This window comes from Pseudophryne corroboree, chromosome 11 (genome assembly GCF_028390025.1).
Source record: "Pseudophryne corroboree isolate aPseCor3 chromosome 11, aPseCor3.hap2, whole genome shotgun sequence".
NCBI lineage: Eukaryota > Metazoa > Chordata > Amphibia > Anura > Myobatrachidae > Pseudophryne > Pseudophryne corroboree.
In genome coordinates this window covers 42,489,582-42,633,760 of record NC_086454.1, presented here as the reverse complement: position 1 = coordinate 42,633,760, position 144,179 = coordinate 42,489,582, and the positions used below count along the sequence as shown (strand labels likewise).

The window sequence follows — 144,179 nt, the reverse complement described above, 5'->3', positions numbered from 1 at the left end:
CTCCCAGAATGAAAATTGCAGACAGAGCTTTTGCATGTCTTTCTGCCCAGAAGAGTATCTTTGTCACCTCTGCCATTGCCGCTCTGCTTTTTGTTCCGCCCTGGCGGTTTATGTAAGCTACTGCCGTTACATTGTCTGACTGGATCTGTATGGGACGACCTTGAAGAAGGTGTGCCGCTTGATGAAGGCTGTTGTACACAGCTCTCAATTCCAGAATGTTTATGTGAAGGAGTACTTCTTGACTTGACCATCATCCTTGGAAGCTTTCCCCTTGCGTGACTGCTCCTCAACCTCGGAGGCTTGCATCTGTGGTCACCAGGATCCAAGTCTGAATCCCGAACCTGCGTCCCTCCAGGAGGTGAGAACTTTGAAGCCACCACAACAGTGAAAATCTGGCTTTTGTTGACAGGATTATCCTCCGGTGCATGTGCAGGTGCGATCCAGACCACTTGTCCAGTAGGTCCCATTGGAACACCCTGGCGTGGAATCGGCCAAATTGTAGAACCTCGTAGGCTGCTACCATCTTCCCCAGAAGACGGATGAACTGATGAATCTATACGCGTGCTGGTTTTAAAACTTGTTTGACCATCCTCTGGATCTCCAGAGCCTTTTCCACCAGTAGGAATACTTTCTGTGCTTCCATGCTTCCATGTCCAATATCATTCCCAGAAATGATAACCTCAATTTGGGTTCCAATTGTGATTTTGGAAGGTTTATGATCCAACCGTGCTGCTGAAGCACCGTCAGGGAAAGTGCAATGTTCTGCACTAGTTTCTCCCTGGATCTCGCTTTTATGGAGGAGATCGTCCAAGTATGGGATGACTTTGACTCCTTTCTTGCGAAGAAGAACCATCATCTCCGCCATCACCTTGGTGAATATTCTCGGAGCTGTGGAGAGCCCGAAAGGCAAGGTTTGGAACTGGTAGTGGCAGTCCTGCACCGCAAACCTCAGGTATGCCTGATGCAGCGGGTAGATGGGAACATGTAAATAAGCATCTTTGATGTCCATTGATACCAGAAATTCCTTTTCCTCCAAGCTGGAGATCACCACTCTCAGGGATTCCATCTTAAATTTGAACCTTTTCAAATAAAGGTTCAGAGTCTTTAGGTTTAAAATCGGTCTGACCGAGCCATTCGGTTTCGGCACTACAAACAGGCTTCAATAAAACCCTTTTTCCTGTTGTGACACAGGAACTAAGGAAATTACGTTGTCTTGACATCATTTCTGTATTGCGTTCAGCACTTTTGCTCTGTCCTGAACAGAAGCTGGTAAGGCTGATTTGAAAAAAAATAAGATTTTACTCACCGGTAAATCTAATTCTCGTAGTCCGTAGTGGATGCTGGGACTCCGTAAGGACCATGGGGATTAGCGGCTCCGCAGGAGACTGGGCACAACTAAAGAAAGCTTTAGGACTACCTGGTGTGCACTGGCTCCACCCACTAAGACCCTCCTCCAGACCTCAGTTAGGATACTGTGCCCGGAAGAGCTGACACAATAAGGAAGGATTTTGAATCCCGGGTAAGACTCATACCAGCCACACCAATCACACCGTATAACTCGTGATACTATACCCAGTTAACAGTCTGAAATATAACTGAGCCTCTCAACAGATGGCTCAACAATAACCCTTTAGTTAGGCAATAACTATATACAAGTATTGCAGACAATCCGCACTTGGGATGGGCGCCCAGCATCCACTACGGACTACGAGAAATAGATTTACCTGTGAGTAAAATCTTATTTTCTCTGACGTCCTAAGTGGATGCTGGGACTCCGTAAGGACCATGGGGATTATACCAAAGCTCCCAAACGGGCGGGAGAGTGCGGATGACTCTGCAGCACCGAATGAGCAAACTCTAGGTCCTCCTCAGCCAGGGTATCAAACTTGTAGACTCTTGCAAAAGTGTTTGAACCCGACCAAGTCACAGCTCGGCAAAATTGTAAAGCCGAGAGCCCTCGGGCAGCCGCCCAAGAAGAGCCCCTTTCCTCGTGGAATGGGCTTTTACAGATTTAGGGTGCGGCAGTCCAGCCGCAGAATGTGCAAGTTGAATCGTGCTACAGATCCAGCGAGCAATCGTCTGCTTAGAAGCAGGAGCACCCAGCTTGTTGGGTGCATACAGGAGAAATAGCGAGTCAGTTTTCCTGACTCCAGCTGTCCTGGAAACATATACTTTTCAGGGCCCGACTACATCCAGTAACTTGGAATCCTCCAAGTCCCAAGTAGCCGCAGGCACCACAATAGGTTGGTTCACATGAAAAACTGATACCACCTTAGGAAGGAATTGGGAACGAGTCCTCAATTCCGCCTTATCCATATAAAATACAGATAAGGGCTTTTGTATGACAAAAGTCTGAACTTCAGGCAGTGAAGCCAGATCAATTTTGGAAGAAAATCGATAGAGCCGAAATCTGGACCTTAATGGAACCCAATTTTAGGCCCATAGTCACCTCTGACTGTAGGAAGTGCAGAAATCGACCTAGCTGAAATTTCTCCTTTGGGGCCTTCCTGGCCTCACAGTACGCAACATATTTCCGCCATATATGGTGATAATGGTTTGCGTTCACTTCTTTCCTAGCTTTAAATAGCGTAGGGATAACTTCCTCCGGAATTCCCTTTTCCTTCAGGATCCGGCGTTCAACCGCCATGCCGTCAACGCAGCCGTGGTACGTCTTGGAACAGACAGGCCCCCTGCTGCAGCAGGTCCTGTCTGAGCGGCAGAGGCCATGGGTCCTCTGAGATCATTTCTTGGAGTTCTGGGTACCAAGCTCTTCTTGGCCAACCCGGAACAATGAGTATAGTTCTTACTCCTCTCCTTCTTATTATTCTCATTATGAGTAAGAGAGGCAGAGAAGGGAACACATACACCGACTGGTACACCCACGGTGTTACCAGAGCGTCCACAGCTATCGCCTGAGGGTCCTTGACCTGGCGCAATATCTTTGTAACTTTTAGTTGAGGCGGGACGCCATCATGTCCACCTGTGGCCTTTCCCAACGGTGTACAATCATTTAGAAGACTTCTGGATGAAGTCCCCACTCTCCCGGGTGGAGGTCGTGTCTTCTGAGAAAGTCTGCTTCTCAGTTGTCCACTCCGGGAATGAACACTGCTGACAGTGCTAACACATGATTTTCCGCCCATCGGAGAATCCTTGTGGCTTCTGCCATCGCCATCCTGCTTCTTGTGCCGCCCTGTCGGTTTACATGAGCGACCGCCGTGATGTTGTCTGACTGGATCAGCACCGGCCGGTGTTGAAGCAGGGGACTAGCCTGACTTAGGGCATTGTAAATGGCCCTCAGTTCCAGAATATTTATGTGTAGGGAAGTCTCCTGACTTTTCCATAGCCTTGGAAGTTCCTTCCCTGTGTGACTGCCCCCCAGCCTCGAAGGCTGGCATCCGTGGTCACCAGGACCCAGTCCTGTATGCCGAATCTGCGGCCCCCTAGAAGATGAGCACTCTGCAGCCACCACAACAGCGACACCCTGACCCTTGGAGACAGGGTTATCCGCCGATGCATCTGAAGATGCGACCCGGACCACTTGTCCAACAGATCCCACTGAAAAATCCTTGCATGGGACCTGGCGAATGGAATTTCTTCGTAAGAAGCTACCATCTTTCCCAGGGCTCGCGTGCATTGATGCACCGACACCTGTATACGTATTAGGAGGTCTCTGTCTAGAAACAACAACTCCTTGGACTTCTCCTCCGGGAGAAACCCTTTTTATCCTGTTCTGTGTCCAGAACCATACCCAGGAACAGTAGACGCGTCGTAGGAACCAGCTGCGACTTTGGAATATTCAGAAACCAGCCGTGCTGTTGTAGCACTTCCCGAGATAGTGCTACTCCGACGACAACTGCTCCCTGGACCTCGCCTTTATAAGGAGATCGTCCAAGTACGGGATAATTATTTCGGCCATTACCTTGGTAAATACCTCGGTGCCGGGGACAGACCAACGGCAACGTCTGGAATTGGTAATGACAATCCTGTACCACAATATTGAGGTACTCCTGGTGAAGAGGGTAAATAGGGACATGCAGGTAATCATCCTTGATGTCCAGTGATACCATGAAATTCTCCAGGCTTGCAATAATCGCCCTGAGCGATTCCATTTTGAACTTGAACCTTCGTATATAAGTGTTCAAGGCTTTCAATTTTAGAATGGGTCTCACCGAACCGTCTGGTTTCGGTACCACAACATTTTGGAATAGTAACCCCGGCCTTGTTGAAGGAGGGGTACCTTGATTTCACCTGCTGGAAGTACAGCTTGTGAATTGCCGCCAGTACTACCTTTCTCCGAGGGCAGCAGGCAAGGCTGATGTGAGGTAACGGCGAGGGGGAGTCGCCTCGAACTCCAGCCTGTATCCCTGTGATACTATTTGCAGAACCTAGAGATCCACCTGTGGGCAAGCCCACTGGTCCCTGAAGTTCCCGAGACGCGCCCCTACCGCACCTGTCTCCACCTGTGGAGCCCCAGCGTCATGCGGTGGACTCAGAGGAAGCGGGGGAAGATTTTTGATCCTGGGAACTGGCTGCTGGTGCAGCTTTTTTCCTTCTTCCCTTGTCTCTGTGCAGAAAGGAAGCGCCTTTGACCCGCTTGCTTTTCTGAAGCCGAAAGGACTGTACCTGAAAATACGGTGCTTTCTTAGGCTGTGAGGAAACCTGAGGTAAAAAAATTTCTTCCCAGCTGTTGCTGTGGATACGAGGTCCCAGAGACCATCCCCAAACAATTCCTCACCCTTATAAGGCAGAATCTCCATGTGCCTTTTACAGGCAGCATCACCTGTCCACTGTCGGGTTTCTAATACCCTCCTGGCAGAATGGACATTGCATTAACTCTGGATGCCAGCCGGCAAATATCCCTCTGTGCATCCTTTATATATAAGACAACGTCTTAAATATGCTCAATGTTAGCAAAATATTATCCCTGTCTTAGCGTATTAATATTATCTGACAGGGTATCAGACCACGCTGCAGCAGCACTATTTATGCTGAGGCAATTGCAGGTTTCAGTATATAACCTGAGTGTGTAAATACAGACTTCAGGATCGCCTCCTGCTTTTTATCAGCAGGTTCCTTCAAGGTGGCCGTATCCTAAGACGGCAGTGCCACCTTTTGACAAACGTGTGAGCGCCTTATCCACCCTAAGGGATATCTCCCAACGTGACCTATCCTCTGGCGGGAAAGGGTACGCCATCAGTAACTTTTTAGAAATTACCAGTTTCTTATCGGGGGAAACCACGCTTCTTTACACACTTCATTCATTCATCTGATGGGGGAACAAAACACTGGCTGCTTTTTCTCCCCAAAAATAAAACCCCTTTTATGTGGTACTTGGGTTCATGTCAGAAAATGCGTAACACATTTTTCATTGCCGAGATCATGTAACGGATGTTCCTAGTGGATTGTGTATACGTCTCAACCTCGTTGACACTGGAGTCAGACTCCGTGTCGACATCTGTGTCTGCCATCTGAGGTAACGGGCGTTTTTTGAGCCCCTGATGGCCTTTGAGACGCCTGGGCAGGCGCGGGCAGAGAAGCCGGCTGTCCCACAGCTGTTACGTCATCCAGCCTTTTATGTAAGGAGTTGACACTGTCGGTTAATACCTTCCACCTATCCATCCACTCTGGTGTCGGCCCCACAGGGGGCGACATCCCATTTATCGGCCTCTGCTCCGCCTCCACGTAACTTTCCTCATCCAACATGTCGACACAGCCGTACCGACACACCGCACACACACAGGGAATGCTCTGACTGAGGACAGGACCCCACAAAGTCCTTTGGGGAGACCGAGAGAGAGTATGCCAGCACACACCAGAGCGCTATATAATGCAGGGATTAACACTATAACTGAGTGATTTTTCCCCAAATAGCTGCTTGTATACATATATTGCGCCTAAATTTAGTGCCCCCCCTCTCTTTTTAACCATTTGAGCCTGAAAACTACAGGGGAGAGCCTGGGGAGCTGTCTTCCAGCTGCACTGTGAAGAGAAAATGGCGCCAGTGTGCTGAGGGAGATGCCCCGCCCCTTTTTCGGCGGACTTTCTCCCGCTTTTTCTGGAATACTGGCAGGGGTAATTTTACATCTATATAGCCTCTAGGACTATATATGATGTAGATTTGCCAGCCAAGGTGTCATATATTGCCCTCAGAGCGCCCCCCCCAGCGCCCTGCACCCATCAGTGACCGGAGTGTGAGGTGTACATGAGGAGCAATGGCGCACAGCTGCAGTGCTGTGCGCTACCTTGGTGAAGACCGAAGTCTTCTGCCGCCGATTTTCCGGACTCTTCATGCTTCTGGCTCTGTAAGGGGGACGGCGGCGCGGCTCCGGGAACGAACACCAAGGTCGGGTCCTGCGGTCGATCCCTCTGGAGCTAATGGTGTCCAGTAGCCTAAGAAGCCCAAACTACCACCTGTTAGGTAGGTTCGCTTCTTCTCCCCTTAGTCCCTCGCTGCAGCGAGTCTGTTGCCAGCAGATCTCACTGTAAAATAAAAAACCTAAATATACTTTCTTTCTAGGAGCTCAGGAGAGCCCCTAGTGTGCATCCAGCTCAGCCGGGCACAAGAATCTAACTGAGGTCTGGAGGAGGGTCTTAGTGGGAGCAGCCAGTGCACACCAGGTAGTCCTAAAGCTTTCTTTAGTTGTGCCCAGTCTCCTGCGGAGCCGCTAATCCCCATGGTCCTTACGGAGTCCCAGCATCCACTTAGGACGTCAGAGAAATTGGCATGGGGGAAGGTCCTGAAATTCCAATTTGTACCCTTGGGATACTATCTGCAATACCCAAGGATCCAGATCTGAGTGAACCCAGATCTGGTTGAAAGACAGTAGACGTGCCCCCACCCGATTGTACTCCCGCAGGGGAGCCCCAGTGTCATGCTGAGGTTTTAGCAGAAGTGGCTGTTGACTTCTACTCTTGCGAGCCTGATGGTGTTGTAGATTTTTTACCTCTTCCTCGCCCTCTTCCTGCGAAGAAGGGGGTACCCCTATGCCTTTTTGGACTTGTTGGGCCGAAAAGATTGCATCGTATGAGAATGAAATTCTTTCCTAGGTGGAGCAGCTGCTGAAGGCAGAAATGCTGACTTGCCTGATGTAGTTGTTGAAATCATGGCATCCAGCTTGTCTCCAGAGAGGGCTTCTCCATTGTAAGGAAGCGCCTCAATATTCTTTTTTGATTCTGCCTCAGCATTCCATTGGTGGATCCACAGCGCCCTGCGGGCTGAAATCGCCATAGCGGAGGATCTTGAACTCAGCAACCCAATATCCTTCATAGCTTCAACTAAGTAACCTGCAGCATCTTTGATATGGCCGAGAGTTAGGACTATTTCATCCCTGTCAACTGTGTCTATGTTAACAAGCAAGTTGTCAGACCATTTTTCCACAGCGTTACCTCCCCACGCACAAGCAATGGTGGACCTGAGCACCGTTCCGTTAGCCGTATATATGGATTTTAGGGCGGTTTCTAATTTACGGTCAACTGGATCTTTTAAAGAGGCTAAACCAGGGGCAGGCAAAACTATTTTCTTAGACAGCCGAGAAACTGAGGTGTCTATCATTGGGGGTGTCTTCCATTTGTGCCTGTCTTCCTCAGGGAAAGGGTACGCTACACGTATCCTTCTGGGAAGGGTAAATTTCTTCTCAGGGTTAGCCCAGGATTCTTCAAAGAACGCATTCAAATCCTTTGACGGAGGAAAAGTCACAGCCTACTTTTTATTTAATTTAAAATAATCCTTTTCCTCTGGGACCAGTGTTGTTTCTGTTGAAATATGGACAACAGACTATGGTTTTGTTTACATGCATGTAGTTACCGTACAGGGGCAGCAGATGGCGCTGTATAGTTACAGAGATGTAGTGTTTGTCTGTTGCATATGTTATGTACTTGTTTGTTTTACCTCACATGTGTTCTTTCTAGAAGAGTCTCTGAGGGAGAAGAGATAAGCTGATGATACTGAAACCTGTTGTATTGATCCTGCTATTACAGTACTATATAAAGGAGATATACATCTCAAGTCTCGTTCTGTCTGTATACAAGGTAACTCCTGAGGTAATACTTTATCTAAGGCTCCCCACTGCACACCTATGGTATCGATCCATCGCACTATACCAACAGGTTATGGGCCCAGACTGGAGTCTGTACAAGATAAAGTTTTCAGGAGTGCATCCCAAGCAGCATCCAGATCACGAGTCGCACTGCAAGTCCCAGCAGGCGCAGACAGCAGACTGTGTAACGCACAAGAAACAACCCAGGAGAACCTTGGAAAGAAAACTGTGAGTAAAACAAGTTTAATACCACAGAAGAATAGAGAGATCTATACAAGGAAGGGTTATGGCAAATTACACAGATCTCAGACTAGCTGCTAGCAAGCTTTCTAATGAGAACTATCAAACATGGAAGTTTAAAGTAGAAATGCTATTAACCAGAGATGATTTATGGGATGTTATAAATGCAGACAGACCTGAAGGAGAGGATCAGCAGTGGATTAAGAAGGACAGACAGGCAAGAGCCACTATAAGTTTACTAGTGGAAGATGAACAGCTTATACACATAAGACAAGAGAGTACAGCTAAAGGCATGTGGTGTGCTTTGCAGAGAGTGCATGAAGGAGCAAGTTTGAACAGCAAACTATTCCTATTAAGAAAATTATATCAAATGAGATTTAATAAAGGCAAGACAATGCAAGAACACATCAGTGCACTACTAGAGATAACCATACAGCTCAGGTCAATGGGAGAAGAAATCAAAAGCAACCACATAGCAGCCATCCTCCTTTGCAGTTTACCAGATACATACAGTGCACTAATAAACGCACTAGAAATGAGACCTGAAGCAGAAATCACACCAGACTTTGTGAAGAACAGGCTCATAGAGGAGTATCAACGCAGAAAGGAGCTTACAGAGTGCAATACTGAAAGTGACACAGAGAAAGCACTTAAAATGGCGGACACTAAGCCACACACCAGGGAAACAAGAGCATGTTTCAGATGCAAGAAAGTGGGTCACCTGAAAAGAGATTGCACCATATGGAAGACAGAGCAGCACAAACCACCAGAAAGATTACACAAACAAAGAGCCAAAGCCACACTTACAGATACAGGAGCACACAAGTGGAATGGAACATTTAAAGCGACAGTAAACCAATTATCAGAAAAGTGGTATGTAGACTCAGGAGCGACTAGTCACATGACAAATAACAAGGACTTTTTTACTGAACTTGATTTGAACCATAAAGAAACAATCTACCTAGCAGATGGAACAAATATCATTGCAGAAGGGAAAGGGAATGGTAAATTCCTATGCTCCAAGGGTAATGGCAGCTATACAGAAATACCCGTAACAGATGTGCTATATGTTCCCAAGCTTGAGGGAGCACTGCTATCAGTAAAGAACCTAGTAGAAAAAGGACTTACTGTAAAGTTTCAGAATAATAAGTGTTTTATCCAAAACGGAAGAGAAACACTAGCTACAGCCAGAATAAAAGAACATTTATACTGTCTGGACATCGCAGCACAGCAGGCAAAGCTGAGTACACAGAAACACGCTGACTGTATTCATAAGTGGCATAGAAGATTAGGACACAGACACCCAGATTGCATAAAGGAAATGCAGAAGAGAGACCTAGCCAGGGATCTCAAAGTGTCAGACTGTTCAGAAATGATGAAGTGTCAATGTTGCATAAAAGCGAAAGCGACAAGGACAACAATTCCTAAGAAAAGTGAAAACAGAGCTTCCAGACCACTAGACCTGGTACATAGTGATGTATGCGGACCTATGAAAACGCGAACCGTAGGAGACAAAAGGTATATGCTGACATTCATTGATGACTACTCCAGGTTCACAGTCACTTATCTAATAAAAAGTAAAGATGAAGTCTTTGAAAAGCTGCAAGACTATGTGAACATGACCAGAAACAGGTTCAAGAGGAATATGCTAACTCTTCGCAGCGACAATGGAGGAGAGTTCACAGGACAGAAAATAGAACGGTACTTAAGAGGACTCGGTATTGAGCATCAGAAGACAGTACCATATACACCAGAGCAAAATGGCGTATCTGAGAGGAAAAACAGATCACTAACAGAAATGATAAGGTGCATGCTTACAGATTCAGGACTACCTGATAAATATTGGGGTGAAGCAGCAGCAACAGCCACCTATCTCCAAAACAGACTACTTTCCAAAGCAGTAAGGAAGACACCATATGAGCTGTGGCACGGTAAGAAACCCAGCTTAAAGCACATTAGAGTTTTTGGATGCAGAGCCTTCGTTTACATTCCTGCTGAAAAGCGAAGCAAGTTGCAGAACCGAGCAGAAGAGGGAGTTCTAGTCGGCTATAGTGAACATTCAAAAGGCTACAGAATCTTAAATCCAAGAACTGGAAAAGTAATTATAAGCAACAGTGTGACATTCATAGAAGAAACACGAGATGATGTCATAATTCCAGTAGACTCTACTGAAGAAGAAGAAAGCACCGAATTCAAAGAAACAGATGAAGCAGAGATCATTCAAGAAGTTGAAGTACAACACAAGACAAATACCAGCGACACTCATGAGAGTGCATCCGAGGGTGTGAGACGCTCTTCAAGAGAAAATAAGGGAAAAGCACCTACACGTTTATCTTACAAAGCAAAAGCCGTTAACATGCAAGAACCTGCATCACGAGAAGAAGTTGCTAAAGGATATTCACAGAAATTTGGAGAAGATTATGATGAAACGTTTGCTCCAGTTGTGAAGCACACTACCATTAGAACCTTACTCCTAACAGCAGCCATAAAGGGTATGAAAGTGAAACATTTCGATGTAAAGACGGCTTTCCTACATGGTGAACTAAAGGAAGATATATACATGGAACAACCACCAGGCTTCGTGAATTCTCAGAACCCAGATCACGTATGTAAACTGAACAAGAGTATATATGGTCTTAAACAAGCAGCAAGAGCATGGAATACAAAGATAAATGGAGTTCTGACAGAAAAGGGATTCATCAGAAGCAAAGCAGACCCATGTCTCTATACGAAGTTGATAGAGGAAAGATGGTTCTATGTATTAATTTACGTGGACGATTTGCTAGTTTGTTTCGAACAAGAAGGGGACGAAGTTGAATTGTTACAAGAACTAAACCGTCAGTTTGAAACAAAAGACCTCGGCCACATAACGCATTACTTGGGAATGCAAATCTCAAGAGAAGGTGATGGAACATTCACACTAAGTCAGAAATACAAAATTCAGGAAACCATTGAGGAATTTGGTATGCAAGATGCAAAGACAGCAAGCACTCCTATGGAGACAAGTTATGAAAAGGAACCAAATGATCAGAGCAACCTGTTAGAGGATAACCATCTATACAGAAAAGCCATAGGAAAATTGCTATACATTGCAACCGTCACCAGACCAGATATCTCCACAGCAGTCGGGATTTTAAGCAGAAAAGTCTCTAAACCAACAAAGATGGATTGGAATGCAGTTAAGAGGGTAATTCGTTACTTAAAGGGAACGATTAACAAGAAACTTAAGCTCTCAGCAAACACAAGTCACAAGTTAACAGGATACGTTGACGCAGATTGGGCTGGAGACACAAGTGACAGAAAATCCACAAGTGGATATCTATTCTCTATTGGAGAAGGATTAATCAGCTGGACAAGCAAGAAGCAGTCTACCATAGCACTATCTTCTACAGAAGCTGAATATATCGCAGCAGCTCACGCCAGTCAAGAAGTGGTATGGTTAATGCAACTACTATCAGACCTAGGAATGCCTCAAGAAGAACCTATCAAGATATATGAGGATAATCAAGGATGCCTTGCATTAGCGCAAACAGAAAGAGTGAACCCAAGAACCAAGCACATTGATGTCAAGCATCACTTCCTGAGGGATCTACAGGAACAAGGTCTTATAGAGTTGAACTATTGCCCAACAGAAGATATGACAGCTGATATCATGACTAAGCCTCTTACCAGAGAGAGACATTGGAGACTTACGTCAAAGATGGGTCTAACTGAAGAAACCCAGTCTGTTGAGAAGGGGTGTTGAAATATGGACAACAGACTATGGTTTTGTTTACATGCATGTAGTTACCGTACAGGGGCAGCAGATGGCGCTGTATAGTTACAGAGATGTAGTGTTTGTCTGTTGCATATGTTATGTACTTGTTTGTTTTACCTCACATGTGTTCTTTCTAGAAGAGTCTCTGAGGGAGAAGAGATAAGCTGATGATACTGAAACCTGTTGTATTGATCCTGCTATTACAGTACTATATAAAGGAGATATACATCTCAAGTCTCGTTCTGTCTGTATACAAGGTAACTCCTGAGGTAATACTTTATCTAAGGCTCCCCACTGCACACCTATGGTATCGATCCATCGCACTATACCAACAGTTTCAGGAAACTCCAACACTTCCTTTATAGCAACTATCATACATTGTATGCTTTTGGTTAATTTGGGGTCTACCCCTCTCAAATCCCCAGTGTCGACGTCAGTGTCGGAATCTGTGTCTGTGTCCCCTTGCATTATCTGGGCCAGAGACCTTTTCTGGGACCTGGATGGGACTCGAGTGGATGATATGGAGGGGTCAGTAAACAGTGCATCCTCCACAGACTGCCTCCAATATTTAGTCTGTTGCTCAGACTCAGAGAATGTCTTTGCAAGCATTGACATATTCTTTTGCAACATTCTCACCCACTCCGGCTCCTTCTGAGAGGGAAGGGCCACCACATTACCCTCTTGTGCATCTAAAATGGGTTCTTCCTGGGAAGAACCCTCCCCAATGTCTGACATGTTACACACTTGTACACACACACACACATACACACACCCCTATCACACAGGGGAGCTATTGGGGACAGACCCACACTAAAGTCTGTCAGAGAGACACTGAGGGATCTGCCAGTCCACACACTGCGCCTTGTTGTGAATTGTGGAAATATTACCCACTTACAGTGCATATACCAATAATAGGCCCACAGACCTAATTATAATGAACACTCTCTGCCCCTTCTATAACACCCTGCACTTGTATCAGCGTTGTCATGAGGAGAAACAGTGTTCATGAGTTTCACACTGGAGTTTCTGCAGGAGAAAATGGCACCCAGTGAGTGTTCTGGCAAGTCTGAGGAGAAGCCCCGCCCTTCAGCCTCAGCAATGTAATATTTATACTGGCTGGGGATGGCACATCAGCGGCTGTACATGTATGTACCCTTTATACCAGTGAGAGTAAGGTTTTAAAACATGGCATCAGAGCGCAACCCCCCCCCCCCCCTCCACGCTCTGCACCCTTGTGCTGAGAAACATGGCGCGCCGCTGCGCGTGTACCTGTATGCCGCCAACGATGACCGGAGAATCCCCTCTCTGCAAGACTCCGGTAATATACTCACCAGCCTTCTGAGTTCTGGCTCTGTTAGTGGGTGGCGGCAGTGCTGTGGGAGTGAACGCTGGCCAGGCTTGGGATGTTCAGTACCCTTCAGGAGCTAATGGTGTCCTGTCAGCGGAAGCAGAACCATTAACGAATTGAGAAGTTGGTTCCAACTTCCCCCTCTAAGTCCCATGAAGCAGGGAAGCTGTTGCCAGCAGCTTCCCTGTAAAATAAAGAACCTAAGAAAGTCTCCTGGGCAGATTTTCTAAACTGAGGTCTGGAGGAGGGGCATAGTGGGAGGAGCCAGTTCACACTGTTGAAAAGTATTAAAGTGCCGAGGCTCCTCCGGAACAGTCTATACCCCATGGTACTAAAATGGACCCCAGCATCCTCTAGGACATAAGAGAAATAACAAACTCTAAAAATAAACTTTACTAGAGAAACTCTGGAGAGCTCCCCTAGCTGTGACCGGATCCTCCGGGCACATTTTCTAAACCGAGTCTGGTAGGAGGGGCATAGAGGGAGGAGCCAGCCCACCCTCTCAAACTCTTAAAGTGCCAATGGCTCCTGGTGGACCCCTCTATACCCCATGGTACTAATGTGGACCCCAGCATCCTCTAGGACGTAAGAGAAAATAAGATTTTAAACCTACCGGTAAATCTTTTTCTCCTAGTCCGTAGAGGATGCTGGGGACTCCGTAAGGACCATGGGGATAGACGGGCTCCGCAGGAGACATGGGCACTTTAAGAAAGACTTTAGGTCTGGGTGTGCACTGGCTCCTCCCTCTATGCCCCTACTCCAGACCTCAGTTAGAGAAACTGCCCAGAGGAGACGGACAGTACGAGGAAAGGATTTTTGTTAATCCAAGGGCAAGATTCATACCAGCCACACCAATCACACCGTAACTACCCAGTTAACAGTATGAAAACAACATAGCATCAGTCCAAGACCGATGAAAACTATAACATAACCCTTATGTAAGCAAAACTATATACAAGTCTTGCAGTAGTAGTCCGCACTTGGGACGGGCGCCCAGCATCCTCTACGGACTACGAGAAAAAGATTTACCGGTAGGTTTAAAATCTTATTTTCTCTTACATCCTAAAGGATGCTGGGGACTCCGTAAGGACCATGGGGATTATACCAAAGCTCCAAAAACGGGCGGGAGAGTGCGGATGACTCTGCAGCACCAATTGAGCAAACAGGAAGTCCTCCTCAGCCAGGGTATCAAACTTATAAAACCTTGCAAGGTGTTTGAACCCGACCAAGTAGCCGCTCGGCACAGCTGTAGTGCCGAGACCCCTCGGGCAGCCGCCCAAGACGAGCCCACCTTCCTAGTGGAATGGGCCTTGACCAATTTAGGTAATGGCAATCCCGCCGTCGCACGCTCGCCGAATCGTGTTACAGATCCAGTGCGCAATAGTCTGCTTTGAAGCAGGAGCGCCAACCTTGTTGGCTGCATACAGGACAAACAGTGCTTCTGTTTTTTCTGACTCTAGCCGTTCTGGCCACGTAAGTTTTCAAAACCTAGACCACATCAAGGGATTCTGAATCCTCCAAGTCACGTGTAGCCACAGGCACCACAATAGGTTGGTTCATATAAAAAGATGACACCACCGTAGGCAAGAATTGAGGACGGGTCCGCAATTCCGCTCCTATCCATATGGAAAAACCAGATAGGGGCTTTTATGAGACAAAGCCGCCAATTCCGACACTCGCCTAGCCGAAGCCAAGGCTAACCACATGACCACCTTTCAAGTGAGATATTTTCACTCCACCATTTTAAGTGGTTCAAAACAGTGCGACTTAAGGAAACTCAATACCACGTTAAGGTCCCAATGCACCACCGGAGGTACAAAAGGAGGCTGAATATGCAGCACTCCCTTCACAAAAGTCTGTACTTCTGGGAGAGAAGCCAATTCTTTTTGAAAGAAAATGGATAAGGCCGAAATCTGAACCTTAATGGAGCCTAATTCTAGGCCCAAATTCACTCCAGTTTGTAGGAAGTGAAGGAAAACGGCCCAGATGGAATTCTTCCGTAGGAGTATTCCTGGCCTCACACCAAGAAACATATTTTCGCCATATACGGTGATAATGTTTAGTTGTCACGTCTTTCCTAGCCTTTATCAGCGTAGGAATGACCTCATCCGGAATGCCCTTTTCCGCTAGTATCCGGCGTTCAACCGCCATGCCGTCAAACGCAGCCGCGGTAAGTCTTGGAACAGACAGGGCCCCTGTTGCAACAGGTCCTGTCTTAGAGGAAGATGCCACTGATCTTCTGTGAGCATCTCCTGCAGATCCGGATATCAGGCCCTTAATGGCCAATCTGGAACAATGAGAATTGTGTACTCCTCTTTTTCTTATTATTCTCAACACCTTTGGGATGAGAGGAAGAGGAGGAAACACCTAGACCGTCTAGAACACCCACGGTGTCACTAGGGCGTCCACAGCTACCGTCTGAGGGTCTATTGACCTGGGGCAATACCTTTTCAGCTTTTTGTTGAGGCGGGACGTCCTCATGTCTATTTGGGGCAGTCCCCACTGACTTGAAATCTGTGTGGAGACCTCCTGATGAAGTCCCCACTCCTGGATGCAGGTCGTGTCTGCTGAGGAAGTCTGCTTCCCAGTTGTCCACTCCTGGAATGAACACTGCTGACAGTGCGCTTACATGAGTTCCTGAGCCTTTTTTATCTGAAGATAAACCCTTTTCTGGACCGTATCCAGAATCATGCCCAAGAAGGTCAGACCAGTTGTAGGAACCAACTGCGACTTCGGGATATTAAGAAAACAGCTGTGTTGCTGTAACACCTTCAGTGAAAGTGATACACTGTTTAGTAACTGCTTTCTTGATCTCGCTTTTATGAGATCGTCCAAGTACGGGATAATTGCGACATCCTGCTTGCGCAGGAGCACCATCATTTCTGCCATTACTTTGGTGAAAATCCTTGGTGGAAAGCACTGGTAATGATAACCTGTACCGCAATTCTTAGGTACGCCTGATGAGGTGGATATATGAGAACATGAAGGTATGCATCCTTTATGGCCAGGGATACCATAAAATCTTCCCCTTTCTAGGCTGGCGATGACCGCTCTGAGCGATTGCACCTTGAACTTGAACCTTTTCAAGTATAGGTTCAAGGATTTTAAATGTAAAATGGGTCTGACCGAACCATCCGGTTTCGGGACTACTAACAGGGTTGATTTGCTACCCCTTCTCATGTAGAAGTAGGGGAACTTTGACCACCACCTGTTGATGATACACTTTGTGAATTGCATTTAACAGTAGCTCCCTTTCTGGAGGAGAAGCTGTTAAGGCCGATTTGAAAAACCGGCGAGGAGACACTTGTTCGAATTTCAGCTTGTAACCCTGGGAAATAATTTCTATTGCCCCGGGATCCACCTGTGAGTGAACCCAGATGTGGCTGACAAGTCGAAGACTTGGCCCCCCTGGGGCGGACTCCCTCAGCGGAGTTCCCGCATCACGCTGTGGATTTTTATAGAGGCCGGGGAGGACTTCTGCTCCTGGAAACTAGCTGTGGTTGGCAGCTTGTTTCCCCTGACAAGAAAAGACGAAAAGACCTCTGGCAAGAAAAGACGATCTTCGTACTCTCTTGTTTCTATATAACCGAAAGGACCGCATGTGTTAATGTGGTGCTTTCTTAGGCTGTGAGGAAATACATGGCAAAAATTTTATTCAGTTGCAGTAGTTGTGGAGACCAGGTCCGAGAGACCTTCCCCAACCAATTCCTCACCCTTGTAAGGTAAAACCTCCATATGCCTTCTGTCCATTGCAGTGTCCATAGGACTCGTCCAGCCGAAATCGACATAGCGTTGATTTCTAGAACTCAGTAGGCCAATGTCTCTTTGAGAATTTCTCATATATAAGACAGCATCTTTAATATGACCCAGGGTCTATAAAACGGTATCCTTATCCAGGGTATTAATTTCCGTCGATAAGGTACCTATCCTCGCTGCTACAGCGCTGCAAACCCAAGCAGACACTAACGCCGGGTTGAGTAAGGTACTAGATTGTGTAAATGGACTTCCAGGTAGCCTGCTGTCTGTGATCAGCAGGATCCCTGAGGGTAGCCATAATGGCAGCGCTACCTTTTAAGATAAGCGTGTCCAAGCTTTTTTCCCTCTTGGGGAAGATTCTCACCGTATCCCGTCCTTAATCGGGCAAGGATACGCCCTAAGAATCCATTTTTGTGAATCTGCAGTTTCTTGTCTGGAGATTCCCAAGCCGTTTCAATAACTCGTTCATGAGAGGGGGGGAAAGGTTACCTCAGGTTTCTTTACCCTATACATGTGTACCCTCGTGTCAGGGACAGGGGGTTTGATATGCAAATCATCTTTTATTACAATAATCATATATTGAATACTTTTAGCCAATTTTAGCTGTAACTTTGCATCATCGTAGTCGACACTGGAGTCAGAATCCGTGTCGGTATCTGTGACTATTATATGGGATAGTGGGCGCTTTTGAGACCCTGAAGGTCCCTGCGACATAGGGACAGACATGGGTTGACTCCCTGGCTGTTCCGTCTCATCTTTTGTGCAATAAATTTACATTAACACTTAAAACATTCCACATATCCATCCAAGTCAGGTGTCGGCGTTGTCGACGGAGACACCACGTTCATTTGCTCCCCCTCCTCCCTAGGAGAGCCTTCTACCTCAGACATGTCGACACGCGTACCGACACACCATACACTCAGGGAATCCTGTTATCTGAAGACAGTTCCCCCACAAGGCCCTTTGGAGAGACAGAGAGAGAGAGAGTATGCCAGCACACACCCCAGCGCTATATGACCCAGGAAAAAACACAATAAATATGTTTACCCAGTAGCGCTGTGTATAAATGTATATATGCGCCTAATTATGTGCCCCCCCTCTTCTTTAAAACCCTCTTTAACTGTGGTATAAGCAGGGGAGAGTCCGGGGAGCTTCCTCCCAGCTGGTCTGTGGAGAAAATGGCGCTGGTGAGTGCTGAGGGAGAAGCCCCGCCCGCTAGGCGGCGGACTTCTGTCCCGCTGAAATACACAAAAAATTGGCTGGGGCTCTTATATATACAGTGGCCAGCTGTATACATATATACTTTTGCCAAAAAAAATAAGAATTTACTTACCGATAATTCTATTTCTCATAGTCCGTAGTGGATGCTGGGGACTCCGAAAGGACCATGGGAATAGCGGCTCCGCAGGAGACTGGGCACAAAAGTAAAAAGCTTTAGGACTACCTGGTGTGCACTGGCTCCTCCCCCTATGACCCTCCTCCAAGCCTCAGTTAGGATACTGTGCCCGGACGAGCGTACACAATAAGGAAGGATTTTGAATCCCGGGTAAGACTCATACCAGCCACACCAATCACACCGTACAACTTGTGATCTGAACCCAGTTAACAGCATGATAAAAGAAGGAGCCTCTGAAAAGATGGCTCACAACAACAATAACCCGATTTTTGTAACAATAACTATGTACAAGTAATGCAGACAATCCGCACTTGGGATGGGCGCCCAGCATCCACTACGGACTATGAGAAATAGAATTATCGGTAAGTAAATTCTTATTTTCTCTAACGTCCTAGTGGATGCTGGGGACTCCGAAAGGACCATGGGGATTATACCAAAGCTCCCAAAAGGGCGGGAGAGTGCGGATGACTCTGCAGCACCGAATGAGAGAACTCCAGGTCCTCCTCAGCCAGGGTATCAAATTTGTAGAATTTAGCAAACGTGTTTGCCCCTGACCAAGTAGCTGCTCGGCAAAGTTGTAAAGCCGAGACCCCTCGGGCAGCCGCCCAAGATGAGCCCACTTTCCGTGTGGAATGGGCTTTTACAGATTTTGGCTGTGGCAGGCCTGCCATAGAATGTGCAAGCTGAATTGTACTACAAATCCAACGAGCAATCGTCTGCTTAGAAGCAGGAGCACCCAGCTTGTTGGGTGCATACAGGATAAACAGCGAATCAGATTTTCTGACTCCAGCCGTCCTGGAAACATATATTTTCAGGGCCCTGACTACGTCCAGCAACTTGGAATCCTCCAAGTCCCTAGTAGCCGCAGGCACCACAATAGGCTGGTTTAAGTGAAAAGCTGAAACCACCTTAGGGAGAAATTGAGGACGAGTCCTCAATTCTGCCCTGTCCGTATGAAAAATTAGGTAAGGGCTTTTATAGGATAAAGCCGCCAATTCTGAGACACGCCTGGCTGAAGCCAGGGCTAACAGCATTACCACTTTCCATGTGAGATATTTTAAGTCCACAGTGGTGAGTGGTTCAAACCAATGTGATTTTAGGAATCCCAAAACTACATTGAGATCCCAAGGTGCCACTGGAGGCACAAAAGGAGGCTGTATATGCAGTACTCCCTTGACAAACGTCTGAACTTCAGGAACAGAAGCCAGTTCTTTTTGGAAAAATATAGACAGGGCCGAAATTTGAACCTTAATGGACCCCAATTTGAGGCCCATAGACAGTCCTGTTTGCAGGAAATGCAGGAAACGACCCAGTTGAAATTCCTCTGTAGGGGCCTTCCTGGCCTCGCACCACGCAACATATTTACGCCAAATACGGTGATAATGTTGTACGGTTACATCCTTCCTGGCTTTGATCAGGGTAGGGATGACTTCATCCGGAATGCCTTTTTCCTTCAGGATCCGGCGTTCAACCGCCATGCCGTCAAACGCAGCCGCGGTAAGTCTTGGAACAGACATGGTCCCTGCTGGAGCAGGTCCTTTCTTAGAGGTAGAGGCCACGGGTCTTCCGTGAGCATCTCTTGAATTTCCGGGTACCAAGTCCTTCTTGGCCAATCCGGAGCCACGAGTATAGTCTTTACTCCTCTCCTTCTTATGATTCTCAGTACTTTTGGTATGAGAGGAAGAGGAGGGAACACATACACTGACTGGTACACCCACGGTGTTACCAGAGCGTCCACAGCTATTGCCTGAGGGTCCCTTGACCTGGCGCAATATCTGTCCAGTTTTTTGTTGAGGCGGGACGCCATCATGTCCACCTTTGGTTTTTCCCAACGGTTCACAATCATGTGGAAGACTTCTGGGTGAAGTCCCCACTCCCCCGGGTGAAGATCGTGTCTGCTGAGGAAGTCTGCTTCCCAGTTGTCCACTCCCGGAATGAACACTGCTGACAGTGCTATCACATGATTCTCCGCCCAGCGAAGAATCCTTGCCACTTCCATCATTGCCCTCCTGCTTCTTGTGCCGCCCTGTCTGTTTACGTGGGCGACTGCCGTGATGTTGTCCGACTGGATCAACACCGGCTGACCCTGAAGCAGAGGTCTTGCCTGACTTAGGGCATTGTAAATGGCCCTTAGTTCCAGGATATTTATGTGAAGTGACGTTTCCATGCTTGACCACAAGCCCTGGAAATTTCTTCCCTGTGTGACTGCTCCCCAGCCTCTCAGGCTGGCATCCGTGGTCACCAGGACCCAATCCTGAATGCCGAATCTGCGGCCCTCTAGGAGATGAGCACTCTGTAACCACCACAGGAGAGACACCCTTGTCCTTGGAGACAGGGTTATCCGCTGATGCATTTGAAGATGCGATCCGGACCATTTGTTCAGCAGATCCCACTGAAAAGTTCTTGCGTGGAATCTGCCGAATGGAATCGCTTCGTAAGAAGCCACCATCTTTCCCAGGACCCTTGTGCATTGATGTACTGACACTTGGCCTGGTCTTAGGAGGTTCCTGACTAGGTTGGATAACTCCTTGGCCTTCTCCTCCGGGAGAAACACCTTTTTCTGTACTGTGTCCAGAATCATCCCTAGGTACAGCAGACGTGTCGTCGGAATCAGCTGCGATTTTGGAATATTTAGAATCCATCCGTGCTGTCGTAGTACTACTTGAGATAGTGCTACTCCGACCTCTAACTGTTCTCTGGACCTTGCCCTTATCAGGAGATCGTCCAAGTAAGGGATAATTAAGACGCCTTTTCTTCGAAGAAGAATCATCATTTCGGCCATTACCTTGGTAAAGACCCGGGGTGCCGTGGACAATCCAAACGGCAGCGTCTGAAACTGATAGTGACAGTTCTGTACCACAAACCTGAGGTACCCTTGGTGAGAAGGGCAAATTGGGACATGGAGGTAAGCATCCTTGATGTCCAGAGACACCATATAGTCCCCTTCTTCCAGGTTCGCTATCACTGCTCTGAGTGACTCCATCTTGAACTTGAACCTTTTTATGTAAGTGTTCAAGGATTTCAGATTTAAAATGGGTCTCACCGAGCCGTCCGGCTTCGGTACCACAAACAGCGTGGAATAATACCCCTTTCCCTGTTGTAGGAGGGGTACCTTGATTATCACCTGCTGGGAATACAGCTTGTGAATGGCTTCCAATACGGCCTCCCTGTCGGGGGGAGACGTTGGTAAAGCAGACTTCAGGAACCGGCGAGGGGGAGACGTCTCGAATTCCAATTTGTACCCCTGAGATACTACCTGCAGGATCCAGGGGTCCACTTGCGAGTGAGCCCACTGCGCGCTGAAATTCTTGAGACGGGCCCCCACCGTGCCTGAGTCCGCTTGTAAGGCCCCAGCGTCATGCTGAGGACTTGGCAGAAGCGGGGGAGGGCTTCTGTTCGTGGGAAGAGGCTGTCTGCTGCAGTCTTTTTCCCCTTCCTCTGCCCCGGGGCAGATATGAGTGGCCTTTTGCCCGCTTGCCCTTATGGGGACGAAAGGACTGAGCCTGAAAAGACGGTATCTTTTTCTGCTGCGAGGTGACGGGGTAAAAAGGTGGATTTTCCAGCCGTTGCCGTGGCCACCAGGTCCGATAGACCGACCCCAAATAACTCCTCCCCTTTATACGGCAATACTTCCATATGCCGTTTGGAATCCGCATCCCCTGACCACTGTCGCGTCCATAATCCTCTTCTGGCAGAAATGGACATCGCACTTACTCTTGATGCCAGAGTGCAAATATCCCTCTGTGCATCTCGCATATATAGAAATGCATCCTTTAAATGCTCTATAGTCAATAATATATTGTCCCTGTCCAGGGTATCAATATTTTCAGTCAGGGAATCCGACCAAGCCACCCCAGCACTGCACATCCAGGCTGAGGCGATTGCTGGTCGCAGTATAATACCAGTATGTGTGTATATACTTTTAAGGATATTTTCCAGCTTTCTATCAGCTGGTTCCTTGAGGGCGGCCGTATCAGGGGACGGTAACGCCACTTGTTTTGATAAGCGTGTGAGCGCCTTATCTACGCTAGGGGGTGTTTCCCAACGCGCCCTAACCTCTGGTGGGAAAGGGTATAATGCCAATAACTTTTTAGAAATTAGCAGTTTTTTATCGGGGGAAACCCACGCTTCATCACACACCTCATTTAATTCATCTGATTCGGGAAAAACTACGGGTAGTTTTTTCACACCCCACATAATACCCTTTTTTGTGGTACTTGTAGTATCAGAAATGTTCAAAACCTCCTTCATTGCCGTGATCATGTAACGTGTGGCCCTACTGGAAAATACGTTTGTTTTCTCACCGTCGACACTGGAGTCAGTGTCCGTGTCTGTATCGACCTGAGGTAACGGGCGCTTTAGAGCCCCTGACGGTGTTTGAGACGCCTGTACAGGTATTAACTGATTTGCCGGCTGTCTCATGTCGTCAACAGTCTTTTGTAAAGTGCTGACACTATCACGTAATTCTTTCCATAAGACCATCCAGTCAGGTGTCGACTCCCTAGGGGGTGACATCACTAACACAGGCAATTGCTCCGCCTCCACACCATTTTCCTCCTCATACATGTCGACACAACGTACCGACACACAGCACACACACAGGGAATGCTCTGATAGAGGACAGGACCCCACTAGCCCTTTGGGGAGACAGAGGGAGAGTTTGCCAGCACACACCAGAGCGCTATATATATATACAGGGATAACTTTATATAAGTGTTTTTCCCTAATATAGCTGCTGTATATATTTATATGCCAATTTAGTGCCCCCCCTCTCTTGTTTTACCCTGTTTCTGTAGTGCAGGACTGCAGGGGAGAGTCAGGGAGCCTTCCTCCAACGGAGCTGTGAGGAAAAAATGGCGCCAGTGTGCTGAGGAGATAGGCTCCGCCCCTTTTTCGGCGGCCTTTCTCCCGCTTTTTTATGTAAAAATAGGCAGGGGTTAAATACATCCATATAGCCCAGGAGCTATATGTGATGTATTTTTTGCCAAAAAGGTGTTTTTATTGCGTCTCAGGGCGCCCCCCCCCCCAGCGCCCTGCACCCTCAGTGACCGGAGTGTGAAGTGTGCCGAGAGCAATGGCGCACAGCTGCGGTGCTGTGCGCTACCTTAGTGAAGACAGGACGTCTTCTGCCGCCGATTTTCCGGACCTCTTCATTCTTCTGGCTCTGTAAGGGGGACGGCGGCGCGGCTCCGGGACCCATCCATGGCTGGGCCTGTGATCGTCCCTCTGGAGCTAATGTCCAGTAGCCTAAGAAGCCCAATCCACTCTGCACGCAGGTGAGTTCGCTTCTTCTCCCCTTAGTCCCTCGATGCAGTGAGCCTGTTGCCAGCAGGTCTCACTGAAAATAAAAAAACCTATTTAAACTTTTACTCTAAGCAGCTCAGGAGAGCCACCTAGATTGCACCCTTCTCGTTCGGGCACAAAATCTTAACTGAGGCTTGGAGGAGGGTCATAGGGGGAGGAGCCAGTGCACACCAGGTAGTCCTAAAGCTTTTTACTTTTGTGCCCAGTCTCCTGCGGAGCCGCTATTCCCATGGTCCTTTCGGAGTCCCCAGCATCCACTAGGACGTTAGAGAAATAAGAATTTACTTACCGATAATTCTATTTCTCGTAGTCCGTAGTGGATGCTGGGAACTCCGTAAGGACCATGGGGAATAGCGGCTCCGCAGGAGACTGGGCACATCTAAAGAAAGCTTTAGGACTATCTGGTGTGCACTGGCTCCTCCCCTTATGACCCTCCTCCAAGCCTCAGTTAGGATACTGTGCCCGGACGAGCGTACACAATAAGGAAGGATTTTGAATCCCGGGTAAAACTCATACCAGCCACACCAATCACACCGTACAACTTGTGATATGAAACCCAGTTAACAGCATGATAACAGTGGAGCCTCTGAATAGATGGCTCACAACAAGAACCCGATTAGTTAACAATAACTATGTACAAGTATTGCAGACAATCCGCACTTGGGATGGGCGCCCAGCATCCACTACGGACTACGAGAAATAGAATTATCGGTAAGTAAATTCTTATTTTCTCTGACGTCCTAGTGGATGCTGGGAACTCCGTAAGGACCATGGGGATTATACCAAAGCTCCCAAACGGGCGGGAGAGTGCGGATGACTCTGCAGCACCGAATGAGAGAACTCCAGGTCCTCCTCAGCCAGGGTATCAAATTCGTAGAATTTTGCAAACGTGTTTGCCCCTGACCAAGTAGCTGCTCGGCAAAGTTGTAAAGCCGAGAACCCTCGGGCAGCCGCCCAAGATGAGCCCACCGTCCTTGTGGAATGGGCTTTTATTGATTTAGGCTGCGGTAATCCTACCGCAGAATGCGCCAGCTGAATAGTGCTACAAATCCAATGCGCAATAGACTGCTTAGAAGCAGGAGCACCCAGCTTGTTGGGTGCCATCAGGATAAACAGCGAGTCAGTTTTCCTGACTCCAGCCGTCCTGGAAAAATAAAATTTTCAGGGCCCTGACTACGTCCAGCAACTTGGAATCCTCCAAGTCCCTCGTAGCCGCAGGCACCACAATAGGTTGGTTCAAGTGAAAACCTGAGACCACCTTCGGGAGAAACTGAGGACGAGTCCTCAACTCTGCCCTATCCATATAGAAAATCAGATAAGGCCTTTTACATGACAAAGCCGCCTATTCTGACACACGCCTGGCCAAGGCCAAGGCCAACAGCATGACCACTTTCCACGTGAGATACTTTAGCTCCATGGTTTTAAGTGGCTCAACCAATGCGACTTTAGGAAATCCAACACCACGTTGAGATCCAAAAAGTGCCACAGGAGGCACAAAAGGAGGCTGAATATGTAGTACTCCTTTAACCAAAGTCTGAACTTCAGGCAGTGAAGCCAGTTCTTTCTGGAAGAAAATCGACAGAGCCGAAATCTGGACCTTGATGGACCCCAATTTGAGGCCCAAACGTCACCCCTGCTTGCAGGAAGTGCAGGAATCGACATAGTTGAAATTCCTCCGTCGGGGCCTTCATGGCCTCCCACCAAGCAACAAATTTTCGCCAAACGCGGCGATAATGTCTTGCGGTGACATCCTTCCTGGCTATGATCAGGGTAGGGATGACTTCCTTCGGAATACCCTTTTCCTTTAGGATCCGGTGTTCTACCGCCATGCCGTCAAACGCAGCCGCGGTAAGTCTTGGAACAGACAGGGTCCCTGCTGCAGCAGGTCTTGTCTGAGCGGCAGAGGCCAAGGGTCCTCTGCCAGCATCTCTTGAAGTTCCGGGTACCAAGCTCTTCATGGCTAATCCGGAACCCCGAGTATGGTTTTCACTCCTCACCTTCTTATTATTCTCAGTACCTTGGGTATGAGAGGTAGAGGAGGAGACACATAAACCGACTGGTACACCCACGGTGTCACTAGAGCGTCCCCAGCGATCGCCTGAGGGTCCCTTGACCTGGCGCAATATCGTTTCAACTTCTTGTTGAGGCGGGACGCCATCATGTCCACCCGTGGTCATTCTCAACGGTTTACCCGCATTTGGAAAACTTCTGGATGAAGTCCCCATTCTCCTGGGTGTAGGTCGCCCATCGGAGAATCCTTGTGGCTTCTGCCATCGCCATTCTGCTTCTTGTGCCGCCCTGTCTGTTTACATGGGCGACCGCCGTGATGTCGTCTGATTGGATCAGTACCGGCTGGTTCTGAAGCAGGGGCCTTGCTTGGCTTAGGGCATTGTAAATGGCCCTTAGCTGCAGAATATTTATGTGAAGCGAAATCTCCTTGGAAATTTCTTCCCTGTGTGACTGCACCCCAGCCCCGAAGGCTGGCATCCGTGGTCACCAGGACCCAGTCCTGTATTCCGAATCTGCGGCCCTCTAGTAGATGAGCCCTCTGCAGCCACCACAGCAGCGACACCCTGTTTCTTGCTGACAGGGTTATCCGCTGTTGTATCTGTAGATGGGACCCGGACCATTAGTCCCACAGGTCCCACTGGAACGTCCTTGCGTGGAGTCTTCTGAATGGAATTATGCTTCGTACGAAGCTACCATTTTTCCCAGGACTCGTGTGCATTGATGTACCGACACCTGTCCTGGTTTTAGGATGTCTCTGACTAGAGATGACAACTCCTCGGCTTTTTCCACTGGAAGAAACACTCTTTTCTGGTCTGCGTTCAGAAACATTCCCAGGAACAGAAGACGTGTCGTCGGGACCAGCTGTGACTTTGGAATATTGAGAATCCAGTCGTGCTGTTGTAGCACTTCCCGAGAGAGTGCTACCCCCACTACCAACTGTTCTTTGGACCTCGCCTTTATCAGGAGATCGTCCAAGTACGGGATAATAAAAACTTCCTTCTTGCGAAGGAGTATCATCACTTCGGCCATTACCTAGGTAAAGACCTTCGGTGCCGTGGACAACTCCAACGGCCGCGTCTGGAACTGATAGTGACAGTCCTGTACCACATATCTGAGGTACTCCTGGTGAGGGGGGTAAATGGGGACATGCAGGTACGCATCCTTGATGTCCAGGGAGACCCTGTAATCCCCCTCGTCCAGGCTCGTAATAACCGCCCTGAGCGATTCCATCTTGAACTTGAATCTTCTGATATAAAAGTTCAAGTATTTTAATTTCAAGATGGGTCTCACCGAACCGTTGCGGTACCACAACCACTGTGGAATAGTAACCCCTTCCTTGCTGAAGGAGGGGCACCTTGACAATCACTTGTTGTGATTATAGTGTTGAATATCCACCAACACCGTCTCCCTGGCAGAGGGAGGTGCCGGTAAGGCAGATTTTAGGAAACGGCGGGGGGAAGAACGTCTCGAACTCCAGCCTGTACCCCTGAGATGCTACTTGAAGGACCCAGGGATCCATGTGAGAGAGCCCACTGTCCGCTGAAATATCTGAGACGGGCCCCCATCGTGCCCGGGTCCGCCTGAGCTGCCCCAGCACCATGCTGTGGACCTACCGGACGCAGGGAGGACTTCTGCTCTTGGGAACTAGCTGTGTGTTGCAGCTTTTTCCTCTACCTTTGCCTCTCGGCAGAAAGGATGAGCCTCTAGCCCTCTTGCTTTTCTGGGGCCGAAAGGACTGTACTTGATGATACGGTGCTTTCTTTTGTTGTGGGGTAGCCTGTGGCAAAAAAATCAATTTCCCAGCAGTAGCTGTGGAAACGAGGTCTGAAAAACTATCCCCAAACAGTTTTACCCCCTTATAGGGCAACTTCCATGTGCCGATTTGAGTCGGCATCGCCTGACCATTGCCAAGTCCATAACCCCCGTCTGGCGGCAATGGACCTAGCGCTTATTTTTGATGCCAGCTGGCAAATATCCCTCTGTGCATCACGCATGTATAAGACCACGTCTTTTATATGCTCTATTTTCAGCAAAATATTGTCCCTATCCATAGTTATTTTCCGACAGGGAATCTGACCACGCAGCGGGAGCACTGCACATCCATGCCGAAGCAACGGCTGGTCGCAATATAATGCCCTAGTGTGTATCTTATAGGGTAACCTCCTGCTTTTTATCAGCAGGTTCCTTCAGGGCGGCCGTACCCGGAGACGGTAGTGCCACCTTTTCTGATAAGCGTGTAAGCGCTGTATCTACCCTATGGGGTGTTTCCCCGCGTGACCTATCCTCTGGCGGGAAAGGGTACGCTGCCAATAACCGTTGTAGAAATTATCAATTTCTTACCGGGGGAAGACCACTCTTCCTCACACACCTCATTTAATTTCTCAGATGCAGGAAAAACTACTAATAGTTTTCTCTCACCAAACACAATACCCTTTTATGTGGTACCTGGGGTATAATCATAAATGTGTAATACATTTTTCATTGCCTCAATCCTGTAATGGGTGGACCTATTTGGAGGGTACACCAGTCTCATCGATGTCGATACTGGAGTCAGTATCCGTGTCGACATCTGTGTCTGTTATCTGAGGTAGCGGGCGATTTTAGAGCCCCCCATGACATTTGAGACGCTGGAACAGGCACAAGCTTAGTAGCCGGCTGTTCCGTGTCGTCGACCTTTTATGTAAGGAGTTGACACTTTCACGTAATCCTTCCATAAGTTCAACCACACCGATGTCGACCCCGCAGGGGGTGACAACATATTTACAGGCATTCGCTCCGCCTCCACCTCATTATCCTTCACATACCTGTCGACACAGCCGTACCGACACACAGCACACACACAGGGAATGCTCTGATAGAGGACAGGACCCACAAAGCCCTTTGGGGAGACAGAGGGAGAGTATGCCAGCACACACCAGGGCGCTATATATCACAGGGATAGCACCTATAAAAAAGTGTTTTCCCTTATAGCTGCATATATATTGTATACTGCGCCTAAATTGTGCCCCCCCCCCTCTCTTTTTAACCCTTTCTGTAGTGTATTAACTGCAGGGGAGAGCCAGGGAGCTTCCCTCCAACGGAGCTGTGAGGGAAAAATGGCGCCAGTGTGCTGAAGGAGATAGCTCCGCCCCTTTTTCGCTGACTTTTCTCCTGCATTTTTATGGATTCTGGCAGGGGTTAATGTACATCCATATAGCCCTGGGGGTTATATGTGATGTATTTTTGCCAGCCAAGGTGTTAATATTGCTGCTCAGGGCGCCCCCCCCCCCAGCGCCCTGCACCCATCAGTGACCGCAGTGTGAGGTGTGCATGAGGAGCAATGGCGCACAGCTGCAGTGCTGTGCGCTACCTTGATGAAGACTGATGTCTTCTGCCGCCGATTTTCCGGACCTCTTCTTGCTTCTGGCTCTGTAAGGGGGCCGGCGGCGCGGCTCTGGGACCGGACTCCGAGGCTGGGCCTGTGTTCGATCCCTCTGGAGCTAATGGTGTCCAGTAGCCTAAGAAGCCCAAGCTGGCTGCAAGCAGGCAGGTTCGCTTCTTCTCCCCTTAGTCTCTCGATGCAGTGAGCCTGTTGCCAGCAGGTCTCACTGAAAATAAAAAACCTAAAACTAACTTTTATCTAAGAAGCTCAGGAGAGCCCCCTAGATTGCACCCTGCTCGGTCGGGCACAAAAATCTAACTGAGGCTTGGAGGAGGGTCATAGGGGGAGGAGCCAGTGCACACCAGATAGTCCTAAAGCTTTCTTTAGATGTGCCCAGTCTCCTGCGGAGCCGCTATTCCCCATGGTCCTTACGGAGTTCCCAGCATCCACTAGGACGTCAGAGAAAAGAGGTTTATATGCTGCCCAGGGCGCCCCCCCCCCCCCCCGCACCCTTACAGTGACTGCCGTGTGTGAGGTGTATGGGAGCAATGGCGCACAGCGTTACTCTGTGGCTCTGGACGGACGGCGTGGGCGAGACCTGCGTACCAATCCCTCTGGAGCTAATGGTGTCCAGTAGCCTAAGAAACAGAGCCTTGAAACTCACAGAAGTAGGTCTGTTTCTCTCTCCTCAGTCCCTCGATGCAGGGAGTCTGTTGCCAGCAGGCTCCCTGAAAATAAAAAACCTAACTAAAATACTTTCTGACAGGAAATTCAGGAGAGCTCCCTGTAAAGCACCCAGTCTCCACTGGGCACAGTATCAAACTGAGGTCTGGAGGAGGGGCATAGAGGGAGGAGCCAGTGCACTGGGGAGTGGCTAACTCTGCAGGAGGGTGGCAGCCCAAAGGGAGTAAGCCCTCCTCACTGTCCATAGAAGACAATGTTAAAGGTGGGCATGCAAGGCACATGCAGTGATTGGTTGGAGAGAACAGGGCTAGCTTACCCTGTGATATGGTGTGTAGAACTGAGATAAAAGAGGGGGCCCGCTAGCCTCAGAGGTGTATTCCATCTTACGTTATTCTGCTGTAAACATATTTTTGTATGCTGTTTCCCCTGGCAACAGGGAGGGTCCTTTTCAGGGCTTGATTTGAGCAATAAATATCCTTGCCTCAAGACGACAATTGCCTTCCATCTTGCGACACCCAGGAATGCCCTAAAGCAGTCCCATTCTCCAGCTGTCAAGGGTAAGCCCAGCGTCTCCAAGCTCCGCCTTCTGCCAGCTACCAATACAGAGGCCTGGTCAGTGACCAGTGGGGGTCAGCCAACGCCAACCCTGGAGGTGTGTCAGCAGCGTGTCGACGCATACACAGCAGCAAGCGGTTTTCAGGTGCCGGTGGTAGGAGCCTGAACAGAACTGTGGTTCCAGACGCCACGTGAATAAGGAGACTGGTGGTGGCAGCATCATATCCGTCCACTGCGCAGTGGGTGGAGTCAGTAACAGGTGGTTACTGATGGTAAGCAGGAATCCTCTATTGGCCAGGTCCCATGTGACACAAACCCATTCTGTGATCGCTGGGTGTAGCCAGTGAGGGCTGAAGACATCACCCCAATGTCTGAGTTTCTGTAAGAGCTGTACAGGTATTTCATGACCAAATACTTTTATTCCCACCCTCACTACACAGTGATACAAATGCAACATCTCTTAGAAACTATACACAGAAAAGAGTCTGGTTTTATTCTGCAGGTTGGTCTCGGGTACAGACTGGGACACGGGCTGTGGGTAAATAGTAGCAATATAGCCAGGAACGTGGGAGGGTTCCGGCTGACGAGGAAAAGTTTGTAGACGGATCCTTCAGTAGTGCACAGATTTGGACGTTATGTCAGTTTATGGGCGAATCGTCTACTGTGGGTTCAATGGCGTTTACTGGCTGTGTGGCACTCCGGCATCCGGTAAATGTCCTGGGGGCAGAGAGTGTCCGACTTCTGGAGATGACAAATGGGCTACTTGGTCGCCAGCTGTAAGGAGAACAGAAGAGAATGTATCCGCCCGTCGAGTATAATAGTATCTAACAAATACTGGAGTCATTACATGCAGAGGGGGCAACAGGTATGAACATCAGTGTCACACGGTTTATACTACTTATGGAGTGTTAAAGTCTTGGTTTTACAATAAAGGAGTTTCAGTGTGCCTCTCTGCATTACTGTACAGTGACTAACAGTAGCGGATCTTGCCATGGGCAAGCAGGACTTATGCCTGGGGCACCGCCTTCCGGAGGGCGCCGCACCAGGGCAAGATCCGCTGCTGCTGTGTGCCCCCCGCTGCCCCTGGCCGCTGGGAAGGGAAACTAGACGTGGAGAGGTCCTTTACTGTGCGCGATGACGTCATCGCGCACCACACATCATTTCAGTCTGTACAAGGGGCGTAAATGACCACGCCCCCTTATGAAGACACGCCCCCTAATGCCGCCCGGGGCGCCAGAAGCCCCGGAACCGGCCCTGGTGACTAATAATGATGACTGTCCCTCACATAAGCCCTAAGTCAGACCTGAACGCTCCTCTGTGAATTTGCAGAGGTTTGCGATCGGATAGTCGCCGCCAGAGTGAAAATCTGCCCTGGGCAAGTCTGCGTACGCCGTGCAAAAAGCTTTGCAAATGCCGGTCGGCTGCCAATCCGTTCACCACTCACTCAACTATGTCATGTTTTTTTCTAGTCTGTGCAATCTGATTAGCCCAGGACTTACTCCTACAGTGTGAAAGAATCAGGCTGATCGGGACGGAGCTGACGTCACACACCCGCCCTGAAACCGCTTGGGTACGCCTGTGTTTTTCCTGACACTCCCAGAAAATGGCCAATTACCCCCCTAAACGTCCGCTTCCTGTCAATCAACCTGCGTTCGCCTGATTTCTTTCGCAGTTTGGCATCACGCGTGCGCATTATGATCCGTACGCATGCGCAGTCGTTCCATAATCGTCCGCCTTACGAATTCGCACAACAGCGATCAGGTCTGAATTAGGCCCACAATCAGCACCTAGTGAGGGACTGCAGCTACCAGCTGGGACTGCGCTGACCGAGTGTGAAAGCCACAAACAGACCGAGTAACTGCTATGGGGGGAGGGTATCAACTGGTGAGGAATAACAGTAACTGGTCATCAGGTAGTGATATATTTTATATCATTAATTTAGAAATGAGGTCTCTCTTCTTATAGACATTGAAAGTCTCGTTAATCTCAGGGATCACGTAGAACAACTTCAGCTAAGTCCTGTGCAGACGTTTCTCATGGGACGGCAGCAGAGGCTGGCTTAAGGCCCATGGACATTACCTGGCTGGAAAAGAGAACTGGTGTCAGGGACTGAGTGGGGGTCCAACTGCTGCATTTTCTTCTGTTCCATCTGTTGTACGACCTGCAAGCATGGAAGAATTATTATTATTACATGTTATTTATTACTATTCCCTCCATCATGACCTAGCACTTAATGAGCGAGGAGTAGAACGCTGCAGGAATTAGGGTGGATGTATCTTTATCTTTACTACTTCCACAATCTCTCCCAACAACTGATCACAAGATCTGAAGTGCTCGCTGCTGGGTACACACTAGATGATATATCCTTCTGATTTGTGTCGGAATGTTATATCTATCAGGTACAGTCTCTAGTGTGCACCCATGATGTGCGTGTTCCCACAAGTCGCTTGCAACATCCCCCGTTGGCCCTGCAAGAACAGCGCTAGCAATTATACGCTGCAGAATGACACGCACCCCCCGCCTCCCTCCCTCCCGACTTTACAGTCAGTCATCTGAATTGTCTGGGTGACAAGAGGCAGGTATGAACAAGACTCCCAGCTGCTGCAACTCCCAGCAACCAGTTCCGCCAGCAGACAGTCTCCCTCCCAGCTGCAAGTCACCCTTGCAGCTGCCCCCAGCAACCAGTCTCCCCACAGATAGATGCCAGCAGGCAACTTCCCCCCAGGTGCCAGTCTCATCATAGCTACCGCAGCAGCCAGTCTCCCCCCAGCTACCAGTAATATGAGACTGAGACTACAGCTACGGCTGCACATAATGGTCAGGTGGGATACCTGCTGCAGCTCCTGTTTCTGGGCCTGGATGTACTCGTGCTGCTTCTGGAGCTCCTCTTGCTGTCTGTACAGCTCCTGCTTCTTCCTGTTCAGTTCATCTTCTGTCTGGGAAATGTGTTTCTCAAACTCCTGCAGCTCCCCCTCGGTGTACAGCTGCTGCTCGTCCACGGTCTGCCGTCACATGTATGGAGCAGAAGACATTAATGTATGAGAGCACAGGAGATATCCAGAAGAGAGAGGTGGGGAGGGGGGGGGGGGGCATATAGTGCTGTGGACAAAACCGGGTAACGGAGCATTAGGGCTATAATATACTACACATAAACCATGCTTATTACACAAATATACACCCCTGCTCGCTGCTGCACTTTGTATGTAGGAGGTGTATGGAGCACACAGAGCATTTATCTATGAGCACAGAGATCACAGGGCTCATAAAACATTATAGTAAGAGACCAGAATGCTGTAAAAACTGACCAACCCAGGGACGGATTTAGGGGGGGGGGGGGGGGGGGCAAGGGGGCGACCGCTTCCCCCCTAACACAGTCATAGCCACTCCCACTTTTGAGCAGAAGAGAGCTCTCCGGGGAGAGCCTGAGGCAGAACGATGTGCTGCAGCTTATACCACAGCAGCACAGAGGAGCCAGGAGATCAAGGGTTACAGAGCATTTGCCCCTCACTTGCTGGTGTGTGGGTACTAGGGCTAATAAATACAATTACCCCATAGCACAGTCACATGTACACAGAATAATCACAAAGCTCTATCTCAGTCTCACTCAAAAAGTTCAGTCAGAATTGAGAGAGGAGGAGTTAGGATTGCAGATGGGAGGAGTTGGGACTGTAGAGGGAGGAGTCAAGATTAAACAGTAAACCCCCCCCCCCCCCCCTAAAGAAAAGTCTAGATCCGTCCCTGGACCAACCCTTCATATATTCACCTTATAATTCACAGGTTCTCAAACTCGGACCTCAGGATCCCGCACAGGTCATGTTTTCCAGGTCACCTGTGGTTTTTTAAAATGTGACAGTTGGTGATACACGGCAGCTGCCGGGTGACCTGGATAACGTGACCTGTGTGGCTTACATCAATGCAAGACTTATTACCTCCCAGCCCTCTGGCTCCAGGAATTCTCTTTTCTCTGCAGCTCTTAGGAACTCTTCCAGGTTTATCAAACGATCCTTATTCACATCCACCTGGGAGAGATACAGGACATGAAGTTACATGAGAATATAGCTGAACAAGTAGAATATAAATTGTACCTTAGCCCACTGACGGACAGCGGTCTGTGCCAGATGTAAGCATCAGGCAACCACGCCATTCCTGTGTGTGTGCTTCAGCAGGAAGAGCTTTTTTCCCCCTTTTATTATTCTAGTAATGTTTATTATTAATCCCTCTATAAATGTAACCTTTTGAGAGCAGGGACCTCCGCCCCCTATTTTGGCTAAGCAATGATGTAACTTTCTCCCTGTAATTATGTAAAGTTGTGGAATTGCATCAGTCTGTACAAACATGGCTCTTTGTTGGTTCTGCCCCCTATGGACGGCGCTGCAGAGCCTTGAGTGTCCTCAAGAGACTCAGACGCTGCTCGGCTTAACTTGCTCAGCTCCCCCTGACCCCGGCTGGTCGCACTGCGCAGCGTGACGTGAAGTTAGAGGTCACGCTGTGCAGCCAGCCACCCACCAGCCGGACCTCACCTCCCCCAGCAAGTGGCCCACCCTCCTGCCCGTCCAGGTGACAGTGAGTTTTGTGGGCTGGGCAGGGGAGCGGGGGTGGGCACAATGAAGGGAATCTTATCCCGGGTATCCCGGGATTGATCATTTTTAATCCCGATCACCAGGATTGAAAAAATGGCCTGGGATTGGCCACCTTAATCAGGACTCACCCCACAGATCTGCTCCCTCAAAATATAAACGTTGCAAAAAAATAAGAATTTACTCACCGGTAATTCTATTTCTCGTAGTCCGTAGTGGATGCTGGGAACTCCGTAAGGACCATGGGGAATAGCGGGCTCCGAAGGAGGCTGGGCACTCTAGAAAGATTTATGACTACCTGGTGTGCACTGGCTCCTCCCACTATGACCCTCCTCCAAGCCTCAGTTAGGACACTGTGCCCGGACGAGCTGACATAATAAGGAAGGATTTAGAATCCCGGGTAAGACTCTTACCAGCCACACCAATCACACCGTACAACTCGTGATACTATATCCAGTTTGACAGTATGAAAAACAACTGAGCCTCTCAACAGATGGCTCAACAATAACCCTTTAGTTAACAATAACTATTTACAAGTATTGCAGACAATCCGCACTTGGGATGGGCGCCCAGCATCCACTACGGACTACGAGAAATAGAATTACCGGTGAGTAAATTCTTATTTTCTCTGACGTCCTAGTGGATGCTGGGAACTCCGTAAGGACCATGGGGATTATACCAAAGCTCCCAAACGGGCGGGAGAGTGCGGATGACTCTGTAGCACCGAATGAGAGAACTCCAAGTCCTCCTCAGCCAGGGTATCAAATTTGTAGAATTTTGCAAACGTGTTTGCCCCTGACCAAGTAGCTGCTCGGCAAAGTTGTAAAGCCGAGACCCCTCGGGCAGCCGCCCAAGATGAGCCCACCTTCCTTGTGGAATGGGCATTTACAGATTTTGGCTGTGGTATGCCTGCCACAGAATGTGCAAGCTGAATTGTACTACAAATCCAGCGAGCAATAGACTGCTTAGAAGCAGGAGCACCCAGCTTGTTGGGTGCATACAGGATAAACAGCGAGTCAGATTTTCTGACTCCAGCCGTCCTGGAAACATATATTTTCAGGGCCCTGACAACGTCTAGCAACTTGGAGTCCTCCAATTCACTAGTAGCCGCCGGCACCACAATAGGGAGAAATTGGGGACGAGTCCTCAACTCTGCCCTATCCATATGGAAAATCAGATGAGGGCTTTTACATGATAAAGCCGCCAATTCTGACACTCGCCTGGCTGAAGCCAAGGCTAATAACATGACCACTTTCCACGTGAGATATTTCAGATCCACGGTTTTTAGTGGCTCAAACCAATGTGATTTTAAGAAACTCAACATCAAGTTGAGATCCCAAGGTGCCACAGGAGGCACAAATGGGGGCTGAATATGCAGCACTCCTTTCACAAATGTCTGAACTTCAGGTACTGAAGCTAGTTCTTTTTGAAAGAAAATCGACAGAGCCGAGATCTGTACTTTAATGGAGCCTAGTTTTAGGCCCATATCCACTACTGCTTGCAGGAAATGCAGAAATCGACCTAGTTGAAATTCCTCTGTTGGGGCCTTATTGGCCTCGCACCATGCAACATATTTCCGCCATATGCGGTGATAATGCGTTGCCGTAACATCTTTCCTGGCCTTAATAAGCGTAGGAATGACTTCTTCCGGAATACCCTTTTCCTTTAGGATCCGGTGTTCAACCGCCATGCCGTCAAACGCAGCCGCGGTAAGTCTTGGAACAGACAGGGCCCCTGCTGTAACAGGTCCTGTCTGAGCGGTAGAGGCCACGGGTCCTCTGAGAGCATCTCTTGAAGTTCCGGGTACCACGCTCGTCTTGGCCAATCCGGAACCACGAGAATTGTGTTTACTCCTCGCTTTCTTATTATTCTCAATACCTTTGGAATGAGAGGCAGAGGAGGGAACACATAAACCGACTGGTACACCCACGGTGTCACTAGAGCGTCCACAGCTATCGCCTGAGGGTCCCTTGACCTGGCGCAATATCTTTTTAACTTTTTGTTGAGACGGGACGCCATCATGTCCACCTGTGGTTTTTCCCAACGGTTTACCAGCATCTGGAAGACTTCTGGGTGAAGTCCCCACTCTCCCGGGTGGAGGTCGTGTCTGCTGAGGAAGTCTGCTTCCCAGTTGTCCACTCCCGGAATGAACACTGCTGACAGTGCTAGTACATGATTCTCCGCCCATCGGAGAATTCTTGTGGCTTCTGCCATCGCCATCCTGCTTCTTGTGCCGCCCTGTCGATTTACATGGGCGACTGCCGTGATGTTGTCTGACTGGATCAGCACCGGCTGGTGTAGGAGCAGGGATCTTGCTTGACTTAGGGCATTGTAGATGGCCCTTAGTTCCAGAATATTTATGTGAAGGGAAGTCTCCTGACTCGACCATAGTCCTTGGAAGTTTCTTCCCTGTATGACTGCCCCCCAGCCTCGAAGGCTGGCATCTGTGGTCACCAGGACCCAGTCCTGTATGCCGAACCTGCGGCCCTCTAGAAGATGGGCACTCTGCAGCCACCACAGTAGAGACACCCTGGTTCTTGGAGACAGGGTTATTAAGCGATGCATCTGAAGATGCGATCCGGACCACTGGTCCAACAGGTCCCACTGAAAGATTCTGGCATGGAACCTGCCGAAGGGAATTGCTTCGTAAGAAGCCACCATCTTTCCCAGGACCCGTGTGCAGCGATGCACTGATACCTGTTTTGGTTTCAGGAGGTCTCTGACTAGAGATGACAACTCCCTGGCTTTCTCCTCCAGGAGAAACACTTTCTTCTGGACTGTATCCAGAATCATACCCAGGAACAGTAGCCGTGTCGTCGGAACCAGCTGTGACTTTGGGATATTCAGAATCCAGCCGTGCTGGTGCAGCACCTCCTGAGATAGTGCTACTCCCACCAACAACTGTTCTTTGGACCTCGCTTTTATTAGGAGATCGTCCAAGTACGGGATAATTAAAACTCCCTTTTTTCGAAGGAGTATCATCATTTCCGCCATAACCTTGGTAAATACCCTCGGTGCCGTGGACAGGCCAAACGGCAGCGTCTGGAATTGGTAATGGCAATCCTGTACCACAAATCTGAGGTACTCCTGGTGAGGATGGTAAATGGGGACATGCAAGTAAGCATCCTTGATGTCCAGGGATACCATGTAATCCCCCTCGTCCAGGCTTGCAATAACCGCCCTGAGCGATTCCATCTTGAACTTGAATTTTTTTATGTATATGTTCAAGGATTTTACATTTAAAATGGGTCTCACCGAACCGTCCGGTTTCGGTACCACAAATAGTGTGGAATAATAACCCCGGCCTTGTTGAAGTAGGGGTACCTTGATTATCACCTGCTGGGAATACAGCTTGTGAATTGCCGCTAGCACCGCCTCCCTGTCTGAGGGAGCAATCGGCAAGGCAGATTTTAGGAACCGGTGGGGTGGAGACGCCTCGAATTCCAGTTTGTACCCCTGAGATACTATTTGCAGGATCCAGGGATCCACCTGTGAGCGAGCCCACTGATCGCTGAAATTCTTGAGGCGACCCCCCACCGTACCTGGCTCCGCCTGTGGAGCCCCACCGTCATGCGGCGGACTTGGAAGAAGAAGCGGGGGAGGACTTTTGCTCCTGGGAACCTGCTGTTTGTTGCAGCCTTTTTCCCCTACCTCTGCCTCTGGACAGAAAGGACCCGCCTTTTCCACGCCTGTTTTTCTGGGTCCGAAAGGACTGAACCTGATAAAACGGCGCCTTCTTAGGCTGTGAGGGGACATGGGGTAAAAATGCTGACTTCCCAGACGTTGCTGTGGAAACTAGGTCCGAGAGACCATCCCCAAATAATTCCTCACCCTTATATGGCAACACTTCCATGTGCTTTTTTGAATCTGCATCTCCTGTCCACTGGCGAGTCCATAAGCCTCTCCTAGCAGAAATGGACAATGCACTTACTTTAGATGCCAGTCGGCAGATTTCCCTCTGTGCATCTCTCATATATAAGACTGAGTCTTTGATATGGTCTATGGTTAACAGGATCGTGTCTCTGTCTAATGTGTCAATATTTTCTGACAGTTTATCTGACCACGCAGCGGCAGCACTGCACATCCAAGCTGACGCAATAGCTGGCCTAAGTATAATGCCTGAGTGTGTATATACAGACTTCAGGATCGCCTCCTGCTTTCTATCAGCAGGTTCCTTGAGGGCGGCCGTATCCGGAGACGGTAGTGCCACCTTTTTAGACAAACGTGTGAGCGCTTTATCCACCCTGGGGGGTGTTTCCCAACGTGACCTATCCTCTGGCGGGAAAGGGAACGCCATTAGTACCTTCTTAGGAATTACCAATTTTTTATCAGGGAAAGCCCACGCTTCTTCACACACTTCATTTAATTCATCTGATGGGGGGAAAACTACGGGTAGTTTTTTCTCCCCAAACATAATACCCTTTTTAGTGGTACCTGTAGTTATATCAGAAATGTGTAACACCTCTTTCATTGCCTCAATCATGCAGTGAATGGCCTTAGTGGGCATCAGGTTAGACTCATCGTCGTCGACACTGGTGTCAGTATCAGTGTCGACATCTGGGTCTGCTTGCGGTAGCGGGCGTTTTAGAGCCCCTGATGACCCATGCAACGCCTGGGCAGGCACGAGCTGAGAAGTCGGCTGTCCCACATTTGGCATGTCATCAATTTTCTTATGTAAGGAGTCTATACGTGCACTCATTACTTTCCATAAGCTCATCCACTCAGGTGTCTGCCCCGCAGGGGGTGACATCCCTTCTAACGGCATCTGCTCCGCCTCCACATCATTATCCTCATCAAACATGTCGACACAGCCGTACCGACACACCGCACACACACAAGGAATGCTCCGAATGAGGACAGGACCCACAAAAGCCCTTTGGGGGGACAGAGTGAGAGTATGCCAGCACACACCAGAGCGCTATATAATGCAGGGACTAACTGAGTTATGTCCCCTATAGCTGCTTTTTCTATATATTATATACTGCGCCTAAATTTAGTGCCCCCCCCTCTGTTTTTACCCTGTTCTGTAGTGTAGACTGCAGGGGAGAGCCAGGGAGCTTCCTTCCAGCGGATCTGTGAAGGAGAAATGGCGCCAGTGTGCTGTGAGAGATAGCTCCGCCCCTTTTCCGCTGACTATTCTCCCGCTTTTTTCCATATTCTGGCAGGGGTATTTTCCACATATATAGCCTCTGGGACTATATATTGTGGAATTTTTGCCAGCCAAGGTGTTATTATTGCTTCTCAGGGCGCCCCCCCCCCAGCGCCCTGCACCCTCAGTGACCGGAGTATGAAGTGTGTATGAGGAGCAATGGCGCACAGCTGCAGTGCTGTGCGCTACCTTGGTGAAGACTGATGTCTTCTGCCGCCGTTTTTCCGGACCTCTTCTTGCTTCTGGCTCTGTAAGGGGGACGGCGGCGCGGCTCCGGGACCGAACACCAAGGACTGGGCCTGCGGTCGATCCCTCTGGAGCTAATGGTGTCCAGTAGCCCAAGAAGCCCAATCCGGCTGCAAGCAGGCGAGTTCGCTTCTTCTCCCCTTAGTCCCTCGCTGCAGTGAGCCTGTTGCCAGCAGGTCTCACTGAAAATAAAAAACCTAAATCTATACTTTCTTTCTAAGGGCTCAGGAGAGCCCCTAGTGTGCATCCAACCTCGGCCGGGCACAAAATCTAACTGAGGCTTGGAGGAGGGTCATAGTGGGAGGAGCCAGTGCACACCAGGTAGTCATAAATCTTTCTAGAGTGCCCAGCCTCCTTCGGAGCCCGCTATTCCCCATGGTCCTTACGGAGTTCCCAGCATCCACTAGGACGTCAGAGAAAAAAAAAAAAAAAACACCCCCAAAAAACAACACTGTCAAACTTTAGACTAAAACGTGTCTCAGGCCCAGCCCTGTCTGCCACTAACGTTACCTCGCCCATCTTCAGGACACAGATATTTGTATTGATATGGTTGGGACAACTAATTGATTGCAGTAACTGCCTGAAAGTAGTTTTCAGAAGAGTCATGGAAACACATTTACTTCCTATTTTCCCCCATTTTTCCTCTAGAAAACCCAGAAAATAGGATTTTGGTACTTACCAGGTAAATCCTTTTCTTTGAATCCATAGGGGGCACTGGAGTACTCTTGGGATATGGACGGGCGTAGCCGAACAAGGGCACTGAATATTTAAATTTAGGACCCTCCCCCCCCTCCATATCCCCGAGTACCTCAGTGTACGACCTCAGTGTTTTTTACTGAGCGAACAGGAACGATATAGAGAGGTTGACAATGGAGAATACCTATAACATAACGGACAACACAATGTTGACCCATAACCTTACTGTCAACTAAACAGTTGACACCATAACCGATAGAACTTTATAATTTGAACCAATCGGTGAAAATGTGTTACCATAAGCTCCTCTGAGCTTAATATCAATGAAGTAAAACTTGTTACCCTAAGCTCCCTTGAGCTTAAAACAACCCAGGTAAAACTGCTCTGGGTGGGCGTCCAGTGCCCCCTATGGATTCAAAGAAAAGGATTTACCTGGTAAGTACCAAAATCCTATTTTCTTTATCATCCACTAGGGGTCACTGGAGTACTCTTGGGACGTACCAAAGCTTCCCTCGTGGGCGGGAGAGCTGTTTGATACTTGTAACAGTAGGCAGCCCAAAGCTAGATGCTGATGGCGCCACCATTTATAACGTGTAAACGTGCACCAACATGGTGCACATGAAGGCTATATAGCCGCGTTTTAGACACTCCACGACCCACTGGGTCTGACATTCCCACAGAACCTGTGGGATGAGCTATTACTGACGTAGGCGATTGTAACTTAGCCTTAAAGTAAACCTGACTTGTAGTCATTAGTATTACCCAACTGGATAATGTCTGCTAAGAAACTGGCTAACCCCAGTTGGCAGTATCATAGAGAACAAACAACGTATTCATATCACGTACTGTTGACGTTCGGGACATATATAAACGCGTAATGCGTGTACCACATTCAGAATTCTAGAATGTGCTGTCCACACAGGAACCCCTATTGGTATATTGATGTGAAGAATACGAAAGCGTGATTCGTCCGAAGATCTGCTTTGTCATGAGAAAACTCAAATACGGTGGCTTGGAATACAAGGCACCCAAATATGAAAACAAAACCCTTGCCGAAGCCAAGGCTATAAGAAAATTGTTTTCCAAAGTGAGAAACTTAATTCCCATTTGCTGAAAGGGTTCAAAATATGAAAACTGTAAGAAATCTGAACCCAACTTCAAGTCGCCTGGCGCTGTAGGTGGGATAAATAGAGTGTGAACTTTGATGACACCTTGTAGAAAGATGTGTACAGACGCCAATAGAGGCAAACGTCTTTGAAAATAAGTTTACCACACAGATACCTGCACTCTTCGTGCAGATCAACGCAGTTTTCCATCCCACCCCGTTTAACAGAATACGGGTTACTTGAAGGACGATGTTGGAAACTTCCGAGGTTTACAACCTATGTAAGCACACGAAATTTTGTAAAAATGAGCTGCCTTAAACGGCTTACTATTTCGTAACATGGTTAGTATAACCGATACTGTAATGCTCAATTTCTTAAGAGGGCGGTCTGCACCCTCACCCCGTCAACCGCAGCTGCGGTACATAGATAATAGGTACATAGGTAACTATGGGTAAACTAACGTTCCCTGATGTAACAGGTTGGACGTATTATGAGCGGGCCAAGATCGTGTGCAAGTATTCCTTGAACATTCGAGAAGCAACTTCTCCGAAACCCATGAGCTACCACCAGTATGACTGTGACAAACTGTCTTATGAGCCGTTTTGACAACGGAGAGAGCAGCGGAAACTGGTGGAGCCAGATACACGATGCTGAATGACCACATGAATGTGAGAGACTCCACCGCCACTGCCCTTGTGATCTGTTTTGTACACATACTGAGCTTTTGTAATTGTGGCGAGATGCCATCATGTATACTTGAGGGTAACCCCCTTCTGTGGACTCACATATGAAACACCTCTGGATTTAATGTCCAGTTTTCAGGATCCAAATCCTGACGGGTGAGATCCTCTGTCTAACAGATGTCCACTCACGTAATGATCTCTTGACATTTTCACATAATGGTGTTCTAAGCCATTGAGGATTTGAGTCACATGCCGCATTACCATGCGGCTTCTTGGTTCTCACTGGTTGTTGTGTATGCAACTGCCGTTGCCTTGTTTGACTGCTTAAGGCCAGCGTGAGACAGGCATCAAACATTTACCTGAAACTCATGGTTGTTCCTCTCCACAGAAATCTTTAGTAAAAGGCGAAAGATTTATTCGTTCTGAAGAGAAACCAGAGTATATACCTGGTCAGACTGAAGCGAATCATGTATTGCATTGTAAAATGCACAGAGTTCTAGGACCTTTATCGACAGCAATCTGTCGTGTTTTAGAACCTTTGTTGCTGATTTTAACTACAAATCCTGACCCTCTGCGACTGTCGTCCAGAGTATATGCACCCTTTTCCCTCTGTGGGAAACGCGAGTGAAGGGTGGCGAACTAAATTGAAAACACATCTTTATTCTTAATAGGTGAATACACCAATGTACCGCTAGTGTGCGTGTTTTGCACTAATTACTAGACGTACATTTGTTATTGCTGGTGTAGTAGGTAAAGGTCTTTGATTTACCGTATTTATCATCTTACCTAGGCATTGACATCGTTTAGACGGAATTAGATGTGATTGTTTTCGAACTTGATCTGCTACCGCAGTATACCTTAGTAGCGCAAGTTAAAGGAACTTTGTTGAGACAGAGTTCTTATGTGAGATGAGCTATCATCCCAACCTCACTTTGGTAAATACCCAAAGCGATAAGCAACGGTAGACATGAAATGGTTAATGGTTGTGGCGATTTGCAACCGCTAGAACCTGTGAAGAACAAACCGGACTGGGTAAATACGCATTCAAATGCAATTATGCAATTGTGTGGCTCCAATAAGCAAATACTAACCGCAGAAAATCCATTTTCTAACTGTAGTAAATGACTTGCTGATTGATATTGCAACGGAGCTGTTTGGTTTTGCTCAAACAGAGGGGAATAAGTAACTCTGACTCTGTTGGCGTACTACTGCCTGGTTTATAAACCAGCAAAAACTAAATGACAACCTGCCAACCGTTCGACAGAGGCAGTTTTGTCCTTTAAGCTGTAAATAGCTGAGACCTGTATGAGTTGAAGTCCTGAAACCTCGCAAATGTAACATGTAAAGACGCGCTTCCACAATTGTAAAAGAAGTCATCAAACCACTGGCTTGCTGACTGTGACGTCCTGTCGTTACAAGGCGTGACTGTTCCTTATAAAGGGATAAAACGCCGTTACAAATATACTGTATGCGGTAATGGCTGAATATCATAAAGGGATAAAATACCGTTACAAGTATATCAAATTTATGAGCAACCAAGCTCTGGCCTTGTCGCGCTTAACTAGCGACAATGAAAATAACCGGCGTTAGCAGAAGCTTTACAGATATACTCTGCAGCTTCTTTTACCAGTGATCGTCATTGTTTGATACATAGATTCTAGTGACCCAAATGTATCCTGGGTTTTTGACAGAAAATCATCTAGCAATGGCGGATCGCGTCCTTTTGGAAACGATTATGTATGGTTGTTAACAACCCCCCCCGCACTATCTGAGTGCTGGTCTAATGTACCCTTCTCACTCGTAGTTATAATTTGACATAGAATCGAGTGAAATAAACACTCCGGTACCCAAAGGGAAATTGGCCCTTTGGAAGACTGTCTTTTGTTAGGGCTGGCGGAGTCATTCCGAGACTCCGATGTTACCGCTCTTTTAATTTGAATTGCCAATGTTAACATAGGATTTTTAAAATTATTTTTAGTCTGCACTATAGCCTTACTCGCTATGTAGACAGACACTATAAAATAATAGGCAATAGACAGACACTTGCACGACTTAATGAAGTTATTATGTGTCATATATATATATGTTATTGCTGAACAGCATATTCATATGAAACTCAAGCTTGTTTCTCTCTACGGAAATCTTTAGCAAAAAACGAAAGATTTATTCGATATGAAGAGAAATCAAAATATTTTCTTTTATGTGAAAAGCAGTTCACATGGGCATATGAAACCCGAACCAACTTCCTACTAACTTCCCTGCGCCTCTGGTGGCTGAGAGATGTAGGGCAGGAATGTTCTAGAATTAATTAGAAATACAGATTACATGGCTAACTTATGTGAAACCTGAACCAAAAACTCCTACTAACACCCCTGCGCCTCCTTGTGGAGTATAGGTGTATGGGCGGAATGTTCTGGAATTATAACCTGGAAGAACAGCATGATTAAAATGACCGTCATGCCATGCCACTGAAAATCACAGGACAGGTTACCTGCTGCAGCGTTAATATATAGGCTTAATAGCCTATTATACATTAAATATAGGCTTAATAGCCTATTCTACAGTTACAGGTCTATTATACAGTAAACTCCGTGCAGTTTACAATACATTATGCAGCCTTATGCTTTAGTTAGCCTTCCAGTTATTTTCATTAACTGTTTAAACACTAAGCAGTCTCTTACCCCATGCAGCCTTCTGCTGCTATGGGCTTTTCTCAACACTGCCTGCAGTGAATTGTATTATTTCCAACATATCTTATTCCTAAGCAGCCCTTAACCCATGCAGCCTTTGCTGCTGCTATGGGCTTTACTCACCGTCACCCCCCCGCAGCCGCGCTGCTTGTGATGTAGCTTCTCCCTGTGCAGCGCCGGAAGCGAGTGCAGGGAGCTTGGGGAAACCCGGGGAGCGCTGCTATATTGCGCCGGGGAGCCCTAGGAACGGGCGGCGCCTCATACAGCAGTGGCCGGGTGCAGCGCTGGAAGAGCGGCCGGCGTCTTTAGTGACGTACGGCCGCTCGGAGCTTTAGACCCGGGTACGCAGAGTGGCTGCTTGGGCGGCGCTCGCGTACAGTGGCTGGGAGAGCGGCCGGCGTCTGAGTGACGTGCGGCCGCTCGGTTACCGTGCTGGGAGAGCGGCCGGCGTCTGAGTGACGTGCGGCCGCTCGTGTCGCACTTCTGTAAGCTCCGTCCAGATTGTGACGGGGCTTCCATCCTGGCTGTGACGGGGCTTCTTACTGTAAGCACCGTCCAGTTTTCAGCTCTCCTCCTGGCTGTGACGGGGCTTGTAATCTCCGTCCAGTTGCAGTAGGAGACAGTCTGCCTGTGGCTGTGAGGGTGCTCTTTGTGAGGACCGACACGCCATGCGCTGCCTTGTAGCGCCTGTGGCTGTGAGGGTGCTCTTTGTGAGGACCGACACGCCATTCGCTGCCCGTGCAGCGGCACTATCCCGGACCCATGTTTTTCCAGAAACTGGGAAGGGATGTGCTAAGTGTAAAAATAAAAATTAAAAATAAAAATTTAAAAATAAAAATCCAAGTGTGGATATACCACAAGCCTTGTTCGTGCTGTGAGCACCGAAAAAACACTGAGGTCGTACACTGAGGTACTCGGGGATATGGAGGGGGGGGAGGGTCCTAAATTTAAATATTCAGTGCCCTTGTTCGGCTACGCCCGTCCATATCCCAAGAGTACTCCAGTGACCCCTAGTGGATGATAAAGAAAAGTAAATACATTTTTCTAGAGTGCACCTAACAAAAAGCCTATAAAGACAAAGCAATAGAAAGATGTTCCCGGGGAAACAGACGCAAAGTGTAGACATTGGTCTAGATATGAAGAAGGGAAGCTGGCTAATGAGCTACCATCGGTAGAAGTGGACTTACCTCATTCATAACATGCTCCCTCATCCGTAACCTTTCTTCCTCCATCTCCACCATATCGTCCTCCTCATTTTTGGGGTCATAAGCTTTTTCCAGCTAAAGGAAACAAGAAACATTAGTTCTGCCAAAATCTTAAAGCCACAACATTATTATAGAAATGTTATTACCAAAAGGTGTAAACAGAGAACTAATTGCATCATTCTGTATAATTACAGTATTAATACCAGGGGATATTCACACATGTAACAATTACATGACCATTATCAGCGGCAAGTCATACATGTACTAACTACAGGAGTGCTATTACCCGTTATTCATAGATGTACTAATCCCGGGTGTGCTATTACCCGTCATACATACATGTACTAATCCCGGGTGTGCTATTACCCGTCATACATACATGTACTAATCCTGGGTGTGCTATTACCCGTCATACATACATGTACTAATCCCGGGTGTGCTATTACCCGTCATACATACATGTACTAATCCCGGGTGTGCTATTACCCGTCATTCATACATGTACTAATCCCAGGTGTGATGTTATCCGTCATACATACATGTACTAATTCCAGGGACATTATTACCCGTCACTCATACATGTACTAATTCCAGGGACATTATTACCCGTCACTCATACGTGTACTAATTCCAGGGACATTATTACTCGTCACTCATACGTCTACTAATTCCAGGGGCAATATTACCAGTCACTCATACGTGTACTAATTCCAGGGGCATTACCACTCGTCAATCATACATGTACTAATTCCAGGGGCATTACCACCCGTCAATCATACATGTACTAATTCCATGGGCATTATTACCCATCACTCATACATGTACTAATTCCATGGGCATTATTACCCGTCACTCATACATGTACTAATTCCAGGGGCATTATTACCCGTCACTCATACATGTACTAATTCCAGGGACATTATTACCAGTCACTCATACGTGTACTAATTCCAGGGACATTATTACCCGTCACTCATACGTGTACTAATTCCAGGGGCATTATCACCCGTCACTCATACGTGTACTAATTTCAGGGGCATTATTACCCGTCACTCATACGTGTACTAATTCCAGGGACATTATTACCCGTCACTCATACGTGTACTAATTCCAGGGGCATTATTACCAGTCACTCATACGTGTACTAAATCCAGGGGCATTATTACCCGTCACTCATACATGTACTAATTCCAGGGGCATTATTACCCGTCACTCATACATGTACCAATTCCAGGGGCATTATTACCAGTCACTCATACATGTACTAATTCCAGGGACATTATTACCCGTCACTCATTCATGTACTAATTCCAGGGACATTATTACCCGTCACTCATACATATGACAACGTGGATCACAGCGAGGACATAAAGTACGGTTATATAGAGGTTGAACAGCCATTTTCTTACCTCCTTAGTAAATAGAGCTTCCAATTCCTGCTCATCGATAAAGCCATCTCCATTATAATCTGTAAAGTGTTCAATGAAACATATTACGTGGCACTGGGAAATAAGACAGGACTACTTCTCTGTGATTATGTAGGGCAACCATTCTTCTGCATTATTTAATCATTTAGAGTAATGGTTCTCAAGTGCCCCCAACATGTCATGTTTCCTGGATATCTTTATTCATGCACCTGCTAGTTCCTCCAGTTCACTGGGTCAGCAACTATCCCTTCTGTTTTCACAGACAAATCCTGAAAACATGACCTGTTGGGGCTACGGAATGTAGAGAAAGCACATTACATGGAGCGGATATGCATTGGTCATGAGATCTCAATGCAACCTTTACACTTACACTGAGACCACACCAGTCATTTCTCATGGCGCAATAGTGTTCAGACATTGTAATGGCTAAATATCTGTATGTCTCAGTTCCTGGATAACCAGTCTCCCATTGGAGGTCTCTCCTTGCTCTGAGAGTCACATACTCTCCATAATACTCTGCAGGTTCTGGACATCAGACAGTTTATTCCCGTACTCTTTCCTGGATCATCCCATAGAACACAGCCTTTATGTTGGACGGTGGATTAAAGGGAACACGTTACTTACCGTGCAGCTTAAAGAAAGTCTTTGGGTCAAACTCAGAGGGATCCAGCCCATCGGACTCTTCCCACACTTCCTTCAGCTGGTCCTTGCTGCCCTGGAAGAAGAGTTATTTATATTCCTCAGCATTACCACAAAGAAGCAACAGTGCCAATTGCACTTTTCTTACAGAGCTCTGCAGAGCATTGTTACAGCGAGGAAACTGCAGAACATTGCATAGTTGAACCCTATCCATGTCTGAGACCCGTCAGGCAAACCAAATGTACAGAGAAAACAAAAATGATTTATTGTTAATGCAAAGAACATTTCAAATGTAAGTAACCTCTGTCAGGTCTCTGGGGCTTTGTTGACCCGGGTCAGGAACCCTAGGGCTGGCTTCTGTAATAGGAGAGTAGATGAAGCAGGTTGGCAGTAATACGGATAGGAGGCAGAATGCGGAATAGGCTGGAGAGCTTCCTTGTGTAACTGAGACAGACTGGGTCATTCTCCGGAACTGAGGGGTAGATGTATGACTTGTCAGTATGGGGGGAGAAGCAGCATCAGCGCATGTTTTGTACAGATAGGCTGATGCTCAGTGTGGGACTGGCAGGGATCGCAGGATGGGTGGCGGTATGGGACGGTTTTCACCCCCCCCCCCTCCAGCAAACGAGATAGCATCTTGCTGCTAGTGCTTCCTGCTTCTCCTTGGTAAAGAGAAATACCAGCAAGATCAGTGCCTAGATCAGGGAACTATTTTACCCTTTTACCCCAAAATATATATAGATACGCCGACGTTACCCCCTTGATTTGAAAGGAAGGAAATCATATATATTATTGTGCATATATACTGGTTATCACTGTTTATATGGCATTTCTGAGATACTGTGTATATATAATTATTTTGTATTATTATTTTTTAGCAATGAATGGGTTAATTAACACTTTCTCCCCAAAACACCAGAATGAATGTAAGAAAGATGGAGGAGGGGGGAAGGGGGAGGGGGGGGGGGGCGACGACACGACTTTTAGGAGACAGAGGGTCACATCCTCACGTCAGTAATGTCAGTGGGAATTTCCCACTGTTATGTGGCCACTGTCTGATCCTGCGGAACTCCATCAGCGGTCAGCCACAGAACACTTCAAGTTCTGTGTGTGGGTTGGCGGGCCACGGGCGGGAGGACAGGACAGCGCAGGAGGACGGGTGGGCGTGAGGGAGCGAGGTGTGACGTGCGCCAGGAACATGGCACAGGGCGGCCAGGAGCACAGAGCAGGGCAGGCAGTAGGGAGCGCGGTGTGACGTCAGCACGTCACACCGCCGCCAGGAACACGGCAACCAGGAGCACAGCGCAGGGCGGGCAGGAGGGAGCGCGGTGTGACGTCAGCATGTCACACCGCCGCCAGGAACACGGCACAGGGCGGCCAGGAACACGGCACAGGGCGGCCAGGAGCACAGCGCAGGGCGGGCAGGAGGGAGTGCGGTGTAACGTCAGCACTTCACATCGCGAGCCGGCCGGTGCTGGACGGGGCTGTGTCTCGGCAGCGCGAACGTCCATTACCCCCAGGAATTTCATGTTTAACCCATTTGAGGAAATTTACCCCTGTTCCCTGACCACTGGCCTAGATAATATCATACATCTATCCGAGTCTCTAATTCAATTAGACTAAATTGGTACACAAAGCAGATAGCACAGACTGGAGAGTACAGAAGACACTGGAGCCACAGGAGGCAGGTAGATGAGTCTTATCAAGTACATTACGCTGTAGAGACTGGCTAGTAGAGTCTTGCGCACAGCCAGAGATAGATGATGGGATCTGACTGAGTATTGACAGTGTTAGCCAGATATAGCACACCGCCTGGCATTGCTGGTAAACCATTCCACATTCCTATTCTCAAAAACCTGTTCTGTATCTATGGCGATTGCAAACAAAAATGTTAGCAGGATTCAAATTCAGATTCGGGCTGTGATCTGCGGTGGCTCTGACTACTCAAAGCAATCAGATAGGCGCTCTCCATTTCCGGCACGCTGTGAATGAAGCTGCACATTTATAGACTAGGCAGCAACGGAGTCCAACAGGTTGTAGTCAGAAGTTTTCCCTGCTTACAATGGGCATTGCGACAATGATGTGTTTGATGCATTATTTATGCTAATGAGCTACTGATAACATCTAGGCAATTCAACACGTGATAAAAATGGGATAAAAATAATAGGAAGCATCATCACCATATTAGAGGGAAGCAAATGTTAAAATAAATGGATAGAGAAGTAGATAAGATGTTTGAAAAATCTGAGATACTGTAATTAGCGGAAAATAAAACAAATGCAAAACAAATGTTTCCTTTGGCAACGGATCCGTACAGCTCCTGCTACTCTCTATGTTTAAAGAAAAAATATTTGTCGTTTTTAAAATGAGATCACGGCAGATGCATTCATGTCTGCGGATGTATATGATGTATATATGGTAGATACATGCGATGTATGCTCAGAAACAGTGACTAAAGGCCTGTACACACTGGCCGATATATCGGGGCCAGCCTTCAGGACCGTACCGGTAAAAGTAGAGCTATCAGTTACCACTAGAGGGCAACATATAGGTGGTCATTCCGAGTTGTTCGCTCGCAAGCTGCTTTTAGCAGCTTTGCACACACTAAGCCGCCGCCTACTGGGAGTGAATCTTAGCTTATCAAAATTGCGAACGAAAGATTCGCAATATTGCGATAAGACATCTCTGTGCAGTTTCTGAGTAACTCGAGACTTACTCGGCATCTGCGATCAGTTCAGTGCTTGTCGTTCCTGGTTTGACGTCACAAACACACCCAGCGTTCGCCCAGACACTCCTCCGTTTCTCCAGCCACTCCCGCGTTTTTCCCAGAAACGGTAGCGTTTTTTCTCACACACCCATAAAACGGCCAGTTTCCGCCCAGAAACACCCACTTCCTGTCAATCACATTACGATCACCAGAACGAAGAAAAAACCGTGAGTAAAATTCCTAACTGCATAGCAAATTTACTTGGCGCAGTCGCAGTGCGAACATTGCGCATGCGCACTAAGCGGAAAATCGCTGCGATGCGAAGAAATTTACCGAGCGAACAACTCGGAATGACCCCCATAGTCTAGTTTGAATAAAAACTCACCTTATATTTAATTGTACAATAGTTTTCATGCTTGTATCTTTCTAATGCCAAACACAATAATTCAGGCAATAACGTTGTGGCAGTGTGATGTTTCCTAAACAGGGGTTACCAGAAACACTGAAAACATAATGAAAAAAAAGATCTATCTACCTCATATCTAAGACTTTGGGTGAAATGTAATAGCCTGCGAGCTGCAGGCTGTGCGGGACTTTGTGCGAATCTGCTTGCATTTTTAACGTAGCAATCATTTACATGGCAAAACCGGGCTGGCTTTGCCGTGTAAATAAATGCCGCTTTAAAAACACGAGCAGATTCGCACAAAGCACTGCATAACCTGCAACTCATTATATTTCACTCCTCATATCTATCTACCTTCTGTCTGTATACCTCATTTCTACCTAACTTATATCTATATAATATCTATCTATCCATCCATCTACATACCTTCTGTCAGTTTACCTCATTTCTATCTATCTATCTACCTAATATATAGCTACCTACCTTCTGTCTGTTTACCTCATTTCTACCTAACTTATATCTATCCAATATCCATCTACCTCATATCTATTTATCTATCTATCTATCTATCCATCTCATATCGATCTACCTACCTTCTGTCTGTTTACCTCATTTCTACCTAACTTATATCTATCCAATATCCATCTACCTTCTGTCTACCTCATATCTATCTATCCATCTCATATCGATCTACCTACCTTCTGTCTGTATACCTCATTTCTACCTAACTTATATCTATATAATATCTATCTATCCATCCATCTACATACCTTCTACCAGTTTACCTCATTTCTATCTAACTTCTATCTATCCATCTACCTAATATATAGCTACCTACCTTCTGTCTGTTTACCTCATTTCTACCTAACTTATATCTATCCAATATCCATCTACCTTCTGTCTACCTCATATCTATCTATCCATCCATCTCATATCGATCTACCTACCTTCTGTCTGTTTACCTCATTTCTACCTAACTTATATCTATATAATAAGTATCGATCCATCCATCTACCTCATATCTACAGTATCTACCTACCTTCTGTTTACCTCATTTCTACCTAATTTATATCTATATAATATCTATCCATCTACCTCATATCTATCTACCTACCTTGTCTGTTTACCTCATTTTTACCTAACGTCTGTCTGTCTAGCTATCTATCTATCCATCTATCTCATAGCTACCTACCTTCTGTCTGTTTACCTAATTTCTATCTAACTCATATCTATACTGTATATCTATCTACCTCATATCTGTCATATCTATTTCACATCCATGTCGTATACATATATCTATGTCATATCTATCCACCTACCTTATATCTATATATCTACCTACCTTGTGTTTACCTAATTTCTATCTAACTCATATCTATACTGTATATCTACTGCATGTCATATCTACCTCATATCTATCTCACATCCGTGTCATATACATATATCTATGTCATATCTATCCACCTACCTCATATCTATACATATAAATGTCATAAATATCTACCTCACATCTATCTACCTATCCACCTACCTCATATCTATATATCTACCTACCTTGTCTGTTTATCTCATTTCTAACTCATATCTATATCTGTCATATCTATACAGCTATCTGTCATAAATATCTACCTATTCACCTACCTCATTCTAAGTCCAATCTGTCTACCTCATATGTATGTATCTACCTCATGCCTATATATCTACCTATTTTCTACCTATCTATCTCATATCTGTCTATATCGAAGGTCAGATTAGATGGGCCAAGTGGTTTTTATCTATTCTAGGTCTCTATGAAGTGAAGGGGAACAAACAGGTCATAGAACCACACACATTTACACTTCCTGGCACACACAGGCAGGAATGTAATGCAACATCATTTTGGGCTTCTGAGCAGCCGGTGGCAATGTATAACCTTTGCTTTCACTCAACCCCGTGACCTCTGACCTAGGAGTACCGCAATGCTCCCAGTACACACGTCCAACAATATCACTGGGTGAGACTTTCAGTAAGATAGTGACAGCAGGACTATAGGGGGTCATTCCGCAGTTTATCGCAGCGATCGGGTCGGATCTGCGCATGCTGATCGGCCGAAGGCCGTTGTATTGTAGCGATTGCCTCTGCCTGATTGACAGGCATAGGTGGTCGCTGGGCGGGAGGGGGCTTGACAGCGGCATTAAGCCGCCATTTAGGGGCGCTGGCCGGCCGACGGACCGTAGGGGGGGCAGGCTGCGGCGGATGCGTGACGTCACACGCAGGAACTGCGCTGGCTGGGAGTTACTCCTCAAATACAAAGGCAGCTGTTTGCCCGCCGTTTTGGGGACGCGGTCCGGCCAATGCAGGTGTGGCCGGACCGTGCAGGGGCGGGCTGCAGTGGCTGCGTGACGTCACACGCAGCCGCTGCGACCCAGACAGCGGGGAGGTTCTCCCGGCCAGCCGTAGGAGCTGCGCTGGCCGGGCGTTACTCCTGAAATGCAAAAGCATCGCCTCTGTGCGATGCTTTTGCATTTCTGCAGGGGAAGGGGGGCGGCACTGACATGCGGGGCGGACTAGCCTTGTGCTGGGCGTCCCCCCGCGTGTCTGAGTGCCTGATCGTAGCTGTGCTAAGTTTAGCACAGCTACGATCAACTCGGAATGACCTCCATAATCTCTTGTAAGGAGTCACTCTGCACATACGTGCCTAAGCTTCAATATTTGTCCCAATAGTTTCCAGCAAGTGGTGACTGGCGTGAGTCTGCCCTCACTGGATGACTATAACTTTGTAGTCAGGCCTGAAAGGGGGGAATCAGGGGATTCTCACCTGGCTAGGACTGACGGCAGACGCTTTCTCTTATCTTTATGTGGTGTAATTATTGGACAGTGCGGCCATCATACTATGTGGAGGCCGGAGAGACTGTTCATCAAAGATACAAGAGAAACCGTGCGACAGAGGCGAGGAAGAGGCTGCCATTCCCTGCGGTGTTAGGAACAGCATCTTATTGTTTAAAGATAACTTTGTACAGCTTAAAGAGGCTCATAAGAAGTTGGGACTTAAAAACCCATGAGCTAGGAGAGGTAGACTTGAGGAGCGATGTATCAGTGGTTATGTACAGTAATTGGATGTAGTTGATTTGCTGCCGGTCAGGATACCGATGCCGGAATCCCGACCGCTGACAGCCGGAATGCCGGCTATCAGGGTCTATTCCCGCTTGTGGGTGTCCACGACACCTATAGAGTGGGAATAGAACCTGTGGCGAGCATAGCGAGCCACCGAGCCCGATGCGTGGCGAGCGCAGCAAGACCTCAAGGGGCTCCGTTGCGCTCAACCCCCGCCTGCATTCAGGCGCCCGGGATCAATATGCTGACCACCAGGTTCCCGACCGCCGGCAATACAGCCCCAACCCCTATCGATATGCCCATTAGTAGATATGTAACTTGCAGGGGCCAGAAGACTTGTGCAAATACACACAGACGAGGACTAGGCTGGTCGCTTCTGATTGGCCGACTGAAAATTCTGTCAGGATCCGTCGGACTCTGAATTTGTTTGTGGGCACAGAGACTGGGACCACTGGGCTGTCTTGATGAGAGCGGATCTGGATTATTGCAAAGCACGTGAATGATGCTACTCGCTGGAGAGGGCTCTGGGATAAAGAAGCAGGGCTGAAAGATAATAGGAAGAGGAAGGTTAGAAGACTGGAATGGAACTGGCGATACTAGAGACCGGGCTGGGATCGGTGACACTAGAGACCTGGCTGGGACCGGATATGCTGAAAACAGGAATGCTGGAGTAAGTAGTACTGCAGAGCAGGTCAGAGCAGGAGACTGTGTTAAACATAGTGGGACTGCTTTCGCTGGTATCAGAACTGCTGCAGAACTGGGAGCTGTATTATCCAGACTGGAACTGGTATTGCTGGTATCAGTAGTGCAGCAGACCAGGCCAGAGCTGGAAGATGTATTAACCACAGTAGTGGACCAGGCCAGAGCTGGAAGATGTATTAACCACAGTAGTCTTCAAGACAACTTGAAGACTGCGTCTGTGTATGGAGTGCTTACACTGAGCAGGGAACGTGAACACACTACAATATGTGCAGACTGCAGAGGAATAACTTGCTCGCAAGACTTGAAAACATGGGGCAGGAACACACTGGTGTAGATTAGCTGACACACAATCAGGAGAGAGGTTACAGCAGCACTAAGATGCAGACACATAAACAAGAAGCTAAACTCAATGCTTTGAAGCACAGTATGCATAGTGAATGTGATTGCGGATATCAAAAGACATGTAAAACTTTTCTTGTGCTCATTGTAACTCTTGAAGAATAAATACAAATGAACATTTCACACATTAATGGTTCACCCGGCCGAACGGTAGATTTGCCTAAAAGTGCTCAATGCCTTTGAGGCAGCAAGCACTTTTGAGCATTATCGACGCCGCTGTAAAGTGTGGCTGTATCAAAAAGATTTGCCGGACAAATCCGCCAGCACTTAAATGAATTCTACCCTATAACCAGAACAGAGAGAAACCTGTAGGATCAACTTGGATTGCAGACAGGTCTTGTGTCAGCACATAGATAATACTGCATGAGAGACTACTGACACATTCAGTTACACAAAGGTCAAACGTGTACTGAAACATAAGACTGCCAGCAGCTACAATTGGGACACAATTTGAAATTGCAGTGGCATCGTGGGATCTGGATCAGATCGCAGGTCAGTCACCCCCGATGACAATCCAGCCTGACAAAGTAACCCAGAAATGAAGGGTCACTACGTACAATTGTTGCTGTATTATGCCGTAAGACTGAAGCGCGCATACTCACGGGGTGGTTAATTTTCGGATGCTCTTTGTGCTTTTTCTTCATCTCCTCGTATCTGGCCTCCTCCTCTTTCCTCTTCTCCTCGTCCAGGCTCTTCAGGTATTCTCTTCTCTCGTGTTCCTTCAACATTTCATATCGTTTGAACTCATCGTGACGCTCCTTGTCGTAGTTCTCCAAGTCTTTTGTTGCCTGCGGGTTACACAATGTATTGCACTATATCTGCCGGTCATTGTTCATGGACGCATGTTGCAAACAGCGCACGTGCATGAGTGAATTTATGCATCTTTGCGTGTGTCTGTTTTATTGGCTGTTTTCGTCTTTCTGTGAAAGAGGGCGTTCCAGGGCGTGACCTAGATGGTGACATGGAGATCGCATGGAACCACCCTGATTTGTGGTAGTGTATCTAATACAGGGGTGGGGAACCCTTGCCCTCCAGCTGTTGTTAAACTACATATCCCAGCATGCCCTGCAACAGTTTTAGCATGGCCAAGATATGTGTAGTTCAACAACAGCTGGAAGGCCAAGGGTTCGCCATCCCTGATCTAATGCTTCATGCAACTCTGGGACAGGCATACGGGGAAGGATGGATCTCTTGCACCCGGCATGGAGCAGGAGCGGATACGAACGATGACCGTTGCGGCTATGGACACGATAAGAGTGGGGCGCAGCAGTTTCCTGCTTGAAGCCGCATGGATCTTGGCATTAGCCCTACGGAAACTGGCATTAGCATAGGGAGTAAGTCAGGCTTCTGCGGCATCACGCAAACACAGCCCCTTTGCCTCGCTAAGAATGTTACATTGCACATAACGCGTGACCTGACCTGTTGGGAGCACTCACCGCTTTGATCAGCATGTCCAGGTCCTGGGGTTCAAACGAGTCAGGGTTCATGTGATTGAGATGGTTGAACTGTTGCAGGAGTAACCGACGGTCTATGCCTTCACCTGCGGAGATCACAGGAGAACATCAGTAACGTCATAGCATAAACATAGAAATTCCGGTCGTACTCTCCCCATTAACCCTATACTGACAGAAACAGGAACCCTTGTAAAAACACCCTACACACAGTGCAGCTCCCTCCATGGCTCTGGAGCAGGACACAGGAGGCGGGGTGAGGGTATTATTTATGAGATGCTATTAGCAATGAATCACATTATCCTAATGCATTAACATTAGCCAATAAGATAAAGGGATGTAAAAATAAGAATTTACTCACCGGTAATTCTATTTCTCGTAGTCCGTAGTGGATGCTGGGTACTCCGTAAGGACCATGGGGAATAGACGGGCTCCGCAGGAGACTGGGCACTCTTAAAAGAAAGATTAGGTACTATATCTGGTGTGCACTGGCTCCTCCCTCTATGCCCCTCCTCCAGACCTCAGTTAGGGAAACTGTGCCCGGAAGAGCTGACATTACTAGGAAAGGATTTGGAATCCAGGGCAAGACTCATACCAGCCACACCAATCACACCGTACAACTTGTGATAACTATACCCAGTTAACAGTATGAACAACAACTGAGCCTCATTCAACAGATGGCTCATAACAATGGAGGTCATTCCGAGTTGTTCGCTCGCAAGGCGATTTTAGCAGAGTTGCTCACGCTAAGCCGCCGCCTACTGGGAGTGAATCTTAGCATCTTAAAATTGCGAACTATGTATTCGCAATATTGCGATTACACACCTCGTAGCAGTTTCTGAGTAGTTTCAGACTTACTCGGCATCTGCGATCAGTTCAGTGCTTGTCGTTCCTGGTTTGACGTCACAAACACTCCCAGCGTTCGCCCAGACACTCCTCCGTTTCTCCAGCCACTCCTGCGTTTTTTCCGGAAACGGTAGCGTTTTTTCCCACACGCCCATAAAACGGCCTGTTTCCGCCCAGTAACACCCATTTCCTGTCAATCACATTACGATCGCCAGAACGATGAAAAAGCCGTGAGTAAAATTACTAAGTGCATAGCAAATTTACTTGGCGCAGTCGCAGTGCGGACATTGCGCATGCGCATTAAGCGGAAAATCGCTGCGATGCAAAGATTTTTACCGAGCGAACAACTCGGAATGAGGGCCAATAACCGTATAGTTAAGCAATAACTATATACATGTATTGCAGAAAGTCCGCACTTTGGACGGGCTCCCAGCATCCACTACGGACTACGAGAAATAGAATTACTGGTGAGTAAATTCTTATTTTCTCTGACGTCCTAGTGGATGCTGGGTACTCCGTAAGGACCATGGGGATTATACCAAAGCTCCCAAACGGGCGGGAGAGTGCGGATGACTCTGCAGCACCGAATGAGCAAACTCAAGGTCCTCCTCAGCCAGGGTATCAAACTTGTAGAATTTTGCAAAAGTGTTTGATCCCGACCAAGTAGCAGCTCGGCAAAGTTGTAAAGCCGAGACCCCTCGGGCAGCCGCCCAAGAAGAGCCCACCTTCCTCGTGGAATGGGCTTTTACTGATTTAGGATGCGGCAGTCCAGCCGCAGAATGTGCAAGTTGAATCGTGCTACAGATCCAGCGAGCAATAGTCTGCTTTGAAGCAGGAGCACCCAGCTTGTTGGGTGCATGCAGGATAAACAGGGAGTCAGTTTTTCTGACTCTAGCCGTCCTGGAAACATAGATTTTCAGGGCCCGGACTACGTCCAGCAACTTGGAATCCTCCAAGTCCCGAGTAGCCGCAGGCACCACAATAGGTTGGTTCAAATGAAACGCTGATACCACCTTTGGGAGAAATTGGGGACGAGTCCTCAATTCTGCCCTGTCCATATAGAAAATCAGATATGGGCTTTTACAGGACAAAGCCGCCAATTCTGACACACGCCTAGCTGAGGCCAAGGCCAACAGCATGACTACCTTCCACGTGAGATACTTCAACTCCACGGTCTGAAGTGGCTCAAACCAGTGTGATTTTAGGAAATCCAACACAACGTTGAGATCCCAAGGTGCCACTGGAGGCACAAAAGGGGGCTGAATATGCAGCACTCCCTTAACAAACGTCTGAACTTCAGGCAGTGAAGCCAGTTCTTTTTGAAAGAAAATAGACAGGGCCGAAATCTGGACTTTAATGGATCCCAATTTTAGGCCCATAGTCACTCCTGACTGTAGGAAGTGCAGAAATCGACCCAGCTGAAAATACTCTGTTGGGGCTGTCGAATACTGTGACTGAGGCAACCTGTTGAAGGCCTAACAGTTATGTGTGTGCACTACGGGATAGTACGTATATTATGTATACATCCACTAAGCAAAGGGTTCTCATATTCACTAGTATAATATGAAAGCATAACAGAATCCATTTTGATTGTAGCTAGATGATATAGCAAATTCATCTTGAACTTTATACACACCCTGAGAGAAAAACAACTTTGTTGGCTGAGTATTGTTTCCAACTACGCACTTTCTAGAAGCTCACGAGTATCTTGTTAGTATTCTTGACAATTGTCCAAATATTGCATAATACTATTTTGTATTCCAGAAGTATGAAATCATATGGGAGGGATATACAAAAAGGGGCGTTTCTTTGTATTATATAAAACTCATTGTTGATACTTGTATGTCGTTGTTAAATGATTTGAGACAGGACGAGAGGATGTCCCTCGTCCCTGTATACGGGCGTGGCCCTTTGAATAAATAATAATTGATTTTTATAAATCCGTTTTCAATTCATTAATTTTACCTAACAACCCAAACAGCAACAAGATGGTTAATTTAGTTAACCAAGAGAATTCAACAAGATGGGGGCTCGTCCGGGAACTATAGATCTCAATCTCTTCATCAAATTCTCAAAGGGGTGTGCCAGCCAGCTGTCTGTGTGATTGTATTTTTTATAATATGAGAATAAGTGGAGAGATTGGACACTAGTAAAATAACTCAGGGACCTGTTTGTTGTTGTTGTTTGTTTGTAAAATTAATACCAAAATTATGTCCAAATCGGTTGAAGGACCAAGTAACTCGGAAAGTATGATTGACAGATGCTGTTGCATGTAAATAAGAATACCAAAATTAATTTAAAGATTTGAGCAAAGAACTTGTGTTTTTCACTCTATGAATGATTGCGTGAATAAGTGCTTTGGACCAAGAGCCAAATAAAATAAAGTAAAAAGCACATAGATCACCTCCCCTTGTTAGTCAGCTATACGTGTAAGAAGGATACATGAAATAAATAGAGTGAACAACCCGAGGTTGTAGGGATTATATGTAATTGAGTGTAACTATATATTGCAATACTGAGCTGCTAAGAGTTGCTGGTTGTTTTAGGCATGTTGCTTTGTGATAGTAGTCTGTGATAAGAGGATCTACTGCAGTTTCCCAGTTGACAGACGTGTCGCGTGTGTGAAAAATTGCAGGGATTGCGAATTTTTCCGGCGTATGGGAAGGGCAGGGAGGATTAACTCTAAGTGTGCATATCATGTATGGAAGAAATATTCCATAGAAGCTCAAATTTTGTATAGTACTGTGACAAAAGGTACAGTATATGTTTTGCATTTCAATCATGCTGTATAATATTGGCCTGATCAACCAATACTAAGCGTATTTTGAAATCGGCAAAACTGTTGAAATCTGCAAGAAATTGAAGTTTGCAAACCGTATTTAAATTTTTTTTGTGTTATGGTTTTTTGTGGGTGGAACATAATGTTCAGTTAAGTATATTCTCAGATCTGTGTCTAATAGAAACCTTATGTCTGTGATTGGCATGGTTACAAGTTTTGAAATAAAGTTTATATATTTATATATATATATATTTGTGAACTGAGGAAACAAAAGTTGATGTCCGTGTTCAAATGGCTTTTGGCAAATCTGTAGTTAAAATTATGTGTTTATCTAATGTTACTATCTAACTATGAAGTGAAGTTTCCATATGGTATTGTTTAACACGTAAATATTCTTTAATGCAATATATTGTGAGGAGGTCTGCCAGCAGAAAGAAAAAAAAAAGAAAAAAAAAAACCCCTTCAGTTTCCAATGCTGTGTGAAGCACAGAGAGCTAGGGGGCTGTAACAGCGCAGCATCGTGCCCCCACCTTTCCAGCAGCAGTGTAAGCCATGACGCAGTAAAGAAAAAAAAGTGTTCAGTGAGCTTTAATTTTTTCATCTAACAAGATGGATCATAACAAGCATAAGTCAGTGGTTCCCAATTTTTTTTTAATCATGTAGCCCTAGAATATCAGAATTTTTTTTTCACAACACCCCTAGGAAGAAATGTAAAAAAAAAAAAAAAGGAGTAGATGGCGTTTATATGCCATCCTTAGAGTTAGTTGTGTGGTGAGGGATATTTGCTTCTGTTTGGCCACATATTTTATGACTGGCAGCCACCAGCACTGAATAATTTGAATTGGTACTAGACCATCAACCCAGGGCACCCCTACAAGTGTCCTAGGCACCCCAGGTAGCTACGGCACACAGTTTGGGAACCTCTGCATAAGCAATACTCTAGAAATGTTTGTTATACAAACTATCTACTCTAGTTTTAATATAAAAAGCTAATATCTTTACCAGATAACCTGTAGAAAATGCTGCCAATTTCTTTCTACAGCATAACTGTAATCAGAAAATATAAGAAAAAAAAAATCCCAGCAACAGATTGCTGGAGATACGCTGACAGTGTTAACGCTGACAGATCTGCATCTGGTATACAGTCAAGAAGACAACGCCCTAACTATGGTGGGCTATACGGGGAAAAGGTTTTCAAAGCAGCAGACGCAGCAACTAAAATCATAGGGAAAGATAAAGGAATACGCATTCTTTAATGTATATGCTGTAAATCAAACATTGCGACAAGCAATTAATCACTACGATTCCAGTATTAACATACTTTTAGACAATTCTTCAAAGTTATTTGGAAGAATCCTAATGTAAAAGTTACCCTGGGTATTTCTAAAGATTCCAGGAAGAATAAAGTAGGAACAGATTAAGTTGGATGCATAGCATATCTATATATCACTTACCCTGGGTTCGTGAGATAAAAAAAAATATGCTTGCTAAAATCCATCTCATTGTATAGGCATCGATATAATACGTTGCAAAAGTTCTTAGTGGACTGCACAATATGCAGTGATGAACCAGGTTCCGTAGCCAGGAAGTGTGGGGATATAATCGTATACAAAAATACAGATAGAAATGCGAGCAGGAGCGTTGTTCAGTTTTGTAAGTGATTTTTCAGTGAATATGTATATGTGCCAAAACATCCATGGGATGGACACAGTCCAAGAAAAGTTTGCTTGGAAGCAAATAAGAGTGTGCATGAAAAAAAAAAAAAAAAACCGTACAGTTTGTGTGGACTGGCCAGTCTGAATGATATGTTGAGAAATGTAACCAGTATGTGGATGATATACCTTTGTGCTATAAATTATTTGAAGTATTGGTGTCAGATACTAAACAGTTGTGTTTTTTTTACAGAAAAGACCACAAGGTGGCGCAAGACAAAAGTCAACGGTGTGCTGACATAGTTAACTACCTAGACATTATTTGGCACTAGGCCAAAGATAGTTAAAACCCTTAGAGGGTGGAGTCTTGGTATACATTTATTGATAGATAGATAGATATGTATGACCAGATGATAAATCTCTAGATACAGTAATTTTTTTTTTTTGGAAATGCTATATGCAAACATTCAAGTTCATAACCAAAGAAATTATAGAAGGTAATACAATATTACACTTTATCATAAATAAAACATTATGAATACACAGTCAGAGCCAAACCATCCACTTATGCATAAGCAAGAACATATATGTTTAATACTGAGTATATAGGTTTAATACTGAGGTTAAGCAGTAGATAGTATATGATGTGTACATTTTACCTCTGACAGTATACAACTTATTTATAATATAGCAATAGTGTAGCTCACGGAGAGATTTCAGAGTTAAAGATATATCCCTTCACTCAATAGGGGATATATGAACCAACAGGGAAATTGTAACAAAAGATTTGTTCCGTGAAAAATGTGTTTATTAGGACACATAAACTCACTGACATACTACATACATAAAGTGCATGGGTGAATCTGGACCAGTTAAAGTGACCGTGTGATAGATGTAAATCTCTCACCATATAATGGGATTGCGTTGGGCTAGCTTAAAGAAGCAACATGGGTCCGAGGCTGAAAATAGCCTAGGCACCACCGCAGCGTATTCAGCGTATCAGTCCTTTTACTTGCTTCACTGATCCTCATCACCCGATTCCCCCGTCCAAGAACCTATCCTGGTAGGGTTTCCTCTGGTGGCACAGTGATGCCCAGCTCAGAGTGTTTCCCGAGTCACAGGATCCACCACAACTTAGATACAGCTGCATACTTGTCTTCCTCACCCCCAAAAGTGGGGAGTATAAGGAATATAATGTGGATGAGTAAGACAATTATAATGATTACATCGCATTTTAAATTGCATTTAAAGGAATTGAAAAAAAAACTGATTAACAGGAGAATAATTTCTTGAGCATCCATAGGGGATAATGGGATGGTGAATTAGTGAATTAGTATTATTAATAATAACGTGTTGTTGCCAATTTTCATTAAGGGGAAATGTCATGAAATAGATTCACAAGCTTTCTATAGTGGGATGAAGTTTAATGGAGAAGTGTACATTGTGTTTTGGCATGGGACCAAAATAATTTATGTGATAATAAGAGGGATCGTGATGGTGATAAAGAAAGCTATAGCATGTTTACTGCAGATGGTTGGGTTGATTAAAAACAACATTGTTTTAATACAACATAGTGTAATGCTAAAAAGGAACTATAGTATGTGTAACAGGTGTTAAGAGGTTATTTGAGAGATGAATAATAAGGCCAGAGGTGTGAGCTATTGTTTCAAAAGACAGTAAAGTTTCTTTACTGATAGAAAGAGTTTATAGGAGTTTGAAGAATATTTTGTGTTTAATATGTGTAATGTTGAGAATAAAAAGTCATAATGTGACAAGGAAAGTTTAAAGAATTAAGCATTATTAATCTACAAAAGAGACAGGAAAGGCAGAATTTGAATCATGGCATGGTCCAATCGTTGGTTCAATAGTGGTAGAATTACACCTAAGCCTCTGCTTTGTCTCTCTTCTATATCATTTTTTTGTTATTCTTTTGGAATCCAGCAAAGATATGTTATCCAGCAAAGATATATTATCCAGAGACTGATTCAAAACTACAAAATGATTTGACGATTCAAATGTGTCACACAAATTATTTAAACAGTTACAAGAATATCAAAAGCTGCAAGAACCTTGGAAAGATATTTAACCAACACGAAAACACACAGTCCGGCACAGGACAATCACTAAAGAGAGTGAAGACGGTGTTATGATGAGAAGTTGCTTATGTTTTGGTTCCATTACAGATCGCATAGGATGGTCCTTGGCAAGTACCGCTGACTCTGATACAGCCGTTGCAAAGGCTGCAGAAGAAGGACACCTAGATCCATGAGCTTGCAATGAAATGAAAAGGTCAGAGACCAGAGCTTAAAGGAACCTAACAATAAAAACAATTGTATGGAGATACAATACAGAGACTGTTACTACTGTTACTACCACAGAGTTGTATTTGAATGAACCCTTCAATCAAGATAGAGATGATTATGATCATTGATAATAGACTATGTGCTTATAAGCTAATATCCTACAGAACTTTTAATATTTTTGAAAGTATACGGGAGCAACGTTATTTATAACAGCATTAGGACTTAATTTATTTATTTTTCTTTGAAGAGAGAGCGAGCAAACGTGTGGTGTAGGTATGAGTACTCATCCATTATTGTGGATGGGAATTATTTCAATAAGACCCTTCCTTCCTCTTTTCTTTTCTAAGCAGGAAATCCAGAGGGATTTATGACTGGTGTAACGAACACACACTTTGAAAAACGTGGTTGTGAGTATTATACTCTACTTGAAGACAGATGTATAGATTAATGCATGGATACATTTAAATAATTTAGGATATTATTCTGAGGAGTATCCAGTCCAGCAATACCATTAATTGTTGGAAAGATTTTAAGTACTGCAGCTATATAAAGTGTATTGCTAATCATTATTTAAGACTAATATAATTGTTAGATATATATACATAGACACTAGCAGGCCAAAGTTCTCTATGCAAGTTACATTTGATGTGATTACCAAAACTTTATAGAGTCGTGATAATAGTGAAACACGGTACATGTGTATAGATACAACAGTATCTCAAGAAAGAACCACTGGTGATAATAGTAGCTACACATATCGGGTGTATTTCAGTTAGTGGAAATAAAATAGGTCAATAATACAGAAAAAAAAAATTTATCTTATGTAGATAGAAAAGGTTGATTTAAGGGAATGTGAAAGGATTGTTACAATATACTAACCTAAGGTTTCTAGATGTGCTAGATATAATGAGTTAGGTATATAAATAGTAATGGTTACATAGGATGTTCATTAAAGTTTATGATTTAATAAGTGTATTTTACCAGGAGTAGATTCAAAGGTTAAAAGAAGATATCATACATAACTGGGAATGGTAGTTGTCACCATGTCCTTAGGATATGATATATAATTAGTTACCTATTAATTCTAAAAATGTTTGTTATTTAAGAAGATTGATTTAGCAATTTTATACAAAAACATGTATTAACTTGAGAAAAGTTTTCTTGCAGGATGAACTATTCCTAAAAAGAGTAATTGACTCAGTAATCAGGAAACATGTTCCAGCCACCAGAGTATCAATAAAACCTCGAAGTGGTAAAGGTGGCTAATAAGTTCTCCTATGGCTAATGAAGTCGTATGATTAATCAACTGGAAGTTGACGTTTTATTTCAATTAAATTATTGATAACATGATTGAACTTTATGATAGGATATTCCAGAACTGTGGACATTTGTGATGATTCCAGGACATTGGACATGAACTATTACGATACCATATTGTTCTACATTTTTTTAATACCACAAATTGGAGGATATTGTTGCTGTCCGGAAACAGCACTTTAAGCTCAATGCTGTGCTTATTTGACCAAAGACATTACGGATCCTGATACGTGTAATGCCAAGTATATAAAGGAGGCCCATGATAAAAAAAGAACTTTAACCAAGGCATTATGATATGGACTGGAAAAGATAAATGTTTAAATCCTAGTATTCAATTTTCAGGATTAGGAAAATGTTTTTTAAATATATTGTATGTGATTGTATGTGATGATGTATTCTGTGATGAGGCTTATTCTTTGGTAACCCCGATGTGATTATAGACATTCATTTGATGTTCACCGCATACAGGTGCGGCCTATGTTGTATTTAGAAGGCTACTGTCAAACGCAGAATAGCAATACTACATGAAATGATTATTAGTGAAATATACGTTCCCAGAAATTCTCCTGAGATGACAGGGTACATGGATAATGTCCCTGATCAAAGGGTGGAGCTGTCGAATACTGTGACTGAGGCAACCTGTTGAAGGCCTAACAGTTATGTGTGTGCACTACGGGATAGTACGTATATTATGTATACATCCACTAAGCAAAGGGTTCTCATATTCACTAGTATAATATGAAAGCATAACAGAATCCATTTTGATTGTAGCTAGATGATATAGCAAATTCATCTTGAACTTTATACACACCCTGAGAGAAAAACAACTTTGTTGGCTGAGTATTGTTTCCAACTACGCACTTTCTAGAAGCTCACGAGTATCTTGTTAGTATTCTTGACAATTGTCCAAATATTGCATAATACTATTTTGTATTCCAGAAGTATGAAATCATATGGGAGGGATATACAAAAAGGGGCGTTTCTTTGTATTATATAAAACTCATTGTTGATACTTGTATGTCGTTGTTAAATGATTTGAGACAGGACGAGAGGATGTCCCTCGTCCCTGTATACGGGCGTGGCCCTTTGAATAAATAATAATTGATTTTTATAAATCCGTTTTCAATTCATTAATTTTACCTAACAACCCAAACAGCAACAAGATGGTTAATTTAGTTAACCAAGAGAATTCAACAGGGCCTTCCTGGCCTTACACCAAGCAACATATTTTCGCCATATGCGGTGATAATGTTTTGCTGTCACATCCTTCCTAGCTTTAATCAGCGTAGGAATGACTTCATCTGGAATGCCCTTTTCCATTAGGATCCGGCGTTCAACCGCCATGCCATCAAACGCAGCCGCGGTAAGTCTTGGAACAGACAGGGCCCCTGCTGTAGCAGGTCCTGTCGGAGCGGCAGAGGCCAAGGGTCCTCTGAGATCATTTCTTGTAGTTCCGGGTACCAAGTTCTTCTTGGCCAATCCGGAACGATGAGTATAGTTCTTACTCCTCTCTTTCTTATTATCCTCAGTACCTTTGGTATGAGAGGAAGAGGAGGGAACACATAAACCGACTGGTACACCCACGGTGTCACTAGAGCGTCCACAGCTATCGCCTGAGGGTCCCTTGACCTGGCGCAATATCTTTTTAGCTTTTTGTTTTTACAATCAGCTTGAAGACTTCTGGATGAAGTCCCCACTCTCCCGGGTGGAGGTCGTGCCTGCTGAGGAAGTCTGCTTCCCAGTTGTCCACTCCCGGAATGAACACCGCTGACAGTGCTAGCACGTGATTCTCCGCCCATCGAAGAATCCTTGTGGCTTCTGCCATCGCCATCCTGCTTCTTGTGCCGCCGTGTCGGTTTACATGGGCGACCGCCATGATGTTGTACTCTGCAGCCACCACAGCAGAGACACCCTGGCCCTCGGGGACAGGGTGATCAACCGATGCATCTGAAGATGCGATCCGGACCACTGAAAGATCCTTGCATGGAACCTGCCGAAGGGAATTGCTTCGTAAGAAGCTACCATCTTTCCCAGGACTCGCGTGCAGTGATGCACCGACACCTGTTTTGGTTTCAGGAGGTCCCTGACCAGAGATGACAATTCCTGGGCCTTCTCCTCCGGTAGAAACACCTTCTTCAGTTCTGTGTCCAGAATCATGCCCAAGAACAGCAGACGCGTCGTAGGAATCAGCTGCGACTTTGGGATATTCAGAATCCAGCCGTGCTGTTGTAGCATTTCCCGAGATAGTGCTACTCCGACTAACAACTGCTCCTTGGACCTTGCCTTTATAAGGAGATCGTCCAAGTACGGGATAATTATAACTCCCTTCTTTCGAAGGAGTATCATCATTTCGGCCATTACCTTGGTAAATACCCTCGGTGCCGTGGACAGACCAAACGGCAACGTCTGGAATTGGTAATGACAGTCCTGTACCACAAACCTGAGGTACTCCTGGTGAGGTGGGTAAATGGGGACATGTAGGTAAGCATCCTTGATGTCCAGTGACACCATAAAATCCCCCTCTTCCAGGCTTGCAATAACCGCCCTGAGCGATTCCATTTTGAATTTGAACTTCCTTATATAAGTGTTCAAGGATTTCAAATTTAGAATGGGTTTTACCGAACAGTCTGGTTTCGGTACCACAAACATTGTGGAATAGTAACCCCGTCCCTGTTGAAGGAGGGGAACTTTGATTATCACCTGCTGAAGGTACAGCTTGTGAATTGCCGCCAGTACTACCTCCCTTTCCTTGGGAGCAGCTGGCAAGGCTGATTTGAGGTAACGGCGAGGGGGAGACGCCTCGAACTCCAGCTTGTATCCCTGAGATACCACTTGTAGAACCCAGAGATCCACCTGTGAGCGAACCCACTGGTCGCTGAAGTTCCGGAGACGCGCCCCCACCGCACCTGGCTCCACCTGTGGAGCCCCAGCGTCATGCGGTGGACTTAGTGGAAGCAGGGGAGGATTTTTGTTCCTGGGAACTGGCTGTCTGGTGCAGCTTTTTCCCTCTACCCCTGCCTCTGGGCAGAAAGGACGCGCCTCTGACCCGCTTGCCTTTCTGAGGCCAAAAGGACTGTACTTGATAATACAGTGCTTTCTTAGGCTGTGAGGGAACCTGAGGTAAAAAAGTCGACTTCCCAGCTGTTGCTGTGGATACGAGGTCCGAGAGACCGTCCCCAAACAATTCCTCACCCTTATAAGGCAAAACCTCCATGTGCCTTTTAGAATCAGCATCACCTGTCCACTGCCGAGTCCATAATACTCTCCTGGCAGAAATGGACATTGCATTAATTCTAGATGCCAGCCGGCAAATGTCCCTCTGTGCATCCCTCATATATAAGACGACGTCTTTAATATGCTCTATGGTTAGCAAAATAGTATCCCTGTCAAGGGAATCAATGTTATCTGACAGGGTATCAGACCAAGCAGCTGCAGATCTACACATCCATGCTGAAGCAATTGCAGGTCTCAGTATAGTACCTGAGTGTGTATACACAGACTTCAGGATAGCCTCCTGCTTTCTATCTGCAGGCTCCTTTAAGGCGGCCGTATCCTGAGACGGCTGTGCCACCTTTTTTGATAAGCGTGTGAGCGCCTTGTCCACCCTATCGGATGTTTCCCAACGTAACCTGTCCGTTGGCGGGAAAGGGTACGCCATTAGTAACCTCTTAGAAATCACTAATTTCTTATCTGGGGAACACCACGCTTCTTCACACAATTCATTTAACTCATCAGATGGGGGAAAAGTCACTGGCTGCTTTTTCTCCCCAAACATAATACCCTTTTTAGTGGTAACCGGGTTAATATCAGAAATGTGCAACACATTTTTCATTGCCGTAATCATGCATCGGATGGCCCTTGTGGACTGTACATTTGTCTCATCCTCGTCTACACTGGAGTCAGACTCCGTGTCGACATCTGTGTCTGCCATCTGAGGTAGCGGGCGTTTTTGAGCCCCTGATGGCCTCTGAGACGCCTGGGCAGGCGCGGGCTGAGATGCCGGCTGTCCCAAAGCTGTTACGTCATCGAACCTTTTATGCAAGGAGTTGACACTGTCGGTTAACACCTTCCACATATCCATCCACTCTGGTGTCGGCCCCGCAGGGGGGCGACATCACACTTATCGGCTCCTGCTCCGCCTCCACGTAAGCGTCCTCATCAAACATGTCGACACAGCCGTACTGACACACCGCACACACACAGGGAATGCTCTGACTGAGGACAGGACCCCACAAAGTCCTTTGGGGAGACAGAGAGAGAGTATGCCAGCACACACCAGAGCGCTATATAACAGAGGGATTTACACTAACACAAAGTGAATTTTCCCCCAATAGCTGCTTATATCACCTTTTGCGCCTAAATTTATGTGCCCCCCCTCTCTTTTTTACCCTTCTTGTAGTGTATACTGCAGGGGAGAGCCTGGGGAGCGTCCATCCAGCGGAGCTGTGAAGAGAAAATGGCGCCGGTGTGCTGAGGGAGATAGCCCCGCCCCCTCCGCGGCGGGCTTCTCCCGCTTTTTTAATAATGTTAATGGCGGGGGATTAGGCACATATACAGTTTATAACTGTATTATGTGCACATTTGCCAAAAGGTATACTTATTGCAGCCCAGGGCGCGCCCCCCCCCCAGCGCCCTGCACCCACCAGTGACCCGAGCGTGTGGTGTGCTGTGGGAGCAATGGCGCACAGCTGCAGTGCTGTGCGCTACCTTATTGAAGACCGGAGTCTTCAGCCGCCGATTTTCTCCTGGTTCTTCCGTCTTCTGGCTCTGCAAGGGGGACGGCGGCGCGGCTCCGGGAACGGACGATCGAGGTCGGGCCCTGTGTTCGATCCCTCTGGAGCTAATGGTGTCCAGTAGCCTTAGAAGCACAAGCTAGCTGCAAGCAGGTAGGTTTGCTTCTCTCCCCTCAGTCCCTCGTAGCAGTGAGTCTGTTGCCAGCAGATCTCACTGAAAATAAAAAACCTAACAGATACTTTCTTTTCTAGTAAGCTCAGGAGAGCCCACTAGGTGCATCCAGCTCTGGCCGGGCACAGATTCTAACTGAGGTCTGGAGGAGGGGCATAGAGGGAGGAGCCAGTGCACACCAGATATAGTACCTAATCTTTCTTTTAAGAGTGCCCAGTCTCCTGCGGAGCCCGTCTATTCCCCATGGTCCTTACGGAGTACCCAGCATCCACTAGGACGTCAGAGAAACCTTCTAAACTGCACCAGAAACAGCAAGTGCAGCTTTGCAGGCAGGGCAGTGAGTACATGCACAAGCTTGTAAATAGTTACTTGGGGCAATTCAGCTATGTGCGTTGCCCCTGATGCTGTGCACATCAATACCCCTATAAGTCTGCAAAACTAAAATGCAGGGCCATGAAGGGTGCTCTGGGACATTTGGTTCTTGAGTAATAATTAATAAACGGGTCTCACTGTCAGGAGAACTGAGTTTTGCCTTAATCAGCATCCGTAGCCGTGCCACCTCCTGCCGCTTTAGCTCGTCCAGCCTGGTCCGGATATGGTGCCCAACCAGGTCCAACTCCTTACTGATCTTCCCGCTCTGCAGAGGTTTACAGGTAGAAAAAACGCCCATTATATATATCACAGAGAGTTAGAGGCAATCATCATATACAGAAACATCAACTACAGTAAACTCCCGATATGCAGGTAATAATCGCAGAGGTTTACCGGTATACAACACCCGTTATAGACAGAATAAAGACAGGGTTTTTACAGGTAAACACCCGTCACATAGAAAATAATCAGAGTTAGAGGTAAATGACATTATAAACACCCGAGAAGTAGAGAATTACAAATCTTAGAGTTACAGGCAAACAACATCAGATAAACAGGGAATAATTACAGATAGTTACAGACAACACCCATTACATCACAGAGTTCCAATAAACACCCACTAGGTACAGAATAACCAGAGTTATAGGTGAACAACACTCGTTGTGTATAGAAAAATCACAGTTACACACAACAACCGATACACAGGAAATAATCACAGTTACACACAACAACCCATATGTAGGAAATAATCACAGAGGATTACAGATAAACAACTGATACATAGTTACAGGTAAACAGCACCTATTTCGTACAGAATGAGAGCTACAGGTAAACACCTGCTTCCTACAAAGTAATCACAGGAAGTCACAGACAACACCCGATACGTAGGTATGTACATTATAATGACTGAAAGAACGTATTATACAAACGCGTAGTTTCACATTATCCATCTCAGCAGTTAATGAGTGTACTCAGGTCATATTTGTGGGTCTCTGGATCCTGACCACGCCCCCAATGATGCCTTAACCCCTCCCCCTTGCCATTTGGCCACCCCCACCAATCTGTGGTATTGTGAGTTTATGGGAAACTAAATGCTGAATGGCGAGTTCTGCACGTAGAATTCTTAGCACCATTATAGAAGCTGTTTAAGCCAAACAACGAAAAGTATTCGTCCATTATTATTAAATTGTACAATGGGGAAAAAATATAGAAGTCTCTTTAAGGGATCACAATAAGCCCCAATAGATAGATAATTTGGCAAATAAAAAAAGAATCAGTATCGCAAGAGCCCAAAAAAGAAATATCTCTGTTCAGAGATCTCCTAATCGCACCCCTCACTCACGGGGGTAAATTTACTAAGGTGGGAGTTTTTTTTAGAACTGGTGATGTTGCTCATGGCAACCAATCAGATTCCACTTAACATTAATCTAGTTGGTTCTAGAAGATAATAGATAGAATTTGATTGGTTGCTATGGGCAACATCACCAGTTCTATAAAACTCCCACCTTAATAAATTTACCCCACTGTCACATACAGAGATCGTCCTTTTCTCCTAATCACACCCCTCACTCACTGTCACATACAGAGATCGTCCTTTTCTCCTTATCACGCTCCTCACTCACTGTCACATACAGAGATCGTCCTTTTCTCCTTATCACGCTCCTCACTCACTGTCACATACAGAGATCGTCCTTTTCTCCTTATCACGCTCCTCACTCACTGTCACATACAGAGATCGTCCTTTTCTCCTTATCACACTCCTCACTCACTGTCACATACAGAGATCGTCCTTTTCTCCTTATCACGCTCCTCACTCACTGTCACATACAGAGATCGTCCTTTTCTCCTTATCACGCTCCTCACTCACTGTCACATACAGAGATCGTCCTTTTCTCCTAATCACACCCCTCACTCACTGTCACATACAGAGATCGTCCTTTTCTCCTTATCACGCTCCTCACTCACGGTCATATACAGAGATCGTCCTTTTCTCCTTATCACGCTCCTCACTCACTGTCACATACAGAGATCGTCCTTTTCTCCTTATCACGCTCCTCACTCACTGTCACATACAGAGATCGTCCTTTTCTCCTTATCACGCTCCTTACTCACGGTCATATACAGAGATCGTCCTTTTCTCCTTATCACGCTCCTCACTCACTGTCACATACAGAGATCGTCCTTTTCTCCTTATGCTCCTCACTCACTGTCACATACAGAGATCGTCCTTTTCTCCTTATCACGCTCCTCACTCACTGTCACATACAGAGATCGTCCTTTTCTCCTCATCACGCTCCTCACTCACTGTCACATACAGAGATCGTCCTTTTCTCCTTATCACGCTCCTCACTCACTGTCACATACAGAGATCGTCCTTTTCTCCTTATCACACTCCTCACTCACGGTCATATACAGAGATCGTCCTTTTCTCCTTATCACGCTCCTCACTCACGGTCATATACAGAGATCGTCCTTTTCTCCTTATCACGCTCCTCACTCACGGTCATATACAGAGATCGTCCTTTTCTCCTTATCACGCTCCTCACTCACTGTCACATACAGAGATCGTCCTTTTCTCCTTATCACACTCCTCACTCACTGTCATACACAGAGATCGTCCTTTTCTCCTTATCACGCTTCTCACTCACTGTCACATACAGAGATCGTCCTTTTCTCCTTATCACGCTCCTCACTCACTGTCACATACAGAGATCGTCCTTTTCTCCTTATCACGCTCCTCACTCACGGTCACATACAGAGATCGTCCTTTTCTCCTTATCACGCTCCTCACTCACTGTCACATACAGAGATCGTCCTTTTCTCCTTATCACGCTCCTCACTCACTGTCACATACAGAGATCGTCCTTTTCTCCTTATCACGCTCCTCACTCACTGTCACATACAGAGATCGTCCTTTTCTCCTTATCACGCTCCTCACTCACGGTCACATACAGAGATCGTCCTTTTCTCCTTATCACGCTCCTCACTCACTGTCACATACAGAGATCGTCCTTTTCTCCTTATCACGCTCCTCACTCACGGTCATATACAGAGATCGTCCTTTTCTCCTTATCACGCTCCTCACTCACGGTCATATACAGAGATCGTCCTTTTCTCCTTATCACGCTCCTCACTCACGGTCATATACAGAGAACGTCCTTTTCTCCTTATCACGCTCCTCACTCACTGTCACATACAGAGATCGTCCTTTTCTCCTTATCACGCTTCTCACTCACTGTCACATACAGAGATCGTCCTTTTCTCCTTATCACGCTCCTCACTCACGGTCACATACAGAGATCGTCCTTTTCTCCTTATCACGCTCCTCACTCACTGTCACATACAGAGATCGTCCTTTTCTCCTTATCACGCTTCTCACTCACTGTCACATACAGAGATCGTCCTTTTCTCCTTATCACGCTCCTCACTCACTGTCACATACAGAGATCGTCCTTTTCTCCTTATCACGCTCCTCACTCACTGTCACATACAGAGATCGTCCTTTTCTCCTTATCACGCTCCTCACTCACTGTCACATACAGAGATCGTCCTTTTCTCCTTATCACGCTCCTCACTCACTGTCACATACAGAGATCGTCCTTTTCTCCTTATCACGCTCCTCACTCACTGTCACATACAGAGATCGTCCTTTTCTCCTTATCACGCTTCTCACTCACTGTCACATACAGAGATCGTCCTTTTCTCCTTATCACGCTCCTCACTCACGGTCATATACAGAGATCGTCCTTTTCTCCTTATCACGCTCCTCACTCACTGTCACATACAGAGATCGTCCTTTTCTCCTTATCACGCTTCTCACTCACTGTCACATACAGAGATCGTCCTTTTCTCCTTATCACGCTCCTCACTCACTGTCACATACAGAGATCGTCCTTTTCTCCTTATCACGCTCCTCACTCACGGTCATATACAGAGATCGTCCTTTTCTCCTTATCACGCTCCTCACTCACGGTCATATACAGAGATCGTCCTTTTCTCCTTATCACGCTCCTCACTCACGGTCATATACAGAGAACGTCCTTTTCTCCTTATCACGCTCCTCACTCACTGTCACATACAGAGATCGTCCTTTTCTCCTTATCACGCTTCTCACTCACTGTCACATACAGAGATCGTCCTTTTCTCCTTATCACGCTCCTCACTCACGGTCATATACAGAGATCGTCCTTTTCTCCTTATCACGCTCCTCACTCACTGTCACATACAGAGATCGTCCTTTTCTCCTTATCACGCTCCTCACTCACTGTCACATACAGAGATCGTCCTTTTCTCCTTATCACGCTCCTCACTCACGGTCATATACAGAGATCGTCCTTTTCTCCTTATCACGCTCCTCACTCACTGTCACATACAGAGATCGTCCTTTTCTCCTTATCACGCTTCTCACTCACTGTCACATACAGAGATCGTCCTTTTCTCCTTATCACGCTCCTCACTCACGGTCATATACAGAGATCGTCCTTTTCTCCTTATCACGCTCCTCACTCACTGTCACATACAGAGATCGTCCTTTTCTCCTTATCACGCTTCTCACTCACTGTCACATACAGAGATCATCCTTTTCTCCTTATCACGCTCCTCACTCACTGTCACATACAGAGATCGTCCTTTTCTCCTTATCACGCTCCTCACTCACTGTCACATACAGAGATCGTCCTTTTCTCCTTATCACGCTCCTCACTCACTGTCACATACAGAGATCGTCCTTTTCTCCTTATCACGCTCCTCACTCACTGTCACATACAGAGATCGTCCTTTTCTCCTTATCACGCTCCTCACTCACTGTCACATACAGAGATCGTCCTTTTCTCCTTATCACGCTCCTCACTCACGGTCATATACAGAGATCGTCCTTTTCTCCTAATCACGCTCCTCACTCACTGTCACATACAGAGATCGTCCTTTTCTCCTTATCACGCTCCTCACTCACTGTCGCATACAGAGATCGTCCTTTTCTCCTTATCACGCTCCTCACTCACTGTCGCATACAGAGATCGTCCTTTTCTCCTTATCACGCTCCTCACTCACTGTCACATACAGAGATCGTCCTTTTCTCCTTATCACGCTCCTCACTCACTGTCACATACAGAGATCGTCCTTTTCTCCTAATCACGCTCCTCACTCACTGTCACATACAGAGATCGTCCTTTTCTCATCACGCTCCTCACTCACTGTCACATACAGAGATCGTCCTTTTCTCCTTATCACGCTCCTCACTCACTGTCACATACAGAGATCGTCCTTTTCTCCTTATCACGCTCCTCACTCACTGTCACATACAGAGATCGTCCTTTTCTCCTAATCACACCCCTCACTCACTGTCACATGGAGATCGTCCTTTTCTCCTTATCATGCTCCTCACTCACTGTCACATACAGAGATCGTCCTTTTCTCCTTATCACACTCCTCACTCACTGTCACATACAGAGATCGTCCTTTTCTCCTTATCACGCTCCTCACTCACTGTCGCATACAGAGATCGTCCTTTTCTCCTTATCACGCTCCTCACTCACTGTCACATACAGAGATCGTCCTTTTCTCCTTATCACACTCCTCACTCACTGTCACATACAGAGATCGTCCTTTTCTCCTCATCACGCTCCTCACTCACTGTCACATACAGAGATCGTCCTTTTCTCCTTATCACGCTCCTCACTCACTGTCACATACAGAGATCGTCCTTTTCTCCTTATCACGCTCCTCACTCACTGTCACATACAGAGATCGTCCTTTTCTCCTTATCACGCTCCTCACTCACTGTCACATACAGAGATCGTCCTTTTCTCCTAATCACAGCCCTCACTCACTGTCACATGGAGATCGTCCTTTTCTCCTTATCATGCTCCTCACTCACTGTCACATACAGAGATCGTCCTTTTCTCCTTATCACACACCTCACTCACTGTCACATACAGAGATCGTCCTTTTCTCCTTATCACGCTCCTCACTCACTGTCGCATACAGAGATCGTCCTTTTCTCCTTATCACGCTCCTCACTCACTGTCGCATACAGAGATCGTCCTTTTCTCCTTATCACGCTCCTCACTCACTGTCACATACAGAGATCGTCCTTTTCTCCTCATCACACTCCTCACTCACTGTCACATACAGAGATCGTCCTTTTCTCCTCATCACGCTCCTCACTCACTGTCACATACAGAGATCGTCCTTTTCTCCTTATCACGCTCCTCACTCACTGTCACATACAGAGATCGTCCTTTTCTCCTTATCACGCTCCTCACTCACTGTCACATACAGAGATCGTCCTTTTCTCCTAATCACGCTCCTCACTCACTGTCACATACAGAGATCGTCCTTTTCTCCTTATCACGCTCCTCACTCACTGTCGCATACAGAGATCGTCCTTTTCTCCTTATCACACCCTTCACTCACTGTCACATACAGAGATCGTCCTTTTCTCCTTATCACACTCCTCACTCACTGTCACATACAGAGATCATCCTTTTCTCCTCATCACGCTCCTCACTCACTGTCACATACAGAGATCGTCCTTTTCTCCTTATCACACTCCTCACTCACTGTCACATACAGAGATCGTCCTTTTCTCCTTATCACGCTCCTCACTCACTGTCGCATACAGAGATCGTCCTTTTCTCCTTATCACGCTCCTCACTCACTGTCGCATACAGAGATCGTCATTTTCTCCTTATCACGCTCCTCACTCACTGTCACATACAGAGATCGTCCTTTTCTCCTTATCACACTCCTCACTCACTGTCACATACAGAGATCGTCCTTTTCTCCTCATCACGCTCCTCACTCACTGTCACATACAGAGATCGTCCTTTTCTCCTTATCATGCTCCTCACTCACTGTCACATACAGAGATCGTCCTTTTCTCCTTATGCTCCTCACTCACTGTCACATACAGAGATCGTCCTTTTCTCCTTATCACGCTCCTCACTCACTGTCACATACAGAGATCGTCCTTTTCTCCTAATCACGCTCCTCACTCACTGTCACATACAGAGATCGTCCTTTTCTCCTTATCATGCTCCTCACTCACTGTCACATACAGAGATCGTCCTTTTCTCCTTATGCTCCTCACTCACTGTCACATACAGAGATCGTCCTTTTCTCCTTATCACGCTCCTCACTCACTGTCACATACAGAGATCGTCCTTTTCTCCTAATCACGCTCCTCACTCACTGTCACATACAGAGATCGTCCTTTTCTCCTTATCACGCTCCTCACTCACTGTCACATACAGAGATCGTCCTTTTCTCCTTATCACGCTCCTCACTCACTGTCACATACAGAGATCGTCCTTTTCTCCTAATCACACCCCTCACTCACTGTCACATGGAGATCGTCCTTTTCTCCTTATCATGCTCCTCACTCACTGTCACATACAGAGATCGTCCTTTTCTCCTTATCACACTCCTCACTCACTGTCACATACAGAGATCGTCCTTTTCTCCTTATCATGCTCCTCACTCACTGTCGCATACAGAGATCGTCCTTTTCTCCTTATCACACCCTTCACTCACTGTCACATACAGAGATCGTCCTTTTCTCCTTATCACACTCCTCACTCACTGTCACATACAGAGATCATCCTTTTCTCCTCATCACGCTCCTCACTCACTGTCACATACAGAGATCGTCCTTTTCTCCTTATCATGCTCCTCACTCACTGTCGCATACAGAGATCGTCCTTTTCTCCTTATCACACTCCTCACTCACTGTCACATACAGAGATCGTCCTTTTCTCCTTATCACGCTCCTCACTCACGGTCACATACAGAGATCGTCCTTTTCTCCTTATCACGCTCCTCACTCACTGTCACATACGGAGATCGTCCTTTTCTCCTTATCACGCTCCTCACTCACTGTCACATACAGAGATCGTCCTTTTCTCCTTATCACGCTCCTCACTCACTGTCACATACAGAGATCGTCCTTTTCTCCTTATCACGCTCCTCACTCACTGTCACATACAGAGATCGTCCTTTTCTCCTTATGCTCCTCACTCACTGTCACATACAGAGATCGTCCTTTTCTCCTTATCACGCTCCTCACTCACTGTCACATACAGAGATCGTCCTTTTCTCCTTATCACGCTCCTCACTCACTGTCGCATACAGAGATCGTCCTTTTCTCCTGATCATGCTCCTCACTCACTGTCACATACAGAGATCGTCCTTTTCTCCTTATCACGCTCCTCACTCACTGTCACATACAGAGATCGTCCTTTTCTCCTAATCACGCTCCTCACTCACTGTCACATACAGAGATCGTCCTTTTCTCCTAATCACACCCCTCACTCACTGTCACATACAGAGATCGTCCTTTTCTCCTTATCACGCTCCTCACTCACTGTCACATACAGAGATCGTCCTTTTCTCCTTATCACGCTCCTCACTCACTGTCACATACAGAGATCGTCCTTTTCTCCTTATCACGCTCCTCACTCACGGTCATATACAGAGATCGTCCTTTTCTCCTTATCACGCTCCTCACTCACTGTCACATACAGAGATCGTCCTTTTCTCCTTATCACGCTCCTCACTCACTGTCACATACAGAGATCGTCCTTTTCTCCTTATCACACTCCTCACTCACTGTCACATACAGAGATCGTCCTTTTCTCCTTATCACGCTCCTCACTCACTGTCGCATACAGAGATCGTCCTTTTCTCCTTATCACACTCCTCACTCACGGTCACATACAGAGATCGTCCTTTTCTCCTTATCACGCTCCTCACTCACTGTCGCATACAGAGATCGTCCTTTTCTCCTTATCACGCTCCTCACTCACTGTCGCATACATAGATCGTCCTTTTCTCCTTATCACGCTCCTCACTCACTGTCACATACAGAGATCGTCCTTTTCTCCTTATAACGATCCTCACTCACTGTCACATACAGAGATCGTCCTTTTCTCCTTATCATGCTCCTCACTCACTGTCACATACAGAGATCGTCCTTTTCTCCTTATCATGCTCCTCACTCACTGTCACATACAGAGATCGTCCTTTTCTCCTTATCACGCTCCTCACTCACTGTCACATACAGAGATCGTCCTTTTCTCCTAATCACGCTCCTCACTCACTGTCACATACAGAGATCGTCCTTTTCTCCTAATCACACCCCTCACTCACTGTCACATACAGAGATCGTCCTTTTCTCCTTATCACGCTCCTCACTCACTGTCGCATACAGAGATCGTCCTTTTCTCCTTATCACACCCTTCACTCACTGTCACATACAGAGATCGTCCTTTTCTCCTTATCACACTCCTCACTCACTGTCACATACAGAGATCGTCCTTTTCTCCTCATCACGCTCCTCACTCACTGTCACATACAGAGATCGTCCTTTTCTCCTTATCACGCTCCTCACTCACTGTCGCATACAGAGATCGTCCTTTTCTCCTTATCATGCTCCTCACTCACTGTCACATACAGAGATCGTCCTTTTCTCCTTATCACGCTCCTCACTCACTGTCACATACAGAGATCGTCCTTTTCTCCTTATCACGCTCCTCACTCACTGTCACATACAGAGATCGTCCTTTTCTCCTTATCACACTCCTCACTCACTGTCGCATACAGAGATCGTCCTTTTCTCCTTATCACGCTCCTCACTCACTGTCACATACAGATATCGTCCTTTTCTCCTCATCACGCTCCTCACTCACTGTCACATACAGAGATCGTCCTTTTCTCCTTATCACACTCCTCACTCACTGTCACATACAGAGATCGTCCTTTTCTCCTCATCACGCTCCTCACTCACTGTCACATACAGAGATCGTCCTTTTCTCCTAATCACACCCCTCACTCACTGTCACATACAGAGATCGTCCTTTTCTCCTTATCACGCTCCTCACTCACTGTCGCATACAGAGATCGTCCTTTTCTCCTTATGCCGCTCCTCACTCACTGTCACATACAGAGATCGTCCTTTTCTCCTTATGCCGCTCCTCACTCACTGTCACATACAGAGATCGTCCTTTTCTCCTAATCACACCCCTCACTCACTGTCGCATACAGAGATCGTCCTTTTCTCCTAATCACGCTCCTCACTCACTGTCATATACAGAGATCGTCCTTTTCTCCTAATCACGCTCCTCACTCACTGTCATATACAGAGATCGTCCTTTTCTCCTTATCACACCCTTCACTCACTGTCACATACAGAGATCGTCCTTTTCTCCTTATCACACTCCTCACTCACTGTCACATACAGAGATCGTCCTTTTCTCCTTATCACGCTCCTCACTCACTGTCACATACAGAGATCGTCCTTTTCTCCTTATCACACTCCTCACTCACTGTCACATACAGAGATCGTCCTTTTCTCCTTATCACACTCCTCACTCACTGTCACATACAGAGATCGTCCTTTTCTCCTTATCACACTCCTCACTCACTGTCACATACAGAGATCGTCCTTTTCTCCTTATCACGCTCCTCACTCACTGTCACATACAGAGATCGTCCTTTTCTCCTTATCACGCTCCTCACTCACTGTCACATACAGAGATCGTCCTTTTCTCCTTATCACACTCCTCACTCACTGTCACATACAGAGATCGTCCTTTTCTCCTTATCACACCCTTCACTCACTGTCACATACAGAGATCGTCCTTTTCTCCTTATCACGCTCCTCACTCACTGTCACATACAGAGATCGTCCTTTTCTCCTTATCACGCTCCTCACTCACTGTCGCATACAGAGATCGTCCTTTTCTCCTTATCACACCCTTCACTCACTGTCACATACAGAGATCGTCCTTTTCTCCTTATCATGCTCCTCACTCACTGTCACATACAGAGATCGTCCTTTTCTCCTTATCACACTCCTCACTCACTGTCATACACAGAGATCGTCGTTTTCTCCTTATCACGCTCCTCACTCACTGTCACATACAGAGATCGTCCTTTTCTCCTTATCACGCTCCTCACTCACTGTCATACACAGAGATCGTCGTTTTCTCCTTATCACGCCCCTCACTCACTGTCATACACAGAGATCGTCCTTTTCACCAGAGAACATGTTCCATTAAGCACATTACAGCTATTTGTTGTGTTCATGTAAATGAGAAAAAAAATAAGATTTTACTTACCGGTAAATCTATTTCTCGTAGTCCGTAGTGGATGCTGGGGACTCCGTAAGGACCATGGGGAATAGACGGGCTCCGCAGGAGACAGGGCACTTTAAGAAAGAATTTGGATTCTGGTGTGTTCTGGCTCCTCCCTCTATGTCCCTCCTCCAGACCTCAGTTAGAGAAACTGTGCCCGGAAGAGCTGACAGTACAAGGAAAGGATGTTGGAATCCACGGCAAGACTCATACCAGTCACACCAAACATACCGTATCACTCGTGATAAATTTACCCAGTTAACAGTATGAACAACAACGGAGCATCAGATCAACCCTGATGCAACCAAACATAACCCTTATTTAAGCAATAACTATATACAAGCATTGCAGAAGAAGTCCGCACTTGGGACGGGCGCCCAGCATCCACTACGGACTACGAGAAATAGATTTACCGGTAAGTAAAATCTTATTTTCTCCAACGACCTAGTGGATGCTGGGGACTCCGTAAGGACCATGGGGATTATACCAAAGCTCCCAAACGGGCGGGAGAGTGCGGATGACTCTGCAGCACCGAATGAGCAAACACAAGGTCCTCCTCAGCCAGGGTATCAAACTTATAGAACTTTGCAAATGTGTTTGAACCTGACCAAGTAGCCGCTCGGCAAAGCTGTAATGCCGAGACCCCTCGGGCAGCCGCCCAAGAAGCGCCCACCTTCCTTGTGGAGTGGGCTTTTACTGATTTTGGAAGCGGCAATCCAGCCGCAGAATGAGCCTGCTGAATCGTGTTACAGATCCAGCGAGCAATAGTTTGTTTTGAAGCAGGAGCACCCAGCTTGTTGGATGCATACAGGATAAACAGCGACTCAGTTTTCCTGACTCTAGCCGTTCTGGCTACATAAACCTTCAAAGCCCTGACCACATCTAGTAACTCGGAATCCTCCAAGTCACGAGTAGCCACAGGCACCACAATAGGTTGGTTCATATGAAAAGATGACACCACTTTTGGCAGAAATTGTGGACGGGTCAGCAATTCTGCCCTGTCCATATGGAAAACCAGATAGGGGCTTTTATGTGACAAAGCCGCTAATTCTGACACACGCCTAGCCGAAGCCAAGGCGAATAGCATGACCACCTTCCACGTGAGATATTTTAACTCCACCGTTTTGAGTGGCTCAAACCAGTGTGACTTCAGGAAACTCAACACCACGTTAAGATCCCAAGGTGCCACTGGAGGCACAAAAGGGGGCTGAATATGCAGCACTCCCTTTACAAACGTCTGAACTTCAGGAAGAGAAGCCAGTTCTTTTTGAAAGAAAATGGATAGGGCTGAAATCTGGACCTTAATGGAACCCAATTTCAGGCCCAAAGTCACTCCCGACTGTAGGAAGTGAAGGAAACGGCCCAGCTGGAATTCCTCCGTAGGGGCATTCCTGGCCTCACACCAAGCAACATATTTTCGCCATATACGGTGATAATGTTTAGCCGTCACGTCCTTCCTAGCCTTTATCAGCGAAGGAATAACCTCATCCGGAATGCCTTTTTCTGCTAGGATCCGGCGTTCAACCGCCATGCCGTCAAACGCAGCCGCGGTAAGTCTTGGAACAGACAGGGCCCCTGTTGCAACAAGTCCTGTCTTAGAGGCAGAGGCCACGGGTCCTCTGTGAGCATTTCTTGCAGATCTGGATACCAAGTCCTTCTTGGCCAATCCGGAACAATGAGTATTGTTCTCACTCCTCTTTTTCTTATGATTCTCAGCACCTTGGGTATGAGAGGAAGAGGAGGGAATACATAGACCGACTGGAACACCCACGGTGTCACTAGTGCGTCTACAGCTATCGCCTGAGGGTTTCTTGACCTGGCGCAATACCTCTGTAGCTTTTTGTTGAGGCGGGATGCCATCATGTCCACCTGTGGCAGTTCCCACTGACTTGCAATCTGCGTGAAGACTTCTTGATGAAGTCCCCATTCTCCCGGGTGGAGGTCGTGCCTGCTGAGGAAGTCTGCTTCCCAGTTGTCCACTCCCGGAATGAACACTGCTGACAGTGCTCTTACGTGATTATCCGCCCAGCGAAGAATTCTGGTGGCTTCCGCCATTGCCACCCTGCTCCTTGTGCCGCCTTGGCGGTTTACATGAGCCACTGCGGTGATGTTGTCTGACTGAATCAGAACCGGTTGGTCGCGAAGCAGGGTCTCCGCTTGACGTAGGGCGTTGTATATGGCCATTAGTTCCAGGATATTGATGTGAAGGCAAGTCTCCTGACTTGACCACAGACCTTGGAAGTTTTTTTTCCCCTGTGTGACTGCCCCCCACCCTCAGAGGCTTGCATCCGTGGTCACCAGGACCCAGTCCTGAATGCCGAATCTGCGGCCTCTCGAGAAGGTGAGCACTCTGCAGCCACCACAGGAGAGACACCCTGGCCCTGGGGGATAGGGTGATCAGCCGATGCATCTGTAGATGTGATCCGGGCCACTTGTCCAACAGATCCCATTGAAAGGTCCTCGCATGGAACCTGCCGAATGGAATGGCCTCGTATGATGCCACCATCTTTCCCAGGACTCGCATGCAGTGATGCACCGACACCTGTTTTGGTTTTAATAGGTCTCTGACCAGTGTCATAAACTCCTGAGCCTTCTCCATCGGGAGATAAACCCTCTTCTGGTCTGTGTCCAGAATCATGCCCAGGAAGGCCAGACGAGTCGTAGGAATCAGCTGCGACTTTGGAATATTTAGAATCCAGCCGTGCTGTTGTAACACCTCCCGAGAGCGTGCTACGCTGATCAGCAACTGCTCTCTGGACCTCGCCTTTATGAGGAGATCGTCCAAGTATGGGATAATTGTGACCCCTTGCTTCCACAGGAGCACCATCATCTCCGCCATTACCTTGGTAAATATTCTCGGTGCCATGGAGAGACCAAACGGCAACGTCTGGAATTGGTAATGACAATCCTGTACCACAAATCTGAGGTACGCCTGATGAGGTGGATAAATGGGGACATGAAGGTAAGCATCCTTTATGTCCAGAGACACCATAAAATCCCCCCCTTCCAGGCTTGCGATGACCGCTCTGAGCGATTCCATCTTGAACTTGAACCTTTTCAGGTATATGTTCAGGGATTTTAAATTCAATATGGGTCTGACCGAACCGTCCGGTTTCGGTACCACAAACATGGTCGAATAGTAACCCCTTCCCTGTTGAAGGAGGGGAACCTTTACCACCACCTGCTGAAGATACAATTTGTGAATTGCAGCTAACACTATTTCCCTCTCTAAGGGGGAAGCTGGCAGGGCCGATTTGAGGTAACGGTGAGGGGGCATCTCTTCGAATTCCAGCTTGTATCCCTGAGACACAATCTCTATAGCCCAGGGATCCACCTGGGAGTGAACCCACTTGTGGCTGAAATTTCGGAGACGCGCCCCCACCGGGCCTAGCTCCGCCTGTGGAGCCCCAGCGTCATGCGGTGGATTTAGTGGAAGCCGGGGAGGACTTCTGTTCCTGGGAACTAGCTGTATTGTGCAGCTTCTTTCCTCTACCCCTGCCTCTGGCAAGAAAGGACGCACCTCGTACTTTCTTGCCTTTTTGTGATCGAAAGGACTGCACTTGATAATACGGCGCTTTCTTAGGTTGTGAGGGAATAAATGGCAAAAAATTTGACTTTCCAGCCGTAGCTGTGGAGACCAGGTCCGCAAGACCGTCCCCAAACAATTCCTCACCCTTGTAAGGTAAAACCTCCATGTGCCTTTTTGAGTCGGCATCGCCTGTCCATTGCAGAGTCCACAGGACCCTTCTGGCAGAAATCGACATTGCATTTATTCTAGAGCCCAGTAGGCTAATGTCTCTTTGAGCATCTCTCATATATAGGACAGCGTCTTTTATATGCCCCAGGGTCAGCACTATAGTATCCTTGTCCAAGGTATCAAGTTCCTCAGATAAGGTATCTGTCCATGCTGCTACAGCACTACACATCCAGGCCGACGCAATCGCCGGCCTTAGTAGGGTACCTGAATGTGTATAAATGGACTTCAGGATACCCTCCTGCTTTCTATCCGCAGCATCTTTTAGGGTGGCCGTATCCTGTGACGGTAGGGCTACCCTCTTGGATAAGCGTGTTAAAGCTTTGTCTACCCTAGGGGAGGATTCCCAGCGTAACCTGTCCGTTGGCGGGAAAGGATACGCCATAAGCAACCGTTTGGAAATCTGCAGTTTTCTATCTGGAGATTCCCAAGCCTTTTCACATAACTCATTTAACTCATGTGAAGGGGGAAAGGTCACCTCTTGCCTTTTTTCCCCATACATATAAACCCTCTTGTCAGGGACTGGGGTTTCCTCTGTGATGTGCAACACATCCTTCATTGCTATAATCATGTAACGGATGGCTTTAGCCATTTTAGGCTGTAACTTTGCATCATCGCCATCGACACTGGAGTCAGAATCCGTGTCGACATCTGTGTCAACAATTTGGGATAGTGGGCGCTTCTGAGACCCTGACGGCCTCTGCGACATAGGATCAGGCATGGGCTGAGACCCCGGCTGTCCCAAGGCTTCAGCTTTATCCAACCTTTTATTCAAGGAAGTAACGTTATCATTTAAAACCTTCCACATATCCATCCAATCGGGTGTCGGCGGCGGCGACCCCACATTCATTTGCTCCCGCTCTGCTTCCACATAGCCTTCCTCGTCAAACATGCCGACACAAGCGTACAGACACACCACACACACAGGGGATGCTCTTTTTGAAGACAGTTCCCCCACAAGGCCTTTTGGAGAGACAGAGAGAGAGTATGCCAGCACACACCCCAGCGCTATATGTCCCAGGAGTCACACAGTAACTTAGTGTTAACCTAGTAGCTGCTGTATATATTGTTTTTGCGCCAAATTTATGTGCCCCCCCTCTCTTTTTACCCTCTTCTACCGTGATTCTGCAGGGGAGAGCCTGGGGAGCTTCCTCTCAGCGGAGCTGTGGAGAGAAAATGGCGCTGGTGAGTGCTGAGGAAGAAGCCCCGCCCCCTCAGCGGCGGGCTTCTGTCCCGCATTTGTGTGTAAAATAATGGCGGGGGCTCATGCATATATACAGTGCCCAACTGTATATATGCTACTTTTTGCCAAGAGGTTCCTAATTGCTGCCCAGGGCGCCCCCCCCCTGCGCCCTGCACCCTACAGTGACCGGAGTATGTGGGTTTAGTGTGGGAGCAATGGCGCACAGCTGCAGTGCTGTGCGCTACCTTATATGAAGACTGGAGTCTTCTGCCGCCGATTTCGAAGTCTTCTTGCTTCTGACACCGGCTTCTGTATTCTGGCTCTGCGAGGGGGACGGCGGCGTGGCTCCGGGATCGGACGACCAAGGGTGCGATCCTGTGTACGATCCCTCTGGAGCTAATGGTGTCCAGTAGCCTAAGAAGCAGGACCTATCTTCAGTGAGTAGGGCTGCTTCTCTCCCCTCAGTCCCACGTAGCAGAGAGCCTGTTGCCACCAGATCTCTCTGAAAATAAAAAACCTAACAAAATACTTTCTTTCCTAGCAAGCTCAGGAGAGCTCACTAAGTAGCACCCAGCTCGTCCGGGCACAGACTCAAACTGAGGTCTGGAGGAGGGACATAGAGGGAGGAGCCAGAACACACCAGAATCCAAATTCTTTCTTAAAGTGCCCTGTCTCCTGCGGAGCTCGTCTATTCCCCATGGTCCTTACGGAGTCCCCAGCATCCACTAGGACGTTAGAGAAAAACCTTTAGGTATCTAGGTATCTATACAGTGTAACTCGTACCTTAATGTCCTCGATATCTGCGGCCTGAATCTTCTCTCTGAAATGTTCGTCGGTTTCCAGGGCTTCTACCACCTCCCGGAGGTAACGGTCATAGTAAAGTCCCGTGTCCTGTCACAAGATGGATAAATGTATGTAAATCTACATGGTATAATCAGGGCGCACAACAAGCGATAGACAGACACATACACAGAGGCCAACTAGCTGGTGCTGTCAGATAGTGTGGCAGAGTGAATGCCTTACCAAATGCTTTTGGAAAGACTAGTGCTTAATGCTGTTGAGCTGCAGAATGGAAGTGCAGTCAGACAGAACACCTGGGCTACTCAACATGTAACAGGAAAAGAAGTAGATCTCAGACTCGTGGTGAAAAAAGACATGGGTTTAAAACTAGCCAATTAGGACAGAGCTGGGGTGGAGCTAAACTTAAAAAGGTGCTGGTTCTTGCGGGCAGGGCGATTGGCCTGATCGAAAATGATTTTGATGGAGAAAGCTGCCCAAATTGACGACCATGGCTTCTAATCCCTGCCATTAAAATACCCCCAACAAGTCGTATATTAATATTTATAGTAATAATAATAATATAATTATTACTATGTATAGCAAAATGGTGGCATCTGCCTAGATGAGGAATCATTGGATATTAGTAATTAGGAATTATATTTACAGAAGATTGAGGCTTTTGCCCCTCCTCAGTAGCTTCCACCTTCACTTTGGTTTTATCTGTGTCTATAGGTACAGCTCCAGCTGTGGACAGGATATACGTTAGCAGAAGACCTGTATGAATGACCTGCGTGTTCCACCTTCGTACCTGAAGAGAGAAAGAGACATAGATCTATAGATTTTGTAACTCTGTGAGCTCAATGTAATACCTTCATTCAATTGCCACTCTATTATACATGTGCACCTGCTTGTTTCTGCAAATATCTAATCAGCTAATCATTAGGCAGCAGCAGTATTCATATAAAGTTTGCAGACACGTTCAAGGGGTTCAGCTGTTGTTAAGCATGTCAAACACAAGCATGGGGAAGAAAAGCGATCTTAGTGACTTTGGAATGTGTAATGGTTGTTGGTGCCAAATGGTGAGGTTTAAATATCTCAGAATTTGCTCATCTGCTGGGATTTTCATGCACAACAGTCTCTGGAGTTTAAAAAAAAAAAAAGAGAAAATGGAGATGCACACTCTAAGAACTAAACACTGGCAATCAGAATAATCAGAATACATTTTCAATATAACAGAGTAAATATGAGGTGCTTAGCATAATTTGGCCTGGACTTGAACCTTGGCGTTAGGTACCCACCAGATGAGGTCACCTGGATGCAGTTGGTGGGCCCATATTTTTGGCCAAAATTATGCTAAGCACTTCAAATGTAATAACAGATTTAATCACTTTGTCTGAACAACAGTTTTTTGTCTGCTTTTCAGTGTTTGGGAGTTATTGGTCAATTGTTATTTGCTCCCATACATTACCCGTTTTTCATTCCAACCAGCCAGATTGGACAGAAGGTCTACCAGATAATTCTATTGTGTATGGCTCAGCTTTAGTTTTCCAGTGACTAGTGAGGAAACCACTGTGTCTAGTCAGTGACAGGGTCGCAGGAATACTTTTTGCGTGTGATGCTGGAACCAATGTTGATGCAGTCTGGGCCATTCTGTATAAACTACAGATGGGTGTAGACATTCATTCATTATCTGGTACACACAGACACACACATAAAGGGCTGGATTAAAGTGTGTGGGAACCTCAGGGCAACTAAGTTATGGGGGGTGGGGACAACCTACCAATAAAATAGTTAATAACATATGTTGTTGAGATTATTGAAAAGAATAATGTGTAAACACCCCTAGAACCACAAATGTGATAAATACACTGTAGTGCCGCCAGTTCACACTATGCTGCACAGAAACGCTCCATTCACATATGCCACAATGCCCCCATGTTCATAAGCAAGCCCCCCCCCACCCTCAGCCAGCAGCTCAAATGATGACAATAGCAATAGTATATAATACGATTGCTTTAACACACAGTTTAAGGGACAGAGCAGAGCTGCTGCACATGCCCAGTGGTGGCCGCTTCTTCTACCAAGCTTGCTGTGTGTGTGTAAATCTGAGTCCTCAATCAGTGCACTGGACCAGAGAGTAGCTACCAGGAAGAAAAGACAGGAGCCTTACCATGAGGTGGGAGAATGTGTTCTGCGAAATTGCAGTTCTGTCTCTACTGGTCTTATTATGTTTGTGTATTTAGTTATTATAGGATGTTTAACCTTTTCCTGACCACTTATTTTATTTATTTTAGTTAAATATGTGTCATACAGCCTATACTATAGACCATCTATGGTGTTAAATATAAATACTGTATTTCATACAGTGTTCCGTATACAAAAAGACCAATGCGTAGATTAGTGTCCAGGGTCAGTACTAGGTACTTCTACCGCTTCCCCAAACTCTCTTGCTTTCTCCAATGTTCCACTGAGTGGGAGATTGTGGATTGCATCTGGAAACCCCCCTCTAGGAATCCTGCGTTTGCCCCTGCCCACGTTGGTGTCTGATCAGCCTAGACCTTACTGAGTGCAGGCAGCTCTGTGAACAAGGTGCTTTAGCAAAGCCTGACTGTGACCAGAGTATTTACCCTAATACAACATAAAGGAACAGAACATAATCCTAGATTTGCTTTTGCAGAGACCGAAGATAATCTGAAGACGGAACACATCCGTGTCGGGTTGTAGCCAGCGGGTCTTAGTACAGATACCAAAAGGAACAAATATTTATCTGCAAATAAAGCAAGGTATTGGTTGTCCCTATCAGAGGCAGGAAAACCAGTTTTATTGCTTAATGAGGGAATAAATCTGACTAATGACAGAACGATGCATCCACGTCCTGCTGCCCCAGCCAGACCTGTAGCGTGTGCAGAATTAACAGTATAGTGCTGGACACAGACAAATGCTTGATAATAATAATAATAATAATAGAATCTGTGAGCCAGACAAGTGGGTTTGCTCTGCATTGCCGGATTTACTATCCAGATGGAAGAACCGTCCTATCTTAACTTTGACAAAGGACTACCATAGAATACAGTCTGTGCCCGAATAATTAGGGTCCCCAGCCGCCCAATCGTGCGCCATCTTCACCACATACCTTCTTCCAGCACTCCGGGCACTTGCAAGGCTCAAGGAATGTGAAGTGCTCCTCGGGGACATAATTACAGTAAGGGGTCGCTACATTCTCTGCTTTATCCCAAGGATCAAAGGTTACAGCAACAAATGTTATCCATCTTTCACAGACATTGTCCGATGGTTATTAGTCTCATTTTAATCATATGACAGCGCTGGTCCCTTCTCTCTCGCACAATAAGTGTGATTACTGATTAAATGAATGGTACCCATCAGCTGACGTCATCTGATTTAACAGTAACTCAGGTGCAGTATCATTACCTCTTAGAAACTGGAGCCCATCGTTGTATATAAAGTATAATTACTTTATATAGTAGCTGGAGCCCACCCTTGGTGCAGTATAATTACTTTATATAGTAGCTGGTGCCCGCTCATGGTGCAGTATAATTACTTTATATAATGGCTGGAGTTGGCTCCTGGTGCAGTATAATTACTTTATATAGTAGCTGGTGCCCGCTCATGGTGCAGTATAATTACTTTATATAATGGCTGGAGTTGGCTCCTGGTGCAGTATAATTACTTTATATAGTGTCTGGAGCCCGCTCATGGTGAAGTATAATTACTTTATATAGTGTCTGGAGCCCGCTCATGGTGCAGTATAATCACTTTATATAGTAGCTGGAGCCCACCCTTAGTGCAGTATAATCACTTTATATAGTAGCTGGAGCCCGCTCCTGGTGCAGTATAATTACTTTATATAATGGCTGGAGTTGGCTCCTGGTGCAGTATAATTACTTTATATAGTAGCTGGAGCCCACCCTTAGTGCAGTATAATCACTTTATATAGTAGCTGGAGCCCGCTCCTGGTGCAGTATAATTACTTTATATAATGGCTGGAGTTGGCTCCTGGTGCAGTATAATTACTTTATATAGTAGCTGGAGCCCACCCTTAGTGCAGTATAATCACTTTATATAGTAGCTGGAGCCCGCTCCTGGTGCAGTATAATTACTTTATATAATGGCTGGAGTTGGCTCCTGGTGCAGTATAATTACTTTATATAGTAGCTGGTGCCCGCTCATGGTGCAGTATAATTACTTTATATAATGGCTGGAGTTGGCTCCTGGTGCAGTATAATTACTTTATATAGTGTCTGGAGCCCGCTCATGGTGAAGTATAATTACTTTATATAGTGTCTGGAGCCCGCTCATGGTGCAGTATAATCACTTTATATAGTAGCTGGAGCCCACCCTTAGTGCAGTATAATCACTTTATATAGTAGCTGGAACCCGCTCCTGGTGCAGTATAATTACTTTATATAATGGCTGGAGTTGGCTCCTGGTGCAGTATAATTACTTTATATAGTAGCTGGAGCCCACCCTTAGTGCAGTATAATCACTTTATATAGTAGCTGGAGCCCGCTCCTGGTGCAGTATAATTACTTTATATAATGGCTGGAGTTGGCTCCTGGTGCAGTATAATTACTTTATATAGTAGCTGGAGCCCACCCTTAGTGCAGTATAATCACTTTATATAGTAGCTGGAGCCCGCTCCTGGTGCAGTATAATTACTTTATATAATGGCTGGAGTTGGCTCCTGGTGCAGTATAATTACTTTATATAGTAGCTGGGGCCCGCTCATGGTGCAGTATAATTACTTTATATAATGGCTGGAGTTGGCTCCTGGTGCAGTATAATTACTTTATATAGTGTCTGGAGCCCGCTCATGGTGAAGTATAATTACTTTATATAGTGTCTGGAGCCCGCTCATGGTGCAGTATAATCACTTTATATAGTAGCTGGAGCCCACCCTTAGTGCAGTATAATCACTTTATATAGTAGCTGGAGCCCGCTCCTGGTGCAGTATAATTACTTTATATAATGGCTGGAGTTGGCTCCTGGTGCAGTATAATTACTTTATATAGTAGCTGGAGCCCACCCTTAGTGCAGTATAATCACTTTATATAGTAGCTGGAGCCCGCTCCTGGTGCAGTATAATTACTTTATATAATGGCTGGAGTTGGCTCCTGGTGCAGTATAATTACTTTATATAGTAGCTGGTGCCCGCTCATGGTGCAGTATAATTACTTTATATAATGGCTGGAGTTGGCTCCTGGTGCAGTATAATTACTTTATATAGTGGCTGGAGCCCGCTCATGGTGCAGTATAATTACTTTATATAGTAGCTGGAGCCCACCCTTAGTGCAGTATAATCACTTTATATAGTAGCTGGAGCCCGCTCCTGGTGCAGTATAATTACTTTATATAATGGCTGGAGTTGGCTCCTGGTGCAGTATAATTACTTTATATAGTAGCTGGAGCCCGCTCATGGTGCAGTATAATCACTTTATATAGTAGCTGGAGCCCACCCTTAGTGCAGTATAATCACTTTATGTAGTAGCTGGAGCCCGCTCCTGGTGCAGTATAATTACTTTATATAGTGGCTGGAGCCCGCTCATGGTGCAGTATAATTACTTTATATAATGGCTGGAGTTGGCTCCTGGTGCAGTATAATTACTTTATATAGAAGCTGGTGCCCGCTCATGGTGCAGTATAATTACTTTATATAGTAGCTGGAGCCCACCCCCAGTGCAGTATAACTACTTTATATAGAAGCTTTATATAGTAGCTGGAACCCGCCCTCAGTGCAGTATAATTACTTCATATAGTAGCTGGAGCCCGCCCTCAGTGCAGTATAATTACTTCATATAGTAGCTGGAGCCCACCCTCAGTGCAGTATAATTACTTCATATAGTAGCTGGAGCCCACCCTCAGTGCAGTATAATGACTTCATATAGTAGTTGGAGCCTGCCCTCAGTGCAGTATAATTACTTCTGGCACCCATCAGTCAGTGAGAGCAGTGAGTTTGCCCCTCGGACCTTTGCCCTGTGCTGCTGAGTAGGGGCAGATTCCTGGGCGCTGCACACCACAGGAGCAGTAGAAAATAAGAATTTACTTACCGATAATTCTATTTCTCGTAGTCCGTAGTGGATGCTGGGGACTCCGTCAGGACCATGGGGAATAGCGGCTCCGCAGGAGACAGGGCACAAAAGTAAAAGCTTTAGGATCAGGTGGTGTGCACTGGCTCCTCCCCCTCTGACCCTCCTCCAAGCCTCAGTTAGGATACTGTGCCCGGACGAGCGTACACAATAAGGAAGGATTTTGAATCCCGGGTAAGACTCATACCAGCCACACCAATCACACTGTACAACCTGTGATCTGAACCCAGTTAACAGCATGATAACAGCGGAGCCTCTGAAAAGATGGCTCACAACAATAATAACCCGATTTTTGTAACAATAACTATGTACAAGTATTGCAGACAATCCGCACTTGGGATGGGCGCCCAGCATCCACTACGGACTACGAGAAATAGAATTATCGGTAAGTAAATTCTTATTTTCTCTGACGTCCTAAGTGGATGCTGGGGACTCCGTCAGGACCATGGGGATTATACCAAAGCTCCCAAACGGGCGGGAGAGTGCGGATGACTCTGCAGCACCGAGTGAGAGAACTCCAGGTCCTCCTCAGCCAGGGTGTGCCCCTGACCAAGTAGCAGCTCGGCAAAGTTGTAAAGCCGAGACCCCTCGGGCAGCCGCCCAAGATGAGCCCACCTTCCTTGTGGAATGGGCATTTACATATTTTGGCTGTGGCAGGCCTGCCACAGAATGTGCAAGCTGAATTGTACTACACATCCAACTAGCAATCGTCTGCTTAGAAGCAAGAGCACCCAGTTTGTTGGGTGCATACAGGATAACAGCAAGTCAGTTTTCCTGACTCCAGCCGTCCTGGAAACCTATATTTTCAGGGCCCTGACAACATCTAGCAACTTGGAGTCCTCCAAGTCCCTAGTATCCGCAGGTACCACAATAAGCTGGTTCAGGTGAAACGCTGACACCACCTTAGGGAGAAACTGGGGACGAGTCCGCAGCTCTGCCCTGTCCGAATGGACAATCAGATATGGGCTTTTGTGAGACAAAGCCGCCAATTCTGACACTCGCCTGGCCGAGGCCAGGGCCAACAGCATGGTCACTTTCCATGTGAGATATTTTAAATCCACAGATTTGAGCGGTTTAAACCAATGTGATTTGAGGAATCCCAGAACTACGTTGAGATCCCACAGTGCCACTGGAGGCACAAAAGGGGGTTGTATATGCAGTACTCCCTTGACAAAACTTCTGGACTTCAGGAACTGAAGCCAATTCTTTCTGGAAGAAATTCGACAGGGCCGAAATTTGAACCTTAATGGACCCCAATTTGAGGCACATAGACACTCCTGTTTGCAGGAAATGTAGGAATCGACCGAGTTGAAATTCCTCCGTGGGGGCCTTCCTGGCCTCACACCATGCAACATATTTTCGCCAAATGCGGTGATAATGTTGTGTGGTCACCTCCTTCCTGGCTCTGACCAGGGTAGGGATGACCTCTTCCGGAATGCCTTTTTCCCTTAGGATCCGGCGTTCAACCGCCATGCCATCAAACGCAGCCGCGGTAAGTCTTGGAACAGACATGATCCTTGCTGAAGCAAGTCCCTTCTTAGTATCTCTTGAAGTTCCGGGTACCAAGTCCTTCTTGGCCAATCCGGAGCCACGAGTATAGTTCTTACTCCTCTCCTTCTTATAATTCTCAGTACCTTGGGTATGAGAGGCAGAGGAGGGAACACATACACCGACTGGTACACCCACGGTGTTACCAGAGCGTCCCAGCTATTGCCTGAGGGTCTCTTGACCTGGCGCAATACCTGTCCAGTTTTTTGTTCAGACGGGACGCCATCATGTCCACCTTTGGTCTTTCCCAACGGTTCACAATCATGTGGAAGACTTCCAGATGAAGTCTCCACTCTCCCGGGTGGAGGTCGTGCCTGCTGAGGAAGTCTGCTTCCCAGTTGTCCACTCCCGGAATGAACACCGCTAACAGTGTTATCACATGATTTTTCGCCCAGCGAAGAATCCTTGCTGCCATTGCCCTCCTGCTTCTTGTGCCGCCCTGTCTGTTTACGTGGGCGACTGCCGTGATGTTGTCCGACTGGATCAGCACCGGTTGACTTTGAAGAAGAGGTCTTCCTAGGCTCAGAGCATTGTAAATTGCCCTTAGCTCCAGTATATTTATGTGGAGAGAAGTCTCCAGACTTGACCACACTCCTTGGAAATTTCTTCCCTGTGTGACTGCTCCCCAGCCTCTCAGGCTGGCATCCGTGGTCACCAGGACCCAGTCCTGAATGCCGAATCTGCTGCCCTCTAGTAGATGAGCACTCTGCAGCCACCACAGAAGAGACACCCTTGTCCTTGGAGACAGGATTATCCGCTGATGCATCTGAAGATGCGATCCGGACCATTCGTCCAGCAGATCCCACTGAAAAATTCTTTCGTGAAATCTGCCGAATGGAATCGCTTCGTAAGAAGCCACCATTTTTCCCAGGACTCTTGTGCATTGATGCACTGACACTTGGCCTGGTTCTAGGAGGTTCCTAACTAGCTCGGATAACTCCCAGGCTTTCTCCTCCGGGAGAAACACCTTTTTCTGGACTGTGTCCAGAATCATCCCTAGTAACAGCAGACGTGTCGTCGGAATCAGCTGCGATTTTGGAATATTTAGAATCCACCCGTGCTGTCGTAGAACTACTTGAGATAGTGCTACTCCGACCTCCAACTGTTCTCTGGACCTTGCCCTTATCAGGAGATCGTCCAAGTAAGGGATAATTAAGACGCCTTTTCTTTGAAGAATAATCATCATTTCGGCCATTACCTTGGTAAAGACCCGGGGTGCCGTGGACAATCCAAACGGCAGCGTCTGAAACTGATAGTGACAGTTTTGTACCACGAACCTGAGGTACCCTTGGTGAGAAGGGCAATTTGGGACATGGAGGTAAGCATCCTTGATGTCCAGGGACACCATATAGTCCCCTTCTTCCTGGTTCGCTATCACTGCTCTGAGTGACTCCATCTTGATTTGAACCTTTGTATGTAAGTGTTCAAAGATTTCAGATTTAGAATAGATCTCACCGAGCCGTCTGGCTTCAGTACCACAAATAGTGTGGAATAATACCCTTTTCCTTGTTGTAGGAGGGGTACTTTGATTATCACCTGCTGGGAATACAGCTTGTGAATTGTTTCCAATAATGCCTCCCTGTCGGAGGTAAAGCAGATTTCAGGAACCTGCGAGGGGGAGACGTCTCGAATTTCCAATCTGTACCCCTGGGATACTACTTGTAGGATCCAGGGGTCCACTTGCGAGTGAGCCCACTGCGCGCTGAAACTCTTGAGACGACCCCCCCCCACCGCACCTGAGTCCGCTTGTACGGCCCCAGCGTCATGCTGAGGACTTGGCAGAAGCGGTGGAAGGCTTCTGTTCCTGGGAAGGGGCTGCCTGCTGCAGTCTTCTTCCGTTCCTCTACCCTTGGGCAGATATGACTGGCCTTTTGCCCGCTTGCCCTTATGGGGACGAAAGGACTGAGGCTGAAAAGACGGTGTCTTTTTCTGCTGAGATGTGACTTGGGGTAAAAAGGTGGATTTTCCAGCTGTTGCCGTGGCCACCAGGTCCGATGGACCGACCCCAAATAACTCCTCCCCTTTATACGGCAATACTTCCATGTGCCGTTTGGAATCTGCATCACCTGACCACTGTTGTGTCCATAAACATCTTCTGGCAGACATGGACATCGCACTTACTCTTGATGCCAGAGTGCAAATATCCCTCTGTGCATCTCGTATATATAGAAATGCTCTATAGTCAATAAAATACTGTCCCTGTCAAGGGTATCAATATTTTCAGTCAGGGAATCCGACCAAGCCACCCCAGCGCTGCACATCCAGGCTGAGGCGATCGCTGGTCGCAGTATAACACCAGTATGTGTGTATATACTTTTTAGGATATTTTCCAGCCTCCTATTAGCTGGCTCCTTGAGGGCGGCCGTATCTGGAGACGATAACGCCACTTGTTTTGATAAGCGTGTGAGCGCCTTTTCTATCGGGGGAAACCCACGCATCATCACACACTTCAATTAATTTATCCGATTCAGGAAAAACTACAGGCAGTTTTTTCACACCCCACATAATACCCTTTTTTGTGGTACTTGTAGTATCAGAAATATGTAACACCTCCTTCATTGCCCTTAACATGTAACGTGTGGCCCTAATGGAAAATACGTTTGTTTCTTCACCGTCGACACTGGAGTCAGTGTCCGTGTCTGTGTCGACCGACTGAGGTAATGGGCGTTTTAAAGCCCCTGACGGTGTTTGAGACGCCTGGACAGGTACTAATTGGTTTGCCGGCCGTCTCATGTCGTCAACCGACCTTGCAGCTTGTTGACATTATCACGTAATTCCCTAAATAAGCCATCCATTCCGGTGTCGACTCCCTAGAGAGTGACATCACCATTACAGGCAATTGCTCCGTCTCCTCACCAACATCGTCCTCATACATGTCGACACACACGTACCGACACACAGCACACACACAGGGAATGCTCTGATAGAGGACAGGACCCCACTAGCCCTTTGGGGAGACAGAGGGAGAGTTTGCCAGCACACACCAAAACGCTATAATTTTACAGGGACAACCTTATATAAGTGTTTTCCCTTATAGCATCTTAATATGTAATAATATCGCCACAAAAATGCCCCCCCTCTCTGTTTTAACCCTGTTTCTGTAGTGCAGTGCAGGGGAGAGCCTGGGAGCCTTCCCACCAGCAGTTCTGTGAGGGAAAATGGCGCTGTGTGCTGAGGAGAATAGGCCCCGCCCCCTTTTCGGCGGGCTTCTTCTCCCGTTTTTCTGACAACCTGGCAGGGGTTAAATACATCCATATAGCCCCAGGGGCTATATGTGATGTATTTTTAGCCAGCATAGGTACTTTCATTGCTGCCCAGGGCGCCCCCCCAAGCGCCCTGCACCCTCAGTGACCGTTGGTGTGAAGTGTGCTGAGAGCAATGGCGCACAGCTGCAGTGCTGTGCGCTACCTTAAGAAGACTGGGAAGTCTTCAGCCGCCGATTTCTGGACCTCTTCTTTCTTCAGCATCTGCAAGGGGGTCGGCGGCGCGGCTCCGGTGACCCATCCAGGCTGTACCTGTGATCGTCCTCTGGAGCTAGTGTCCAGTAGCCTAAGAAGCCAATCCATCCTGCACGCAGGTGAGTTCACTCCTTCTCCCCTAAGTCCCTCGATGCAGTGAGCCTGTTGCCAGCAGGACTCACTGAAAATAAAAAACCTAACAAAACTTTTACTCTAAGCAGCTCTTTAGGAGAGCCACCTAGATTGCACCCTTCTCGGCCGGGCACAAAGATCTAACTGAGGCTTGGAGGAGGGTCAGAGGGGGAGGAGCCAGTGCACACCACCTGATCCTAAAGCTTTTACTTTTGTGCCCTGTCTCCTGCGGAGCCGCTATTCCCCATGGTCCTGACGGAGTCCCCAGCATCCACTTAGGACGTCAGAGAAACAGTAATTAAGATTAGGCCAGTATCACATTCTATTATTAGGCTCAATAAATGGAGCACCGGAGTCATCCAGCCAAGGAATCAGCACAGACGTCAGGGATGCTGCATGTTTGCTCATCAGGACCCTGAAAGCCGCTTACAGAAGTATAAGGTCAACATGACTCCTCTGAATTGAAACACCGTGAATCCTGCTGTTGCCAGGGAAAGAGGATATTGGATTTGTGCCCAGCACGCTGGTTGCGTCACCGGTTGTAATTGAGAGCTTGCTGGGTGACAGACAATGAGCAGATTACTGATATCAGTCACCAGTTTAGGTGGAGTGCTGCTCATACACACATTACCATCATTACAGGCACAATCATAGTACGCAACGGACTGCAAGCTCCTGTGTCCACTGCCTGCTAGGGAGCCGTGGCTTCCCAATAATTTCCCATTTAGATAAAACTGCGGCCTAATGTGTTTCATCGTTGTCCTTTACTCAACTGTTTGAAAGTGGGAATATCAACAAAAAATATACCAACAGGGCCATATATAAACCGCAGCCTGCAAAATATCCTCCCTGCCTGATTACTACAAATCCCAGCATGATGTGACTGTGGTACATGATATACTGCCTTCTGAACCAGGGAAGTGGCGCTATGCCAGTATGAATACAGGTAAAGTAAGAACATACACGGAGAATCACATAGCAGATGGGAACATAAACTAAGACAAAGAAGCTATGCTGTGGGCATGCAGTCGGCACGTCGCCATTCACAATCTCGTCGGCAGAAGGTGGATAGTGACAATGTCAACATGGTTAAAATGTTGATATCATTATTGTCGACATTTCCAGTAGGGTCAGAGATAAAAATAGTGGAAGACCACAGCGTCTACACAGTTAATGTCGACATCATGAACGACTACCCGCCTCACTCTCTGCCCTTGACTTTGTCACCTACTTCACGTCCAAACTTGACTCTATACGTCAGGACGTAACATCAAACTAGACCCTCAGCAACCCGCCCTCTCCTATCCCTGACCACCCCTCCCGATCCATCTTATAAATAAGATTTTACTCACCGGTAAATCTATTTCTCGTAGTCCGTAGTGGATGCTGGGGACTCTGTAAGGACCATGGGGATTAGCGGCTCCGCAGGAGACTGGGCACAACTAAAGAAAGCTTTAGGACTACCTGGTGTGCACTGGCTCCTCCCACTAAGACCCTCCTCCAGACCTCAGTTAGGATACTGTGCCCGGAAGAGCGTACACAATAAGGAAGGATTTTGAATCCCGGGTAAGACTCATACCAGCCACACCAATCACACTGTATAACTCGTGATACTATACCCAGTTAACAGTATGATAACAACTGAGCCTCTCAACAATAACCCTTTAGTTAGGCAATAACTATATACAAGTATTGCAGACAATCCGCACTTGGGATGGGCCCCCAGCATCCACTACGGACTACGAGAAATAGATTTACCGGTGAGTAAAATCTTATTTTCTCTAACGTCCTAAGTGGATGCTGGGGACTCCGTAAGAACCATGGGGATTATACCAAAGCTCCCAAACGGGCGGGAGAGTGCGGATGACTCTGCAGCACCGAATGAGCAAACTCTAGGTCCTCCTCAGCCAGGGTATCAAACGTGTAGACTCTTGCAAGAGTGTTTGACCCCGACCAAGTAACAGCTCGGCAAATTTGTAAAGCCGAGACCCCTCGGGCAGCCGCCCAAGAAGAGCCCACTTTCCTCGTGGAATGGGCTTTTACAGATTTAGGGTGCGGCAGTCCAGCCGCAGAATGTGCAAGTTGAATCGTGCTACAGATCCAGCGAGCAATAGTCTGCTTAGAAGCAGGAGCACCCAGCTTGTTGGGTGCATACAGGATAAATAGCGAGGAACTGGATTGAATTTCAATAGAAACAATAAGGAGCGCTAATATTATGTTAATAAAGAATATTTTTATTTATTTTTAAAAAAAAAATTTTAAAAAAGGATTAATTACCACGATATTACCAATTTGCCTGGTGATTACAAGGTAACATATACCACAATGGTAAAAATATAATAAACATATAAGTCAGCTGATTAGCTCATATAAAAAAATGCAGTACTGCAGTCCAAATTTGTAGTCAGGCAGTCCTCCAATTTAGTATAGTAATGTGAGAAATAAAAAGAACGTCCCACAACCTTTTGTGAAAATGATACTTTGTATTTGTTGCAAAGTTCCTCGTTTTACGTAAAAACGAGGAACTTTGCAACAAATACAAAGTATCATTTTCACAAAGTCCCAAGTAGCCGCAGGCACCACAATAGGTTGGTTCACATGAAAAACTGATACCACCTTAGGAAGGAATTGGGAACGAGTCCTCAATTCCGCCTTATCTATATAAAATACAGATAAGGGCTTTTGCATGACAAAGCCGCCAATTCTGATACACGCCTGGCCGACGCCAAGGCCCACAGCATGACCACTTTCCACGTGAGGTATTGTAGCTCCACGGATTTAAGTGGCTCAACTCAATGCAACTTCAGGAAATCCAACACTACGTTGAGATCCCACGGTGCCACTGGAGGCACAAACGGGGGCTGACTATGCAGCACTCCCTTAACAAAAGTCCGAACTTCAGGCAGCGAAGCCAGTTCTATTTTGGAAGAAAATCGATAGAGCCGAAATCTGGACCTTAATGGAACCCAATTTTAGGCCCATAGTCACCTCTGACTTGTAGGAAGTGCAGAAATCGACCTAGCTGAAATTCCTCCTTTTGGGGCCTTACTGGCCTCACAGCACGCAACATATTTCCGCCATATGCGGTGATAATGGCTTGCGTTCACTTCTTTCCTAGCTTTAAATAGCGTAGGGATAACTTCCTCCGGAATGCCCTTTTCCTTCAGGATCCGGCGTTCAACCGCCATGCCGTCAAACGCAGCCGCGGTACGTCTTGGAACAGACAGGCCCCCTGCTGCAGCAGGTCCCGTCTGAGCGGCAGAGGCCATGGGTCCTCTGAGATCATTTCTTGGAGTTCTGGGTACCAAGCTCTTCTTGGCCAACCCGGAACAATGAGTATAGTTCTTACTCCTCTCCTTCTTATTATTCTCATTACCCTGGGTATGAGAGGCAAAGAAGGGAACACATACACCGACTGGTACACCCACGGTGTTACCAGAGCGTCCACAGCTATCGCCTGAGGGTCCCTTGACCTGGCGCAATTTCTTTGTAGCTTTTTGTTGAGGCGGGACGCCATCATGTCCACCTGTGGCCTTTCCCAACGGTGTACAATCATTTGGAAGACTTCTGGATGAAGTCCCCACTCTCCCGGGTGGAGGTCGTGTCTGCTGAGAAAGTCTGCTTCTCAGTTGTCCACTCCGGGAATGAACACTGCTGACAGTGCTAACACATGATTTTCCGCCCATCGGAGAATCCTTGTGGCTTCTGCCATCGCCATCCTGCTTTTTGTGCCGCCCTGTCGGTTTCCCTGAGCGACCGCCGTGATGTTGTCTGACTGGATCAGCACCGGCCGGCGTTGAAGCAGGGGTCTAGCCTGACTTAGGGCATTGTAAATGGCCCATAGTTCCAGAACATTTATGTGTAGGGAAGTCTCCTGACTTTTCCATAGGCCTTGGAAGTTTCTTCCCTGTGTGACTGCCCCCAGCCTTGAAGGCTGGCATCCGTGGTCACCAGGACCCAGTCCTGTATGCCGAATCTGCGGCCCCCTAGAAGATGAGCACTCTGCAGTCACCACCACAGCGACACCATGGCCCTTGGAGACAGGGTTATCCGCCGATGCATCTGAAGATGCGACCCGGACCACTTGTCCAACAGATCCCACTGGAAGATCCTTGCATGGGACCTGGCGAATGGAATTTCTTCGTAAGAAGCTACCATCTTTCCCAAGGCTCGCGTGCATTGATGCACCGACACCTGTATTTGTATTAGGAGGTCTCCGTCTAGAGACGCCAACTCCTTGGACTTCTCCTCCGGGAGAAACCCTTTTTATCCTGTTCTGTGTCCAGAACCATACCCAGGAACAGTAGACGCGTCGTAGGAACCAGCTGCGACTTTGGAATATTCAGAATCCAGCCGTGCTGTTGTAGCACTTCCCGAGATAGTGCTACTCCGACTAACAACTGCTCCCTGGACCTCGCCTTTATAAGGAGATCGTTCAAGTACGGGATAAGTACTTCGGCCATTACCTTGGTAAATACCCTCGGTGCCGGGGACAGACCAACGGCAACGTCTGGAATTGGTCATGACAATCCTGTACCACAATTTTGAGGTACACCTGGTGAAGAGGGTAAATAGGGACATGCAGGTAAGCATCCTTGATGTCCAGTGATACCCTGAAATTATCCAGGCTTGCAATAATCGCCCTGAGCGATTCCATTTTGAACTTGAACCTTCGTATATAAGTGTTCAAGGATTTCAATTTTAGAATGGGTCTCACCGAACCGTCTGGTTTCGGTACCACAACATTTTGGAATAGTAACCCCGGCCTTGTTGAAGGAGGGGTACCTTGATTTCACCTGCTGGAAGTACAGCTTGTGAATTGCCGCCAGTACTACCTTTCTCCGAGGACAGCAGGCAAGGCTGATGTGAGGTAACGGCGAGGGGGAGTCGCCTCGAACTCCAGCCTGTATCCCTGTGATACTACTTGCAGAACCTAGGGATCCACCTGTGGGCAAGCCCACTGGTCCCTGAAGTTCCCGAGACGCGCCCCCACCGCACCTGTCTCCACCTGTGGAGCCCCAGCGTCATGCGGTGGACTCAGAGGAAGCGAGGGAAGATTTTTGATCCTGGGAACTGGCTGCCTGGAGCAGCTTTTTCCTTCTTCCCTTGTCTCTGTGCAGAAAGGAAGCGCCTTTGACCCGCTTGCTTTTCTGAAGCCGAAAGGACTGTACCAGAAAATACGGTGCTTTCTTAGGCTTTTGTGAGGAAACCTGAGGTAAAAATTTTTCTTCCCAGCTGTTGCTGTGGATACGAGGTCCCAGAGACCATCCCCAAACAATTCCTCACCCTTATAAGGCAGAATCTCCATGTGCCTTTTAAAGGCAGCATCACCTGTCCACTGCCGGGTTTCTAATACCCTCCTGGCAGAATGGACATTGCATTAATTCTGGATGCCAGCCGGTAAATATCCCTCTGTGCATCCTTCCTATATAAGACAACGTCTTTAAAATGCTCTATGTTAGCAAAATATTATCCCTGTCTAGGGTATTAATATCATCTGACAGGGTATCAGACCACGCTGCAGCAGCACTATTTTGCTGAGGCAATTGCAGGTCTCAGTATAGAACCTGAGTGTGTGTATATATACAGACTTCAGGATAGCCTCCTGCTTTTTATCAGCAGGCTCCTTCAAGGTGGCCGTATCCTAAGACGGCAGTGCCACCTTTTTTGACAAACGTGTGAGCGCCTTATCCACCCTAGGGGATATCTCCCAGCGTGACCTATCCTCTGGCGGGAAAGGGTACGCCATCAGCAACTGTTTAGAAATTACCAGTTTCTTATCGGGGGAACCCACGCTTCTTTACACACTTCATTCATTCATCTGATGGGGGAACAAAACACTGGCTGCTTTTTCTCCCCAAAAATAAAACCCCTTTTATGTGGTACTTGGGTTCATGTCAGAAATGCGTAACACATTTTTCATTGCCGAGATCATGTAACGGATGTTCCTAGTGGATTGTGTATATGTCTCAACCTCGTCGACACTGGAGTCAGACTCCGTGTCGACATCTGTGTCTGCCATCTGAGGTAACGGGCGTTTTTTGAGCCCCTGATGGCCTTTGAGACGCCTGGGCAGGCGCGGGCTGAGAAGCCGGCTGTCCCACAGCTGCTACGTCATCCAGCCTTTTATGTAAGGAGTTGACATTGTCGGTTAATACCTTCCACCTATCCATCCACTCTGGTGTCGGCCCCACAGGGGGCGACATCCCGTTTATCGGCCTCTGCTCCGCCTCCACGTAACCTTCCTCATCCAACATGTCGACACAGCCGTACCGACACACCGCACACACACAGGGACTGAGGACAGGACCCCACAAAGTCCTTTGGGGGGACAGAGAGAGAGTATGCCAGCACACACCAGAGCGCTATATAATGCAGGGATTAACACTATAACTGAGTGATTTTTCCCCCAATAGCTGCTTGTATACATATATTGCGCCTAAATTTAGTGCCCCCCCCTCTCTTTTTAACCCTTTGAGCCTGAAAACTACAGGGGAGAGCCTGGGGAGCTGTCTTCCAGCTGCACTGTGAAGAAAAAATGGCACCAGTGTGCTGAGGGAGATGGCCCCGCCCCTTTTTCGGCTGACTTTCTCCCGCTTTTTCAGGAATACTGGCAGGGGTAATTTTACATCTATATAGCCTCTAGGACTATATATGATGTAGATTTGCCAGCCAAGGTGTCATATATTGCCATCAGGGCGCCCCCCCCCAGCGCCCTGCACCCATCAGTGACCGGAGTGTGAGGTGTACATGAGGAGCAATGGCGCACAGCTGCAGTGCTGTGCGCTACCATGGAGAAGACAGAAGTCTTCAGCCGCCGATTTTCCGGACCTTCTTGCTTCTGGCTCTGTAAGGGGGACGGCGGCGCGGCTCCGGGAACGGACGACGAGGTCGGGTCCTGTGTGCGATCCCTCTGGAGCTAATGGTGTCCAGTAGCCTAAGAAGCCCAAACTACCACCTGTTAGGTAGGTTCGCTTCTTCTCCCCTTAGTCCCTCGCTGCAGTGAGTCTGTTGCCAGCAGATCTCACTGAAAATAAAAAATCTAAATATACTTTCTTTCTAGGAGCTCAGGAGAGCCCCTAGTGTGCATCCAGCTCAGCCGGGCACAAGAATCTAACTGAGGTCTGGAGGAGGGTCTTAGTGGGAGGAGCCAGTGCACACCAGGTAGTCCTAAAGCTTTCTTTAGTTGTGCCCAGTCTCCTGCGGAGCCGCTAATCCCCATGGCCCTTACGGAGTCCCCAGCATCCACTTAGGACGTTAGAGAAAACTCTGAATTAACTTTCTCTTGTATCTGGAGATGAAGTCACGGCCCTCATCCAGTCCCTGCCATCACACCCCCCCTCTATGGGGGTCATTCAGAGTTGATCGTAGCTGTGCTAAATTTAGCACAGCTATGATCAGGCACTCAGACATGCGGGGGTACGCCCAGCATAAGGCTAGTCCGCCCCGCATGTCAGTGCCGCCTCCCTCCCCTGCAGAAGTGCAAAAGCATCGCACAGCGGCGATGCTTTAGCATTTGAGGAGTAACCTCCGGCCAGCGCAGCTCCAGCGGCTGGCCGGGAGAACCTCTTCGCTGCCCCAGGTCGCAGCAGCTGCGTGTGATGTCACGCAGCCACTGCAGCCCGCCCCCGCACGGTCCGGCCACGCCTGCATTGGCCGGTCCGCGCCCCCAAAACGGCGGGCAAACAGCTGCCTTTGTATTTGAGGAGTAACTCCCGGCTAGCGCAGTTCCTGCGGCTGGCCAGGAGTAAATTGTTGCTGCCACTGGCCGCAGCGTGAGACAACACGCAGCCACCGCGGCCTGCCCCCCCAACGGTCCGGCCACGCCTGCATTGGCCGGACCGCTCCCCCTAAACAGCGGCTTAACGCCGCCGTTCAGCCCCCTCCCGCCCAGCGACCGCCTCTGTCTCACTGACGGTGACCACTGTGCAAAGTGCGAATTCTCCGGGCTCCTTCTATGTATATGTCCCCGCCCCCTTCTCCAGGATTTGACACAGGAGTACCCTTGCTCTCTAGGAACGCCATATCGCACTGCAGGCAGGGCAGATACACATGTTTAGATAAAATTTAGCGGTGAATTCAACTGCTGGCGAATTCGTCTGGCTGAATCAGCGCAACAACAGCCGTGCAGCCCGATCTCACACACAGGTGTCCGCTGCCCCATAGTGTAGCGAGCACTAATAATAAGAATTTACTTACCGATAATTCTATTTCTCGTAGTCCGTAGTGGATGCTGGGGACTCCGTCAGGACCATGGGGATTAGCGGCTCCGCAGGAGACAGGGCACAAAAATAAAGCTTTAGGATCAGGTGGTGTGCACTGGCTCCTCCCCCTATGACCCTCCTCCAAGCCTCAGTTAGGATACTGTGCCCGGACGAGCGTACACAATAAGGAAGGATCTTGAATCCCGGGTAAGACTCATACCAGCCACACCAATCACACCGTACAACTTGTGATCTGAACCCAGTTAACAGTATGACAAAACGTAGGAGCCTCTGAACAGACGGCTCACAACAATAACAACCCGATTTTTTTGTAACAATAACTATGTACAAGTATTGCAGACAATCCGCACTTGGGATGGGCGCCCAGCATCCACTACGGACTACGAGAAATAGAATTATCGGTAAGTAAATTCTTATTTTCTCTAACGTCCTAAGTGGATGCTGGGGACTCCGTCAGGACCATGGGGATTATACCAAAGCTCCCAAACGGACGGGAGAGTGCGGATGACCCTGCAGCACCGAATGAGAGACTCCATGTCCTCCTCAGCCAGGGTATCAAATTTGTAGAATTTAGCAAACGTGTTTGCCCCTGACCAAGTAAATGCTCAGCAAAGTTGTAAAGCCGAGACCCCTCAGGCAGTCGCCCAAGATGAGCCCACTTCCTTGTGGAATGGGCTTTTTTCTGATTTTGTCTGTGGCAAACCTGCCACAGAATGAGCAAGCTGAATTGTACTACAAATCCAGCGAGCAATCGTCTGTTTAGAAGCAGGAGCACCCATCTTGTTGGGTGCATACAGGCTAAACAGCGAGTCAGAGTTTCTGACTCCAGTCGTCCTGGAAACATATATTTTCAGGGCCCTGACAACGTCAAGTAACTTGGAGTCCTCCAAGTCCCTAGTAGCCGCAGGTACCACAATAGGTTGGTTCATGTGAAAAACAGAAAACACCTTAAGGAGAAATTGAGGACGAGTCCTCAATTCTGCCCTGTCAGAATGAAAAATTAAGTAAGGGCTTTTATATGATAAAGCCGCCCATTCTGACACACGCCTGGCTGAAGCCAGGGCTAATAGAATCTTCACCTTCCATGTGAAATATTTTAAGTCCACAGTGGTGAGTGGATCAAACCAATGTGACTTTAGGAAACTCAAAACAACATTGAGATCCCAAGGTGCCACTGGGGGCACAAAAGGAGGCTGTATATGCAGTACCCCTTTTACAAACGTCTGAACTTCAGGCACTGAATCCAGTTCTTTTTGGAATAAATTTGACAGGGTCGAAATTTGAACCTTAATGGACCCTAATTTTAGGCCCATAGACAGTCCTGTTTTCAGGAAATGTAGGAAACGACCCAGTTGGAATTCCTCTGTAGGGACCTTCTTGGCCTCACACCACGCAACATATTTTCGCCAATTGCGGTGAAAATGTTTTGCGGTTACATCCTTCCTGGCTTCGACCAGGGTAGGGATGACATCATCTGGAATGCCCTTTCAGGATCCGGCGTTCAACTGCCATGCCGTCAAACGCAGCCGCGGTAAGTCTTGGAACAGACAAGGCCCCTGCTGGAGCAGGTCCTTTCTTAAAGGTAGAGGCCACGGTTCTTCCGTGAGAATCTCTTGAAATTCCGGGTACCAAGTCCTTCTTGACCCATCCGGAACCACGAGTATCGTTCTTACTCATCTCCTTGATTCTCAGTACTTTTGGTATGAGATGCATAGGAGGGAACACATACCATGACTGGTACACCCACAGTGTTACCAGAGCGTCCACCGCTATTGCCTGAGGGTCCCTTGACCTGGCGCAATATCTGTCTAGTTTTTTGTTCAGGCGGGACGCCATCATGTCCACCTTTGGTTTTTCCCAACGGTTTACAATCATGTGGAAGACTTCCCGCTGAAGTCCCCACTCTCCCGGGTGGAGGTTATGCTGAGGAAGTCTGCTTCCCAGTTTTCCACTCCCGGAATTAACACTGCTGAGAGTGTTATCACATGATTTTTCGCCCAGCGAAGAATCCTTGCAGTTTCTGCCATTTCCCTCCTGCTTCTTGTGCCGCCCTGTTTTCGTGGGCGACTGCCGTGATGTTGTCCCACTGGATCAATACCGGCTGACCTTGAAGCAGAGGTCTTGCTAAGCTTAGAGCCTTGTAAATTGGCCTTAGCTCCAGTATATTTATGTGGAGAGAAGTCTCCAGACTTGATCACACTCCCTGGAAATTTTTTCCTTGTGTGACTGCTCCCCAGCCACTCAGGCTGGCATCCGTGGTCACCAGGACCCAGTCCTGAATGCCGAATCTGCGGCCCTTTCATAGATGAGCACTCTGCAGCCACCGCAGAAGAAACACCCTTGTCCTTGGAGACAGGGTTATCCGCTGATGCATCTGAAGATGCGATCCGGACCATTTTCCCAGCAGATCCCACTGAAAGGTTCTTGCGTGAAATCTACCGAATGGGATCGCTTTGTAAGAAACCACCATTTTTCACAGGACCCTTTGTGCAATGATGCACTGATACTTTTCCTGGTTTTAGGAGGTTCCTGACTAGCTCGGATAACTCCCTGGCTTTCTTCTCCGGGAGAAAACATCCTTTTCTGGACTGTGTCCAGAATCATCCCTAGTAACATTAGACGTGTTGTCGGAAAAGCTGCGATTTTGGAATATTTAGAATCCACTCGTGCTGTCGTAGAACTACTTGAGATAGTGCTACTCCGACCGCCAACTGTTCTCTGGACCTTGCCCTTATCAGGAAAGCGTCCATATTTCTTTTAGGAAGAATCATCATTTCGGCCATTACCTTGGTAAAGACCCGGGGTGCCGTGGACAATCCAAACGGCAGCGTCTGAACTGATAGTGACAGTTCTGTACCACGAACCTGAGATACCCTTGGTGAGAAAGGCAAAATTTGGACTTGTAGGTAAGCGTCCCTGATATCCAGTGACACCATATCGTCCTGGTTCGCTATCACTGCTCTGAGTGACTCCATCTTGATTTGAACCCTTGTATGTAATTGTTCAAATCTTTTAGATCTCACCGAGCCGTTTGGCTTCAGTACCACAATATAGTGTGGAATAATACCCCTTCCCTTGTTGTAGGAGGGGTACTTTGATTATCACGTGCTGGGAATACAGCCTGTGAATTTTTTTCCAATACTGCCTCCCTGTCGGAGGGAGACGTTGGTAAAGCAGACTTCAGGAACTTGTGAGGGGAAGACGTCTCGAATTTCCAATGTACACCTGGGATACTACGTGTAGGATCCAGGAGTCCACTTGCGAGTGAGCCCACTGCGTGCTGAAACTCTTGAGATGACCCCCCACCGCACCTGAGTCCGCTTGTATGGCCCCAGCGTCATGCTGCGGACTTGGCAGAAGCTGTGGAGGACTTCTGTTCCTGGGAATGAGCTGCCTGCTGCAGTCTTCTTCCCTTTCCTCTAACCCTGGGCAGATATGACTGGCCTTTTGCCCGCCTGCCTTTATGGGTACGAAAGGACTGAGACTGAAAAGACTGTGTCCTTTTCTGCTGAGATGTGACTTGGGGTAACAAAAGTGGATTTTCCAGCTGTTGCCATGGCCACCAGGTCCGATGGACCGCCCCTTTATACGGCAATACTTCCATGTGCCGTCTGGAATCTGCATCACCTGACCACTGTCGTGTCTATAAACATCGTCTGGCAGATATGGACATCACATCTACTCTTGATGCCAGAATGCAAATATCCCTCTGCGCATCTCGCATATATAGAAATGCATCCTTAAAATGCTCTATAGTCAATAAAATATTGTTCCTGTCAAGGGTATCAATATTTTCAGTCAGGAAATCCGACCAAGCCCCCCCAGCGCTGCACATCCAGGCTGAGGCGATTGCTGGTCGTAGTATAACACCAGTATGTGTGTATATACTTTTTAGGATATTTTTCAGCTTCCTATCAGCTGGCTCCCTGAGGGCGGCCGTATCTGGGGACGGTAACGCCACTTGTTTTTATAAGCGTGTGAGCGCCTTATCCACCCTAAGGTGTGTTTCCCAACTCGCCCTCACTTCTGGCGGGAAAAGGTATACCTCCAATAATTTTCCATCGGAGGAAACCCACGTATCATCACACACTTTAATTTATCTGATTCAGGAAAAACTACAAGTAGATTATTCCCACCCTACATAATACCCTTATTTGTGGTACTTGTAGTATCAGAAATATGTAACACCTCCTTCATTGCCCTTAACATGTAACGTGTGGCCCTAAAGGAAAATACGTTTGTTTCTTCACCGTCGACACTGAAGTCAGTGTCCGTGTCTGTGTCGACCAACTGAGGTAAATGGGCGTTTTTACAAGCCCCTGACGGTGTCTGAGACGCCTGGACAGGTACTAATTTGTTTGCCGGCCGTCTCATGTCGTCAACCGACCTTGCATCGTGTTGACATTATCACGTAATTCCTAAATAAGCCATCCATTCCGGTGTCGACTCCCTAGAGAGTGACATCACCCATACAGGCAATTTGCTCCGCCTCCTCACCAACATCGTCCTCCTACATGTCGACACACACGTACCGACACACAGCACACACACAGGGAATGCTCTGATAGAGGACAGGACCCCACTAGCCCTTTGGGGAGACAGAGGGAGAGTTTGCCAGCACACACCAAAAACGCTATAATTATACAGGGACAACCCCTTATACAAGTGTTTTCCCTTATAGCATTTTCACATATGTAATCATATCGCCAAATAAGTGCCCCCCCTCTCTGTTTTAACCCTGTTTCTGTAGTGCAGTGCAGGGGAGAGCCTGGGAGCCTTCCTCTCAGCAGAGCTGAGCAGGAAAATGGCGCCGTGTGCTGAGGAGAATAGGCCCCGCCCCCTAAAACGGCGGGCTCTTCTCCCGGAGTTTGTGAGATCTGGCAGGGGTTAAATACATCCATATAGCCTCAAGGGCTATATGTGATGTATTTTGGCCATAAAAAAGGTATAATACATTGCTGCCCAGAGCGCCCCCCCCAGCGCCCTGCACCCTCAGTGACCGCTGGTATGAAGTGTGCTGACAACAATGGCGCACAGCTGCAGTGCTGTGCGCTACCTTATGAAGACTGAAAGTCTTCTGCCGCCTGTTTCTGGACCTCTGGACCTCTTCAACTTCGGCATCTGCAAGGGGGGTCGGCGGCGCGGCTCCGGGACGAACCCCAGGGTGAGACCTGTGTTCCGACTCCCTCTGGAGCTAATGGTGTCCAGTAGCCTAAGAATCCAATCCATCCTGCACGCAGGTGGGTTGAAATTCTCTCCCCTAAGTCCCTCGATGCAGTGAGCCTGTTGCCAGCAGGACTCACTGAAAATAAAAAACCTAAAAAACTTTTTCTAAGCAGCTCTTTAGGAGAGCCACCTAGATTGCACCCTGCTCGGACGGGCACAAAAACCTAACTGAGGCTTGGAGGAGGGTCATAGGGGGAGGAGCCAGTGCACACCACCTGATCCTAAAGCTTTATTTTTGTGCCCTGTCTCCTGCGGAGCCGCTAATCCCCATGGTCCTGACGGAGTCCCCAGCATCCACTTAGGACGTTAGAGAAATGCAAATCCACCATTCAGCCGGCCAGGCGAAGGGTGCGAGATGGGGTGCCATTGTTGGCATTTAAACACCACAGCAATGGCAATTTGCGCCTTTCACTGGCAATTGAATTCCCCCTTTAGAGCTGGCACGGGGCATGTCCTTGCTCCCATCTAACTGCACTGTAACAATGAAGCTGTCCAGTATTTTGGGGTTACATCCAAAAGCAGCCAGTATTCACACTGCTTGCAGGACCGGGCATCTAAGCCAGGATTCACCCTGCCTGCAGGATTGGGCATCTAAGCCAGGATTCACCCTGCATGCAGGACCGGGCATCTAAGCCAGGATTCACCCTGCATGCAGGACCGGGCATCTAAGCCAGGATTCACCCTGCATGCAGGACCGGGCATCTAAGCCAAGATTCACCCTGAATGCAGGACCGGGCATCTAAGCCAGGATTCACCCTGCATGCAAAATCGGGCCCCCAAGTCTGCGCAGAATCGGGCCCCTAATTCTGTGTACTTGGCCATGTCACCAGACAGCCCACAGTGACGCTATATTGCACTAAACACTAGGCACAGTGACAGTACAGGGTGACGTATTACCATATATACCGTCACAACTGTACACACACGTCACACAGCGCACGCCAGTCGCCAGGACACACTCACCCTTCCCATCCTGCCGGTGCGGCCGCGGTCTCCGCCGCTCTGTTCCGGGCTCTGGAACCCTGACCAGCCCGTCTTGCAAACACCGCCCTCATCTTGGATGGAGACGCCCCGTGGTTCGGGCGGAACTGGTTGCCGTGGAAACCAGCTCTCTGACGCCTCCTGATTTGCCGTCGTCGTTCCCTGCCATCGTGATGCGGAGTCTCCTGATTGGCTGTTGTGAGAAGGCGGCGCCAGAGTGCAGCATCAGAAGCCGGGGGACGTGGCTGCTGCGGCTGATCGTCGTTACCTGGCAACCGCCCGAGGCATCCTTCCCTGTCACTACCCGCGTGGGGTATATCTACTTATCACCTGACAGCCCCGGGGTAGTACCTGGCTGCCGCCCGACTTGGGGTCTATATCCTTAGCCCTATCACCTGACACGGGGTCTGTGTATACTACCTGACGGCCATGTCACCTGACGGCAGGTAGAGCCCTATTTTCACACATAAGGCAGGCAGAGTCTCCTTTTTACCCATAAGGCAGGCAGAGTCCCCTCCATTTTACACATAATGGCAGCAGAGCCCCCCAATTTGACACATTATGGCAACAGAGTACCCCTTTTTTATACCCCTTTTCCACCAGTTCTAAAAACACGGGTAAATGTGCGGGGGCGCGCATTTATCCGTGTTTTTTTCTAGTGGAAAAGGTCCCCCGTGCAAATTCCCGGATCAAGTGATCCAGGAATTCCACACGGGTAGCTTGCCGGGTTGAACGCGTGTTCAACCCGGTAAGCTGTGTAGTGTAAACGAAAGCCGTGTCGATGCGACACGGCTCCCGTTCATACTCTATGGAAGGGCGGCGCTGGAAGATCATGTGATCTCCCAGCGCCGCCCCTGCTGCTTCACTAGCAGCATCACCAACCCGGCAATATGCTGGGGTTGGTGAGCGCTGTGGGAAAGGGGGCTGAGCACGGGCTGCAGCCGGGTAGCTCCCGTGTCAGGCTCCAGTCTGCGACCCGTGCTCAGGTGGAAAAGGGGTATTACATATTATGGCAGCAGAGTCCCCCTTTTTACACATTAGGCAGGAAGAGCAGGGACGTGCAGTCAGGGGAGGCAGTGCCTCCCCTGTGATTAATTAGTAAAATAATTCAAAGAAGATATTTATGACACATTCTGTGTCATAAGTATCTTCTTGATGTAATGCAAGTTGTTGTTTTTAGTGAAATAACTTTGGGAGGCACTGATAGCAGTGCCTCCAATACATAATAGGAACGGGGATAGAGCAGGGGGCGGAGCCTAGCACTGGGCTGTAAAAGCCCATTGAAAAACACAGAGAATGTGGCACTGAAGAAAGTGCCTCGCTGACCACCCCTCGCTGACCACCCCCATGTCAGCAAGGCACCTATGATTGGACACTGGATCCGCTGTCCTATCACCCACACGCGTCGCGAGGCGGAACGGACAGGAGCAGCGGTGGCTCTGCAGTGAGTGCTGCTGTCCCCTGTCCTCCGGCGGCTCCGTCCCCCCCTCCCGCTCACAGACACCAGGCAGCTCTCCCTTGTCCTTCTCCAGCGGCTCCGTCCTCCCCTCCCGCTGACAGGCACCAGGCGGCTCTCCCCTGTCCTTCTCCGGCGGCTCCGTCCTCCCCTCCCGCTGACAGGCACCAGGTGGCTCTCTCCTGTCCTCCTCCGCCGGCTCCGTCCACACACAGTAGCAGGTCTTTTCTCTCTCTCTCTCTCTCTCTCTCTCTCTCTCCTTTTTCCCCCTCCTGTGAATTAAAGTTTTTATGTCTAAATTACTTGTTTTACAGGTATTGGATTCTACTGGACAAGTGGACGTGAACGGCGTGGCATGTAGGTAAGTAATCTCTCTCATTTTTACAGGTACCGGCCCTATTGGATTCTACTGGACAAGTGGACGTGATTGGCGTGGGATGTAGGTAAGTATGTGTGAGTGTGTAAGTGTGTTATAATAAAATTTTACTTTCACGGTGTGTGTGTTGTGTTTTTATTTGGGTATTTTTGTTGTTGTAGAACTACAGGTACCAGCGGACCACTTATTTTCCCACATGCTGGTACTTGAGGTTCTTCTGCTATAATGTGAATTTTGGCTCATTCAGTGTGCTACAAGGTGAATTTCGGCTCATTCAGTGTGCTACAAGGTGAATTTCGGCTCATTCAGTGTGCTACAAGGTGAATTTCGGCTCATTCAGTGTGCTACAATGTGAATTTCGGCTCATTCAGTGTGCTACAATGGGAATTTCTCTAACGTCCTAGTGGATGCTGGGAACTCCGTAAGGACCATGGGGAATAAAGGGCTCCGAAGGAGGCTGGGCACTCTAGAAAGATTTATGACTACCTGGTGTGCACTGGCTCCTCCCACTATGACCCTCCTCCAAGCCTCAGTTAGATCTTGTGCCCGGCCGAGGTTGGATGCACACTAGGGGCTCTCCTGAGCCCTTAGAAAGAAAGTATAGATTTAGGTTTTTTATTTTCAGTGAGACCTGCTGGCAACAGGCTCACTGCAGCGAGGGACTAAGGGGAGAAGAAGCGAACTCGCCTGCTTGCAGCCGGATTGGGCTTCTTAGGCTACTGGACACCATTAGCTCCAGAGGGATCGACCGCAGGCCCAGTCCTTGGTGTTCGGTCCCGGAGCCGCGCCGCCGTCCCCCTTACAGAGCCAGAAGCAAGAAGAGGTCCGGAAAAACGGCGGCAGAAGACATCAGTCTTCACCAAGGTAGCGCACAGCACTGCAGCTGTGCGCCATTGCTCCTCATGCACACCACACACTCCGGTCACTGAGGGTGCAGGGCGCTGGGGGGGGGCGCCCTGAGCAGCAATATAAACACCTTGGCTGGCAAAAATACATCACATATAACCCCCAGGGCTATATGGATGTATATTAACCCCTGCCAGATTCCATAAAAATGCGGGAGAAAAGGCCGCGAAAAAGGGGCGGAGCCTATCTCCTCAGCACACTGGCGCCATTTTTCCCTCACAGCTCCGTTGGAGGGAAGCTCCCTGGCTCTCCCCTGCAGTCTACACTACAGAACAGGGTTAAAACAGAGAGGGGGGCACTAAATTTAGGCGCAGTATAAATTATATAAAAGCAGCTATAGGGGACATAACTCAGTTAGTCCCTGCATTATATAGCGCTCTGGTGTGTGCTGGCATACTCTCACTCTGTCCCCCCAAAGGGCTTTTGTGGGTCCTGTCCTCATTGGAGCATTCCTTGTGTGTGTGCGGTGTGTCGGTACGGCTGTGTCGACATGTTTGATGAGGAGACTTATGTGGAGGCGGAGCAGATGCCGATAAATGAGATGTCGCCCCTGTGGGCCGACACCAGAGTGGATGGATAGGTGGAAGGTATTAACTGACAGTGTCAACTCCTTACATAAATGGCTGGATGACGTAACAGCTATGGGACAGCCGGCTTCTCAGCCCGCGCCTGCCCAGACGTCTCAAAGGCCATCAACGCTCCCTCAGATGGCAGACACAGATGTCGACACGGAGTCTGACTCCAGTGTCGACGAGGTTGAGACATATACACAATCCACTAGGAACATCCGTTACATGATCCCGGCAATATAAAATGTGTTACACATTTCTGACATTAACCCAAGTACCACTAAAAACAAAGGGTTTTATGTGTGGGGAGAAAAAGCAGGCAGTGTTTTGTTCCCCCATCAACTGAGTGAATGAAGTGTGAAAAAGCGTGGGTTTCCCCGATAAGAAACTGGTAATTTCTAACAAGTTACTGATGGCGTACCCTTTCCCGCCAGAGGATAAGTTACGCTGGGAGATATCCCCTAGGGTGGATAAGGCGCTCACACGTTTGTCAAGGTGGCACTGCCGTCTTAGGATACGGCCACTTTGAAGGTACCTGCTGATAAATAGCAGGAGGCTATCCTGAAGTCTGTAATTACACACTCAGGTACTAGACTGAGACCTGCAGACTGCTGCAGCGTGGTCTGTACCCCTTTCAAACAGGGATACTATTTTGCGAACATAAGACGTCGTCTTATATATGAGGGATGCACAGAGGAATATTTTGCCGGCTGGCATCCTGAATTATTGCAATGTCCATTCTGTCAGGAGGGTATTGGAGACCCGACACTGGACAGGTGATGCTGACTTTAAAAGGCACATAGAGCCTTATAAGGGTGAGGAATTGGTTGGGGTTGGTCTCTGGACCTCGTATCCACAGCAACAGCTGGGATGAAAATATTTTACCTCAGGTTTCCTCACAGCCTAAGAAAAAGCTGCACCAGCAGCCAGTTCCCAGAATCAAAATTCTTCCCCTGCTTCCTCTGAGTCCACCGCATGACGCGGGGGCTCCACAGGCGTAGCCAGGTACGGTGGGGGGCCGCCTCAAAAATTTCAGCGATCAGTGGGCTCGCTCACAGGTGGATCCCTGGATCCGTCAAGTAGTATCTCAGGGGTACAAGCTGGAAGTCGAGGCGTCTCCCCCCCGCCGTTTACTCAAATCTGCCTTGCCGACAACTCCCTCAGGCAGGGAGGCTGTGCTAGAGGCAATTCACAAGCTGTATTCCCAGCAGGTGATAGTCAAGGTGCCCCTACTTCAACAAGGACGGGGTTACTATTCCACACTGTTTGTGGTACCGAAACCAGCCGGTTCGGTGAGACACATTTTAAAATGGAAATCCTTGAACACTTACATAACAAAGTTCAAGATGGAATCGCTCAGGGCGGTTATTGCAAGCCTGGACAAGGGGGATTACATGGTATCCCTGGACATCAAGGATGCTTACCTGCATGTCCCTATTTACCTTCCTCACCAGGAGTACCTCAGATTGTGGTACAGGATTGCCATTACCGATTCCAGACACTACCGTTTGGACTGTCCACGGCACCGAGGGTGTTTACCAAGGTAATGGCAGAAATGATGATACTCCTTCAAAAAGGGAGTTTTTATTTATCCCATACTTGGACGATCTCCTTATAAAGGCAAGGTCCAGGGAGCAGTTACTGGTCGGAGTAGCACTATCTCAGGAGGTGCTACAACAGCATGGCTGGACTCTGAACATTCCAAAGTCACAGCTGGTTCCTTCCACTCGCTTACTGTTCCTGGGGATGATTTTGGACACAGAACAGAAAAAAGTGTTTCTCCCGCAGGAGAAAGCCAAGGAGCTATCATCTCTAGTCAGAGACCTCCTAAAACCAAAAAGGGTATCGGTGCATCGTTGCACACGAGTCCTGGGAAAAATGGTGGCTTCATACGAAGCAATTCCATTCGGCAGGTTCCATGCGAGGACCTTCCAGTGAGACCTCTTAGATAAGTGGTCGGGATCGCATCTTCAAATGCATCAAATGATAACCCTGTCTCCAAGGACCAGGGTGTCTCTACTGTGGTGGATGCAGGGTGCTCATCTTCTAGAGGGCCGCAGTTTCGGCATACAGGACTGGGTCCTGGTGACCACGGATGCCAGCCTTCAAGGCTGGGGAGCAGTCACACAGGGAAGAAACTTCCAGGGCCTATGGTCAAGTCAGGAGACTTCCCTACATATAAATTCTGGAACTGAGGGCCATTTACAATGCCCTAAGTCAGGCAAGACCCCTGCTTCAAAACCAGCCGGTACTGATACAGTCAGACAACATCACGGCAGTCGCCCATGTGACCCGACAGGGCGGCACAAGAAGCAGGATGGCAATGGCAGAAGCCACAAGGATTCTCCGATGGGCGGAAAATCACGTACTAGCACTGTCAGCAGTGTTCATTCCGGGAGTGGACAACTGGGAAGCAGACTTCCTCAGCAGACACGACCTACACCCGGGAGAGTGGGGACTTCATCCAGAAGTCTTCCTGCTGTTGGTAAACCGTTGGGAAAGACCACAGGTGGACATGATGGCGTCCCGCCTCAACAAAAAGCTAAAGAGATATTGCGCCAGGTCAAGGGACCCTCAGGCGATAGCTGTAGACGCTCTAGTGACACCGTGGGTGTACCAGTCGGTTTATGTGTTCCCTACTCTGCCTCTCATACCAAAGGTACTGAGAATAATAAGATGGCGAGGAGTAAGAACGATACTCGTGGTTCCGGATTGGCCAAGAAGGGCTTGGTACCCGGAACTTCAGGAAATGATATCAGAGGACCCATGGCCTCTGCCGCTCAGACACGACCTGCTTCAGCAGGGGCCCTGTCTGTTCCAAGACTTACCGCGGCTGCGTTTGACGGCATGGCGATTGAGCGCCGGATCCTGAAGGAAAAGGGTATTCCGGAAGAAGTCATTCCTGCGCTTATTAAAGCCAGGAAAGATGTTACGGCAAAGCATTATCACCGCATGTGGCGGAAATATGTTGCATGGTGCGAGGCCAAAAAGGCCCCAACAGAGGAATTTCCACTAGGTCGATTTCTACATTTCCTGCAAGCAGGAGTGAATGTGGGCCTAAGTCTAGGCTCCATTAAAGTACAGATCTCGGCTCTGTCGATTTTCTTTCAAAAAGAATTAGCTTCAGTACCTGAAGTTCAGACATTGTGAAAGGAGTGCTGCATATTCAGCCCCCGTTTGTGCCTCCTGTGGCACCTTGGGATCTCAACGTGGTGTTGAGTTTTCTTAAAATCACATTGGTTTGAGCCACTAAAAACCGTGGATCTAAAATATCTCACGTGGAAAGTGGTCATGTTATTGGCCTTGGCTTCAGCCAGGCGAGTGTCAGAATTGGCGGCTTTATCATGTAAAAGCCCTTATCTGATTTTCCATATGGATAGGGCAGAATTGAGGACTCGTCCCCAATTTCTTCCTAAGGTGGTGTCAGCGTTTCACCTGAACCAGCCTATTGTGGTGCCGGCGGCTACTAGTGAATTGGAGGACTCCAAGTTGCTAGACGTTGTCAGGGCCCTGAAAATATATGTTTCCAGGACGTCTGGAGTCAGAAACTCTGACTCGCTGTTTATCCTGTATGCACCCAACAAGATGGGTGCTCCTGCTTCTAAGCAGTCTATTGCTCGCTGGATTTGTAGTACAATTCAGCTTGCACATTCTGTGGCAGGCATACCACAGCCAAAATCTGTAAATGCCCATTCCACAAGGAAGGTGGGCTCATCTTGGGCGGCTGCCCGAGGGGTCTCGGCTTTACAACTTTGCCGAGCAGCTACTTGGTCAGGGGCAAACACGTTTGCAAAATTCTACAAATTTGATACCCTGGCTGAGGAGGACCTGGAGTTCTCTCATTCGGTGCTACAGAGTCATCCGCACTCTCCCGCCCGTTTGGGAGCTTTGGTATAATCCCCATGGTCCTTACGGAGTTCCCAGCATCCACTAGGACGTTAGAGAAAATAAGAATTTACTCACCGGTAATTCTATTTCTCGTAGTCCGTAGTGGATGCTGGGCGCCCATCCCAAGTGCGGATTGTCTGCAATACTTGTAAATAGTTATTGTTAACTAAAGGGTTATTGTTGAGCCATCTGTTGAGAGGCTCAGTTGTTTTCATACTGTCAAACTGGATATAGTATCACGAGTTGTACGGTGTGATTGGTGTGGCTGGTAAGAGTCTTACCCGGGATTCTAAATCCTTCCTTATTATGTCTGCTCGTCCGGGCACAGTGTCCTAACTGAGGCTTGGAGGAGGGTCATAGTGGGAGGAGCCAGTGCACACCAGGTAGTCATAAATCTTTCTAGAGTGCCCAGCCTCCTTCGGAGCCCTTTATTCCCCATGGTCCTTACGGAGTTCCCAGCATCCACTACGGACTACGAGAAAATAAGAATTTACTTACCGATAATTCTATTTCTCGGAGTCCGTAGTGGATGCTGGGGTTCCTGAAAGGACCATGGGGAATAGCGGCTCCGCAGGAGACAGGGCACAAAAAAGTAAAGCTTTACTAGGTCAGGTGGTGTGCACTGGCTCCTCCCCCTATGACCCTCCTCCAGACTCCAGTTAGGTACTGTGCCCGGACGAGCATACACAATAAGGGAGGCATTTTGAATCCCGGGTAAGACTCATACCAGCCACACCAATCACACCGTACAACTTGTGATCTAAACCCAGTTAACAGTATGACAACAGAAAGGGCCTCTTAAAGATGGCTCCTTAACAATAACCCGAATTAGTTAACAATAACTATGTACAAGTATTGCAGATAATCCGCACTTGGGATGGGCGCCCAGCATCCACTACGGACTCCGAGAAATAGAATTATCGGTAAGTAAATTCTTATTTTCTCTATCGTCCTAAGTGGATGCTGGGGTTCCTGAAAGGACCATGGGGATTATACCAAAGCTCCCAAACGGGCGGGAGAGTGCGGATGACTCTGCAGCACCGAATGAGAGAACTCCAGGTCCTCCTTTGCCAGGGTATCAAATTTGTAAAATTTTACAAACGTGTTCTCCCCCGACCACGTAGCTGCTCGGCAGAGTTGTAATGCCGAGACCCCTCGGGCAGCCGCCCAAGATGAGCCCACCTTCCTTGTGGAGTGGGCTTTTACAGTTTTAGGCTGTGGCAGGCCTGCCACAGAATGTGCAAGTTGAATTGTGTTACAAATCCAACGAGCAATCGACTGCTTAGAAGCAGGTGCGCCCAACTTGTTGGGTGCATACAATATAAACAGCGAGTCAGATTTTCTGACTCCAGCCGTCCTTGCAATGTATATTTTTAAGGCTCTGACAACGTCCAACAACTTGGAGTCCTCCAAGTCGCTAGTGGCCGCAGGCACCACAATAGGTTGGTTCAGATGAAATGCTGATACCACTTTAGGGAGAAAATGCGGACGAGTCCGCAGTTCTGCCCTATCCGAATGGAAGATTAGATAAGGACTTTTATAAGATAAAGCCGCCAATTCAGATACTCTCCTGGCAGAGGCCAGGGCTAGTAACATAGTCACTTTCAATGTGAGATATTTCAAATCCACCTTTTTCAATGGTTCAAACCAATGGGATTTGAGGAAATCTAAAACTACATTTAGATCCCACGGTGCCACCGGAGGCACCACAGGAGGCTGTATATGCAGTACTCCCTTGACAAAAGTCTGGACCTCAGGGACAGAGGCCAATTCTTTTTGGAAGAATATTGACAGGGCCGAAATTTGAACCTTAATGGATCCCAATTTGAGACCCATAGATAATCCTGATTGCAGGAAATGTAGGAAACGACCCAGTTGGAATTCCTCCGTCGGAACCCTCCGATCCTCGCACCACGCTACATATTTTCGCCAAATGCGGTGATAATGTTTCACGGTGACTTCCTTCCGTGCCTTAATCAAGGTAGGAATGACTTCTTCTGGAATGCCTTTCCCTTTTAGGATCTGGCGTTCAACCGCCATGCCGTCAAACGCAGCCGCGGTAAGTCTTGAAAAAGACAGGGACCCTGCTGTAGCAGGTCCCTTCTCAGAGGTAGAGGCCACGGTTCGTCCGTGAGCATCTCTTGAAGTTCCGGATACCAAGTCCTTCTCGGCCAATCCGGAACCACTAGTATTGTTCTTACTCTTCTTTGCCGTATGATCTTCAATACCTTTGGTATGAGCGGCAGAGGAGGAAACACATACACTGACTGGTACACCCAAGGAGTTACCAGTGCGTCCACAGCTATTGCCTGTGGATCTCTTGACCTGGCGCAATATTTGTCCAGTTTCTTGTTGAGGCGAGACGCCATCATGTCTACAATTGGTCTTTCCCAACGGTCTATTAACATGTTGAAGACTTCTGGATGTAGACCCCACTCTCCCGGATGAAGATCGTGTCTGCTGAGGAAGTCTGCTTCCCAGTTGTCCACGCCCGGGATGAACACTGCTGACAGTGCTATCACGTGATTCTCCGCCCAGCGAAGAATCTTGGCAGCTTCTGCCATTGCACTCCTGCTTCTTGTGCCGCCCTGCCTGTTTACATGGGCGACCGCCGTGATGTTGTCCGACTGAATCAACACCGGCTTTCCTTGCAGGAGAAGTTCCGCCTGGCTTAGAGCATTGTAGATTGCTCTTAGTTCCAGAATGTTTATGTGAAGAGACTTTTCCAGACTCGTCCATACTCCCTGGAAGTTTCTTCCTTGTGTGACTGCTCCCCAGCCTCTCAGGCTGGCGTCCGTGGTCACCAGGATCCAATCCTGAATGCCGAATCTGCGGCCTTCTAATAGGTGAGCCTTCTGCAACCACCACAGAAGTGACACCCTTGTCTTTGGTGACAGGGTTATTCGCAGGTGCATCTGCAGATGCGACCCTGACCATTTGTCCAACAGATCCCTTTGGAATATTCTTGCATGGAATCTGCCGAATGGAATTGCTTCGTAAGAAGCCACCATTTTTCCCAGGACTCTTGTGCATTGATGTACTGACACTTTTCCTGGTTTTAGGAGGTTCCTGACCAGATCGGATAACTCCTTGGCTTTTTCCTCTGGAAGGAAAACCTTTTTCTGAACCGTGTCCAGAATCATTCCTAGGAACAGCAGACGAGTTGTCGGGATTAAATGGGATTTTGGAATATTCAGAATCCACCCGTGTTGTCTTAGCACCTCTTGAGATAGTGCTAAAGCTGTCTCCAGCTGTTCTCTGGACCTTGCCCTTATTAGGAGATCGTCCAAGTATGGGATAACTAATACGCCTTTTCTTCGAAGAAGAATCATCATCTCGGCCATTACCTTGGTAAAGACCCGAGGCGCCGTGGACAATCCGAACGGCAGCGTCTGAAACTGATAGTGACAGTTTTGAACAATGAACCTGAGGTACCCCTGGTGTGCGGGGTAAATCGGAACGTGTAGATACGCATCCTTGATGTCCAAGGATACCATAAAGTCCCCTTCTTCCAGGTTCGCTATCACTGCTCTGAGTGACTCCATCTTGAACTTGAACTTTTTTATGTAGAGGTTCAAGGACTTCAGATTTAGAATAGGCCTTACCGAGCCATCCGGCTTCGGTACCACAAATAGAGTGGAATAATACCCCTTTCCTTGTTGTAATAGGGGTACTTTGACTATCACCTGCTGAGCGTACAGCTTGTGAATGGCTTCCAACACCCTCTCCCTTTCGGAAGAGACGGTTGGTAAGGCAGACTTCAGGAAACGATGAGGAGGATCCGTCTCTAATTCCAACCTGTACCCCTGAGATATTATCTGCAGGATCCAGGGGTCTACCTGCGAGTGAGCCCACTGCGCGCTGTAATTTTTGAGACGGCCCCCCACTGTCCCCGAGTCCGCTTGAGAGGCCCCAGCGTCATGCTGAGGTTTTTGCAGGAGCCGGGGAGGGCTTCTGTTCCTGGGAAGGAGCTGCCTGTTGGTGTCTCTTCCCTCTTCCTCTGCCTCGTGGCAGGTACGACAAGCCCTTTGCTCTCTTATTTTTGTAGGAGCGAAAAGGCTGCGGTTGAAAGGTCGGTGCCTTTCTCTGTTGGGGAGTGACTTGAGGTAAAAAAGTGGATTTCCCGGCAGTAGCCGTGGCCACCAAGTCTGATAGACCAACTCCAAATAACTCCTCCCCTTTATACGGCAAAACCTCCATGTGACGTTTTGAATCCGCATCGCCTGTCCACTGTCGTGTCCATAAGGCTCTTCTGGCTGAAATGGACATAGCACTCACCCGAGATGCCAGTGTGCAAATATCCCTCTGTGCATCACGCATATAGATAAATGCATCCTTTATTTGTTCTAACGACAGTAAAACATTGTCCCTATCTAGGGTATCAATATTTTCAATCAGGGATTCTGACCAAACTACTCCAGCACTGCACATCCAGGCAGTTGCTATAGCTGGTCGTAGTATAACACCTGCATGTGTGTATATATTCTTTTGAATAACTTCCATCTTTCTATCTGATGGATCCTTAAGTGCGGCCGTCTCAGGAGAGGGTAACGCCACTTGTTTGGATAAGCGTGTGAGCGCCTTGTCCACCTTAGGGGGTGTTTCCCAGCGCGCCCTAACCTCTGGCGGGAAAGGGTATAATGCCAATAACTTTTTTGAAATTATCAACTTTTTATCAGGAGCAACCCACGCTTCATCACACACGTCATTTAATTCTTCTGATTCAGGAAAAACTGTTTGTAGTTTTTTCACACCATACATAATACCCTGTTTTACGGTATCTGTAGTATCAGCTAAATGTAACGTCTCCTTCATTGCCAAAATCATATAACGTGTGGCCCTACTGGAAAATACGTTTGAATTTCTACCGTCGTCACTGGAATCAGTGCCCGTGTCTGGGTCTGTGTCGACCGACTGAGGCAAAGGGCGTTTTACAGCCCCTGACGGTGTTTGAGGCGCCTGGACAGGCATTAATTGATTGTCCGGCCGCCTCATGTCCTCAACTGACTGTTTAAGGGAAGATAAACCATCACGTAATTCCACAAATAAAGGCATCCATTCTGGTGTCGACCCCCTGGGGGGTGACATCTGCATATTTGGCAATTGCTCCGCCTCCACACCAATATCGTCCTCATACATGTCGACACCACGTACCGACACACACCGCAAACTCACAGGGAATGCTCTAATGAAGACAGGACCCACTAGCCCTTTTGGGGAGACAGAGGGAGAGTCTGCCAGCACACACCACAAAGCGCTATATATACAAGGGATATCCTTATATTAAGTGCTCCCTTATAGCTGCTTTAATATATATATATATAGCCATTAATGTGCCCCCCCTCTCTGTTTTACCCTGTTTCTGTAGTGCAGTGCAGGGGAGAGACCTGGGAGCCGTTCTGACCAGCGGAGCTGTGACAGAAAATGGCGCCGTGTGCTGAGGAGATAGGCCCCGCCCCTTTTTCGGCGGGTTCTTCTCCCGCTATTTTTCCAGTCAGGCAGGGGTTAAATATCTCCATATAGCCCCTATGGGCTATATGTGAGGTATTTTTAGCCTTGTATAAGGTTTATATTTGCCTCTCAGAGCGCCCCCCCCCAGCGCTCTGCACCCTCAGTGACTGCCCAGTGAAGTGTGCTGAGAGGAAAATGGCGCACAGCTGCAGTGCTGTGCGCTACCTTATGAAGACTGAGGAGTCTTCAGCCGCCGTTTTCCGGACCTCTTCACGCTTCAGCATCTGCAAGGGGGTCGGCGGCGCGGCTCCGGGACCGGACTCCACGGCTGGGCCTGTGTTCGATCCCTCTGGAGCTAATGGTGTCCAGTAGCCAAGCAGCAAATCCACTCTGCATGCAGGTGAGTTTACTACTTTCCCCCTAAGTCCCACGTTGCAGTGATCCTGTTGCCAGCAGGACTCACTGTAAAGAAAAAAAACCTAAACTAAACTTTCTCTAAGCAGCTCTTTAGGAGAGCCACCTAGATTGCACCCTTCTCGTTCGGGCACAAAATCTAACTGGAGTCTGGAGGAGGGTCATAGGGGGAGGAGCCAGTGCACACCACCTGACCTAGTAAAGCTTTACTTTTTTGTGCCCTGTCTCCTGCGGAGCCGCTATTCCCCATGGTCCTTTCAGGAACCCCAGCATCCACTTAGGACGATAGAGAAATAGAATTACCGGTGAGTAAATTCTTATTTTCGGCTCATTCAGTGTGCTACAATGTGAATTTCGGCTCATTCAGTGTGCTACAATGTGAATTTCGGCTCGTACCGTGTGCTACAATGTGAATTTCGGCTCGTACCGTGTGCTATAAGGTGATAGGGGCACCAGTACTAGATAGTATAAGGGGTTCTATTACACTGGACATGCCCCCTTTTTGGGTGACCACACCCCCTTTTGGGTAACCACGCCCCCTTTTCTGGAGCGCACACGCATAGTTACATCCTTTACTTTTGCATACCCCCACTTCAAAATTTCCACTTCGACCACTGCATATAGCCATACTGAGTATTACTTTGTATAGCTACTAGTCCAGTGCAGTTTATGGTACATCATTTCTGCATGGTACCCTTGTGACTGTATACGTGTGTGTGCATGTAGCTGCTGCGTGGTTGCCTTATTAAAGGGTATTTCACTCAGTGGGCTATTCCTATATTACTATACCTGAGGGGGCCTAGTGTTTCAGGTTTTTCTTTTTGTTTAATATAGGATTGTATCACAAGGTATACTGACAGTGTATTTTTCCTTGTGAATTATAGTCACCATTTAATCTGTATCTCTTGAACTCCCGGTCTGTGCTATCATAGGCACGCTTTACTGAGAGTTCTTGCTAGGTATATTGCTGCTACACTTTGTACCTGGTTGCCCGATATTGTGCACATTGTTATGTCTGCTACACGTGGCAACAACGCTGCGGCTTCTCCCACACTGCGTGGTAGTGAGGCTGCGGACGTCATGGAGGATAACATGGCATCTGAGAGTTCAGGTTCAGGGGGTTCCTTGGCTCTCAGTGGGTCGGTAGCACCGGGGGCATCACAAGACCCACCTTGGGCTACATTTTCCACATTATTAAACATGCTTGTGACTAAATTAACGCCCCCTGTGGGACCACCTGTGCCACTGCAACAGTTTATGGTCCCTGCTGTAAACCCGCCATGGGCGGATCAGCTTTCCACTCAGTTACAGCATTTGAACCGATCTATGACTAAATCTTAGGGTCACTCTCTCCCGCCTAAGACTAAGTCGTCTTCTAAACGGTCCATTACCTCCTCCCAATCCACTGCTATTCCAGACACATCCTCTGACGAGGACGGTGCATATACCGATCCCACAGACACTGACACAGATGTTTCTGATGGGGAAGGGAAGTCATTGGTCGATGTCCCAGATTTGATTGAGGCAATCAGACTCATTCTTCAGGTGACTGATGATCCTGAGCCTGAGTCTGTCTCCAAGAAACCAGATAGGTTTAAATGTAAGAAGGTGGTTAAACAAATTTTACCCCATTCTGATCATCTGGCTGACATACGTCAGGAATCCTGGGAAAATCTGAGGACTAAATTTACACCGAGACTGTTGGCTCGCTATCCTCTCTCTCCAGAGGTATGTAAAAATTGGGAAACCCCTCCGCCTGTAGATTCTCATGTGGCGCGTATGGTTGTTTCCTCTGCTCTGCCAGTAACTACCGTCACCTCTCTGAAGGAACCGACGGATCGACGTTTGGAGCGCTGTTTAAAAGCGATTTATACCCTAACGGGGGCTGTGCATAGGCCAACAATTGCAGCGACTTGGGCTGCTGAAGCTGTTGAGGCTTGGGCTCAGGAACTTGTGGCGGAACTGCCTTCCAATGCATCTGAGCATGCTCGTCAATGTCTTTTGTATATTGCCACGGCTTCTCTATACTTTAAAGAGGCGGCCTCCGATGCCGGGGTACTCGCGGCCAAGGCTGCTACTACGTCCGTCTTGGCCAGACGTATCCTTTAGTTGAGATCCTGGTCGGTGGATATGGATTCAAAGAAAACCCTGGAGGTGCTTCCTTTCAAGGGAGACATTCTCTTTGGGGAAGACCTCAATAAGATTGTGGCTGATCCGGCTACTGCTCTAACAGCTTGCCTACCTAGTACGGCTCCTTTAACGCAGAAGGCAGAAGTACTTTCCCTCGGCCCTTTCGTCCTCCAGGTAAAGAAAAAGATCAGGCGTACCCAAAGCAAGCTCGTGCTTCCAGACCTGCCGAGCCCAGACCGAAGCGTGCCTGGGCCGCCCGTCAGACAGCTTCCAAAACGGATAAGCCTGCCGCATGACGGGGCGGGCCTCGCTCTGGGGGATCCCAGGGTGGAGGGGCTGACTTCTAGGTTTTGCCCAGGAATAATTGAAGACCACTTCAGATACCTGGGCGAGGGAAGTCGTCACTCGAGATTACGCCATATCCTTCAAGAATCGTCCTCCGCAGCAGTTTTGCCTGACAGACGAGCCTCTGGATCAGGCAAAAGCAAACACGTTGCACTCGGTGGTACATTCCCTCCTGACCACAGGAGTGGTAGTACAGGTGCCTCTGGCTTAGAGAGGCAAGGGGTACTATTCACCGATGTTTCTAGTCCCGAAACCGAACGGGTCCTCGCGGCCCGTTCTCAATTTGAAGTCCTTGAACAAGCATGTGCGGATCTCCAAGTTTTGTATGGAAACTCTGCGCTCTATTGTTCTGGCCATGGAGCCTGGGGACTATATGGTCTCCCTGGACATACAAGATGCCTACCTGCATATTCCTATTGCGGTATCTCATCAACAGTACCTGTGGTTTGCGGTGGGCAACCTTCATTACCAATTTCGGGCGTTACCCTTAGGTTTGATAACGGCTCCCCGAGTTTTCACCAAAGTAATGTCGGTCATGACGGCTACACTCCGCCGTCAAGGGGTCAGGATCCTACCGTACTTGGACGATTTGTTGATCCTGGCGAATTCCCCAGAACTTCTCCTGTGTCATCTCGATCTGACGGTCCAGTGCATGAAAGCCCACGGGTGGCTGATCAACTGGAAGAAATCCTCCCTGGTGCCCGCTCGGAGCATGTTACACCTGGGAGCGTTATTGGACACTCACAACCAACGATTGTCCCTGTCTCAGGAGAAAGTCCTGAAGCTTCAGGACAGGATTTGATGCTTCCTATCTTGTCCGCAAGTGTCGATACATTCGGCAATGCAAGTGCTAGGTCTCATGGTGTCGGCTTTCGACATGGTGGAGTATGCTCAGTTCCACTCTCGCCCTCTGCAGAAGTTAATTCTGGCTAAATGGGACGACCTGCCTCACCGGATCAGATCTCACATGATCTCATTGTCTCCGGAGGTCCGCCTGTCACTGAGCTGGTGGCTGCAGGACCAACAACTGAGCAGGGGCCGTCCCTTCTGGATATCTGACTGGATCATTCTGACGACGGATGCCAGCCTGAGAGGTTGGGGTGTGGTGTTGGAACACCACTCTCTTCAAGGTCGGTGAACCAAGGAAGAGTCTCTACTCCCGATAAATATTCTGGAACTGCAGGCAGTGTTCAATGCGTTGACAATGGCCCAGCATTCAATACACAACAGACCTGTTCAAGTACAGTCGGATAACGCCACCGCGGTGGCGTACGTCAATCATCAAGGAGGCACTCGAAGCCGCATGGCAATGAGGGAAGTATCACAGATTCTTCAGTAGTCAGAACGCCATCTGCCGGCCGTATCCGCAGTGTTCATTCCGGGAGTCCTTAACTGGGAAGCAGACTATCTCAGTCGTCAGGACGTACACGCAGGAGACTGGAACTTCCATCCGGAGGTGTTTCATCTTCTCGTGGCAACGTGGTGTCTTCCAGATGTGGATCTGATGGCGTCTCGACACAGTCACAAGGTTCCGGTCTTCGGAGCAAGGACAAGGGATCCTCAAGCTGCGTTCGTGGACGCTCTGGCAATTCCATGGAACTTTCAGCTACCATACGTGTTCCCTCCAGTGTCACTCCTGACCAGAGTAATACGGAAGTTCAAGCAAGAAGGAGGAAACCTGCTTCTGGTCGCTCCAGCGTGGCCCAGAAGGCACTGGTTCTCCGATCTACTGGGTCTCTCGTGGGATCGTCCCCTTCTACTTCCACAACGACCAGACCTCCTTGTTCAGGGCCCTTGTGTTTACCAGGATTTGGCCCGTCTGGCTTTGATGGCATGGCCCTTGAGGCTTCCGTCCTGAAGGCCAAGGGTTTTTCTGAGGCGGTCGTTCAAACTATGTTGAAGGCCTGTAAGCCGGCTTCTGCTCGGATCTACCATAGGGTCTGGAATGCTTACTTTACTTGGTGTGCGTCTCATAATCATGACGTTTTCAAGTTTAGTACGGCCAAATTATTGGCTTTTCTACAACAGGACCTAGACTTAAGCTTGTGTCTGGCCTCCCTCAAGGTTCACATTTCTGCCTTGTCGGTTTGGTTTCAGAGAAAGATTGCCACCCTACCTGATGTCCATACGTTCACTCAGGGTGTGTTGCGGATTCAACCTCCTTTTGTGCCACCTGTGGCCCCTTGGGACTTGTCGGTGGTTTTGGAGGCCTTGCAAGTGTCTCCTTTTGAGCCTCTTGCCTCTGATGATCTTAAGTGGCTTTCCCTTAAGGTCCTATTCTTGCTGGCTATTGCTTCAGCTAGAAGGGTCTCGTACTTGGGTGCCTTATCCTGTAAGTCTCCCTATTTGATTTTTCACCGTGACCTTGCGGTTCTTAGAACACGGCCAGGTTATTTGCCTAAGGTGGTGTCTTCTTTCCACCTTAACCAGGAGATTGTGGTTCCGGCCTTTAATTCTCCTGAGTTGTCTCCCAAAGACCGATCTTTGGATGTGGTACGGGCTCTCCATATCTAGGTGAAGAGAACTTGCTCCGTTCGAAAATCTGATTCTCTGTTTGTTTGGTTTGGTTTTCACAAACGTGGCTGGCCTGCTTCCAGGCAGACTCTGGCCAGATGGATTAGAATGGTGATTGCACATGCTTATATACAGGTTGGTCGTCCAGCTCCTGCTACCATTAACGCCCATTCTACTCGGTAGGTTGGACCTTCTTGGGCGGCCCACCATGTTGCGACCCTTGAACAGTTGTGCAAGGCAGCTACGTGGTCCTCAGGGAACACGTTTATAAGGTTCTATGCCTTTGATACCGCCGCTTCTCAGGATGCTTCCTTTGGACGCCGGGTTCTTGTGCCCGCTACAGTGCGTCCCATCCCATAAGGAACTGCTTTAGGACATCCCCGATGTTAATCCTTGTGGAGCCCAGTGTACCCCGCAGCAGAAAACGAGATTTATGGTAAGAACTTACCGTTGTTAAATCTCTTTCTGCGAGGTACACTGGGCTCCACAAGGCGCCCACCCTGACGCACTTAGCTTCTTTGGGTTGGTATTGGCATAGCCACTGATACCCTCTACTGTGGTGAGTGTGTGGTGTACTTGGCTACGAGCGGTTGTCGTCTCTGGTACCTGCTACTGCATTGGGCTGGTTAACGAAACTGAGCTCCCTGTGCATGGAGGCGGGGTTATAGAGGAGGCGGCGCTGAGCATCTTGGGAACAGTCAAAAGCTTTGAGCCTGTTGGTGCCTCGGATCAAGATCCTACTCTGCACCCCAGATGTTAATCCTTGTGGAGCCCAGTGTACCTCGCAGAAAGAGATTTAACAACGGTAAGCTCTTACCATAAATCTCGTTTTTTACACATAAGGCAGGCAGAGTCCCCCTTTTTACACATTAGGCAGGCAAAGTCCCCTTTTTACACATTAGGCAGGAAGAGTCCAATCTTATTACACATAAGGCAGGCAGAGTCCCCCTTTTCACACATTAGGCAGGCAGAGTCTACCTTTTTTACACATAATGGCAACAGAGTCCCCCTATTTTACACATTATGGCAACAGAGTCCCCCTTTTTTACACATTATTGCAGCAGAGTCCCCCTATTTTACACATTATTGCAGCAGACTCCCCCTTTTTACACATTAGGCAGGCAGAGTCCCTCTTTGTACACATTAGGCAGGCAGAGTCCCCCCTTTTACACATTAGGCAGGCAGAGTCCCTCTTTTTACATATTAGGCAGGCAGAGTCCCTCTTTTTACACATAAGGCAGGCAGAGTCCACCATTTTACACATTAGGCAGGCAAAGTCCCCCTTTTTACACATTAGGCAGGCAGAGTCCCCCTTTTTACACATTAGGCAGGCAGAGTCCCCCTTTTTACACATTATGCAGGCAGAGTTTCCCCCCAGGGCGTATGCATCTTACCTCCATGCAAGGGCGTAGCTGCCATAGGTGCAGGAAGTGCAGCTGCTATGGGGCCCAGAGCTGAGAGCGGCCCACCTTCCATGTCAAAGTTACGCATTATATATACATTTGCCACCATTGGGTGATAAAAACATTTGCCTTGGGACCTACAATATATCTAGTTATGCCCCTGGACCTGCTCATTGTAATGTGGTATAAAATGAGCAAAAAGACAATGAAAAGTGCTGTCACCAAAAGTCTAAATTTATTTAAAAATACACACGTATATATATATATATATATATATATATATTACTTACATTTATTCACAATAACACACGCAATTTATTAAAACCAGTTCTCCTAAGATTTAAAAACTATTCTGCTGACTCAATACTAAGGAAACTATGGCCCTCATTCCGAGTTGTTCGCTTGGTATTTTTCATCGCATCGCAGTGAAAATCCGCTTAGTACGCATGCGCAAAGTTCGCACTGCGACTGCGCCAAGTAACTTTACTATGAAGAAAGTATTTTTACTCACGGCTTTTTCTTCGCTCCGGCGATCGTAATGTGATTGACAGGAAATGGGTGTTACTGGGCGGAAACACGGCGTTTCAGGGGCGTGTGGCTGAAAACGCTACCGTTTCCGGAAAAAACGCAGGAGTGGCCGGAGAAACGGTGGGAGTGCCTGGGCGAACGCTGGGTGTGTTTGTGACGTCAACCAGGAACGACAAGCACTGAAATGATCGCACAGGCAGAGTAAGTCTGGAGCTACTCTGAAACTGCTAAGTAGTTAGTAATCGCAATATTGCGAATACATCGGTCGCAATTTTAAGAAGCTAAGATTCACTCCCAGTAGGCGGCGGCTTAGCGTGTGTAACTCTGCTAAAATCGCCTTGCGACCGATCAACTCGGAATGAGGGCCTATGTTGCTTTAGTTTTGATTTTTATATATAAAGTAGCCTTTTCTTATCCACGCTAAGAGATGCTCTTTGATACACTGTAGAGATGTTAAACCAGATGGTTTCCCGCCATTAATGGTACAGAACAACCCAATGTTTTTTGTTTCTCTAACGTCCTAAGTGGATGCTGGGGACTCCGTAAGGACCATGGGGAATAGCGGCTCCGCAGGAGACTGGGCACATCTAAAGAAAGCTTTAGGATTAACTGGTGTGCACTGGCTCCTCCCCCTATGACCCTCCTCCAAGCCTCAGTTAGATTTCTGTGCCCTACGAGAAGGGTGCACACTAGGGGCTCTCCTGAGCTTCTTAGTGAAAGTTTTAGTTTAGGTTTGTTATTTTCAGTGAGACCTGCTGGCAACAGGCTCACTGCATCGAGGGACTAAGGGGAGAAGAAGCGAACTCACCTGCGTGCAGAGTGGATTGGGCTTCTTGGCTACTGGACATTAGCTCCAGAGGGACGATCACAGGTCCAGCCTGGATGGGTCCCGGAGCCGCGCCGCCGGCCCCCTTACAGAGCCAGAAGAGCGAAGAGGTCCGGAAAAATCGGCGGCAGAAGACGTTCCTGTCTTCAATAAGGTAGCGCACAGCACTGCAGCTGTGCGCCATTGCTCTCAGCACACTTCATACTCCGGTCACTGAGGGTGCAGGGCGCTGGGGGGGGCGCCCTGAGACGCAATAAAACATGACAGAAATACCTTACATGGCAAAAAATACATCACATATAGCTCCTGGGCTATATGGATGCATTTAACCCCTGCCAGAATATACAAAAAAACGGGAGATAAGGCCGCCGAAAAGGGGGCGGAGCCTATCTCCTCAGCACACTGGCGCCATTTTCCCTCACAGCTCAGTTGGAGGGAAGCTCCCTGGCTCTTCCCTGCAGTCACTACACTACAGAAAGGGTTAAAAAAAGAGAGGGGGGCACTAATTAGGCGCAGTATTAAAACATACAGCAGCTATAAGGGGAAAAACACTTATATAAGGTTATCCCTGTATATATATAGCGCTCTGGTGTGTGCTGGCATACTCTCCCTCTGTCTCCCCAAAGGGCTAGTGGGGTCCTGTCCTCTATCAGAGCATTCCCTGTGCGTGTGCTGTGTGTCGGTACGTTTGTGTCGACATGTATGAGGAGAAAAATGATGTGGAGACGGAGCAGAGTGTCTGTAACAGTGATGTCACCCCCTAGGGGGTCGACACCTGAGTGGATGTACTGTTGAAAATTACGTGACAGTGTCAGCTCTATATAAAAAAACAGTGGTTGACATGAGACAGCCGGCTACTCAGCTTGTGCCTGTCCAGACGTCTCATAGGCCGTCAGGGGCTCTAAAGCGGCCGTTACCTCAGATGGCAGATACAGACGCCGACACGGATACTGACTCCTGTGTCGACGGTGAAGAGACAACCGTGATTTCCAGTAGGGCCACACGTTACATGATTGAGTCAATGGATAAATGTTTTTATACATTTCTGATAATACGAGTACCACCAAAAAGGGGTATTATGTTCGGTGAGGGAAAAACTACCTGTAGTTTTCCTGAATCTGAGAAATAAAATGAGGTGTGTGATGATGCGTGGGTTTCCCCCCGATAACAATTGATAATTTCTTAAAAAGTATTGGCTGCATACCCTTTCCCGCCAGAGGTTAGGGTGCGTTGGGAAACACCCCCTAGGGGGGATAAGGCGCTCACACGCTTGTAAGAACAAGGGCTCTACCCTCTCATGAGATGGCCGCCCTTAAGGACCCTGCTGATAGAAAGCAGGAGGGTATCCAAAAAGGTATTTACACACATACTGGTGTTATACTGCGACCAGCTATCGCCTCAGCCTGGAGGTGCAGTGCTGGGTGGGCATGGTCGGATTCCCTGACTGGAAATATTAGGATAGTATATTATTGCCTATAGAGCATTTAAAAGATGCATTTCTATATATGCATGATGCACAGCGGAATAATTGCCGACTGGCATCAAGTATAAGTGCGTTGTCCAATTCTACCAGTAAAATGGTCAGGTGATGCGGATTCCAAACGGCATTTGGAAGTATTGCCTTTGAAAGGGTGGCCACGGCAACAGCTGGGAAATCCACGTTTGTACCCCAGGTCGCCTCTCAAAATAAGACGCCGTATTATCAGGCGCAGTCCTTTTCTGCTCGTGACAGAGGGAGAGGAAAAAGGCTGCAGAGATCAGCCAGTTCCCAGGAACAGAAACCCTTTCCCGCCTCTGCCAAGCCCTCAGTATGACGCTAGGGCTTTACAAGCTCAGGCACGGTGGGGGCCCGTTCTCAATGAATTTCAGTGCGCAGTGGGCTCACTCGCAAGTAGACCCCTGGATCCTTCAGGTAATATCTCAGGGGTACATATTGGAATTCGAGACGTCTCCCCCTCGCCGTTTCCAAAAGTCGGCTTTACCGACGTCTCCCTCTGACAGGGAGGCAGTTTTGGAAGCCATTCACAAGCTGTATTCCCAGCAGGTGATAATCAAGGTACCCCTCCTGCAACAGGGAACGGGGTATTATTCCACACTATTGTGGTACCGAAGCCAGACGGCTCGGTGAGACCGATTCTAAATCTAAAATCTAAAATCTTTGAACACTTACATACAGAGGTTCATATTCAAGATTGAGTCACTCAGAGCAGTGATTGCGAACCTGGAAGAAGGGGACTACATGATGTCTCGGGACATCAAGGATGCTTACCTTCATGTCAAAATTTACCCTTCTCACCAAGGGTACCTCAGGTTATGGTACAGAACTGTCACTATCAGTTCAGGCGCTGCCGTAGGGATGGTCCACGGCACCCCGGGTCTTTACCAAGGTAATGGACGAAATGATATCCCTTCGAAGGAAGGGAATTTTAGTTATCCCTTACTTGGACGATTCCCTGATAAGGGTAAGATCCAGGGAACAGTTGGAGGTCGGTGTAGCACTATCTCAGGTAGTGTTGCGGCAGCACGATTGGATTCTCAATATTCCAAAATCGCAGCTGGTTCCGACGACTTGTCTTCTGTTTCCTAGGGATGATCCTGGACACAGTCCAGAAAAAAGGTGTTTCTCCCGGAAGAGAAAGCCAGGGAGTTATCCGAGCTAATCAGGAACCTCCTAAAACCGAACCAAGTCTCAGTGCATCAATGCACAAGGGTTCTGGGTAAAAATGGTGGCTTCCTACGAAGCAATCCCATTTGTTAGATTCCACGCAAGAACTTTCCAGTGGAACCTACTGGACAAATGGTCCGGGTCGCATTTTCAGATGCATCAGCGGATAACCCTGTCACCAAGGACAAGGGTATCCATCCTGTGGTGGTTGCAGAGTGCTCATCTTCTAGAGGGCCGCAGATTCGGCATTCAGGACTGGGTCCTGGTGACCACGGATGCCAGCCTGCGAGGCTGGGGAGCAGTCACACAGGGAAGGAATATCCAGGGCTTAGGGTCAAGCCTGGATACATCACTTCACATAAATATCCTGAAGCTAAGGGCCATTTACAATGCTCTAAGCTTAGCGAGACCTCTGCTTCAAGGTCAGCCGGTGTTGATCCAGTCGGACAACATCATGGCAGTCACCCACGTAAACAGACAGGGTGGCACAAGAAGCAGGAGGGCAATGGCAGAAGCTGCAAGGATTCTTCGCTGGGCGGAAAATCATGTGATAGCACTGTCAACAGTATTCATTCCGGGAGTGGACAACTGGGAAGCAGACTTCCTCAGCACGACCTCCACCCGGGAGAGTGGGGACTTCACCCAGAAGTCGTCCACATGATTAAAAAACTCGACAGGTATTGCGCCAGGTCAAGAGACTCTCAGGCAATAGTTGTAGACGCTCTGGTAACACCGTGGGTGTACCAGTCAGTGTATGTGTTCCCTCCTCTGCCTCTCATACCCAAGGTACTGAGATTGATAAGATGGAGAGGAGAAAGCACTATATTCGTGGCTCCGGATTGGCCAAGAAGGACTTGGTAACCGGAACTTCAAGAGAGGCTCACGGAGGATCCGTGGCCTCTACCTCTAAGAAGGGACCTGCTCCAGCAAGGACCCTGTCTGTTCCAAGACTTACCGCGGCTGCGTTTGACGGCATGGCGATTGAACACCGGATCCTGAAGGAAAAAAGGCATTCCGGATGAAGTCATCCCTATCCTGATCAAAAGCCAGGAAGGATGTAACCGCAAAAACATTATCACCGCAATTGGCGAAAATATGTTGCGTAGTGCGAGGCCAGTAAGGCCCGACGGAGGAAATTCAACTGGGTCGATTCCTACATTTCCTGCAAACAGGAGTGTCTATGGGCCTGAAATTGGGGTCCATTAAGGTTCAGATTTCGGCCCTGTCAATTTTCTTCCAAAAAAGAACTAGCTTCAGTCCCTGAAGTTTAGACGTTTGTAAAAGGGGTACTGCATATACAGCTTCCTTTTGTGCCTCCAGTGGCAATTTGGGATCTCAATGTAGTTTGGGTTCCAAAAGTCACATTGGTTTGAACCACTTAAATCTGTGGAGTTAAAATATCTCACATGGAAAGTGGTCATGCTGTTGGCCCTGGCCTGGGCCAGGCGCGTGTCAGAATTGGCGGCTTTATCCTGTAAAAGCACTTATCTGATTTTCCATTCGGACAGGGCGGAATTGAGGACTCGTCCTCAGTTTCTCCCTAAGGTGGTTCCAGCGTTTTCACCTGAACCAACCTATTGTGGTGCCTGCGGCTACTAGGGACTTGGAGGAATCCAAGTTGCTGGAGGTTGTCAGGGCCCTGAAAATATGTTTCCAGGACGGCTGGAGTCAGGAAATCTGACTCGCTGTTTATCCTGTATGCACCCAACAAGCTGGGTGCTCCTGCTTCTAAGCAGACTATTGCTCGTTGGATTTGTAGTGCAATTCAGCTTGCACATTCTGTGGCAGGCCTGCCACAGCTAAAATCTGTAAAAGCCCGTTCCACAAGGAAAGTGGGCTCATCTTGGGCGGCTGCCCGAGGGGTCTCGGCTTTACAACTTTGCCGAGCAGCTACTTGGTCAGGGGCAAACACGTTTGCTAAATTCTACAAATTTGATACCCTGGCTGAGGAGGACCTGGAGTTCTCTCATTCGGTGCTGCAGAGTCATCCGCACTCTCCCGCCCGTTTGGGAGCTTTGGTATAATCCCCATGGTCCTTACGGAGTCCCCAGCATCCACTTAGGACGTTAGAGAAAATAAGAATTTACTTACCGATAATTCTATTTCTCATAGTCCGTAGTGGATGCTGGGCGCCCATCCCAAGTGCGGATTGTCTGCAATACTTGTACATAGTTATTGTTACAAAAATCGGGTTATTATTGTTGGGAGCCATCTTTTCAGAGGCTCCTCTGTTATCATACTGTTAACTGGGTTCAGATCACAAGTTATACGGTGTGATTGGTGTGGCTGGTATGAGTCTTACCCGGGATTCAAAATCCTTCCTTATTGTGTACGCTCGTCCGGGCACAGTATCCTAACTGAGGCTTGGAGGAGGGTCATAGGGGGAGGAGCCAGTGCACACCAGTTAATCCTAAAGCTTTCTTTAGATGTGCCCAGTCTCCTGCGGAGCCGCTATTCCCCATGGTCCTTACGGAGTCCCCAGCATCCACTACGGACTATGAGAAATAGAATTATCGGTAAGTAAATTCTTATTTTTTCTACAAGGTGCCAAGACACGAAGCATAGCTCTGCCTGTGGCACCCATAAAACCCAGCCCATGGGTTCTGATTGGCCCATGGGCCATAGTTGGCCACTTGTCATTGCACCATCCCCTTGAGGGAATTGCACTCATTCTAAATAATAACTTTTTTAATATTGAGGACTCCTTTTATTTACAGTTAAAGGGGACTGCCATGGGCACCAGGCTTGCGCACAGTTATGCAAATCTGTTTATGGCATATTGGGAGGAGCTTAACATCTGGAAACATCTCTCCCTGGGCGCAGGCCTGGTGTCCTGGCATCAGTATATAGACAACGTACTGTTCGTATGTAAGGGTGATCGGCCGTACCTTGATACATTTTGTAATGAACTGAATCAGAATGATTGTAGAATTCACTTTTCCTTTGACATAAATGATTCTCAGGTAAATTTTTTTGGACTAACGGTATACATAGAAGATGAGAGGTTTTTAACAAAAAACTTTGTAAAACCCATTGACTGTAACTCCTTTATTCATTATGAAAGTAACCACCATAAAAACTGGTTAAAGAGTATACCAACTAGTCAGTTCCAATGTATAAGGCGCAATTGTACTAAAAAAGAAACTTATTTATGTCTGAGTCTTTGAAGAAAGATTTCATTACAAAAGGGTTTAATCCCATTCATATTGAACATACCCGTCAATCTTGTTATGATTTGGATATAACTCAATTAATTTCTTGAAAGGCAAAGAATAAGGTTAGGTCTGAAAATTTAGCTATTATTATGGGGTTCAATAGCCGGTACAAACAAGTGGAGACTATTTTTAAAAAGCATTGGGGTGTACTTACAAAGGACCCCCTGTTAAAGGAATATGTTTCAGAGAGACCCAATTTCACCTATCAAAGAGCAAAAAACCTCAAAAATAGTTTGGTTAAAAGTATTAAGCCATCAAACACAAATATGGGGAAGATCACATCTAAAGTTTTTTTCTGGTGTGGGACATGTAGTATGTGCAAAGCCTGCAAATATGGAGTATCAAAAGTTACTGGCTACAAATCTAATCAAACCGGTAAAATGTATGAGATAAAGGATTTCATCACCTGTCATAGTCAATGGTGTGTCTACTTGTTAGTATGTAGTTGTGGACGACAATATGTCGCAAAGACCAAACGCAAACTTAAAGAACGTCTGGCTGAACATGTTAGAAATATACGTAAAGGTCTCCTCACACATAATGTTTCCTCTCATTTCAAAGATATTCATGCATGTAACATAAAGGATTTAGTATTTTTTTGTGGTATACAAAGTATTAAATCAAATTGGCGAACCAATACAAGAGAGGAGGATTTGGCCAAAGCAGAGATGTGCAGCCTATATTCTGTTTGTGACTGCGGCCGTATCTGCATACGAAATGCTACATTGCAGTGTATTCCTGGAAATCACTGTAATGTAGCATTTCGTATGCAGATACAGCCGCAGTCACACACAGAATACAGCATATACAAAATGAAAACAATGATACCTAATGGGTTGAATGTAGAATTTGAGCTTAAATGGTTCTTATAATATGCATGTAGAGTGTCACTGTGAATTCTAATATGTGTATCTTTTTTCTCTCCTCTCTTGGTTTCGGTGAGAAATGGATCTTACAGATATTCATTATATCCAATTTGGGCCAATAAGAACATTTGTGTACACTGATGAACCGCCAATAGGAATAAGTATATAGCGGGACGCATCGGGACTGCTTAGCAACGTGTCCCATACAGATCGGATCGTCACACCAAGCTGAGTTCACTTCCGGAGCAACGTGTTCATTTCCGGAAGTAATTGCGGACGGAGCGTTCCAGTAAAGACACCGGCATGCGTGCCAAATACCGGATGTTGGATTTTGATTTTCATTATGAACTTTCTTTTCGGATATATTCGAGTTTTATTCCTCTGTATTGTTGTTTTATTTAATGGTACCAGATTGGCGGTTTCTATAGGAGTACACAGTTATGGGTTTTAATTGTTAATGGATATTTGCAAATTATGATATGCACATCCGGATGACGTCACGTAGTCATTATTTTATACTTGTTTGCTATGAATATGGAACAAAATCGGATTATGTAGATGTGTAGATAGAAGAGTATGTAGGTCAATATGTAGATCATTTCTCTTGTATTTGTATATTACTTTTTCACATTGGATACAGATTTTAATTTGTTGGTAATTATTCATCATGTGACCGGGGTCAAGGGGGTATAAATATGACTTCCGGCGGATACTCCAGTACACTTTGAAAAACGATAGTGATCAGAAACGGGTTAGTGTGCTGTGGTAACTGGACTGAAGACATCTCCGTTGGCTGCTGGGTATATGTAAGATCCTTATATAAGTGTTTACGTTCTCCTATAATTCTGGACTTAGAAGTTTTTTTCATCTTTATTACTACTTACCTTATCAGCCAGTGATGGATGTCTCCAGTCTGGGGTTGGTATTTTATTATTGTATTTTATCGTGTGTTTTTATGGTTTTCGAACCAATAAAAAATCTTTTTTTAACCTTTTTTTGGGATACAATGTGGTTCTATGTATACCTGAGAACTGAAATCATTAAAAGGCGTTTGTGGAAGATACCAACCCTGTTTGGATTATTGATACCGACATGAAAGAAACCTTTATGTGAACATAGGGGATTGTCTTAAGGTCAGTTCATCTTGTATAATTACGTTTGTTGTATACATCTGAGGACAAAAGGGAACGTTTGAGGACTGCAGACAAGGATACCTTTCAACGCATATAGGCAGAGTCGGCCTTAGGCATAGGCAAATGCCTAGGGCATTTGATATGCTTAGGGGCACCAGCAGCTTCTGCTGATTAAAATGATATGCGGCATGCCTATATTCTGTGTGTGACTGCGGCTGTATCTGCACAGGGTGGTATTCATGTGACCGCCGGTCAGCTGACCGACAGTCACATGACCTCCTCCACGAGCCCGACGGCTCACTATCCCGATGGTCGGCATGCCGACCAACAGGGACTATTTCCACTCGTGGGTGTCCACGACACCCATAGAGTTGGAATAGAACCCATGGCGACCGCAGGTCGCCACCGAGCCCGCAGCGTGGCGAGTGCAGCGAGCCCGCAAGGGGCTTGCTGCACTCGCCTCTCCCCGCCGGGATCCCGGCGTCGGTATGCTGCCGAGATCCCGGCGTCGGTAAGCTGACCGGCGGTCAGGAGTACTACTCCCTCTGCACACGAAATGCTACATTGCAGTGTATTCCTGGAAATCACTCTAATGTAGCATTTCGTATGCAGATACAGCCGCAGTCACACACAGAATACAGGCATGCTGCACATCATTTTAATCAGCAGAAGCTGCTTGTGTATCCTAGCCACATAGTGATGCAAATAAGATGCATTTTCATAAACAAAAGGCGCCCGACGTTAGCAGAGCTGCCAGCTGACTAATTCCAGGCATCTCCTGCAGAACTAGCGGCGGTGCTAGGGGGCACCAGCCAAAATCTTGCCTAGGGCATCATATTGGTTAGGGCCGGCTCTGCATATAGGGCACTAATTGAAGGTTAGTGCTTGATAGGTTGTCTTTGCCCTCGGTCCGCATCCCATATAGATCAATAGGAGAAGAGGAGGAATGTGAGACAAGTATATAAAGAAACCTTTTGGTGCACATAGGGCACTATCTTAAGGTCAGTGCCTAAAAGGTTCTCGTGCTTTATTCGCATTATTTGAAGGACTTTGCCTTACTGTTTCATATCTCCTTCTCTTCGGGTACATTCTCCTTAAATGAAGATATCTGGCGGATTTGGAGTTTCTGACCGATGTTCTCAAGTCCTTTTGGACGTCGATTCATTCTAATAAGAAG

The 144,179-nt window shown here is 47.4% G+C and overlaps 1 protein-coding gene, 1 non-coding gene and 1 pseudogene across 2 annotated transcripts; all 3 read right to left on the bottom strand.

Moving 5' to 3' along the window:
• Positions 1–30,846: 30,846 nt before the first annotated feature.
• On the bottom strand, positions 30,847–114,435 carry NUCB2 (nucleobindin 2). Its single transcript, XM_063944081.1, has 13 exons — positions 114,300–114,435; positions 89,308–89,451; positions 88,647–88,754; positions 71,933–72,059; positions 57,606–57,709; positions 56,772–56,957; positions 48,851–48,941; positions 48,209–48,267; positions 46,782–46,874; positions 34,377–34,466; positions 33,279–33,449; positions 32,527–32,608; positions 30,847–31,221 (listed from the first exon to the last, which is right to left on the bottom strand). The coding sequence occupies exons 1-13, from the start codon at positions 114,306–114,308 to the stop codon at positions 31,127–31,129; spliced, it is 1,359 nt and encodes a 452-aa protein (XP_063800151.1). The 5' UTR covers positions 114,309–114,435; the 3' UTR covers positions 30,847–31,126.
• On the bottom strand, positions 43,232–43,346 carry LOC134971046 (U5 spliceosomal RNA). The gene has a single exon (XR_010190200.1). It is a non-coding gene; the product is annotated as a U5 spliceosomal RNA (small nuclear RNA).
• On the bottom strand, positions 44,989–45,096 carry LOC134971083 (U5 spliceosomal RNA; annotated as a pseudogene).
• Positions 114,436–144,179: the final 29,744 nt, after the last annotated feature.

Excerpts from the sequence above, each read along its gene's own strand:
- NUCB2 (XM_063944081.1), bottom strand. Across the intron at positions 48,942-56,771 it reads ATCCGAAAATTAACCACCCC|GGCAGCAAGGACCAGCTGAA; the intron begins GTGAGTATGCGC and ends CTCTTCTTCCAG. Across the intron at positions 34,467-46,781 it reads GGGAGCATGTTATGAATGAG|GTGGATGTGAATAAGGATCG; the intron begins GTAAGTCCACTT and ends TATCTCTCCCAG.